This window comes from Amphibalanus amphitrite, unplaced genomic scaffold (assembly GCF_019059575.1).
Source record: "Amphibalanus amphitrite isolate SeventyFive unplaced genomic scaffold, NRLGWU_Aamphi_draft 001047F_arrow, whole genome shotgun sequence".
NCBI classification, from domain to species: Eukaryota; Metazoa; Arthropoda; class Thecostraca; order Balanomorpha; family Balanidae; genus Amphibalanus; species Amphibalanus amphitrite.
In genome coordinates, this window is record NW_024882541.1 from 120,564 (window position 1) to 252,029 (window position 131,466).

Sequence of the window (131,466 nt, forward strand, 5' to 3'; positions counted from 1 at the left end):
GTATAATATTTGAAAATTGTTAGATTTGTGCTGACGTCACAAATTTCAAGGGGCATTCAAATGCATGCCCCTTAGAATACGAAAACTGCAGACTTTGAAATTAAATATCTCGGAAGTAATTAGCACTTCTCGATGTTGTGAGTGTCCAAACCGGTACTTTCAAGCCAGGGACCCCAATTTGGCTATCTCAACTCAAAACTAATGTTAAAGTGAGATGGTCACCTTGCATTCCAAACTTACCTTGTCAGACGCATCTCCTACGACTCAATTTTTCCTCACTCAAAAGACAGCCCAATCAATATTCCGAAGCAGTTAAGTTTGCTTTCTCTGAAAACGTATGCAGCGAAGCCGGCTTTTGATGGAAAATAAAATCCGGAACATCTTCACGGAACATGTAACGATTCGAGCTTATTTATCATACTTCTTGAACTGAACCTTGTCATCCAAAAAATATAGTAAGAGGAAGCGTTTTGCCTCATGTTAGCCCTGATATGTAAGTTCTTTTACACACACATCAAATATTTAGAGTGTGTGACGAATAAAGCGCAGATGTGCGCTCTCGTTCTCGCGCGTCCAGAGTGAACACTTGATGCTGCACCGCAGTACACCCCTGTAGTGCGGGTCAGTCTACCGCCCAGGAAAGCCTCGCCTGGGCCTTGTCCAGTCCATGGATTCCTTCTGAACTGTAAAGCATCTCTCTCGGTGGTTTCAGAGGCCGTCAGGGTTCAAAAGCATCACCCATAGACTCTACAAATAATGATTATGTATCGCTTTCATGGTTAAAAGGAAATGATAAACAAGTTTTTGGTGCTTTAAAAAAGTTCCAAGGAAACCTGCTAGTTGCTTTGTATTAATTTTACGCAAATAAAGATAACTGCGAAGAGAAGACCAATCATGCCCCTCTGACCGTCCCCCATATCTCTGTCCTCCCTCTCCGGCCCAGACCTCAGCAGTCAGCCAGCACCTCTCCCTGGCTGTTCCCTGGCAGCTCCGTTGGCATTTCACCCCTGGCTCTTACTCCGGCTCGCGGCCGGCGCATTCTTCCAGCCACACCACCAAAACGGTCACAGCCCGCGGCGCACTAACACCCGCTCTGATTGGTCGCTGCTCCTCCGACCGACCAATCAGCGGCGGCGACACAACGGCCGTCGGTGTCGGCTCAGGTGTCCAGAGGCGAGCAGCGGGGCCGGCCGCCGCCCGGGGCCACAGAACGCACAGGGCGTGAGTCGGTAGCGGAGTGTGTCGTAGCGTGACCTGACCTGACCTGACCGGGCGAGTGAACACCGGTGGTTGTGCCGAAAAGCCTGCTCGAAGCCAGTGGCGGCAGTGGTTTTGTGGTTCGGATGTTTGGTGCATCGGAATGGTTTTGTTACCCCTACCTGCATCTACCCTACCTTACCCATACACTTGCGGTGTTGAACTGTGATCTCTGGAGTCGCATAATTCTGGTAGCATCCTAGCAAGAGGATGAAAGTGTTAATCTCAATGGAAGCAATGCGCTCTAATTTTATCTAAGTGTTGCTCATGTTGATTCAGAAGTCGCGCTTTTATCATTCATGATATTTTCATTTGATTCAGCATCCCTGCTGTCGAGTGAAGCATTAATTCCAGACCTTTGTCCATAGAGAGTCTGCTTTTGTTCGTTATTCAATTGAACGAAGCATTTAGAGTTGTTTTACCGCGTCTTTTATGTCGCCGTCCTGTGACCCTGCATGCCCCTGTTGTCAGTCACCCTGCACCTGCATATGTAGTCTACCCTGACCCCTACCTCGTACCGAAAACCAGCACGAAATACATACCAAATCATCGCGTGTTTGTTTGTCCGTTTACATCGGCATATACTACCGGCCCTAGTGAATGACCCTGTACGACCCCGGCATTGGCCACCCCTGTATGACCCTTGTGACCTTTGTATGACCCCGTGACCCGCGCACGGGGTTCACGGTCCCAGAGCGGGACTGGCCTGCCACGTGTGGCCCGCCACGTGTCCCGTGGCGCCACGTGTTTGTCTACCCTGTCGATGAACAATACACGTCTTGCCGAGAGCTGGACGCCACTGGTGTTTGTTGCCCTGCATGATGATGGTTTTCGTCGCCTGACCTGATGGGGAGGGGGGGCGTTGAGGGAGAAGGGAAGATGAAGGAAGAAACGAAGAACACTGAACAATGAACAAACAATTGTTGGTCTAATCTTGACACACTCGGGAACTAGGGAAACGATCATTATGAAGGCATTGGTAAGCTACAGTCATCCAAATTGTTTAGGAAGACATGGGTAACGTGCTTGTATTGGTTTGTGTTGAAAACAATTATTAATGCGGTTATAGGGTGCCTGCCTGTGAGGCGTAGAGCTGAAGAAGTAAATTACTATTGATGAATTTAAAACGTTATGGTCGTACACACCAAGTGAATGAACACTACTAAGATTAAGCTTAACTTCTCATGTGGCGTTAGTTTTCTTTTGCACTAGCCGTAAAACTAAGTAAGAATAGGCAATAGATTTATTATGTTCGCCTCTTGCGATCTTACAGAGTTGAAGTGACTGATGTTGTAGTATTGACTAAAAAAGGGATTATAAAGAGTGTTGAAATTTATTCAAAGTTAAGGCAAGTTTATCATCGTATCAACGTTACCTAGACTTCAACACAAAGAAGTTGAGGGCATGTTTTTTTTTTGCAACGGTAACAACGAAAATATTGCGTTCTTCATTTAAAGGCTTCTTTTTAATTGTCTCAAAATAAGGAAAATGGCGTTCTAAACATAGGCGCGGTAACCCAGGAGGGGGGGGGGGGGCAGTGGACACAGCTTGCCCCCCTCCCTCGAAATTTAAGGTCGTGAGGGCGGTGCTCCCACACCTTTGAGACGGAATACCGCACTTCTTTTCAAATGTTTTATTTTTTGCTGAAAAAGCCAAGGGATGAAAAATAAGTAGCCTAAAACCGGTGAGAAAACTATATTTGGGGGACCCTAGGTTGATCTCTATTATGTTGTACTCCCCAGTCTGAAAGTAGTTCCCACGCCCCTGGTTCTAAATTAAACGAGGGAAGAGTTGAGATGAAGTATAAAACGTAGATACAGGAATTTAGTTAGGATGATGAACTGCGCGCCGTTTCATTTCTGCTGTACTTTGTGGCCTCTCAGTCGTGCCCTCAGTCGTACGAGATTGGGTAAGAACGCACGACTGAGTAGGAAGGTTGATGGCCAGTATTTTCATGACAAGAACTTTTTAAGAAAACTCCAGTAACTAGCTTGCAATTAAGATTGATATATAAATGGATAGTGACTTAATAATGAAAATGTTAGTAGTGCGCAAATAAAAATAGGAATAAAAGCACTTAGCTTAGCTTCGGTGTCGGAGCTCCAACAAAAAAAGGCAAACAAATAAACAAAAACCAAACAAAATAAGATCACAAACAATCCAAATGAAGTCCAGAAACTGATGGCATTAGGGCGAAGGGCTTTGGACAAAACATCGAAGCGTGACATCTGTGAACAAAGCACGGTATGTAGTAGGTATGTAGGTACTTCGTACTAGGTATGCAGTCAATTATGCAAAGAGAATTATGGATACCTACCATGCTCATTACACATTCTTGGCATGAGCAGGAAACGATCTGCATATTTATATTAAAAGTAAACGTCACTGTGCAAGAAATTCTACCGCAGCCTCCTGTCTGGTGCCTCTGTGGCGTTCTTGGCTTGCGACACCCCATATTTGCCACCGGCAGGGGCCATCCAGGGCAGGCTGCCGGGCCGGGGGCCAAAGGCAACACACGGACCGACAGCGGGCCAGGGTATTTTTGGACAGGGAGGCGCCCAGCGGAAGACGGACCCGCCAGGAAGGGCGAGGGAGACGCTGCTTGTGCATGACGATGCATAGATGTTATCATACCTAAAAAATCAGTAAGATGGAATAAAATGAAGTAAATGTTTTGTAAGGCATTTCACACGAGCACAGCATCTAAAAAATTGCAACTATTTGTAAAAAAAAATTAAGCGATCAAAATGCCTTAGGTGTGTTTGGCTCGACAATACGGATCGACTGATATGCAACATGATCTTTTACGGTCAGGTCATGACATTGACCTGAGGTCAAGAGTTGACATTTCAAGGTCAACTTATAGTTCACTCACGCGTCTCGACGAGAGGGACGCGATGCTAGCAAAAGTTATGTTGTGACTCTCTTGAGTAAGAAATAATTGAAGAAAAACATGTTTCGTAAAAACGGCTATTTTTTAGTTTTTGTCCTTTGGAGGCTAAACCGTTGACATGAGGTCAAATCTCAGGCACATTCCAGAAACAAGGTTAAAAGGGCCATCGAATGCGTTTTTCCGTGGCGCATCAGTTCTATTGGTTTCCGAGTTATGTGCCAATGTTGCGAAAAATGTTGAATAGGTAGCATTTTACCTTTGATGAAGTCCGGTGACCTGACCTTTGACCTGACCTAAAAAATGACCCAGTGTGTTCTTCCATATTTTGGACGTTCTTTCGAATGCCGCTTACCGCATGTCGCTATCTGGCTTAGGAGCGGAGTTAGAAGGGGGTGTTCAACTACCCTCCAGCAGGGTGTGGAAATCCAGGACCCACAGCAGGGCGTGGATTAACAATTTTTTTACGTAATATCCTGCCGAAAGCGAAGTGGTTTGTTCTACCACTCCTCGCCATTTCGCCCCTAAATGAGCCCTAGCGCTTCGAGGGAAGCACGAGCGTCTTTGCTGTGACCACTGACAGCTAGCGACGGTCAAAACATTGTTACAATCTCAGGTTAATCGGTGACCTCAAAGGTCAAATAAGTCATACGAATGTCGGGGCTTCGCTAATTGGTCGGTAGCTTCACAAAACATGGTCAGAAAACAACAATACCGCTGCCAATGCATTAGGAGTTTCAAAGCAAAGTTTGCACTTCCTGTAGTTATTCATTGATTATCGCTTATTGATGATTGATAACAGTATCAGAAACGAGAACAGATTATATGTCGTTCAATGAAAAATTTTGCTTACGGCAATGTCTAAAAATATATTTCTTTGCACGATGTTAATGATGTAGAATAATCATCAAATGACACCCAGCTGATGAATTCTCTTCAAATTGGAAGAACAAAAGCAGATAAGAAAAAAGCTTGGGGACAGAATGGATATTTAAACGCATCTTTATTGCTTATTCATTAGGAGCAGCGGTCAATTTCGTCGGAGAAGCATTCTCTAACGAAAGCTATCATTTCTGACTTCTATGTTCTCCAATCGGCATCTAGATTTATCGTTTTTAACGTTACCCCGCACATTTTTGTGTCCGCTGCAGGAGAGACCACCTCTCACACCGGAGTTCTAGTCGCCCACGGCCGTCTCGGCATCGTTTCTGTCTGCTCCGTAGCACCGACAACCACCTGCAACCATGGTGATTGAGAAGAAGTACAAGCCCGATGAGGAGCCCGACCCAGAACCGTACCTGTGAGTATCGAGTGCAAAGTATCCGGAGATACTGTCCATCTCTATCTGCTGTCATACGTTATCTGCTGTTAATGTTATGCTATTATTTTTATAGTCATTGCCAATTATTATTAGCCTCGGTCATTGCGCAAGGCCAGAATGCTAAGCTTACGTGTCTCAGAAAAGCAGCAAATATTGTCGAAAAAAGATGGAGTCGCCTTGAGCATGAATAATTAATTTTTTGTCTACCTCGTCAACAGCCTTCGCACTTCCTATTATTCACTAGGACTTTATGACTTTTGTCACCGATACAAAATCACCAATAGCTTGGTAACAAACGTACTACTAAGTACTACGTAGGGACTGCGTAGGTACTACGAGTAGTCCATAAGAACGACAGCACTTCTCGACCCGTTTCTATCTCTCCTCACCACATCTCTCCCCGTCCTTAGGTACGTGTCTCTGGAGCAGAAGAGAATCGACGCCACCAAGCCGTACGACTCGAAGACCGCGTGCTGGGTACCCGACGAAAAGGAGGGCTATGTCCAGGGTAAAATCATCGACGCCTCCAACGACAAGACCACCAAGGTCCAGCTGCCCAACTTTGAGGTCAGTGATGCGACTGCTGGTTAGGGGATGTAGTTTATGGGTCGCTTTTCATGGAAATCAGTGTGTAATGACTGTTTGACGCATTACAGTTATCTTGTTTCATATTTCCTAGTGCAGAATTGGTTTCGGCTACACAATAAATGAGCCATTTTATTAGCGTGCGAAAACGTCAAACATCTTTCAGCATACCTTTCATTTATTATGTTGTATCATTGTAGTGATTTTTTTTTATTCATCATTTTTCCAAGAAAGTTGCTATGGTAGCTTCAAATGCCTCACCTCAGGCATTGCCGGTATGGCAAATATTGCGTCGGACCATTGACCTTTACTAGAACACGTTACATCCACAAGCCGTCAAAGCACATGACTGACCATTTCCCCGTTCTCCCCGTCAACAGGAGAAGGACTTCAAGAAGGACCAGATCTCCCAGGTGAACCCGCCCAAGTATGAGAAGGTCGAGGACATGTCCAACTTGACCTACCTCAACGACGCTTCGGTGCTGCACAACCTGAAACAGCGCTACTACAACAAGCTTATCTACGTGAGTTGGCGGTGGAACTCTTGTGAACGAGGTGTTTCGATGTAGAGTCACCTGGGTCATTCAAACGGTCGATGAGTTTGATCGTGTGATAGGTTGTTTTTAAAACATGTTTTGTTAAAATAGTTTTGTTTCTTTTGTCGACCGAAAAATAACCATAATCTTTAAAGAAAGATATGCATGTACCTGATTTAGACGATGGTTAGTTTTACTGGAAGAATTTGTTCAATCACTAAAATCGAGTAGTTCATCAGAAGACAGCAAACCAAGTGAAGAATGAAAGTAAAGATGTAAAGATGCAAAGCAAATTTAACTTATCAACCTGAGCACGTCGCCGTTGGATCTGACCTCTGCCCCAATAACCCCACCACACACCACACAGCAACTCTGACCTCTGACCCGGCGACCCCATTTCAGACCTACTCGGGCCTGTTTTGCGTTGCCATCAACCCGTACAAGCGTTTCCCCATCTACACTCTGCGTGCCATCAAGATTTACCTGGGCAAGCGGCGTAATGAGGTGCCTCCGCATATCTTCGCCCTGTCGGACGGCGCCTACTCCGACATGATGGCCAGTGAGTAGGAGATTCTTCTATAGTACTGGGCAGACATGTGCATGGATCTGAGTGATGGATCTATGATCTCAGTGGATCTCCAAGCAAAATGCAGGTTAGGATCTATAATCCCACCGGACCCGCGTGAAAATTTTAACCTGGATCTATGATCTCCTAGGATCTGACGAAAAACCAAGAACATGAATCTATGATCTGAGTGGATCCCACCATGCACAACATTTGAAACCAGGTTTCGAAGCGTTTCTATGTCCATAAGTGCCAGAAGACTATGGATTATGACGTCCAATCACATAAAATCTCAATAACAGAACGTTCGTTAGTTGCAACGAATGATTTTCTGGGATTTCTGAGTTGACAAAAAGTAGATGTGGATCTATGATCTCACCGAATCTCAAGCAAAAAAAAAATTAGCATCAGATCTATGATCCCTACGGATCTCTCGATAAATTGAAGAGCTGGATCTATGGATCCGAGATCAGGATCCGTGGGATCAGATTCCAGATCCATTTTCTCGGATCCATGCACATGTCTGGTACTGGGTGTTTGACGGATTTTAGTCGGTCAGGATGTTTCGAACAAGTCGCTTTATTTTTGGTGATATTACTGGAATAGCACGTCTCACTTTCGATGTGCTTTGAAATGCCGATGAGATTATCTAACATCGTGAAATTGTTTGGTATCTTATTCAGCCCCCTTAGAAGCCAGGATGAGTCGAGTTGAGTAGTGGAGAAAAAGCAAACTTGTTAGCACTTTAAATAAACCTCATAGGGGAGATACTAAGTGGATCCGGTTTGGATTGGCTTCCGAAGGGACGGCTGGGGCTAAACTCGAGCTAAATCGGTCACCGGCATTCCTCTTCGGAATTCGCTGTGTCTTTTGATATCGAAGACGTTTGGCGTTAAACTCAAACAAGCAGAAATTATAGCGTATCGTTTTAAAAGAAAATTCACGAAGCACAGTAAATCGCTTAGATGCGGTTTAGTAATCGTGGTGTTCAGTGTTATAAGTTTAGTGCTCACCTACTGAATAGGTAGCTATACAGCAGACGCCTAACTAACGTTCGTACTTTCTCTTTTTCTTCCCAGACGGCCAGAACCAGTCCATTCTCATCACGTAAGTTACCGAACCCTGAGAACCCAGCGAACCAGAAACGGGGCTAAGATGCTTCTCTGATACGCCTAGTCATAATGAAATCCTTGTGTTGAACTTTACTTTCAACTACCAAACGGGTATCGTATCCTCAATATCGACATTCGACATCTCAAAGTCACAACTTGTGCGTATTGATACGCTGTAGCACGCTATACCTAGCATTGTCACCCCAGATATGCCAGCCCCTAAGGAGCCTCTTTCGTTCCCAGCGGTGAGTCTGGCGCTGGAAAGACCGAGAACACAAAGAAGGTCATCACGTACTTTGCCCAGGTCGGAGCCACTGGAAAGAAGAAGGCCCAGGATGACGGCAAGGTGGGTGGCACGCCAGATCACGGTAACATGGAGGAATTTTGAACTTGTGCTTGCAGCGTTATAATCGAGCGTTATTACTGTACGGAAACCGTGTTTTGCTTTCCAGTCAATAAGTGCGATTTTTAAACGGTAGATCGACGTTTTTATTTGATTTTGATAAATGTGCCTCAAGTCGGACTCTCTTTGTCGATTGTGGCTCATTCTCCAAAAGTCCACACGGTGCACTCTGAATATTAATTGACATTGGCCGTTTTTATCCATCTCTTGCAGGGCACTCTGGAGGACCAGATTGTGCAGACCAATCCCGTGCTGGAGGCCTTCGGTAACGCCAAGACCACCCGTAACGACAACTCGTCCCGATTCGTGAGTGCGCCACTACTGTCTACTTGGGCGGCAGCAGTTCTGCGGTTTTTGCTCAAACTTCGCGATTAACATTTGACCGCGAAGTTAAAAATGCTTTCTCACAAGCTGCACAATTTTGTCTGTGCTTTGCTGCTCCTTCACTTCAGTTATGTTACATTTCCATGTCAATTGATTTGTTTCATTCCTTCTACGACACTTTAGATAAATGACGTATAGTTCAACTTTCTTCATGTTCCACTCAGCTTTTGTCACCTCGTTCGTCGCGTTATCAAACCAACCGCTCTAACCACTCCCATCTCTCACCAGGGTAAGTTCATCCGTATCCACTTCGGCCCGCTGGGCAAGCTGGCCGGTGCCGACATCGAGACGTACCTGCTGGAGAAGGCGCGTGTCATCTCTCAGGGAGCCCTGGAGCGCTCCTACCACATCTTCTACCAGCTCATGTCCGACGCCATCCCGGGACTCATCGGTGAGTGTAAAGTGTTGGTTAGTAGAGGGGTTTGGATTGGGTATGTACATTGTTGGTAGTGGTTGTATGATGGGAGGGGTTGTAGACTCATCGGTAAGGGCGCGTGGTCAGTGGTCGGGCTTGATTTGGGCTGGTGGTCAAGCTGTGATGGATGCGCTTATGAGAGAAGGTTTGGTCCGCTTTTGGGAAGACACTGAAATTGTCGTTGAGTTAGCCAGGAAGGGTTCGATTATAATTCCGTTGCGGCCACTTGTGAGGCGAAAACATAATTTTTCAATAGATAAGGATGTCCACGACATAGAATAAAAGGATTTGTGAGGACTGAGGAGGTTTAATATTTTTGCCTGCGTCATGTTGTATAACACGCGTCTGAAACTTGTCCTTTTCCTCATTCAGACCGCATGAACCTGGTCAAGGATATCTACGCCTACCACTACGTCTCGCAGGGCAAGACCACCGTCAACGGCATCGATGATGACGAGGAGATGAAGATGACGGACGTGAGTGATCTTAGGTCGACATCTTCCGAAATCCTCCGGAATCGTCCGCGAAAGAAGTCAATGCCCGTGCTCGCATTAAACCTAGCCGCTTTTTATATGCCAGTTCTGCGTGACTTTTAAGACTCAAAAGCTCGTGATTGATAAAGCAGCCAACTCCTACATACCGACGTCTTTTAAGACTATATAGTTTCCACATTTATCTAATACCCTTACCCTCACGTTTTCAGGAGGCTTTCGACATCCTCAAGTTCTCCCAGACGGAGAAGGACGACATCTACTCCATCGTCGGCGCCGTCATGGTCAGCGGAGAGATGAAGTTCAAGCAGAAGGGTCGCGAGGAGCAGGCTGAGGCTGATGGCACCGCTGTGAGTACATCCAACATGGCCGCGCCCATAGACTGTTCCAATATGACGACCGCAAACTAGTCTGGTCAGAATGCTAAAATAAAGATAGTGCGGGACAAATTGCTTTATTGATCGCAATTAAGCTAGTTCTTATTCTTTAGAATGACAAATGGGTTTATATAGGTGTCGAGATCAAAGATACCAAACGATCATCGTCGTAAAATGATACCTAACTCTACCTTCAGCTCGATCAATGCAAACTGTGCTTAACGTGTCGTACTTTTGCATTTCCTTCTTCTTTTGTTTCCTATTGGACGTCAGTTCGATTTCTCTCCACATCTTTTCGAAATGCTTCGACCATGCCCCCCCCCCCCCTGGGACAAATGTCTCACCATACAAAACGCTGCGCCTTACAGGAGGGTGACATTATCGGCAAACTGCTGGGTATCGACGGCCCCGAGCTGTACAAGAACCTGCTGAAGCCCAGGATCAAGGTCGGCAACGAGTTCGTCACCCAGGGTCGTAACAAGGATCAGGTCAGTGGCCTTCGACATCACAGACAGCGTTGTCCCACGTCGGTGACTTTCTTCGGACTGGATCAACTGCAGCAACTGTTAGATGTTTAGTTGAGGAAAGGAGGTGCTTGGTTCCTTCGAGGAGCCTGCAAGATTTATTCTGCTTGCCATAGACATCATTCATGCTACGTAAGTCCGTAGTATTATCAAACAACCTATTGGAATTCAGTAATTTTATACCTAAGTTTCAGAAAAAAACACGTGAAAGATTCGTTTTCCACTGGCGTAGCCAAGATTCCTCTGTTATGATCGAACCGCATCTCATCTTCTCTGCCAACTAACCTAACGCCCGACCTGACCTGACCTTTCCTGCCTGCCTCCAGGTGTACTACTCCGTGGGTGCCCTGGCCAAGGGCATGTACGATCGTCTCTTCAAGTGGCTCGTGAAGAAGGTCAACGTGACTCTGGACACCAAGCAGAAGCGTGCCTCCTTCATCGGTGTGCTCGACATCTTCGGCTTTGAGATCTTCGACGTAAGTCGCGAGGGTGTCATCTTGAAAGGCAGGGGACTTAGATTTTAGGGCTGAAGTCAATCGGGAATTCGTGGATGACGATGAGGACGTAACGTCAATATCGTAAGGATCGAAGGAGTCCGTGAGATGGCTTGTTCAGTTGAATGTCATTACAATTTTTCCGTATGGTGGCGCTCTGACATAGTGAATATTTGCAAACTACTTTGCAAATGCTTTATTTTTATGCAACATGGCTACATACGTTGAATGAGTTATGCAATCGCGTACTTTTTTCCATATTTCGCCAGATAGTGTCTTGTATTGCACCGTATATTTTGTCATGTGTCGTGAATATGTTACGGTCGTTTTTGTTGAATGTCAATGTCAACAGCAAGATGTCGCCCCGTGTGTACTCTTCCTATTCTGCTTACCCCTATTCGCAGAGCCTCGCCCTGCCGTGTGGATTCCAGAGACCGATCCGTCGCTTTTAAAACTGCCCATGCCATTCCTGTTCTACTAGCACCTGTTCAGAGGACTTTAAATTGCCGTGGTTCCCAGAAGCCCAATCTTTCGCTTTACTCTACGGCCTTCCACCTCGAGCTTCACCATAATTCCTCGCCCTCGCTTTCATCTGTGTTGAACCCAACCCCCCAAACCGGCCTCCGCTTCCCCCTTGCCACCATCATCAGCCAGCTTTCTCGGTTATAGTTCAACGGGTTCGAGCAGCTGTGCATCAACTTCACCAACGAGAAGCTGCAGCAGTTCTTCAACCACCACATGTTCGTACTTGAACAAGAAGAGTACAAACGGGAAGAGATCGACTGGGTGTTCATGGATTTCGGCATGGACTTGCAAGCCTGTATTGATCTGATGGAGAAGGTGAATGAGCTAGGCTGAAAGGCTAGGAGGGTTAGAACTTAGATTAGGTGGAGGACGCCTTTTCTCACTCCGGTCTGCGTTTGGTCGCTGCCTGGTCTCTGTCCGGTCTCTGGTCCAAGAATGCTGGTCTCCGATGGTCCTAGTGGTCCGGATAGCCAGCAGATGACCGAGCCTCCGAATGAGGATGCATGCCTGCTGACTGCGTAGACGCAGAAGCTGCACAAACTCTGCATGGGCATCTTGGCAAAAAAATGTCCGTCCTTTTTCAGCAGCATATAAAGTTTTTGCATCGGCTAGAACTAATGACATATCGGTAGTCTGAGTCGTCTACTAAAATAGACGGTAGTTGTTGTGGAGCTGTCGAATATTCGAGCACATTCAACGCCCGAGAAACGGTGTATTACGGCTGTCAGGAAGCCACGCTGAATTCCTGAAGATTAAGATTTCGGCTCTCTACTTTTGTCGTCTCTGCCGCCCACACCCTAACCCTGACCGCTAACACGCAACCCACTAACCGATTGCAGGTATACACTACGCAACCTCTACAGAAGCAGCTCTACTGTAGTCACTGTGCCGTCCTAGTGTAGACTCGTCGACGTGCTGCATGGTGTGCTCGCTAGTGACTGAATGCTCGTCCGTCTTTTAGTTCAACGGATTCGAGCAGCTGTGCATCAACTTTACCAACGAAAAACTGCAGCAGTTCTTTAACCACCATATGTTCGTACTTGAACAAGAAGAGTACAAGAAAGAGGAAATTAATTGGGTCTTTATGGACTTCGGCATGGACTTGCAAGCCTGTATCGAGCTTATGGAAAAGGTAAAATATCCCTCCAAGTCCCAAAATTATAGTTTGAACTTTATGTTGTGTCGCAGGAGCTTTTCTATCCCTCTTCCGCTTTGCTAAGGGTGCAGGGTCACCATTCAGTGTTATTTATATCGACCCCTCGCCGCCATCAGAAAGAAGTAACTTTTTGCTGAATAAATCGTTTCGATCATTCAAATGTAAAAAAAAGAATCCCAACTAGCTTATCACCGAACGACTCAGAATTCGCTGGCAACAATAGGAAATTAAGAAGCGGCATAACGTTTCCCATTGTTCTGTATAATTCAGTCTTCACATTTGATGGCGCTGATTAACTACATACGAGCTGTCATTACCATAATATAAAAAGGTCCCATACAAAAAGCATGCGTATCACCCACTGCCTGAAGTAGGTCGCAACAATGTTCCTCCGACCAATCGACTTTGATTCGATGTTGTCGCCATCCTATGCCTACCAGCATCTCTGAATGTCTCTTTGGGATACACGACGCGAGATTGTGCACCGTTTGAACTGTTCCCGCTATTGTCGCCCGTCGTTATAGAATGGACTCTCCCATTTAGATACAGCATGTGTACTGTGCTCTTTCGAATGTACCCCTCCCCTGAATGTCACCCCACTATTTAGAGACTGCAACTGTACCCTTCTGATGTACCCCCGCCTGGATTGACCCGTACTGTATCGACCCCAAACCTGATATTGATCAAAATAAGCGTCAATATGCCGAGATCGTCGTTTTCAAAGAAGCCTAGCCTGGATTTATGTGCTCAAGGAGCGCAGCTTTTAATTAAATGCAGTCAGCTACAGCGGGCTATCAGCATGTCTTGTCAAAGCCGGCGCTTAAAGCAGGCGGCAAAAGTTTAGTATGAACCTAAACATGGCTCCTTGAGATTTATTCAGACCAGGCGTGGCTTCTAACTGTGACCTTTAGCTCAGATGTCACCCCAGTAAATGTTATCCCCCTGTAGCCCCAAACGTGCCTCCACGCCCCACCCCAATCTGCACCCCTACTCCCACCATCTTCTACGAAGACAGTGACCCAGCACGACTCCAGCCCCGGGACCGGCATGTTTCGTTCTACCTCTCTTAGTTTCAGTGTGACCGAGCGACGCTACCCTCTACCTCTACCCACCCCGTGAACCCTACCCCCTGGCGGCTGCCTGCACTGCCGCTGGCCACCTGGCGGTGACCGGCGAAACTAACAGTGCGAGCCTCTCCCGCCAGTGTGGCCGAGTCGCCAAGAGATGGCTCTGCCTGTCAGGGCAGCCGCTCCGCGCTACCCTTCTACCCGTGACGTCAGCATGCGCGTGAACCCTAGCGGAGTCCCGATTGGTTGAAGAGTGGAGCGAGGTGCTGTCGGGATCGGAAGTGATCCTGCGGCCAGACAGGTATTTTCACTGGTTATACCGCCACAGCTAATATCTACAGGTGTTTACAGCACTAATGCTGCTTCAAACGATCACGCCTAAGCTTGCGAAAGGTTAATTGTGAAAGGTAATCAAGGTCGTGCTTGTTTGGCTAAAAGCTGCCTCTAGCCACCGGCCATCGCAGTAACGCCAAGTAACGGTAATGAACAAAAGTCGAGGCCATGAGTTCTGACGAGAAAAAAGGTGCAAAAGATGTGGCAACGCTTTTGCCCGCTTTGGTGCTAATTTTGGCAAGCTCATTTTAACCACATCACAAGTGTAAGTAAGTACACTTATTTTATACACTTATTGTACAGGGCATTGCCTAACAAATATAAGAAACATGAGCTAAACTCGAGCTCGCCTTGTCCATTGCACGCTGCATTCATTGCATGACTTTCAGGATGAGTGTATGGACGTGGAATGATGAGAGGGGCGGGTAAGGTCTATTCAACAAACATGCAATATTTGTGCGTCACATCTGCAATGTCTTGTCCTTTCTTGTATCATCTAAAATATGTTTGTTCCTAACTAACGATCTTCTATTGGAGTATTTCTGTGACGCGTAAGTTTGATGGACCAGACGCTTAAATATTTGTCGGTGAATGATTGTCCCTCTATATATTGTCCCTTTGAATTCGTAACTTACATGCAGCACTTGCAAGTAACGTAGACAACAACTTGCCACACAACTTGTTTCACACTTTGCATAATTTTTCGTTTTCTCTGAGTCCCTACACTCTCGATCTTCGTCATCTAACTCTCGCGTGTCTCGCAGCCCATGGGTGTGCTCTCCATCCTCGAGGAGGAGAGTATGTTCCCCAAGGCCACTGACAAGACCTTCGAGGACAAGCTGAAGACCAACCACCTGGGCAAGTCGGCGCTCTTCGTGAAGCCGAAGCCGCCCAAGCCCGGCCAGTCCGAGGCTCACTTCGCCATTGTGCACTACGCCGGAACGGTAAGGGATGAAGGGGAGAGGAGAGTGGAGTGGAAGGAATGATAAGAAACAGACGAGGGATGAAGGGTTTGCCTAACTACATTAGTGTCACAAGAAAGGGAGGTTTGTTGAATTTCGTCAACGAAATGAGTGGTGATAAAGCGATGCATCAAAGTAATTGAAAACATTGGATTTGTGGTGAGTATTTATCATTATATGGTGAGCAATGTCAGCTAAGTAAAATAATAAACGAATGAAAATACGATCATCTACAAGCGTTAACCCGCGCCCGGCTGGGGGTCCTGGATTTCCACGCCCTGCTGGGGGGGGGGGGGTGTTTGAACACCCCCCCCCCCTTGTAACTCGGCTCCTGGGCTACGTAGCGATACGCGGAAGGCGGCGTTCGAAAGAGCGTAAAAAATAATGACGAAATCACTTCGGTCAATTTTTTTGGTCAGGTCAAAGGTCAGGTCACCAGAGGTCATTGAAGGCAAAATTTCGCCGATTTCCAGGTCGAATGTCGAAAATTTCCAAGAAGCCAACGCATAACTCGAGAACCAATAGAGCTACAGCGCCGCGGAAAAGCGCATTCGATAGCCCTATTAAAGCCCTTTCTGAGTAATTCTCTCAGATTTGACCTAACGTCAACGGTTTTGCCTGCAGGGGGCAAAAATTGCAAAAATGGCCGTCGGAAACAGTTTTTCTGCAATAACTTTTGACCCAAGCCTTGTACGAGCTTACTTTTACCGGCATTGTGTTCCTCTCGTCAAGACGCATCGAATGAACTATAAGTTGACCTTGAAAGGTCAACTTGAAAATTTGACCTCTGGTCAAGGTCATGACCTGACCGGAAAGGGTCATGTTGCATATCAGTCGATCCGTATCGTCGAGCTGAACACATCTAAGGCGTTTTCATCGCTCTAGCATGCCTCTATCAAAAGTTATTTGCGAAAAACTGTTAGATACCATTCGTGACCTAAGATGACCTCAGGGCATAAACAAGGGTCACGGACACCATTTTCATGTTCAGTGTGTCTAAACCACTTGTAATTCGGTGTTTGGGAGTGTTTATAATGTCTTTTGTCCAAAAGAGGCGCATTTCAATTTTCTCCCATTGACTTATAATGGGGAGGTCGCAAAATTGACCTGACCTTAGGTCATCGATATCAAAATTCTGAGATATACATTTTGTACATGCTATTGCTCTTAGCAATCGCTGAAAGTTTCGAAGCGATCGGTCACTTGGTGTAGCTATGACAGACATTGAAACTTTTTATGAGGTGAGGTCACTTCAAGTGACCTGGTGACCTGACCTTGAATGACCTTGGTCTGAAATTGATGTACGATAAGGTGTACCAAAAACGGCGCGAGATATTCGCGAAAAACCACAAGGGGGGTGTTCAAACACCCCCCCCCCCCAGCTGGGCGCGGGTTAATGACGATGAAACACTGACACTGACGTTTTTTACGTCACCCTTCCAGGTGGCCTACAACCTGACCGGCTGGCTGGAGAAGAACAAGGATCCGCTGAACGACACTGTTGTCGACCAGTTCAAGAAGGGCAAGAACGCCCTGCTGGTGGAGATCTTCGCCGACCACCCGGGCCAGTCGGCTCCCAAGGAAGAGGGCGGCGGCGGCAAGGGTGAGAGGGCGTGGGAGAGAGTGGGAGGGCAGGGGGCAGGGGAGACATTGGGGAGACGAGAGATAGTGGCGGAGGAGGGAGACTATGTTTCCATGGCACAAGTTAAGCCGATTTTGCAAAATATATTTCCTTCATCATAGCACTTGGGCATCATCTAAAAATGTAAATAACTGTATGTAAATTCAGTGTGGACGTGGGGAGAGAGATTTAGAAGACGTGATGGGGAGAGAGGAGAGATGGCATTGGGGCCAGTAGGGAGATGGTGAACGCGGGGGAGAGAGGAGAGATGGCAGAGAGACGGTGGGGACGTGTTCGGAGAGTGAATGACAGCACTGAGACAGCGAAGTTGATGGGAAGACATGCCGACGTGGAGATTGGGAGACTTACGGAGACGGTTGGGCGACAATGGGGGACGGCGAAAGAGGCTGCGGGGACATTAGGAAGACGCTGTGGATAGCTAGGGATCCTTTGCGGGTAGAACATTGGGGCCAGAGTTAAGGCTGAAACATACTTTTTCCGCATTCAGGAAATCGCATGCGAGAGCCTATTCAAATACATTATAATTCTTCCCGCATCAATCGCATCTGGGAGGTGCGTGCGATTGATGCGAGCGTGCTTCCGTGTATGTATTTGAATAGGCTCTCGCATGCGATTTCCTGACTGCGGAAAGAGTCTGTTTCAGCCCTTAGACAGTTGGATTTTTTTTATTCAGGCTTCCCTCCAACGGGCACTTGTGGCCCAATTATAGGAGGGCTCCTCCTCCTCCTGGCCCTTGTTCTCCCACCCCCCAGGCTACGGCTGAAGTGGGAGCCTACCCCACACCTGGTGACACAGCCGGGGACGACGCCCGCGGAACGGGCGGAACCGGGAATCGAACCCGAAACCCGGCACCGCCCGCACCGCGGGTCGACGCCTTAACCGACTGCGCCACCAGGGCCGCAGATGTGAGATAGCGGGAGATGGCAGGGAGACGACAGGGAGACGTTCAGAGGGCCTGGGAACGTAACTGGGAGACGTGAGGACGATGAGGCTTTGATGGACACGTACTAAGTTGGGACTTGGGACAAAGACCGACGTGTGTGGTTGGGGTCATCCCCTGCTTCGTCGGACCGACTGCGCTACAGAGCTACTTTGGCAAGAGCTATTTCTGGTTTGACATGCTGTGATACGAGCGAGTGAGATCAGATAAATCAGCTACATGCAAGCAAGTTTTGAAATCCGGCTATCAGACTATATTTCGATTCAAAATGTCCGTCAAGACAGCCCATAATCAGCCCAGATTCAGCCCGGATTCAGCCCAGATTCGGGACACCTCCGATCAAGCTGAAACTCGCACACAATGTAGGCCATGACATGCCCAATCCACAGTCCAAGTCATTCGGTGGCACTCCCAGCCGTTTGACCTACAGAGGTCAGCAAAGGTCACGTGGCCCAAATTTGCACAGCAGATTGTGGCCCACCCAGTAGAGCTAGAGCGCTAAAAATGGCACCAATCGACGCGCCAGCATCTAATCTTACTTTCCCAACACGCATTTGACCTCTCAAGGTCATGCGATGACCTAAGGTCATTTGTGGGCTATGTCGAAAATACACTTGCACAGCAGTTTTCGAGTAGATGGATTGACCGAATTCCAAAGCAAAGCACATCATCGGGTAGCCCATAGGCCGTAGTAACTTTCCTTAAAAACCGCTTTTCGATATGTGACCCCGTTTGACCTTGGCAGGTCAAAATGTGCAAATAAACGACACTCAATACGTCGCAGACCGGATTCAGCCCAGATTCGGGACACCTCCGATCAAGCTGAAACTCGCACACAATGTAGGCCATGACATGCCCAATTCACAGTCCAAGTCATTCGGTGGCACTCCCAGCCGTTTGACCTACAGAGGTCAGCAAAGGTCACGTGGCCCAAATTTGCACAGCAGATTGTGGCCCACCCAGTAGAGCTAGAGCGCAAAAAATGGCACCAATCGACTCGCCAGCATCTAATCTTACTTTCCCAACACGCATTTGACCTCTCAAGGTCATGCGATGACCTAAGGTCATTTGTGGGCTATGTCGAAAATACACTTGCACAGCAGTTTTCGAGTACATGGATTGACCGAATTCCAAATCAAAGCACATCATCGGGTAGCCCATAGGCCGTAGTAACTTTCCTTAAAAAGCGCTTTTCGATATGTGACCCCGTTTGACCTTGGCAGGTCAAAATGTGCAAATAAACGACACTCAATACGTCGCAGCCCGGATTCAGCCCAGATTCGGGACACCTCCGATCAAGCTGAAACTCGCACACAATGTAGGCCATGACATGCCCAATTCACAGTCCAAGTCATTTGGTGGCACTCCCAGCCGTTTGACCTACAGAGGTCAGCAAAGGTCACGTGGCCACAATTTGCACAGCAGATTGTGGCCCACCCAGTAGAGCTAGAGCGCTAAAAATGGCACCAATCGACTCGCCAGCATCTAATCTTACTTTCCCAACACGCATTCGACCTCTCAAGGTCATGCGATGACCTAAGGTCATTTGTGGGCTATGTCGAAAATACACTTGCACAGCAGTTTTCGAGTAAATGGATTGACCGAATTCCAAATCAAAGCACATCATCGGGTAGCCCATAGGCCGTAGTAACTTTCCTTAAAAACCGCTTTTCGATATGTGACCCCGTTTGACCTTGGCAGGTCAAAATGTGCAAATAAACGACACTCAATACGTCGCAGCCCGGATTCAGCCCAGATTCGGGACACCTCCGATCAAGCTGAAACTCGCACACAATGTAGGCCATGACATGCTTAATTCACAGTCCAAGTCATTCGGTGGCACTCCCAGCCGTTTGACCTACAGAGGTCAGCAAAGGTCACGTGGCCCAAATTTGCACAGCAGATTGTGGCCCACCCAGCAGAGCTAGAGCGCTAAAAATGGCACCAATCGACTCGCCAGCATCTAATCTTACTTTCCCATCACGCATTTGACCTCTCAAGGTCATGCGATGACCTAAGGTCATTTGTGGGCTATGTCGAAAATACACTTGCACAGCAGTTTTCGAGTAGATGGATTGACCGAATTCCAAATCAAAGCACATCATCGGGTAGCCCATAGGCCGTAGTAACTTTCCTTAAAAACCGCTTTTCGATATGTGACCCTGTTTGCCCTTGGCAGATCAAAATGTGCAAATAAACGACACTCAATACGTCGCAGACCGGATTCAGCCCAGATTCGGGACACCTCCGATCAAGCTGAAACTCGCACACAATGTAGGCCATGACATGCCCAATTCACAGTCCAAGTCATTCGGTGGCACTCCCAGCCGTTTGACCTACAGAGGTCAGCAAAGGTCACGTGGCCCAAATTTGCACAGCAGATTGTGGCCCACCCAGTAGAGCTAGAGCGCTAAAAATGGCACCAATCGACTCGCCAGCATCTAATCTTACTTTCCCAACACGCATTTGACCTCTCAAGGTCATGCGATGACCTAAGGTCATTTGTGGGCTATGTCGAAAATACACTTGCACAGCAGTTTTCGAGTAAATGGATTGACCAAATTCCAAATCAAAGCACATCATCGGGTAGCCCATAGGCCGTAGTAACTTTCCTTAAAAACCGCTTTTCGATATGTGACCCCGTTTGACCTTGGCAGGTCAAAATGTGCAAATAAACGACACTCAATACGTCGCAGCCCGGATTCAGCCCAGATTCGGGACACCTCCGATCAAGCTGAAACTCGCACACAATGTAGGCCATGACATGCTTAATTCACAGTCCAAGTCATTCGGTGGCACTCCCAGCCGTTTGACCTACAGAGGTCAGCAAAGGTCACGTGGCCCAAATTTGCACAGCAGATTGTGGCCCACCCAGTAGAGCTAGAGCGCTAAAAATGGCACCAATCGACTCGCCAGCATCTAATCTTACTTTCCCAACACGCATTTGACCTCTCAAGGTCATGCGATGACCTAAGGTCATTTGTGGGCTATGTCGAAAATACACTTGCACAGCAGTTTTCGAGTAGATGGATTGACCGAATTCCAAATCAAAGCACATCATCGGGTAGCCCATAGGCCGTAGTAACTTTCCTTAAAAACCGCTTTTCGATATGTGACCCCGTTTGCCCTTGGCAGATCAAAATGTGCAAATAAACGACACTCAATACGTCGCAGACCGGATTCAGCCCAGATTCGGGACACCTCCGATCAAGCTGAAACTCGCACACAATGTAGGCCATGACATGCCCAATTCACAGTCCAAGTCATTCGGTGGCACTCCCAGCCGTTTGACCTACAGAGGTCAGCAAAGTTCACGTGGCCCAAATAAGCCTTGATTTTTGTTGCCTTTATATCTTATTGGGGTTTCTATTTGGGTTAAATCGTGTTTTTTTTTTAGCATTTTATTTTCCCTGTACTTACTTTTATGAATTCAGTGTTTTTCCACGCTTGGAATTTGTTTGAGTTCGGATCACCCTGTGCTGTAGATCCATTGACGTCATTATCGTGAGGGTCGCTTTGCTTTTCGTAAATTTTTTTTGACAACACTTTATTAATTCAGCCTAGGCATGTAGGCATGTCATGGCCTACATTGTGTGCGAGTTTCAGCTTGATCGGAGGTGTCCCGAATCTGGGCTGAATCCGGGCTGCGACGTATTGAGTGTCGTTTATTTGCACATTTTGACCTGCCAAGGTCAAACGGGGTCACATATCGAAAAGCGGTTTTTAAGGAAAGTTACTACGGCCTATGGGCTACCCGATGATGTGCTTTGATTTGGAATTCGGTCAATCCATCTACTCGAAAACTGCTGTGCAAGTGTATTTTCGACATAGCCCACAAATGACCTTAGGTCATCGCATGACCTTGAGAGGTCAAATGACTGTTGGGAAAGTAAGATTAGATGCTGGCGAGTCGATTGGTGCCATTTTTAGCGCTCTAGCTCTACTGGGTGGGCCACAATCTGCTGTGCAAATTTGGGCCACGTGACCTTTGCTGACCTCTGTAGGTCAAACGGCTGGGAGTGCCACCGAATGACTTAAACTGTGAATTGGGCATGTCATGGCCTACATTGTGTGCGAGTTTCAGCTTGATCGGAGGTGTCCCGAATCTGGGCTGAATCCGGGCTGCGACGTATTGAGTGTCAATTATTTGCACATTTTGACCTGCCAAGGTCAAACGGGATCACATATTGAAAAGCGGTTTTACGAAAAGTTACTACGGCCTATGGGCTACCCGATGATGTGCTTTGATTTGGAATTCGGTCAATCCATCTACTCGAAAACTGCTGTGCAAGTGTATTTTCGACATAGCCCACAAATGACCTTAGGTCATCGCATGACCTTGAGATGTCAAATGAGTGTTGGAAAAGTAAGATTAGATGCTGGCGAGTCGATTGGTGCCATTTTTAGCGCTCTAGCTCTACTGGGTGGGCCACAATCTGCTGTGCAAATTTGGGCCACGTGACCTTTGCTGACCTCTGTAGGTCAAACGGCTGGGAGTGCCACCGAATGACTTGAACTGTGAATTTAGCATGTCATGGCCTACATTGTGTGCGAGTTTCAGCTTGATCGGAGGTGTCCCGAATCTGGGCTGAATCCGGGCTGCGACGTATTGAGTGTCGTTTATTTGCACATTTTGACCTGCCGAGGTCAAACGGGGTCACATATCGAAAAGCGGTTTTTAAGGAAAGTTACTACGGCCTATCTACCCGATGATGTGCTTTGATTTGGAATTCGGTCAATCCATCTACTCGAAAACTGCTGTGCAAGTGTATTTTCGACATAGCCTACAAATGACCTTAGGCCATCGCATGACCTTGAAAGGTCAAATGAGTGTTGGGAAAGTAAGATTAGATGCTGGCGAGTCGATTGGTGCCATTTTTAGCGCTCTAGCTCTACTGGGTGGGCCACAATCTGCTGTGCAAATTTGGGCCACGTGACCTTTGCTGACCTCTGTAGGTCAAACGGCTGGGAGTGCCACCGAATGACTTGGACTGTGAATTGGGCATGTCATGGCCTACATTGTGTGCAAGTTTCAGCTTGATCGGAGGTGTCCCGAATCTGGGCTGAATCCGGGCTGCGACGTATTGAGTGTCGTTTATTTGCACATTTTGACCTGCCAAGGTCAAACGGGGTCACATATCGAAAAGCAGTTTTTAAGGAAAGTTACTAAGGCCTATGGGCTACCCGATGATGTGCTTTGATTTGGAATTCGGTCAATCCATCTACTCGAAAACTGCTGTGCAAGTGTATTTTCGACATAGCCCACAAATGACCTTAGGTCATCGCATGACCTTGAGAGGTCAAATGAGTTTTGGGAAAGTAAGATTAGATGCTGGCGAGTCGATTGGTGCCATTTTTAGCGCTCTAGCTCTACTGGGTGGGCCACAATCTGCTGTGCAAATTTGGGCCACGTGACCTTTGCTGACCTCTGTAGGTCAAACGGCTGGGAGTGCCACCGAATGACTTGGACTGTAAATTGGGCATGTCATGGCCTACATTGTGTGGGAGTTTCAGCTTGATCGGAGGTGTCCCGAATCTGGGCTGAATCCGGGCTGCGACGTATTGAGTGTCGTTTATTTGCACATTTTGACCTGCCAAGGTCAAACGGGGTCACATATCGAAAAGCGGTTTTTAAGGAAAGTTACTACGGCCTATGGGCTACCCGATGATGTGCTTTGATTTGGAATTCGGTCAATCCATCTACTCGAAAACTGCTGTGCAAGTGTATTTTCGACATAGCCCACAAATGACCTTAGGCCATCGCATGACCTTGAGAGGTCAAATGAGTGTTGGGAAAGTAAGATTAGATGCTGGCGAGTCGATTGGTGCCATTTTTAGCGCTCTAGCTCCACTGGGTGGGCCACAATCTGCTGTGCAAATTGTGGCCACGTGACCTTTGCTGACCTCTGTAGGTCAAACGGCTGGGAGTGCCACCGAATGACTTAGACTGTGAATTGGGCATGTCATGGCCTACATTGTGTGCGAGTTTCAGCTTGATCGGAGGTGTCCCGAATCTGGGCTGAATCCGGGCTGCGACGTATTGAGTGTCAATTATTTGCACATTTTGACCTGCCAAGGTCAAACGGGATCACATATTGAAAAGCGGTTTTACGGAAAGTTACTACGGCCTATGGGCTACCCGATGATGTGCTTTGATTTGGAATTCGGTCAATCCATCTACTCGAAAACTGCTGTGCAAGTGTATTTTCGACATAGCCCACAAATGACCTTAGGTCATCGGATGACCTTGAGAGGTCAAATGAGTGTTGGGAAAGTAAGATTAGATGCTGGCGAGTCGATTGGTGCCATTTTTAGCGCTCTAGCTCTACTGGGTGGGCCACAATCTGCTGTGCAAATTTGGGCCACGTGACCTTTGCTGACCTCTGTAGGTCAAACGGCTGGGAGTGCCACCGAATGACTTGGACTGTGAATTGGGCATGTCATGGCCTACATTGTGTGCGAGTTTCAGCTTGATCGGAGGTGTCCCGAATCTGGGCTGAATCCGGGCTGCGACGTATTGAGTGTCGTTTATTTGCACATTTTGACCTGCCAAGGTCAAACGGGGTCACATATCGAAAAGCGGTTTTTAAGGAAAGTTACTACGGCCTATGGGCTACCCGATGATGTGCTTTGATTTGGAATTCGGTCAATCCATCTACTCGAAAACTGCTGTGCAAGTGTATTTTCGACATAGCCCACAAATGACCTTAGGCCATCGCATGACCTTGAGAGGTCAAATGAGTGTTGGGAAAGTAAGATTAGATGCTGGCGAGTCGATTGGTGCCATTTTTAGCGCTCTAGCTCTACTGGGTGGGCCACAATCTGCTGTGCAAATTGTGGCCACGTGACCTTTGCTGACCTCTGTAGGTCAAACGGCTGGGAGTGCCACCGAATGACTTAGACTGTGAATTGGGCATGTCATGGCCTACATTGTGTGCGAGTTTCAGCTTGATCGGAGGTGTCCCGAATCTGGGCTGAATCCGGGCTGCGACGTATTGAGTGTCGTTTATTTGCACATTTTGACCTGCCAAGGTCAAACGGGATCACATATTGAAAAGCGGTTTTACGGAAAGTTACTACGGCCTATGGGCTACCCGATGATGTGCTTTGATTTGGAATTCGGTCAATCCATCTACTCGAAAACTGCTGTGCAAGTGTATTTTCGACATAGCCCACAAATGACCTTAGGTCATCGGATGACCTTGAGAGGTCAAATGAGTGTTGGGAAAGTAAGATTAGATGCTGGCGAGTCGATTGGTGCCATTTTTAGCGCTCTAGCTCTACTGGGTGGGCCACAATCTGCTGTGCAAATTTGGGCCACGTGACCTTTGCTGACCTCTGTAGGTCAAACGGCTGGGAGTGCCACCGAATGACTTGGACTGTGAATTGGGCATGTCATGGCCTACATTGTGTGCGAGTTTCAGCTTGATCGGAGGTGTCCCGAATCTGGGCTGAATCCGGGCTGCGACGTATTGAGTGTCGTTTATTTGCACATTTTGACCTGCCAAGGTCAAACGGGGTCACATATCGAAAAGCGGTTTTTAAGGAAAGTTACTACGGCCTATGGGCTACCCGATGATGTGCTTTGATTTGGAATTCGGTCAATCCATCTACTCGAAAACTGCTGTGCAAGTGTATTTTCGACATAGCCCACAAATGACCTTAGGTCATCGCATGACCTTGAGAGGTCAAATGAGTGTTGGGAAAGTAAGATTAGATGCTGGCGAGTCGATTGGTGCCATTTTTAGCGCTCTAGCTCTACTGGGTGGGCCACAATCTGCTGTGCAAATTTGGGCCACGTGACCTTTGCTGACCTCTGTAGGTCAAACGGCTGGGAGTGCCACCGAATGACTTGGACTGTGAATTGGGCATGTCATGGCCTACATTGTGTGCGAGTTTCAGCTTGATCGGAGGTGTCCCGAATCTGGGCTGAATCCGGGCTGCGACGTATTGAGTGTCGTTTATTTGCACATTTTGACCTGCCAAGGTCAAACGGGGTCACATATCGAAAAGCGGTTTTTAAGGAAAGTTACTACGGCCTATGGGCTACCCGATGATGTGCTTTGATTTGGAATTCGGTCAATCCATCTACTCGAAAACTGCTGTGCAAGTGTATTTTCGACATAGCCCACAAATGACCTTAGGTCATCGGATGACCTTGAGAGGTCAAATGAGTGTTGGGAAAGTAAGATTAGATGCTGGCGAGTCGATTGGTGCCATTTTTAGCGCTCTAGCTCTACTGGGTGGGCCACAATCTGCTGTGCAAATTTGGGCCACGTGACCTTTGCTGACCTCTGTAGGTCAAACGGCTGGGAGTGCCACCGAATGACTTGGACTGTGAATTGGGCATGTCATGGCCTACATTGTGTGCGAGTTTCAGCTTGATCGGAGGTGTCCCGAATCTGGGCTGAATCCGGGCTGCGACGTATTGAGTGTCGTTTATTTGCACATTTTGACCTGCCAAGGTCAAACGGGGTCACATATCGAAAAGCGCTTTTTAAGGAAAGTTACTACGGCCTATGGGCTACCCGATGATGTGCTTTGATTTGGAATTCGGTCAATCCATCTACTCGAAAACTGCTGTGCAAGTGTATTTTCGACATAGCCCACAAATGACCTTAGGTCATCGCATGACCTTGAGAGGTCAAATGAGTGTTGGGAAAGTAAGATTAGATGCTGGCGAGTCGATTGGTGCCATTTTTAGCGCTCTAGCTCTACTGGGTGGGCCACAATCTGCTGTGCAAATTTGGGCCACGTGACATTTGCTGACCTCTGTAGGTCAAACGGCTGGGAGTGCCACCGAATGACTTGGACTGTGAATTGGGCATGTCATGGCCTACTTTGTGTGCGAGTTTCAGCTCGATCGGAGGTGTCCCGAATCTGGGCTGAATCCGGGCTGAATCTGGGCTGAATATGGGCTGTCTTGACGGACATCGATTCAAAGCATCGTATATTGCCCTTAGTTGCATCTCTTGGCATCAAAGGTGCGGGTAAAGGACCGTTTTACAGCTGTATCGCGCTTTTCCCATGACGTTTCCATCCGTGCAACCGTCCGTCTATATCAGAGACACAAATATCATGAACCGACGAGTCATGTTTCTACTTGGACTATGAAATTGGTTTCCATTAATGCCAACGAGTTATGCATAGGCAAAGCCATGACAATGAAAGAACTACCTACCTACCATTTACTGCAACCCTTGCTCAAGAGTTTTTTGGTCCTTTGTTCAAGTAGCATCTAGTGACGGCATTTTCAAGTTTCAAGTTTAAGTGATTTAGAGTAACGATGGAGTATTTCTAGCATCACGGCTGACCAGTTTTTGAAGTGTCGAGTAACGATTTACAAGCATTTAGTTATTAATATTTTTGGCCGGCACCCTCTGACCTCTAAGTGTTCCCGACTGCAGGAGGCAAGCGCGCCAAGGGTTCGGCCTTCCAGACCGTGTCCGGTCTGTACAAGGTAACTTTGTCGCCGGTGCGCCGCCACCGCCGCCGCCGCCGCCGCCGCCACCGTCGTTACCACTGGGTGTTTGGTGTTTATAAGTGACGACGGTGGCGGCGGTGCTACCCTGCTGTGAGACCGTGCAGTCGCCGGCGTCTAACAGCTCGGTGACACTTTTTACGGTTATCAGAAGAACGTCGTATTTATGCAGACTTATGGCTTCTGTCCAGCGTAATGGCATGCACGGTCATCACAGCAGGGTATGATAGGATTGTCGAGCGGTGACCTGATCTGACCTGACCTGACCTGTCGGATGCTGAGCCGAGTCAGCTTTCCCCAGTTTATGCCTCTAACGTTATCAAGCATTCGAACATCTATCAAATCCTGTCCGCATTTTCCACCGGCATCACTCCATCTCATTCAAAACTTTGACCTGCCCCGTCCTATCCTTATCCTGAAGCCTGCATCAGGTCAGCGTTCAGGTCAGGTCATCCCTCGCTGTTGTGTGTTTACCGTCAGCGGTCGGCCCTGAACAGGTGGCCGGTGTCTCCGACCCGGCCGCCTGTTCACCCACCTGCTGATGCTGCTCACGCTGACTGCTGACTGTGCTCACGCTCTCTCTGATAGGTGGCCGCGGAAAGAAGGGCGGTGGCTTCGCTACTGTCTCTGCCAGTTACAGGGTACGGCCTGGCATCCTTATACTCATCATCCTATCCCGAAATATCTAGCTAACACCTATACCTAGTAAATCGATTTTCATCAGACCAGCTTCCTTTAATTCATGATAATATTTTTACAAAGATTTTGCGTATTTGTCATCTTGCTGAAACTTTAAATATTAGATTGAGTAACGTCATATTCGTCGCTTAAATTTTATGTGCAGTTATATCTCATTTTTCTCTAAATAGGTATTGCTATAAATTTAACGTTTTATAGGTGCATCTAAATGGTTCAGTCGGAAACTGGTTTTCCGAAACCATAAACCTACAGATATATTTCTTATTACTTTCAAAATAAATATTATTTTTCGGGAAAAGTAGGTTTTGACGTAAACATTAAGATGCTAAATAGTTCTCATCAAAATCCGATGCATCCTTTTCCGTTCCCTGATTGGCCGGCCTCACTGACGTCACTCCCGTCTCCACCAATAGGAGCAGCTGAACGGTCTGATGAAGACTCTACACGCGACTTCCCCTCACTTCATTCGTTGTATTATCCCCAATGAAATGAAGGCGGCCGGTACGTCTCCCCCCCCCCCCTCCCTCCCCCTGGAATGCAGGAAATGTCGGAGAGCATCGGAGCATCGTGGAGTACCCTCTCCAGACCGACCCTCACCCTACCCCTACCATACCCCAGGTTTCCAGAATGATAGCACGTGCACCGGAAGCCAGCGTCGCGATCTTGATACGTGCACGTGAACGTGATCTTTGATACATGTCAGACGAGATCAGGATCTCGATAGTTGCACGATCACCCTCCTGAAAGATATGCCCTGAAACGCAAGCACGGAAACCGAGATATCCTGTGACCCTCCCTTGTGTGTTTGTAAGGTTTCCTGGAGGAGACAGCACCCTCTGTGAATCTGCATCACGAATGTGCATCATGAGGACGACTGTGATGTGAAAGAATGTGTTCCTGGCCCGACAACCCGACACCCGAATCGAACCGACCTACCCACCGGACCCAACCCGACCCAAAAGCACGACTTGGTGTAAGGATCGATTACAGGATCGCACGTGGATCGCAGCGGATCGCAGATCGAGATCCATCGGCTCCAGTACACTGGATAGCCCCCTATCCGTTCATGACCTTCCCCTGATATGACCCAGACCATGATGTGACCGTGCCCGGCCCTATCCCCCTGTACAGTTGAAATGAATGTCGCACTATTGCTCGGTTTATTTTGTTTTAGATCGCAGTACCAGCTGATGGGAAGCGTTGTTGATGTGATAACAAAAGCCTGCCTGGTGTTTTTCACTTAACCGATTAGATGTTCTGCTCTACCTTGAAGGCAGATTGGCTGTTCTATCAAATCAATGTAATACACAATGCACCGAGGCAGGCTATAGCGACTTTTCTAAAAATGCCTAAAAAATTGCCCGAAATAGCTATGCACTGGCGCGTCATCAAGACTCACTTTAAAAAGTTTGAGCTAAATGAGAATGTATGATCCCCCTTGGATCAATACCGACTCTTCCCACTGGCCTACTGCACCATGAACCGAGGCATGTCTGGAGATTCCGAACCGATGGCATGTGTACGACCCCCGGACTTTGTGCCCCGATACGTCGCCCGACCTCACCGCGCACGTTCATATTTTAGGAGCAACTGAATGGTCTCATGAAGACTCTGCACGCCACATGTCCCCATTTCATCCGCTGTATCATTCCTAACGAGATGAAGGCCCCCGGTAAGCGCTCTTTGACGCACCCGTGAGCTCACAACCCTTCTGCCAGAGCAAGGCTAAAGCTGTGTCCCCAAGAGAACCCTTTCTGAACCCGAGCGCAAAAGTGTGACCCAGAGAAGCCCCTCTACCAGTTAAAAGCTTTGACCCAAGTAGTCCCTCCCTCCAGCAGCACAAAGCTGTGATAAAAACCCTCCCTCCACCAAAATCGTGACTTGACCCTCCCCAGTCTTCTTGCTCGGGATCAGAGCAAGAAGCCCTACGACCCGATCTCACCTCGGGCTGAATGTGTTGTAGGAACAGCTGAACGGGCTGATGAGAACGCTGGAGGCTACGTGCCCTCACTTTATTCGTTGCATTATTCCCAATGAAATGAAGGCAGCTGGTAAGCGCGATTGGATTTTACCACAAAGTCGCTTAGGTGCTGCTGAGTGCTGGCGTTAATGACAAGGCGTCATTTTTTGGATCGCTTTTGTCACTTTTTTTGCAGCTATTGTGAAATGCGATGCTACAAAGCTTCAGCGCTTAAATTCCGCAAAATTGAGCTTCATGAAATGTTTTCACAATCATGTGGCTTGCTTTCGAATTTCGCTTATAGACACCTCTCGCAAGTGGGTGTTCGTGCTTTGCTTTCGATTTTGTCAAATACGACAGCATTCTCAAAATGACTCGGTGAACTCAGAGTAAGCCAAGTTGGCTGAGATTAAAAGAAAGAAAGAACCAAACTCGCTTTTGAAGTTATCCGCAGCAGTTTCCATTAAAAACTCATTTTCAGTTCAGCAACCATTTCATGTCAGCTTATTGCTCTTTGCATACGCTGTAAATGAGCCCTCCTGAATTTTTAGCCTGCTGTGCTGTGGTATCCCCATGCACACACATATACCCTCCTACACAGCGACAACAACACATCGAAAATCAGACAAATCAGCCATCAACTGCCTAACCATAAAACCCATCAAATTTTCCTACATCAACACTTGCTTGACCGCTACCTCGATGTAAGCCCGCATAGTTTATCAGACCCGAGCCCCATTGGTGTGACCCGCCTCCGAATTTGATGTGACCCGAGCCGGATTGACCTGCGAACCTTCCGATTGATGTGACCCGACTTGATTGAACCTGTGACCCTCACCTCATTGGTATGACCCCTCTTTATTGATGTGGCCCCGCCCTGGATTGACCTGTGACCCACCCCAGATTGACTTGTGCTCTCCCTATTGTGACCCGACCTCGGATTGAAGTGCCACCCCTGCCCTGCGGCCCCGCGCCCCGCCCGTCTGTCGTGACCCCTGCCTGCCCTCGGGCTGCCCCCGGCGAGGTCAGAGCTCAGCTGACCTCTGACCTCGCACCTCAGGAACAGCTGAATAACCTGATGCGAACGCTCATGGCGACCACGCCGCACTTTATTCGCTGCATTATTCCGAATGAGACCAAGTCCCCTGGTAAGAACCGCATGTGAAACGCGTAGAAGCTCCGAATGCATGCGGAATCGGATATGAATAGATTATTTTGAAAATACGTGCATGCATGAGTAACTGCATATGTTTTTCTGGTAGTCATCTAGCAATGAGCTGTTGATAAGTCATTGGTGTTGGTCATCAGGCTGATGTCTTATTAGTGTTTTGGCCATAATATTTCTGGAGTTCTCTGTTAGGTACTTGTACGTGCTTACTACAACACATTTTAACTCCATAATCATTAGTTACATTGTCAACGTCTTAGTCTGGCTTATTCGAATCATCACACGAGCAAACATTTTTTAGCAACATAACTGTACTAGCTTGTTACTTCTTCTCAATCACTTTCCTTCCGTGAGACTTTCGCTGAGGTCCAAAAATCAGGACATAATACATATGCAGGACAAAATGTAAATTCCTGTTGCAGATGTCTTGCCTCGCTTCAGCTTCCGAACTGCTTCTGAATGTTCACAGCTGCAGCCTAGCCGATGCCCAAATAACCGCTTCCCGCCTCTAGAAACGTTTCATTGCATTGCCTATTGCTACATGATACGAGCAAAAGAAGTTTCATGTTTTAATTGCTTGCTAGCAGAAGGCGTAAAAAATCAAAACTTCTGTAAATCGCAATATGTGGTGCCCGTGCCCAATTAACGTAATATAATGACTTAATTATCCATATAAAGTAATCTAGGCATATATTTTCTTCAAACGTAATTTGTCTTCGCATTAAATTAGGTACATTTAGTTTATACGATAGCGTTATCGCGGATGAAAGCTGAGGTCACCTCTCATCCATGACCTCTGAATCCTACTCTGACCTCCGCGATTACCCGTGACCTCTGTCCTGTGCCCTGACACCCCTGACCTCACCAAGACCTCTAATCCTTCCGCTGACCTCAGCGTGCTGACCTCCACACTGACCTCTCCGCTGACCTGTGACACTTGACCTCTGACCTGTGACCTGCTCGCGCGCGCCAGGTGTCATCGACGCCCACCTGGTGATGCACCAGCTGACCTGCAACGGCGTACTCGAGGGCATCCGTATCTGCCGCAAGGGCTTCCCCAACCGAATGATGTACCACGACTTCCGCCACCGGTAAGAGCCATAGGACGTGTTTTTCTTTCAGTCTTTCTTGTATCCGAAGGGGATAGTGGGACGTCTTATTCTTTCGGTCTTTCTTCCTTTTTTGATGAGAGGGATTCGGGGACAAGTACAAAGCCAAGTGGTTGTACGTTCACAAGCAGGAATTTCAAGAACGTAGTTTTATAGTTTGATGATAATGAGCGTGATAGATCGCCTAATCTATGGTGTAGGAGCGCTTTCTAGCAACAAGGTGAAACTGGGTTTTCATTTTTTTTAGCTTTCAGTGATGGTAAACAACGAATGGCTTACAGCATTTTCGACAAGCAACCATTCGCATCTATTGATAGAAGTTTATTGGGCTAAACGAACGGCTTAATCACAAAGGAAACAATGCTTGTTTACGATTGCAGCCTCAGCGTGCGCTTTGTTGTCGCTTTGATTCAGCCCAGCTGCTCTCGTTTATCAGTTTAGCAGGTGTTGCTTGTCTACTTGTTACGAAAGCGATGTCATGACTCACTGCTAACCCTAGATGATACGCAAGACACCGTTGTAAAATGAGACAATAAATTAATTTAATTGAGCTCCAAATTTCAGCTAGTGTATAATTTCAGCAAATAAGCAGCGAGTATCAGCGAATCCGAGAAATATTTGTCAAATGTGGCTTCGGTTGATTTAGTTCAGCTCTACCGAGTATCTGATGAAATGCAGACATTATTTTTAATGTTCCTCTATTGTCTGTCTATACATATGTTCTGTGACATGAACCTATTCACAAGTAATGTTATATCACTTCTGTCATTACGTAGTGCGCTATGTGCTGTGCGTAATGTATCGTGTGCTGTGTGTCTCGCGCAACTGCTATATAATGAATGTTCTTGGTAAAACGTCCATTTATTTTCCACCAATCCCTAGCCAACCTCCTTTCGTCGTAGCGTTTTCAGGAACCATTTCACTGCGTTGTCAGGAATGATGATGCGGATCTGACTTTAACAAATATTTTAGCAGCAGTGTAGTGTCATAGACGCTGTTAGAAACTAATTGATAGTACGTTCAATATGCATGCATACTTAGCTACTGTCGGTAGTCATAACATTTTTTTATGAATAGCTAATATGATCGTGGTGTAATGTGGCGTCGTTAAACAGCTGTCAACGTCTATTGTGTTCGTCTTTAGGTGTGCGTTTATTTTGAAAAGGCACATGATCAGCATAAGCTACCAGCATCAGCTCAATTACAAGCCATTAAAACAAGTTTTTCTAACACTTTTGTTTTCATGTATTACGCTGAATTTATGCACACACTTGCAGCGTTTCGAAACTTTATTCGGTGGTTTTCGAGTTGGCTTTACGAGAACTAATCATGTGCCCTTCAAAATAAACCAATGTAGAGCACTAGCATTCAAGCGTCATGTTCACGTTTCATAACTAGCTTGTGCGTTAGCATAACTCACAGGATAGCCAAATGCCAGACATAACCTCACGCTAACCAACTGTCTGGATTGTCACTCGCTAGATACGAGATTTTGGCGCCGAAAGAAATGCGTGCGTGCAAAGAGGGCAAGGACGCCTGCGCCAAGTGCATGGAGAAGATTCAGCTGGATGCGGACAAGTACCGTCTGGGTCTGACCAAGGTGACCTTCTATGCCCTCTCCTTTTTCTCAGTCACCCTCTGCAACTATGGATACTTTTATTGTTCCTCCACATGTCCTTGCGACAAATGCGCTGCTTTGTCTGCATTCCTATCATTTCTAAGCCTCATTTCGTTCCCTTTCGGTTCCATTTATTTCAGCTCAATTCTTTCCTTCCACTTGTTCTTATCTCCCAAATATCTTTTGGCATTTTTCCCGCTTCCCTCTTCTCTTGCCTCTCCTACTGAAAAAGACGGGAGAAATACGGCGTCATTTGCCTATTTCAACTTTGCATGTGGTTTGCTGTGCTGTGCTTGCTTTCAACACGAGTGCAACATACTTCTACCTCATTTCTCAAAGGGTCAGCTCTACAAGACATCTACTTCCCGAATCGCGTCCCGAAAAATGGTTGCTACGCCCCTATCCTATCTGACCACCTTTTCTGCATATAAGCCCGGATGCCGTATACGGAACCCATCACCGTTTCTCTCCCCTTCTGTTTTACAGGTTATCGCCTGACCTGGACTCTCTTGACCCGTGTGACCTGCGTGCCGTGATCTTGACCCATGAGATATCCCGCTTGGATACTCCCCTTCATCAACGATTTTCAGGGCCCTGAAACACCGACGCAGAGATACGAATGATACCGTCTCCCATTTTCACATTTGATCTCTACTCCCTTCTCTCTCCCACCTCATACCAAAAGCGTGTTCGAGTGTTCATGTGTGTCACTTCTCTCTTTGGGAAGCCCCTTCCACCCTCCCTTTGGTGACTTCAGAAGACTCCCCTCTCTGATTGGTCGCCACTCTTCCCCAAAGCTACGTCATTCTGGCGCCCAAGGAAATGAACGCCAAAAAGGATGACCGCGACGCATGCGATGTCTGCCTGAAGAAGATCAGTCTGGACGCGGACAAATTCCGTTTGGGTCTGACTAAGGTACTGCCTGTAGTGATGGTCAAAGTACCTGACTCCGGTAGAGTACTTGTGGATGGGGAGAAGATAAACAAAAGTTGGGGGTTCCGTGTGAAATCCCATCTTTTGCATGACACCATTGTGTGCGTTTTCCTGCTTCCGACATTTGTATTGAAGCTATTCTGCTTTCAGTTTAAACATTATCCATTATCTATTGCGCAATAAATGAAACGTTTACTCATTATGGCCTGTTGGAGCCATTCTAAACATGTGCACTTTGCCAGTATATTTTGTGATATTGATCAAGGAGTGGATCTCAATAATAGCGTTTTTATGATAGCCCGTAATTTTACCACCAAAACGTTTATCTTCTTACAGGTTTCGATAAATTCACATCTCACAGTAAAGTACAACTCTCGGCTCATCCTGATGTGACCTAACCTAACCTTACCCGACCTGATCTGACCTGACCCGTGGCGCGCCAGGTGTTCTTCCGCGCCGGCGTGCTGGGAGACATGGAGGAGCTGCGTGATGACGTACTCAACAAGATCTTCTCCCAGATGCAGGGCGTCATCCGCGGCTACCAGGCCCGAAAGGAGTTCGCCAAGCTCCAGGAACAGCGGTACGTTGCGATAGTTGGCGTTTTTAGCTCGTATTCTTGTCATTTTATCACCTGTGTATGGTAGGTAGAAGTCGAAATCAGTATTCATTATTCATAGTGGTGGTTAAGAATGGACGCAGAAGTGACGAATGTACGAGTTAGTGAACAGAAAAAGTGTGCGGTATTCGATGCAAGGATTCCGGCAATGAGAGCTTTATATGTGATCATCTTAGAAACGAGCGTATCTTTTACCATCCACGGCCACGATTTATCTTCATCTTATCTTCCTTATAGAAATCAAGAATAACCTTTAATGTGTCTTTGCTGCACTGATTGAGGGCTTAGACCATCGGCGGCGGAACGAGGAGGGCACCGGGGCACCGTGCCCCCCTTTGATTTGGGCATTTTAACATTAGCCCTATGGGCGCTGCATGGAAAGAATGGGACCAAAAGAGGTGTTCCGCCGCTACTGGCTTAGACAACGATTCCTGATTCCTTACAGCTCATTGCATTACATATCATCTACCTGGTATGTTTAACCCACGAGCCGCTGGGGGGGGGCATAAAGTTGCCCCCCCTTTACGTTTTGTGAAATATCTCCGAAACCTGATGAGCTACGAACGTGAAACTTGGCATAGCTTCAAATGAATACCTAGGCAATGTTTGAGGAAAGTTTGGTGGTTGTAGCACCTAGGATGACGTCACAGTGACGTCATAAAGTTTTGTCGTTTTCCGATATGGACCGTTTCTGATGACGCTGAGCATGAAACTCGACTGTAAATGAACTAGACAGCACCTGCTGTCATCCTAAAACATCTTACTACACTTCCATCTAGTTTCTGACCAATAAGCGGCCCTTTATATTCGGCCCCATATATGTGATGTATCGTGAGGAACGTGAGAGTCGCAAATCTATAATTTCACTTATGACGTCACTGTGACGTCATTTCAAATGGGATCGACACCAAATTTGGACACAACCTTGGCTAGGTATTCAGGAAGATGTATGCAAAGTTTCGCTTCTCTATCTCTTCGCGTTGCGACGATATCGTCGCAGAAGTAAAGGGGGGGCAACTTTATGCCCCCCCCCAGCGGCCGGCGGGTGGCGCGGAGGCCCAGCGGCCGCCGGGTTAATACTGTGTTATGTGTTCCCTATTGTCCTCACCTCTTTGTCACGTTTTTTTCAGCGCCATGTTGCTGGTTGTGCAGCGCGCCATCCGCAAGTACATGCAGATGCAGGGATGGTCGTGGTTCCGTCTCTGGGTCAAGGTCCGCCCCATGCTCTACGAGACCCGCATCGAGGACGAGATCAAGGTCAGTTCGGGGATGGGAGACATCTCCGGTCATGGGGTGGGTCGCGTCACTGGCCACGGTATGTGTCAACTCAAAGAACGGGTCACTATGTGCACATTTTCAAGGTACTTTCCGGTTCACAGTGAAGTAAAACCTTACATTGGAGATTACTAACCATGCTCACAAGCACGATGGCAGAATAGATAAATCCAATAAGTTTAGAATGAAACGGAACGCTAATTGCTCACACAGCTTCAATTATCCGATGCATAAATAGTTACATAAATACTGCCAGCTAAAATTCAACCGATCCAGTCCATTGATTGAAATTATTAACAATGCATTGATGAAAAGTAAATCACAAGAACACTCCCCAGATACCGGTGTATCAAATCTCGAGAACTTTCTCAGAAATTTGCCGAATTTCCACAAGCCGCACCATTCTGCTGGGTCCATAAGTGCGACGACTGGGCGGTAGGCTGTACCGCACAGCATATAAGCCCGGCGGTACAGCATCCTCGCAGGCGGCAGCTTACGTCGGCTCAGCTGCGGAACGGCTCATGGAACTTCGCCTCTCTCTCCCTCCCTCCCTCCCTCTCTCTCTCTCTCTCTCTCTCTCTCTCTCTCTCTCTCTCTCTCTCTCTCTCTCTCTCTCTCTCTCTCTCTCTCTCTCTCTCTCTCTCTCTCTCTCTCCCCTCCCTCCCTCCCTCCCTCCCCCTTCCCCTCCCCGCTCACAACGACTCTGCAGTCTGCAGTCTGCACCAACACCTTTCTAACACTTCACCCGTTACTTACGGCTGTTTATTCGCGAGATAATTGCACTGCAGCGTTCAGTAATGGCTTGGAGACAATCCAAGTTGGTCACATCACGAGCTAACGGTACTCAAGTGTCACCCATGCGGAAGAAACGGCTCCGTTCAAGCCATCGTTGTTGGTTTGGGAAGCTATTTGTAAACAGGCCTGTGCGAATAATGGGTTAGTTATGGAGATGAGTGTTGTTTGACCTGTTAGAGAAGCACTTTGAGAAAAATAAAATCGTTAAGTGACGCAGACTTCTGAACAACCGGTTCATTGGATAAACAGATTCGATTGACCTTAACAACTTATATAGCAACAAAAAATGAGCGAAACTCCAAGCATAGTAAAATCAATAAAACTTTACAGTCGTGATTATGAAGCGGTGCTGGAATGCATAGACCATGACCTGTCTGTTTGTCGAAACTGTTTCGGTAACAATCAAAGTGTCTAGTTGGATTGAAATTCCAAGTCACTTCGGAGAAAAAGTCACAAGAATGATTGCATTTGTATAAAAGATATCGCCCTAAATCAAGCAACAGCTCTTTATGCTGGGTCATCCTGGAACGATGAAGGCATGCAGGCTCCAAATAATCACACAATGTTAAATGCTCTAGCGGCCTGAACAGTTGCTACGGATCCCCAACATCAACCAGTTCCATGACTAGACTACCCCACTATTTTCCGTTCTTTCTCAATCCGTTCCATTTTGGTCGATTGGTAACCAGATCTGGCGAGGCGTCTTTGTGAGACATTGCCTCATGAGTCAGCCGGCGAGGCAGCTGGCTCCGCTCAGTCAGAGGTGCCGCCGTGAGCGGGGCACGTGTGTTTTCACATGCCGCGCACGGTACGGACGTGTTATGACTGACGCCCCCAGCTCCCGGTCCGGCCTGACGCACGGTGGAGACCGGGGGCCGGAGCTCGTGCTGCTTGGGAGGAAAAGTTACGGGTCAAACAGTTTTTCATCAAGCATTTTTGCACAAGCTTGTGGTTCAGCAACACTCTTCAATTAAATAATAATAAATAAAGGAAGTAAAAAGTGAGCGAGTAAAAAAAAAACAGGTTAAATTGCGAATATGTTGATCGATGACAGCGACGGGTAAACAAAAGGGTAAAAATTAAATATGCAGCTACAGCTTACGAGAACTTCCATTTGTCTCTGACTCCGTGTGTTATCTGAAAAGTTATCGGAATTTCTACATATAGCATTTCCTGGTGACCCTTCTAATTGTTTCGACCGCACTACCGCGCCGTCCACACTTCCCGTCCAGATTTTCCTCGAACTCCGCCTACACATCTCACTAATCTCACCGATACACCCCACCCCTCAGCGCTCCCATCGCCACATGCTCCAATCATCCACCAACTGACACGAAGTTCTCCGTGCCCCTGACTGTAATCCTGCTGACTCAGTGAGCATCGACTCCTGCTCTGGCTATTTTGGGATGGCGCCGACCCATAGGTGTGGCACACAGCATGAGTGAACTCTCCGAAAAACCACGGTTGAGCTAACGAATGACGAGTGCGTCAGGCGCTGGTAGGGGTGTGGAAAGGAAAGGGGTGCTGAGAGACCGATGACTGATTGAAGGAGTCATAGGATAATCTTGCGGCGAAGCTATAGGTGATGAAGATGGATTTCTTTTCACGCACTGAAACAGGCGACAAAGATAAAGTGTTTTAAGTGAAAAAAACAGTAACGGCGGAACACCTTCAATGAAGGGGGGGGGGCACTGCCGACTTTTGGTCCCATTCTTTCCATGTAACGCCCAATAGGGCTAATGTTAAAATGCCAAAATCAAAGGGGGCACGGTGCCCCGGTGCCCTCCCCGTTCCGCCGCCTATAGTGAAAAAAATGTCCCAGATCGTTTGCAATCTCAATTTGCGTTATTGAAAATGATAGTTCCGAAAGTGAGAGAAAGGATCTGTGAAACACAAGAACATAAGCATTACAATTTACAACTCGCGCACATCAGGATCTTCAAGACGAAAAATCGCGTTCATCATACTTCCCTCATGCCACTTGACCCCCAAGACCAGAACCCTCTGCGGGTTGCGCCGTGACTCAGACCCCCTGGCGGTGACTCGTCGAACTAGCACCGCCTCAGGGCACGGCCGGTCGTGCGTCGCGCGCCGTCAGTCGGCTTCGGCGGTCGTCGGCGCACCGTCCAATCAAGGCGCAAGCTCAGCCTCACCCTCCCCACCCAAACACACAAACACGCGCCCGTGACAATGGTGTTCGACGTTCGCGAATTCGAGGAGGGTGTGCGCGAGGCGGTCGCCAAGTACGACGAGTGGTTTGGGCAGCTCGATGGACGCAAAAAGGTAACCGCGACCCGGTGGGGTTTGAATACACGAGGGCAAAATCGGTCCAATGTAGGGAGCTGTCAAGGCCTGAGTGTTGACGAAATTTGTTGCCTTTCTTACTTACAGAGGGATGAGTGCTTGTCTAGCTCTTTGTTCTTTAATGTAATCACGCCATTGTGTCAAAACGACTGTCGCTGTTGCCAGATTTAACCATATTTTGTGACATTTTGTGTAACAAATATTAAACTTTCTTGGAGCTGCAATACGAATCAATGTTCTCGAAAATTTCACGTGCTTCTTGAAATATAACGCTCAAAGTATAAGGCGTTCGGTGAAGTGACTCACCATAAATAATACGTTCACGTATAGCAGCATGAAAGTTTTATAATCAAGATAAAAAGGTCAATAGAGAAGTGTTCAAAATGCGTTTTAGTTTGTAGCATTTCAAACTGGCTGTACACACGAGTCCCGAATACGAGAAGCAATACCCCAAGCGTGGTTGAGAACGTAAAAGGGCTGTGAAATAATATCAGACACGAGCAGCTATAGCAATAACGTAAACGATGCATCGGTATCGTATGCCTTCGCTTCGTATGCTGGGATAAAGTCAGCAAAAGTTTATGCGAAAAAGTCTTCACCAACACTAAGAATCGAGCTCTCCACACCGCCGCCATCCATTAAAGTTACAAGTTACAACACACTTTCTCATGAAAATAAGGGTAGGTATATTTCATGCTTGACCGCAAAGCTGTACGATCGCGCAAAGGTACATAAAAGCTTTGCTATAAAATCGTGTGGCAGTTTCCTTCCATCACGATTCAACGCCTAAGACTTACACACACAACTAGTAGACCCATCCCCCAACAAGCTCGCTCTTCTCGTGCCCGCGTGCACAAGCCCGTGCAACTCACACTCCCTCCCTCCGACAGAAACTCGAAGAAGAGGCTAACGATGCCACTGCTCGTCTGGAGGTCGAGTCCAAGGCCCGGAAGGAGAACGAAGAACTGAACATCAAGCTGCTCCAGGAGAAGAATGAGCTCCTCTCGCGCCTCGAGGCCGAGCGCGGCTCCATGGGAGATGAGATCGCCAAGCAGCAGAAACTGCAGGCCCAGAAGGCTGACCTGGAGACTCAGCTCACGGTAAGTGAAAGAGGAGGGGTTGGACGGGAGGTCAGAGTGGGTAGTAGTCGAGAGTCTAGTCTACATAGAAGGTCGAAGTCGAAAGGATGGGAGAGGTGAAGAATTGGTGATTGAAAAGTGGGCTGGGAGATGAGAGGATGATTGGATTTCTAAATAAGATGAATGAAAGATGGAGAATGGGGAAGAAGTAGTCGTATTGAGCGGGTTGATTGGACCGGAATAAGAAAATGGGTTCAAACTTCGTGATTGAGGTACGCACGTAAGATCAGGGGAAGAAGTATAGAAAGCAGAGAAGAATAAGGATACGTTAACTTGGCTCCGGGGAAGGTGAAACAACGGCATAAGGGAAAAATGGGGCGGCAATCGAATAGCGAGAACACAAGAACCATCGGAAAGCTTGTCAGAATGGCAGAATGGGAGGGTGGAGGCATCTTCGGGACCCGGTTCAACGGATGTAGGCCGCAAGTCTTCTGATACGCGATAACGTCGATATCAGCGAAGCCACGCAGCTGTCTTTGATACAGCTGAAAACGGTCAATGTTTGCCCAACCCGGCCATCAGACAGTCCGGTATTTTCTCTTCCATTTCTTTTGACGTCATTCGGTGGGCGAATCAACACGTCGGCGTAATGCACATCGCGGTGCAGATCAACAGAGCGGTGCTTCTCCGTGGCCAAGATCGACACCTCAGGGCACGTTCGGCCCCGTTCGCTGGCTGAGAGCGAGCCCCCTGCGCGGTCGTACGCCTCGACTGGTGGTTTATCTGCCGTCTCCTGCTGCTATTGGAAACAGGAACGGAACGGATAAACAAGCGGCCGCAGTCTGGAGCGTGCAGAACGGTCCGCGGCGCCTCTCGGCAAACAGTTGAAAGCGTCGCGGCTGGGCGGCAGGGGGTGCGATAGGTGGGTGAACTCAAACATTCGGCTAATTAATCGAACGGGAAATAGAGCTCTGAAAGCGAAGGAATCGCGATATCAAAATTTTCTGAATTTCCATTTTATCACATCGGTGTCTGTCTACAAATATCGTGCACAAAATGTGGACGGCGTTCGGTTCTAAATTCCTCTTAACTGATTCCCAAACATCACTAGGTGTAGTCGGGCAGAGCTGTTCATGTTCGCCACATGTAGACTTCAAAGCCAACAGGTTTCCGCACGGATTCCTCCGCACAGCTCGTGTAAAAATAGTCTCCCCCGGTCTGCGTCTGAGTCACGCAGTTCGGTATTTTCGGTGCGTCGGCGGCGCCGGTTCGATGCTCCAGTTTCGCCAGCGGGACCGCCGTAGAGCTCCGCGCACCCCTGGTGCCCAACACGAGCCGTAAGGCTTGCGTCCCCCGGGGTTTCTGATCCCCCTGGGGTCCAGAAAGGGATCGGCTGAGCGGTAGCGGCGACACCGAGCCGCCACAAATCGTCCAACGGGCGTAACGATGTTTGGAAAGGCGCTCCGAGACGGGAAGTCGGCGGAAAGACAACACGCGGAGGCGGCGTCTCTGTTGGCTGCAGGTGTCTGGTGGGCGACGTCTGGGGAGTTTGGGGGATCTGGGAGGCCGGGGTGCTGACTAAGCCGCACAAACGACTGCGGTGGAGCGGCTGGTCTGACGGGAAGGCTGCCGAACGAAAATAAGCGGCTGTGTGGGTAGGATTTGATGCGCACCATGCGATGCTGCATGGTGTTCATGCGGTCATTGGCCATCCTCGATTAAATTTAACATCACATTGATAATGTTCACTGCTTAAAAAAAATGTGCAGCAAATTATGAACACGTCCATAATGAAACTCTAATCATATTAGAGCGTTTAAAGGCAACAAGGCCGTTAAAATTCGCCAGGTATTCATCCTACATTTTAGATTCATTAAGTCAAATGTCACCATGCTCCCACGATCCAGATCTCCCATAATCCCTTGCTCCAGCCTCCAATTCGTGTCTTTACTCACTGGCCTTTTCCCACGCACAGGATGCCCAGGATCGTCTCGCTGTCGAGGAGCAGGAGCGCCAGAAGCTCACTCAGGAGAAGCGCAAGGCTGAGCAGGAGCTGGCCAGCTTCAAGAAGGACTTCGAGGACCTGGAGGCCTCCCAGAAGAAGGTGGAAGCCGAGAAGACCAACAAGGACCACACCATCCGCAACCTGAACGAGCAGATCGCCCAGCAGGACGAGACCATCAACAAGCTCAACCGCGAGAAGAAGCGCCTGCAGGTAAGAAAAGAGTGGGATTAGATGGAAGAGAAGAGGAGAGATTAGCAAGAGACTTTTCCAAAACGTAGTGAGCGAAAGTCAATGGATTGATCCTCATAAGCCTTTGTTAGGATTTATATTAATTTTATCGGAACATTTTGGTAGGTAGTGCAAGGGTGTACAACTTCAGAAGGATGCCCAATGACAGCAATTGGAGCACATCCTAAACTTATTGAGTATTACTCGGAACTCGGAACCCAGCTACTCAGACTAACACATCTCCCACCCTCTTACATCCACAGGAGAACCAGCAGAAGACGGCCGAGGACTTTGGCACCCAGGAGGACAAGGTCGGCCACCTGCTCAAGGTCAAGGCCAAGCTGGAGCAGACGCTGGACGAGCTGGAGGACTCGCTGGAGCGCGAGAAGAAGACGCGTGCTGAGACCGACAAGTCCAAGAGGAAGGTCGAGGGCGACCTCAAGCTGACCCAGGAGGCTGTGGCTGATCTGGAGAAGAACAAACGCGAGCTCGAGCAGACCATTCAGCGCAAGGACCGCGAGATCGCTCAGCTGTCTTGTGAGTATTCCGGGACGGGAAATGGACGACACAGAGAAGCGGGCGTAATCGTTTGGAAAGTTGTTGTGAAGATCGTTGGGAAAATCGTTGGCAGCTTTGCCATTTATACGAGCGAAATGCCTCCCCAGTATCTTTGTAGCTTCGTAAGCATCTAACCAACTGGGAAGCCATCGTTCGTACCACGCCAATCCAAGCAGTTTTATTGCTAAACGACACTGACTTACACCCGGTTTGCCTGATGCTACTTACATTGCAGACGTGGTCCATCACGCCTGATGTCACCAATCACTCCATCTGACTGTACAACACCTAAACCCACTCCCCTCTCTCCCCGACCTCTGACCTGACCTTCCCCCGCCCCTTAGCCAAGCTGGAGGAGGAGCAGTCTCTGGTGACCCGGCTGCAGCGCGTCATCAAGGAGCTCCAGGGCAGGATTGAGGAGCTGGAGGAGGAGCTGGAGGCCGAGCGTCAGGCGCGCGCCAAGGCCGAGAAACAGCGCTCCGACCTGGTCAGTGCGGGGAGTGGGGAGTAGTGGGGGAGAAAGGGGACGAGAGTAAAGTTCGTCGAGGGACGAGAGGGAATGCAAGCGTGGACAGACGCAGCGAAAACGTCTTTTGAATGTGGTAGAATGGAAGTTGTCCGGTTTTGATAGGCTGGAGCTGGTTAGTGGCTAGAGCTGCTGACATATTTTTATAACGCAGAAATATAAGTTTTGGCTCTAGTCTCAACGGAAAGTCGTTTTTATAAACGCAAAACGACCCTATTAGCGCAATGTGCAATATGTAGATTAGGCGGTCTCCCCTGACCTGACCCATGCTGACATCACGCCTTGACCTCTGGTGACCTCTCGCCGTGACCTCTGGTGACCTCCCGCCGCGACCTCTGGTGACCTCCCGCCCTGACCTCTCGGTGACCTCCTTCTCTAGTCCCGCGAGCTGGAGGAGCTCAGTGAGCGTCTGGAGGAGGCCGGAGGAGCCACCGCCGCGCAGATCGAGCTCAACAAGAAGCGCGAGACCGAGATCGCCAAACTGCGCCGGGACATCGAGGAGCAGGTACGGACATCTAGCGAGAGAAAATGAACTTAAAGTGATTTTAAGAAGTTATGCATTGCAATTTTGTCGTTTTCAATGCGTGCAAAAACGACAAATACGTGCGAAAAGAATTAAAAATATGGTAAGTCATGTAGGCATGTTTTCTTGCTTGCTTTTATTTACACTACGGACAGCTGTTGTATTATTGGAGTCGAGAACTTTAGCTTGTCGTCAAGTCCTTGTCAAGTTCAATAAAATATTAAAATATTTTTATTGCTCGCTAGCATCCAAGTAACATAATTTTAATTCGTTTTATTGTCAACTTCCTGATGTGACGTTATTTTAATTCATTTTTATTGTCTCGTCTCCGCAGAACATCCAGCAGGAGGCCACGCTCTCGGGCCTGCGCCGGAAGCACAACGACGCCATCACGGAGATGGCTGAGCAGATCGACCAGCTTACCAAGGCCAAGGCCAAGTGAGTCACGCCGTGGTGACGTCACTGGTTTTAGGACGTCATGAGAGTGTGTTAGTAGATCAGCATAGTTTCCTTCTGATGGAATCGTCGTCAAATTCTGATAGGAATATCTAATTGGTTTGTAGTTTTATTGGTTTGTAGTGTAATTTGTAGACGTACAGTCCACAGCAGAAGTAATGTGGGGTTTCAGTCATGGGTATGTTCTGCTTCTGAAGCTTAGGAACGATTAGCCAGACTACAATGAAACTTTGAATGTAGCTTATATGTATCGTCACCCTTGCAGCTGCAACTTTAGCTATTGACATCTTCTTTTCGATCACTCCGCATTAAACAATCGCCAGTCAAAGCCAACCGTTGAGATTGGTAAAACCCTACATTACTTTAGCGGTGGGCTGTACATATCCATGTATTCATGGAAGTATCGATTTCATATGTAGTTGTCGATAGTAACGTATGCATAGTGTTGTAGGTAGTGTTGCTGTCGCCAGTATGATCTGTAGTGTTGATCCGGGTTGAAGTAGCACGCTATGTATCGTATTTATCGCCCCGCTGAGCGTTTCGCCATTCCACCACCCGTACAGGATTGAAAAGGAGCGTCAGGGCTACTCCTCGGAGGCCCATGATGTTCGCATGGCCATTGAGCATATCAACAACGAGAAGGTACCCGACTGACGTGACCCGTCCTGATCCCGCGGGTCGCACCTATCCCTGTGGAGAGTCCAATAACAGCAGCTCGTCAGTCCATGTCCGCCGTACCCCGTCCCTGTGACGGTATCGTGTTGTACCCCTTGTCGTACCTGCGTTGTACCCCTGGCGTACCTGTGATGTCGTACCTGCGCTGCACCCTGCGTTTGTCTCGTGATGCACCCTGCATTAGGGAGATGCCCCGATACGATTAGAGCCAAGGCGCTTAGAACCCGCTTCGAACCCAGCTCGGTTCGGTTCGTACCTGGTCCGATTCGGTTCGAGCCTGGTTCGGTTCGGGTCCGGTTCGGTTCTGGTTCGATTCCCGGCCGCTTGTCCTGCACGAGACGTGTGCCCCTTCCCCAGGACCGAGCGGGAGGGCGATGTCCTTAGTCAGGAGTCACAGGAGCTGCGCCTCGCCCTGGATCAGACCAATGCCGAGAAGGTAGAATAGAGATGGGCTAACGACTCACCCCGCTAACGCTTTGACCACCTCTATTTTGGCAGCGTTTCCAGTACTTGGTTCGCCATTTTTGGTCACCATTTTTGGTGATGTATAGAATTTTGGTTTTAGATTGAGGTGTGTATTTTAATTTTCCGTGCGATTTTTTAGCGTCGAGCGACACGTTATCGAGCTGAACGTCGAAGCCGAAAGCTGTCGAAGCGCTTTGGACAGAGTGAAGCACTTGACGGTAACGGGGCTCGAACCCGCGTCTCTGGATTACTGGTGCATGCCGCCTCATCTGTTCCTCTTTGTGTCGCTGCCTTTCGGATCTCCTATGTGGCTAACACGATGTTTCATGTATGCCACCTGTTGATGTTGTTGCATTTTATTATGTTTTAGTTGGGGTGAGTAAGAGAGTTGAAAGTAACGAGAGTAAGGCAGCTGCGGCATAAAACTCGGGTTTTGGGTCTTCATGACTTTACTATCGGCTCAATTCTGAATCGATGTATGATCTATTTGCCCTCTAAAGGTGTATTCGAAGTTAACGAATGCTTACACGCATTTCTTATAATGAACTGTGGTCTGTTCTTATTTATCGTTCTTTCATAATGAATAATTCATAAAAGGCTACGTGAGCATGCATTTGTTTTAAACCGTAATATCTCTCGCTAATTTATCATTTGAACTTTATTATCCTTTTCACAAACCGTTTCTTTGACACAACATCATCTCAGAAACTAGCATCTTCATTCTATAAAGTTGCACACGTCCTAGTTCTGTTTTGGCTGTTGTATCAGCACCGAAAAAATTATTCAGAATCACGAACGATAAATATAATGCGACGGTAATTGGTACCCCAAACATTTCAAAGGGCTTGGCTTTAAATCAGTATTATGTATGCGAGATTGCTGAATCGGTCCCCCACCTGAGCGTTACACGACCTTGTCGGATTTCTATGATCCATCCGAACCGAATCATGTCCCCACTACATTCCACCATGCGGATCCTGTCCACTACCCTGTTCCCTTACATATAACCCTACCCTGATCCCACAATGACCCTGACATGACCTTGTCTGATTTCTTTGATCCATCCACATATAACCATGTCCTCACTGCTTTCCATTGCGCTGATCCTGTCCACTACCCTGCCCCTTCCATATAACCCTACCCTGAACCCACCATAACCCTACCCTAACCCTACCTGACCTGACCTGACCGACTGGTAGGCCGCCGAGGAGAAGCAGACCAGGGGTCTCCAGGAGCAGCTGAGCCAGCTGAACGCCAAGCTGGAGGAGGCCAACCGCACCCTGGGCGACTTCGACACCGCCAAGAAGAAGCTGTCGGTGGAGAATGCGGATCTTATGCACCAGGTAAGGGTCTCTCTCCCTCCTCTCTCTCTCTCTCTCTCTCTCTCTCTCTCTCTCTCTCTCTCTCTCTCTCTCTCTCTCTCTCTCTCTCTCTCTCTCTCTCTCTCTCTCTCTCTCTCTCTCTCTCTCTCTCTCTCTCTCTCTCTTCTATTTTTCTTCTGTGGACTTCGGTCTGTAAGAAAGCGGAGATGACAGAGCTCTCTAAGATGCGTCATATGATCATCATGACTTGCTTTGATTATCGTAAAGACTTTATTTATAACTCGTGCTCTTCCTACCTAGAAGTTTGCTTCCTCAATTGCGTTCTCTGCCTGTCTGATGTCACCATGTTCGATCGCTTACACTCGTTTTATAATAGCCCCACTGGATGCTACCTAGCCACAAATACCCTCCACTAAACTGAGTAAACACCTCTCTATCTCCTCACAGGTCGAGGAGGCCGAGTCTCAGGTGTCCCAGCTGCAGAAGCTGAAGACCACGCTGCAGGCTCAGCTGGACGACGTCAACCGCGTCTGTGACGAGGAGAGCCGAGAGCGTACCACCATCCTCGGCAAATACCGCAACCTGGAGCACGACATCGACTCTATGCGCGAACAGGTGGGTGATCGATAGGTACTCGAGCACCGAGGCGGGTCTATGTAGAGTCCATGAGTAAGGGAGAGGTGAGTCTGTGAGTTGACTACGATGTCACATCGATGCACGCGAAGTTGAACGTGATATCATTTTCGGAATGTTAGATTTGATGTCGACTTCGTGACCGAGAAGATGAGTTAACTTGTGTAAAATGTCGACTAAATGTCGATTAAAAAGAAAAGAATCTGTTCTGAAACAATGCACTGTTATTTTCTAAACGAAACATTAAACGTCTTTGAAACGTCTTTCCTTGCTCCTGACTGGTCCTCGATGATTACCCGGACGACTGTCATTGGCCGAATCTCATCGTCTCACACTTCTGATTGGTTGCCAGGTGGACGAGGAGGCGGAGCAGAAGTCGGATCTGGCGCGCCAGGTGGCCAAGGCTCAGGCAGAGGCTCAGCTGTGGCGCACCAAATACGAACAGGAGGGCGTCGCCAGGTCAGAATGTTTACATTTTTATACAAATTTTGTCCGAATGGATGAATGAATGGATGTGGTCCTGATCGCAGTTTCCTTCAAAAGTAATACGTTCACTTTGATGTTTGCATTCTTATTTCGGTTACTATCGTCTAGAAAGAAAAATCATTCCATCAAGCAGCTAATTATGCACAAATATTCCATCTACGAAAACTCAATGCCTAACTATTTCATATCAAAGCTCGTAATGCTTATCGTAATGCTTATCGCCATTTTGAAGTTAACGTCTTACGTTACCACACATCGTTATTATGTTTTACACGGCCCGCCATGTTTGTACTCTCCAGGGCCGAGGAGCTGGAAGAACAGCGCAGGAAGCTGGCGGCCCGCCTGCAGGAGGCCACTGAGCAGCTGGAGGTGCTCAACCAGAAGAACATGAGCCTCGAGAAGATCAAGACCCGGCTGACGGGAGAGATCGACGAGATGCACGTGGAGGTGGAGCGCGCTCAACAGCTGGCAGCCCAGATGGAGAAGAAGGCCAAGAGCTTCGACAAGATCATCGCCGAGTGGAAGATGAAGGTGAGAGATTAGTGTTTGGAAGGGGGGAGGGGAGTTGGTTTGGTCAAATGAAGGTGGAAATTGTGGATCGGGGAAAACGTAGTTTAAAACGCGCTTAACACGAACGGCCTTACTAAAACCTGTTGCTCTGACGAATGTGACGACTGTCAACCATGGATTAGATTATTATTGCTAGAACGGCTCAACGGCAGGGCTTTGTTTGGTAGAACATTCTTACGGTTCGTTCCCTTCACTTAGATGTTCGTCGTGTAACTAGGGAGCCCCACATTCCGTTTTCATGTGCCAGGTAATCTCGATCAAGATTAAATTACTACTCACCTCGATGTCCTGGCAGACTCCCACATTCCAGTTTCCTTCATGATTTGTCCACACTATTTCCACACCATGTCATTTTCCTCGGTGACCTGAGGTGACTTCGTTGACCGGCACCCCCACATTCTTGTTCCTTCACCACACATTCTGTGCCTAACCTCCCCGTCTCCCCCTTCCCCCGCAGGTGGATGACGTTGCCGGAGAGCTGGACGCCTCTCAGCGCGACTGCCGTAACTACAGCACTGAGCTGTACCGCGTGCGCTCCACCTACGACGAGAGTGTCGAACAGCTGGAGGCCGTGCGACGCGAGAACAAGAGCCTCGCCGATGAGGTCAAGGTAGGTGGCGAGACCACGCGCTAGAGGTCACAAGCTAGGTTGCTCTATAGGAGGAGAGCTGCTCTTCAGGTCTGCTAGTTTTGTGAGTGTGAGAACGAGGCTCAGTTGAGTTCGGTAAGAGTTCGGTAGTTCGGTAAGAGATGCACAGTGTTTCAAATAAATCCTGAAATATGTTGCAATGTAACGTCCTAATTTTGAACTGGAAATCACTATTAAAATTTTGTCTCGAAGCGTACGGACTTTGTTGAGAATGCCAAGGCCAAAGCTCTCTTGCTTATCACATTGCACGACCTCGCTTCTTGATCACCTCACGAACTTCACCACTCATCCTCCCACGTCTTCAGGACCTGATGGATCAGATCTCGGAGGGCGGCCGCAACCTGGCCGAGGTGGAAAAACTCCGCAAACGCGTGGAGCAGGAGAAGGAGGAGCTGCAGGCGGCCCTGGAGGAGGCCGAGAGTGCGCTGGAACAGGAGGAGAACAAGGTGCTCAGAGGCCAGCTGGAGCTCAGCCAGGCGCGGCAGGAGATCGAGCGGCGTATCCAGGAGAAGGAGGAGGAGTTCGAGAACACTCGGTGAGTGGTGAGGGAGTTTAGGACTTCGAGAACACTCGGTGAGTGAGAGAGAGTTTAGGAGTTTGAGAACACTCGGTGAGTGGGAGAGAGTTTAGGAGTTCGAGAACACTCGGTGAGTGAGAGAGAGAGAGAGTTTAGGAGTTTGAGAACACTCGATGAGTGGGAGAGAGTTTAGGAGTTCGAGAACACTCGGTAAGTGAGGGAGAGCTGGAAATGTATGCCGAAAGGTAAGATTGGTGAGAGAAGTAGCATCACTTTTCGGACCAACGTTTTGATGGGTTAGTTATCTGGGATTAGTGAGAACAAGACGACATCTTGGTCACATTTACGATTGATAACAGGCAGTAAGGAGAGAATGACCGAGAATAACCGATTGAGGTCGTCAGAATAACATGTGACGTAGACGTCGGTTTACCGAGATCTATGCCTGTGACTTGTGAGCAGCGAAAACAAAACACTTTCACCGGGAAAACCGCCAACATTACCGATTAAACACTATTGTGACAAATTATAACCACCATTCTCCGTCTTCCCCGCAGCAAGAACCACGCGCGCCAGATGGAGTCGATGCAGGCCTCTCTGGAGGCCGAGGCCAAGGGCCGCGCCGAGGCCATGCGCATGAAGAAGAAGCTCGAGACGGACATCAACGAGCTCGAGGTGGCCGTCGAGCGTGCCAACGTCGAGACCTTCGAGAGCCAGAAGACCATCAAGCGGGTGCAGATGGAGCTGCGCGAGATCTCCACTCAGATCGAGGAGGAGGAGCGCGCGCGTGCCGAGGTGCGCGAGGCACTGGCCATCTCGGAGCGTCGCGCCAACGCGCTGCACGGAGAGGTGGAGGAGAGCCGGACACTACTGGAACAGGCCGACCGCGGCCGCCGCCAGGTCAGTGGGTAGAGGGGTGGGTGAAGTTGGGTAGGGGTTAAACGGAGGTGGGAAAGGTCATGTTGGGGTCAGGGGACGTAATAGATAATGCAGACCTGCTGTCGTGGTATGCCATGCAGAAAGGTTTCCACTACACCTGCAAGGCTAAGCACAAGTTTGGTAAATTGAGTGTCAAATACCCCGTCCTTTTTTATATTACTTGCCTACTGTTTAGTTGTCGTTTATCGGTTCGAAGTGAAAGAGCTTATGAATATCAACGCGATTTATTTTAGACCGGTGCGAATGGGCTGAGAGAGAGATCGAAACGTAAACAAGTATGGCGAGCGCCAGCCCACGTCCCGTGCGCCAGTCACGCCGCTTGGCGCGCACGGTCAGCTGGCGCCGGCAGGGGCGCTCACAGGCACCTGGCACCGTGGGGTCGCAGAGGCGGTCCAAGTAGGGGGCCTCGGGGGGCCTATATACAAACACAACATCTCCCCCTCGAGACAACAGTCGTGAAAACCGCCAAAAACACAACACTGCACGACGTTGTCTCACTCCTCATACGAGGTCGCACCCCAACAAACGAACAGACGATCGGGGCTGGCACACACGACTGCTGCGACCCATGGCGGCGGGCGCTTGTTCCGGCGTCCGCAGCGGGTGCGCCCGTTGTCGCCCGGGAGGTCACCGGTAGGCGGCGCTCCGGTGTCGGGTGGCGGCCACGGATCACAGCCAGCGGCGTCTCCGGCCATCTCCTGAACCGGGCTCACGAGCGGCGCCAGACACGCGTCATCCTCAGCACAGTCGGTCTGTCCCATGTCCGCCTGCGGCGGCGACACGGCGTCACTGACGACCTCTTCTCCGTCCCTGCTTTGCGTCGGCGGGCCTCCCACCAGCGGCGGCGAGGCTCCGTAGGCGTCATCAGTCTCACCGGGTACGGTGGGCTGTGTCACGGAACAGGCGGTTTGGCCCGTGTCCGTCGGCGGTGGTGACACGGCGGGGCCGGCAGCTGCACCTCGGCCCGTGCTCAGCGTTTGTAGGCCTCCCGCCGGCGGCGGCGAGGCCCCGTGGGTGTCGGCTGGCCTGCTAGACTGCTCTGCGGTGGACTCAATCTGGCCGGTGTCCGCCGGCGGCGACGACACGGCGGGGCCGGCCGCTGCACCTTGGCCCGTACTCGGCGTTGGGATGCCTCCCACCGGCGGCGGCGAGGCTCCGTAGGCTTCAGCGGCTCCGGCCGGGCCTGCGGGCTGCGCCGCAGTACCCTCGGGTTGGTCAGTGTCCGCCGGCGGCGGCAACACGGCGTCACCAGCGGTTTTGTTTCCGTCGCCGGTCCGCGTTTGTAGGCCTCCCGCCGGCGGCGGCGAGGCTCTGTACGCTCCAGTAGCTCCGTCCGGCTCCGTAGATAGCGCCGCGGTACGCCCGACTCGGCCCGTGTCCGCCGGCGGCTGTGACACGGCGTTGTCGGCGGTTCCGTGTCCATAGCTGGTCCGCGTTGGAAGGCTTCCCGTCGGCGACGGCGAAGCTCCGTGGGCGCCAGCCGGCTCTGTAGACTGCGCCGCGGTACACCCAGCTCGGTCCGTGTCCGCCTGCGGCGGTGACACGGCGTTATCAGGGGCTGCCTCTCGGTCCGTGGTCTGCGCCGGCCAGCCTCCCGCCGGCGGCGGGCAGGCTCCGCGCGCGCCAGCCGGCTCGGTGGGCTGCGCCGCGGTACGGCCGGCTCCTCGGCCCGTGTCTGCCGGCGGCACCGACACGGCGGCGCCGGTGGCAACCGATTGGCCTCCCGCCGGCGGCGGCGAGGCTCCGTGCACTCGGTTCGTGCTCCACGTTGGGATGCCTCCGGCCGGCGCCGGTGAGGCTCCGTAGGATGCGGTAGCTCCGACCGGCTCAGTCGGCTGCGCTGCAGTACTGCCGGTGCGGCCCGTGTCCGCCTGCGGCGATGACACGGCGTTGTCAGGGGCTGCCTCGCCGTCCATGGTCTGCGCTGGCCAGTAGGGCGGGTCGATGGAAAAAGTTTTCAAGTGAAGAGCGATTTTCCTACGGGCTGATCCATAAAACGGTTAAAACATATTTTTTGCGAATTTTTGAAAATTAACTGGGCGCGCCGTCCACGGTTTTTCGAGACCACTTTTGCTAATTTTTCTCGTTGTTTGCAAAATTTAGTGGGAAAAATTCGAGAAAGGTACTATATTTACCTCTTTTCTAGTTCTACATGCTTACCCCCACCTCTTCACAAAGTTTGGAAACCCCAGTGGCAGAATCGTGCTCAGAATAGCGATTAGCATCGGCGATCTGAGCGCAACGAAACCAGCGCCATCTATTGAGCAAGTTTGGCATAACATTGATTTTGACGGCTTTCCGACCGTTAAAAGCTGACGCAGCCGCTGCCACGTCGGGTATATGGTGTTCTTTGGTGTTCCTAGGTGCCTGGTGTTCCTTATTTGACACTAAGTGAGTTGTAACCATTCGATCCGAAATACTTCAGGAATCATAAATTGCTCCGGAAGCTATACCTATAGTGATTTCGCCAAGAAAACAACGAGATGCTTAACTTTGATATATGTTTATCAGTTAAATTAAGTTTTGCAGACAGATAACATCAGTCCAAACCGTATGCTCATTTTTGAATGCAATGTAGCCAGCCACCTTACCATCCTAGGACAGAAAATCACACTTCGATAATTGATTCAAACGCCGGCATGAGAGCGTTGCATTGCGTCCTGATGGCACACGTGATGTAACCGAGACGTGCTCTTTTAATAACAACAGCGTATGCTGCCTAAGTTACGAGCCGGACAGCTCGCTCCACTGCCTGAGTAGTGAGTATGGGTATGCACCGGATCGAAATTAATTTGTTAAAGTGGATCGAAGGTCACCCTCTTCCAGCGACATTGTTATTGGTGACTCTGTAACGCGTTCTTTGGACCGATCTATGAGCTGCATGTTTAAACATGACTTGTTTATTGCAAAATGCTGGTAGAATCGCATATCTTTATGTCTCCTGCCTCATTCGTTTCCTACACTTTTTTGCCGTAAGTGGCTCGAGTCTTTGTATCACCATTCCTTAGTTCAGCAAGCATCGCAGTGTATGCACTGTTTGCTGGCTGTCTGTATCGGCCAGTGCCCAGTACAGGCCAAAGAAAGTTTCCTATAGTGAGCCCGGTACTTATTCCTGTCGATCACTGGGCAAATGACACAGACCGATGAGCTGAGAGGTCTCGCAATAGCTGGATGCTTTGGAGTAATCCGTCTCTGCAATGTTTACTCCGTAATTTCGGACCACATTGGGACATAGTGAACAACATTGAACTCGGTGATAGTTCGAAGCTGGTCAATTTATGCTGTATGATGGGCGATCGCGACGGAATACGTAACTCGCAAGCTGCCAATGTAAGCCATTTTACCAAATTCATTGGCTCAAGCTTCCTTACTGACAGCTACCTCGGGATTTGTCAAGAGGTGACGCCTGCTTCCGGGCTGTTCAGAAGTGTTCTCTGATCTGGACTGCATGGCGTTGCCCGAAACGGCACGAACGGTTCCTGCTCGATGCACAGGCACTCTTAGTAAATGGTCCACTGATCGGCGCGGCTTTAGTCCAGTGGCTTTTCCACAAATCTTGTAAACCTGTTTAATAATTTGGCCCTTGTCTGATTTTGGTGTAAAATAGAATTAAGCATTGACTACCGGGCTCATTTACTGAAGCAATATGCTCGTCCAGCAGGCTCGTCATAGCCGATGATCCAGCACGGCTAGCCTATTTATCATGATAAACGACGCATCCTTATGCACGTAAAATGCAGAAGGGCATTTCCTTTGTAATTACTTGCCTCTCCGAGAGCAGAATGTGAAGTGTCACCGAGGACCACCACGCGGCATTAGTTCCGTTTCGACATGGAGGCTCCTTTCCACTAACTGCAACAATGTCGCATGATTTGGTGGATTACAAATTGCGTCGGCGACCGCTTAGCTATACCGCGGTTATTATGAGATCAGTTTCCCTCGAAGGCCGAAGCTCGATGCTCCACTGCTTGTAGCGGTGGCCCAGCCCCAATAGGTCATCAAAATAGGATCTGATGGTCCGATGAGAACGCGCACCTCGGGCAGTGATATGATACGCGGATCGCCGATCAGCAGGATACCTCGCAACTCATCCTCAGTCTGTTGTCAGATGAAGCCGGGCTAAGTTGACGAGGCTAACTTAGTACTTATTCTGCAATTGAGCTGCTACTGTTCAGTTCTAACACTAGACTTGCATTTCAAAAGAAAGGTTAAATTTACAGGCAAGGAAATAATCGAAGCCAAAACTGAGAATAATGCTGCTGAAGTCTCAGCGCAGAATCAAATGACTAATAGGTCCAGCGGACACTATCGCACTTGGCGAATAATGGCTGTGCTAAAGTCAGGTGAACTCCTAATATGTACATTTCATGGCTACTTTTATTGCAATTGACAGCTTTCACGCTATATACGCTCCTGTGCCTCACGTTTTTCATCAGCGCCCTAAGATCGCATCAGCAGAATGCATATTGTCTCGACCGACGCAAGGTTACAGTCCTCTCAAGAGATGGCGCTGCGATCGAGTTGCGGAAAACCGATACAGAGAGCATGGCACCATGGCCACAGTTAGAGAGATACAGCCAACAGACTTACAGAATAGGTTGAGGAATAGCTGAAGTTTCGATGTATATATTTGAAAATAATTAATTATATGACATTTGTGCTCAAAACTGGCGTGCAGTGAAAATGTAGCGAAAAACCCGGTTGATTAATTGGCTGCGGCGACCCGCAGCCTCGACCAAAAAAATTGAAAAAATTCACACAGTCTTCTTGTGACATGCTCCGTAGGAATTTCGGTCTTCATTTTGTGTCCTCGAAAAAAAGTTCTCGGATGACCCGCCCTACAGTGGCCAGCCTCCCGCCGGCAGCGGGCAGGCTCCGTGGACGTCAGCAGCGTCACTCAGCTCGGCGGGCTGTAGCGCAGTGTGCCCGGCCTCGCCCGTGTCCGCCGGCGGCGGCAACACGGCGGTGCCGGCGGCTACCGTTACTGGCGCCACCACCGGCGAGTCGCGTACTCTCGTCACTGCAGATGTCGCCACTGGGTGATCGGCCGTGGTGTTGGCCCTCTGGTGGCACACCACCTGAAAATGCCCCGGTTCGCCACACGCACGACAGATGGCGCCAGCGCACACTGGTCGGAAACGCTCCAGCGAGAGGCCAGCGGCCTTTCCGCAAAAGTTTTTTGCTTGTTATTCCAACACTAGAGAAGCAAACTTCATAAAACTTTGCATACCTTCTCTGTCATATGTAAGCTATCATTTGGATGTCAAGCACTAAATATATGACGTGAATCTGTTAAGTTATGACGTCATAATTGAGTATAATACAGGATCTAGCACCACTTTAAGTCAACAAGGGAAATTGGGAGCTGCTATTCGGGCACCGGGAATGGTTTCATGCACTCCTTGCAAGGTCCAGTGCTTCACTTTAGCATTGTTGACTTTGCGTGACGTCATTTATGACGTCACTAAGGCCATATCAGTTTTTCGTCAATAACTCCTGATCAGATGGAGCTAGAGAGTCGGGAAAGCCACCATTGGACTCAGGAAGACCTGCCGAATCGAATGATATACGATATGACCTCCTTCAACCATTTTCGTGACCTGAGGGGCTCCGACTTGACCTTGACCCGAGGTTAACACCTTAAGTTGACTTCATCCGAACACCAAGTATAGCATTCAACGCGCCTGAGCTAGACAAACACGATGATGCCAAAATCGCGGCAGTGCGACCATTTTTGGCAAAGTAATTAACCTAAAACCGAGCCCGTGCCTTGTGGCACTTACCTGACCTAAGAGGCCACTGGCTGACCTAAGACCTTAAAATCGGGTAGTACCTAATTGTTGCGTCTTATAACGGCACACAAGCTCGTTTTTTTCCGCGAGGCTCTAGCTCAATTAGAGGCGAAACGGCGAGGGAGTTGTACCAACCCTCCCCGGTCAATATAGAAAACCAATCGGTCCGGCCAGGGTTAAATACCGGAATTGTGATCTAATGTAAAAAGACGGCCCAAGGTAACCCGACGTCAGTGACAGGTGTCCTATATTTGCAGCGTCTTATATTCACGAAGGTTTCAATTTCCACTCATTCTTCAGCCGAGTGATGGCTGTCAATAGCAAGGCTCTCTAAATGCAAGCCGTAATCGCCACGCAATATGTGGAAGGCTTTTGATGTCAATGCATACATAAATGCATACATAAAACGCGCTTTTCACAATATTCATAAGCTCAAGCGCATCTGTTTTTAATGACCAGTCAACTACGCATGGATGCGTGCAGACCACACAGGTCAGCGTAAGCCGGGCGCGGCGGCCGAGCCGAAACTGGGGCGGGGCGGGCGGTACTTGGGTAGGAAGAGCGGCTCCTGCAAATTTTGCGCAAATATGCGCAGTTAGCTTTTGTAAATCCTGCTTCAGCTCACAAAAAATCAGAGTGGGACTAGATGGGACTACCTGTTGTTTCCTTACCTAAACTGTGCAGTTATATTCCAGAATCACTGTAGGAGAGCCTTCATAAAAAAGCTACAGTAAATCTTAGTTAGGGAAAAAGCATACCAAAAATTTTGCACTGACCAGTCGGCAACTTCATAACGAACATTTTGATGCATAATATGTGGGATTTCAATTTGGTGTCTATCAGCAATAAGACTCTGAATATCCGGCTCAAGAAACCTCTTGCTCCGCGTCAGTTTCCGAGTTCTGGGATACCCCATCTTCGGGGGCTGATTACAGTTATTTTTGGTCACCCGGATTAGTTTTTGGCCTAAGTATAATAATTTGATCAATTTCAAATCGATCTACATAAAAAATAATCCGAAACTCCAGAATCGCCCGAGGCCTCTCGTGAGGGCGTTTCCGACCAGTGTGCAGCGGCGCGACACGTGTCTCCGCCGGCGTGCTGGCGACGGCCACAGGTAGGGCAACGCTCGAGAAACTGATGATCTGTGGCGGTAGCGGAATGGGCGACACTCGGCCGCCTGCGCCTCTTGTAGGCCGGCAGGCGCACCGCGGAATGTCCCTCGTTACCGCGGAGGTCTGGGCACGTGACACGGGCACCATCGCTCGCCCGACAAACGTTCACGGCGTATTTGAGCGTCAGCTCAAAGTCCTCCAGCCTACGGCTCACCGCTCCTAAATCACTGTCGTGAACACTGCACTCGGCACGGTCGTTGCACGTCGATGCCGACTTCGGTTGCGCGGGCGGGGTCGCCGACACCGGCAGGCAGACAGTCCGGCGGGCGGCGGCAGCTGGTCCAACGGATCCATCAGCGCCTCGCTCAGCCCCCGACTCTGACACTCCGGTCGTCGCGTCCGTCCCCGCGGAGGGCTCCCTGGTTAGCAGCCTCTCCAAGCGCTCCAGGCGCTTGTCGGCGTCGGCGGCTCGCTTCACTTGCCTCTCCAGCAGTGCCGTCAGTTCTTGAATGATAGTCATCGCGGTATGCTCAATCACGTAGTAATTCACAAAACCGACCGCGCCATGTTTAGTTGTCGTTTATCGGTTCGAAGTGAAAGAGCTTATGAATATCAACGCGATTTATTTTAGACCGGTGCGAATGGGCCGAGAGAGAGATCGAAACGTAAACAAGTATGGCGAGCGCCAGCCCACGTCCCGTGCGCCAGTCACGCCGCTTGGCGCGCACGGTCAGCTGGCGCCGGCAGGGGCGCTCACAGGCACCTGGCACCGTGGGGTCGCAGAGGCGGTCCAAGTAGGGGGCCTCGGGGGGGCCTATATACAAAACACAACACCTACCCCAAACTATTGGTTATGCAAAGCATGATGATGCTAGAATGTTCATGGACGACGTCATCATGCAAGATGTGTATTTCTGTCAATACTTAATACAATTCTGTCAATTCTGTCAATTCTTGTCAATACAATTGTCATTCATCGTGATGCTTCGTCCCATTTCCCAACCACGCAGCTGAAGCCACATTTCCCTACCCATCCCACCTCTGACACCATTTATCACCTTTCTCAGGCGGAGACGGAGCTGGGAGACGTTCAGCAGCAGCTGGCTGAGGTGTCCAATAACTACAACAGCGTGTCCACCATCCGGCGTAAGCTGGAGGAGGAGGTTCAGTCTCTGCACGTGGACCTGGACGAAATGCTGAACGAGGCCAGGACCTCCGAGGAGAAGGCCAAGAAGGCCATGATCGACGCCGCCAGGTGAGGACCGATGTAATCGGTGAGACTAAAAGGAAGAACTGTACTGTGCAAGGTGGTAGCCTCATGAGAAAGACAAGGACCAAAAGAGTGATTTAAAGATGGAGATTTTCATAGCTTCTAGAATACGGTGTCATGCTTGGGTGAACACTGTACAGATCTTTTCGTGAGCATTCTAAAGCTCAATATGAGTGACAAAGACATAGAGAACGGCGATATTTATGAAAGGAGCATTGTCTGAGTTTAAAATGGCTAATAACTAGCAATCTATCATCGTAACACGATTGCCGTATGCTTCATTGAGGCCAATAAGCGTTCGGTGCAAGCACATTTTGTTATTGAAAATACCAGCTTTCGTACTTTCCTGTCTAATTTCACACGCACATTTCGTCTCTCTCAGGCTGGCCGACGAGCTGCGGGCCGAACAGGAGAACGCCCAGCAACAGGAGCAGGCCCGCAAGTCCATGGAGCTGCAGGTCAAGGACCTCCAGATCAGGCTCGACGAGGCGGAGGCCAACGCCGTCAAGGTAAATCGAAAGAGAGCCTATGAGGTGAAGTTACCGTTAGTGCGATTATTTGACACCTAGTTTCGGCTTTGTTTCATGATATCAGAAGATTAGATCAGTGTTTCGGTCTTCGGCATCAATAAAATGTTGTTCCATATATTTTTGTGTCGACGTTTGGTAAAAGATGTTGAATTTGTATGAAGGCTGACGAGAGCAGATTAATGCAACAGGGTTCTAGCTAGTCATTTTATTAAACACAATCCATATCCTTGCGAGTTGACCCTCCCCCGTGATCGGTGCTGAGTGCTGACCCTCCCGTCCCACCCCAGAACGGCCGCAAGATCATCGCCAAGCTGGAGGAGCGTCTGCGCTCTCTGGAGTCTGAGCTGGACCACGAGCAGCGTCGCCACAGTGAGGCCACCAAGAACCTCCGCAAGGCCGACCGGCGCATTAAGGAGCTCCTCTTCCAGGTCAGAAGGAGGGGAGGGTGATGGTAACCGCAGGTTGTTTGAAATAGACGATTACTTTTCGTTAGAATTGTGTTTTTCTATTGGCAGTGGGGCCGGGAGGTGTGGAGGAGACTAGTTGAGGGGTTTGATTGTGCAGTGCCTTGCCTGACATGGTAGTCAGGTTTGAACACCGGATGATCTGGGGGTTGGGAGTTGTTATGGCTGGGGTCTGTCAGCAGGCTCGATCGTTCGAGCTGCTTTCAGTTGAATGAGCTGGGGTTATGGCACTAAAGCAGTTAGAGGCTGAATCTTCAGCATTGAGAACGCAGTGAAAGTGCATCGTGATTATCTACTAAGGTTAGCAGCATCGTTCTTTCATCATAATTCCGTGACGAGCATGATTTATCGTGTCAAGAAAACGTTAAATTTTACAGCCTCCACATCATCTCAGCTTCATTAAAAACTACCATCAACCTTGCGATGACGTCACGTAACCAATACAATAACGTCACACGTTGTCGTTGCAGGCGGACGAGGACAAGAAGAATCACACGCGCATGCAGGACGTGGTCGACTCCCTCCAGCAGAAGATCAAGACCTACAAGCGGCAGATCGAGGAGGCCGAGGAGATTGCCGCGCTCAACCTCGCCAAGTACCGTAAATGCCAGCAGGTGAGCCACGCGTGACGTCACTGGGGTGTGAAAATGACGTCACTGGTTTGGAGTCTGAAGGAAAATCAGTGGCATTTTAGTCGTGGATGGAAGAGCTAATGTAAAAACGTATGAATGAAATAAGGTGTTGATACCAGAGTACCTTTTAACATGATAAATTTATGGACCACGATAATTTAGATGGCCATTGAAGTTCCACCGTGTTTCTACATAAATCGTTCCGCAGATGAGCTATGAAGATGCGATCAAACGTTATAGGTACCTATATATTTTTGCGCTCTGTTTCGGTGTCTGCTGCGTGTATCATGTCTCTAACCCGTCTCCCCTCTCCCGCAGGAACTGGAGTCCTCCGAAGAGCGCTGCGACATGGCGGAATCCACGCTGGCCAAGTTCCGTGCCCGCGGCCGCGGCGCGTCGGTCGCACGCGCCGGCAGCCCTGCCAGACAGTGAACTCTCTCGTCGTCGCTCTGTGTCGCCCCTCCCCCCGCCCCCGCTGCGGTCAAGGTCGTCGACGCTGATTGGCTGCCTCGGGCGCCGACCGGTCGTCGGCCTTGAGACCGCGCGTGGTGCTCCCCAGTCGTTCATAACGGTGTCTTCGTGATAATGAAGGTGCCCAAAAACGAGCAGTGCGTGTTTGTGATGATGTGGAGGAAAGAGCAGAGAAGGGATGATGAGAGGGATGAAAGTGGATGGAAAAACGTAGACATAATCACAGAGAGCTTTTGAGAAATCACTGCAGTGGAAAACTCACGAAACATGGGTCAAGAGAGGGACAAAAATCACGATAGCAGCCATACACAATACACATAATTGCTACATTACTCGATTATCCTTACCTTACCTTAGTTGGTCATCGGGTTATAAGGCCACTCGGCTTATGGGTCCCGCTCGTATCGAGTGAAAGGCATAATCAGAGAGGCTATGGTCCTTAGTACAGGGTGGGGATGTCGAACTTTTATCGTGAAGCTAAAAGTTACACTAATAAGTTAGTACTTTGGGCGTTGCTTACCTCGATGTCGCTCGATGTCAAGAATAAGTAGTCTACCTAGTCGTTCGACACTAATTTTTGTTGTCTTATTGGTATGTTCCGTTCAACTGTTCCCCTTCTCAAACTAATATGTGCGCGGGACACCCGCTCAATAGACGCCGAGTTGTGCCGTGGGATTTAATAAATGCCTATTGAGTTAAGAGCCAAAACAAACCGATTCGCATTCACGCCTCAACGTTTCTCCTTTGCGTATCTAGTTAAGTATGACAGATGCCGTAGTATCTTAGGTTCATCCTTATTACACTCAAAAGAAAATATATTTATTACCCGTTCACGACACGCAATCAGCAGTTTCGACATGCGACAATGCATACACATCCCACGCACTTAGCTTATATCTGACTCAAATGTTTCCCGTAAATAAGGCTTTCGACTGCCTGATTGTCATTTATCAGATTGGCATTTTATATTTACGATTTAAACGTTACTTCTATTCAGATCGAACTAATTCAGTTATTGGTCAAGCGTTTTGGTGGCAGTATAGCAACCAGACGTTATCACACATCTTTCATAGGTCATGCTTAGAAGTGACACCGACGCGTTATCAGCGCTCTGATAGGCGCAGGCACGCTGACGTCACAGCTGACTCCGCCCTTGGACCGACCGCCCCGGGGTCGTGTAGCGGCAGTGCCCCGCCCTCCCCGGCTCCATCCCTGGCGCCGCCTCTGCCGCCGTGACCTGCCCCCGGGCGGTGGCCGGTCGGCCGGAGCGAGGTTGGTCCGCCGCGCGCGCGAGCTTTCGCTACCAGCGCTCGTTGCGTGCGGGCGGTTCCCGGCGTGGTGACTGATTCTGGCAGGAGTTTTGGTATACTTGCTGTATAAGGTAAGCACACCGTCATTTTTATGCTTATGTCGTTTGTTCCTACTCTATTAGCGGGCAGTTCGCTGGCGTTACAGAATGAGCAGTACATTTTGTTAAAACTCCTAGAGGCTGAAGCCGCAGGAACTTGAACTAGAAAGCACCGTCAGGGTAGCATGTTTTGCGCTTTTTTCTTTTGTTCATGCATTTGTGACTGAACTGAAAAAGTCTTAAGTGATTTCAATCGGTTTTTGTCATTTAAATCTATTTTTATTCGTCACTACCTTCGCATTTCGATTTTCGTCATTCTGGTAACATTTCATTTGAGGTCATTACGTTTCGTGCGCGTTGGGATAAGGGGGCTAATTCATTTTTGTGTATCTTTATTTTTACCGCTTTACCGACAGATATGGCATCTGTAAGCCGCGTTTAAGACTGTTGGCTGTCGCATTTTCCGGTCAACACCGAACTGCAGCCTGTGGAATTTTCACCACCCTCAAACCGGTACGGTTATTACGTGGTCGTATTTATTCTAATTATATAATATTCAATATATAGGTACAATAGACAAAAGGACAACAATAATAGATCAGCCAATAAGAGAATAATAATAAACAAGAACTAATAAGAATAATAAGACAAAATAATAAGACAATAATAAGAGAAATAGACAGCAATTTTATATGTAGTTTTATATCAAATTCATTTATGAATCGTAGATGCATATAGGAACGTTCAGATTCTATTATTTCTTTTCTCGCTACATAAAGATCAGTTGCTTTGCTATCCTTTTCAAATCTTGAGTTGATCAGACTATCTCCGACTGTCAATTCAGTTAATTCTTTTTACGTGTCTCCTCTCATCGTGCTTTGTCGTAGAGAATCGTACAAACATCGTGTTATTTCTCCCACAGACCACAGCTCGTGTGCGGCAGTACGTGCGCCGCCGTTGGTACCGAGATTAGAAACGTCCATCTGCCGGTCAAAACTGAACTGCGGCCGACGGGAACTCCAGCTCTCTCAAAGGTATGACATACACCTGCAAGTATGAGTGAATGGGTTCAAGAAATACAATTTATACATGGGCGTCATATATTTTGACACACACTTGATACATAATATGAGCGCGCCGTATCAGTAGTGCGCCCATCAGCAACAATAGACATGCAATGCACTTTTGATTAGGATTTGGCTATCTGTTTATGAATTGGCCCTTGGCTTTGAAGGGTGTTCCTGTTCTGATTTCGTTTTTCTTATTTCATGTGCGCATAGGAGCCATCAAGGTGGTGGCACCGTTCCAGCACACTGGCCAATGGGCGAAATCGAGCTCTTTCAGAGGTATGAACGAAATGCGTGTGCAATTACGAGTGAAATGAATTCAAATGAAATGCAGTTTCCACATCATATGACCATAACATTAGCTGGTTGTTTCTGAATGTTAGTCTGGACAACTGTCTATGCTGATCCCTTATTTGTTTTTATTTCATGTACGCCTGGCAGTTCGCGAGTTGGGGGTCACCGCTCCAGTACACCGACCAATGGACGTCACTTCAACAGATGACGTGACCCACCTGACCCGGTGAGTAGGTAGGGTAGTGTGGGGTAATTTGAACATATTTTTACGTCTTCTCCGTTGTACCAAATTCCAGCTCAACCCTGGATGAATAAAAACTGTTTCAGTAGCGCATGTGTCACTTGCTTTTACCATGCAAGCCTCATTTTTGGACGAGCCGAGCATACCTTGAATAGCATAGCATCACTTTTCTGCCAAGTCACGGTGTGTTTAAACTGCCCCACCGTGGGGTAATTTGAACATACTGCATTTACCTGCCATAAAAACGATAGTCTCGCCAGCACCGATGTTCTTTGACCCATAAACGAATAGGCAGAGCAATTCTAAACATACCTTCATTTGAGAAATCAACACAACAACAAAAATAACAGTTGCAGAGTATCAATATCTGCACGCTGCACACCGGTCAGTTGACAGAATTTGCCTCTCTTCAATTAACAGAACGTCTATCATCTCCGTTCGATAAAAACTCTACCAAACCTTACTTCATCTGTTATAGTGGTGCCAATCAGAACCTGGACACTCGGAGTTACGATTCTTTATAATGTCCAATTCGGAATTGATTGCACAAAGGTATAGTAGTCTGGACAACATTGGACGATGGCCTGCCACACTTAAGCATTTTTATCAAGTAATTGTGCGTAGCATTGATTGGCGAATGGAAAGCTTGTTAAGCTCTCAATATAATGAACACTTTTCGGCTGGCAAAATTACATATGATAAGTAATATAAAGGACGGTTTTGAGTGTTGATAGCTGCATAATTTTTGGACATATTTGGACAAATAAATGACTAACATTTTTGGACGGAAAATCAACGAAAATGCTGGACATTAGACGGATATTAGACGTAAATTTTCTTAAACTGGCATCACTTATCTGCTACTGCTTTGTGTCGAAAATATTGGCAAAAAAAAAACTGGGAGCGTTGTTTTTTCGGAGCTATCCCTGTCTTCATTGAAATTCTGACACTATGTTCAAATTACCCCACGCTAAAAGTTATTTTGCCATTTTTAAAAACAGGGTTCAAAAGCAAATTTCTTGGATTGGAGGCACTGATTAGGTCATTGTACAACAAAAGCCGTTGCGTATTAGGCGCTAGCAATGCAAGATTTTGCGCTGCAATGAAGTTGCAATGACGTGTTGTTAGGCGTTTATCCTTGCGAAATTGATTTTTTTACTGTGCGTCAACATCTTCATTCCCTGAAACTGTAAACCCCGTTCATATGATAGCCCTTTTGGTTACAATAATTTCTCTCATAGGTCTTATTGTCATGCCACTTATGGATTTTCCGTAATTTTGTGTTATTCACACTATGTTCAAATTGCCCCACATGTTCAAATTACCCCACCCTACCCTATCGCTGGGATGGCGTTGGATTTATCATTGAATTACCGACTGCATATTGCATAATCTGTTCTGTCCGATTACTTGTTTCAAAATCGAGGAGGTTTCGTGTCGATATGCGATTTAAAATGAATTGAAACGAATTTCGTTGATTTTTATCGTGTAACGACTGATTTAGTTGCAAGGTGTGTCGGCAAATGGATGAATCAATAGTTCATCCTGTCGTCGACAGGTGGCGCTGGTGTCCAGCTGACAACTGACCGACCTCCAAGACCTGGCGCTAGGATCCGCTCGCAGGTGGGTCATATTTGGGAAGGACCGGGGACCATGAGTCTGGCAAACGTACGAAAGGCCGCAGGTAGTCCCTGAATCACGTGCTACTGTCACTGTAAATGCATAGTTGGGAGAAAATACGTCTGGAAACTCCGGGGAAAACGTTCTCCAATGCGTTCGACTTGATTCGACTCAATATAAGGGCACGTGCATTAATGAAACTTTAATTCAAATCGGTCTTTCTTACTTTTGCCAGACTGTAGAAGTGTATTATTAGTGACTGTTGTTCTATAGGTATGTAGTTCTATCTAAAGTCCATACACTTAACTATAGTTAAGTGTATGGACTATAGTTCGTTTTTTAATTCAAAAGTGGTTTGGCTCTAGGGATTTTCCCGATTATGCGCTAGCTTTAGCGATTTAACGTGAACCCAGTAATATTAAACGTGACTCACACAATTTGTCCAAAATTACTTATTCCTGACTATAATCGGTTCATCATAGACAGATGTCCAGAGCCACATTTCTGTAGCGACGTCATAGAAAATTTTTTGTCAGCCTGCTTTACGAACCTATTTTCTGGCGCAAATTCAGAATAAGCAAGTCTGAACAAAGAATTGGATTTATTGGTGGTTCAGGGATGTCCCATTTTACGCGACTGGGGGAGGGGCTCTACAGAGTCCCCTCCTATCTCCGAAACTACTGGGCCGATCGTCAAAATTTAAACGGCGTCTGATAGCCCTGAAAAATTGTCGAACGAAACCTAATTTTATTGACCTCGAGGTCAACGATGACGTCACAGGTCAAAGTAAAAATTATCACCACTCTGGCTTCTTCACGATTTAGGCTCTGGCCGCCGGCAATAAAGTCCGATCAGGCTCATTTTTGATTTACGCACTCCTTGATATGTGCCTTAGATACCCTAAAGGTACCGCACTTGTACTTCGAATTTTTCAGGTCAAGAGCAGGTCATCTTTGGTCACGGAAATTTTATGTAATTTTTTATGGTCCATTTTAATCCTAAATTTCAAAAACAATGTCTGTGTCATTTGAGGTCATTTTCAGCTGAATTTACCTGAGGTCAGGTCACTTTCATGTAAAAAAAGGTCAAATGTTGAAAGCGAAATTTAAAAAAGTGTATCAGATGCAGTTTGAGTTCAGGATCACGATGGTGCTGTTTTGCTGTGCTGTACAGCACCCATAAAACATGCGTCATTTGTGTAGCACGTATATGAAAAATTGTGCACAGTCTTGACAGAGTTTATGACGAGAGACACCCAGTACGAGGTCCAGGCTACTGAAAGCCCGATTTCAGGTGTTTAAAACCTGACCTTGACCCGACCTGTGACCTTAAAATTCAATTTTGAGATGGTCATCTGAAGTGTCTTGTCGCGTTCTTTGGTTTGCCACCTCGCGAGTTTCGCTGCGCCTATTGGTTCTCGAGTTATCGGCTGGGGGCGTTTAACTCCCCCCACCTTCCAACAGCAGCTGCCGTTATGACCTGATGCCGTTAAGATGACCTCAGATCAGCGAACTTAAAAGCCTAAATATTATATGAAACTTTGAGCTTTGAAGGAAATTGATTCAAAATTAAGGGCATTACGGTCTAAAGCCAAATAAAGGTTAATCCAGTCTTATGCTCCTCTCTCGAGACGCGTCAAGTGAACTATTCATTGACCTTGAAAGGTCATTTTGAAAATTTGACCTCAGGTCAAGGTCATGATCTGACCGGAAAGAGTCATGTTGCATATCAGTCAATCCGTAGCGTCGATCTGAATACATCTGACGTGCTTTCATCGCTCTATCACGTCTCTATCAAAAGTTAAAGCCAAATAAAAAAATCTTCTGGTGACCGTTCATGACCTGAGATGACCTCAGGGGCACACAGAGGAGTCACAGGTGCATTTTTTTCCGATTCAGTGTGTCATGTTTACCCATGAACCGATGTTTGAGAGGGTTTTGAACACCATTCGTCCACAAGAGGCGCATTTCAAATTTCTCCCATTGACTTATAATGGAGAGGTCGAAAAATTGACCTGACCTTAGGTCACCGATATCAAAATTCCGGGAAGAACATTTTGTACATACTTTTACTCTTATCAATCGCTGAAAGTTTCAAGGCGATCATTCAGCCAGTGTAGCTCTGACGAGGTTTGAAACTTTTTTTCTGAGGTGGGGACACTTTGACCTAGTGACCTGGCCTTGAAAGCCCTGGGTCTGAAATTTTTACATGTGCGGAAAGGATGCATAAACATGTGCCCAAAAAACGGCGGCGCTTCGCCGTTTTTTTATAGATATTTGCGAAAAACCGCATGGGGGTGTTCAAACACCCCTCCCCCGGCCCGGCTCGGGTTAATCATATATGTCAAATTACATCGAATCTTTTTTAAGGTCGTTGTAATATAGGTACATTTAAGTAATAACTTTACCTACTCTAACACCTGTATTTTGTGACCGCACAGTCTGGGGACTGTATAGTTTCGGCTGCATCCCTTCAAATTTTGGTAACACGGTTTATATTCATGCCAAGAATCAAATTAGATTCGTGGCATGGATATAAGGTGTGCTACCAAAATTTGGAGAGATGCAGCTGAAATAAATATATAGTTGTGGTGTGCGCGGCCCCGGACTTACTGGCCCGGGGCCTCATGAACATCACAACTTGCACTCGACAATCCAAGGAACAATTCTGATCACCACCGGCCGCAGGGGCGGTCGCACCGCAGCGCGACCGCCCCCGGTTGCCGGGCGGAGACCAGAATTGAACCCTAGACTGCCGGGTGAAAGCCTGATGTTCACCAACCTCGCTACCGAGGCGGCGGGAGACGGCGGTCGGACCTCGGACCCGGTGCCCCTCCCTCCCTACCCCACTCCACCGTGTGCCTGGCTCCGCCCCTGCCGCCCGACCTGCCCCCGGGCGGTGGCCGGTCGGCCGGTCCGCTGTTGGCAACGAGGCCCGCTGCGCCCGGATATGTCTGACAAGTGACACTTGTTATCAACATAAGCGATACCGATGTTTGATGCGTATTTAGCAAATGTGTTTTAGCAAATGTATAATGGGTGGGCTTACTTCGCCATAGTGGGGGCGGGGGGTTTGGCCACACCATATTATCTCGGAAAGTAAGCAAGCCTAAAAGACGCGCTAAAAAGCAATAGATAGCACGCTATAAGATCTTTTAGAATTATTATTTTCGATCAGGTAAAATAATACCAAAGGACCAAAGGTAAAATTATTGCGGTTTTGACAACTGATATGACGATAGCTATTTTAAAGGTCTTTCTGAGCATTTTTCTCAGATTTGACCTAAGGTCAACGGTGTAGCCTCCAGAGGGCAGAATTTCTCTAAATTGTACATTTTTGCCGACAACGGAACATGTTTTTCTGTAAAACTTGTGACTCCAAGCTTGTATTAATTAACGCTTAGGTATGTTACCGACATCGCGTTTGTCTCGTCGAGACGCGTCGAATGAACCTAAGTTGACCTGCTTAAAGATTTGACCTCAGGTCAAGGTCACAGAAAAGGTCATGTTGCATATCATTAGATTCGTATTGTTGAGCTGCACACAGTGTTTTTAGCGCTCTATCATGTTTCTATCTAAAGTTATTGTGCATACTGGTCACGAGTGCAATTAACCTATTCAGTGTGTCATATTCACAAGCGTTCCGATGTCTGAGGGTGTTTTCGACCCATTGCACAGTGGGGATTTTTTCCGATCTAGCGCCTATTAATTCAAAAAATATTTTTTGGATTTTTGTTTATTTTTTGTGTCAGTAGGGCTAAGAAATGTCTGAATTTTTCATATATGGCATTGTTTTATCTGTATGTCCACAGCAAAACTAGGAAAAATGCGCCCAAAGTTCACACTCATGCGTGATTACTCAATGGGCTCAGCAAGGCCCGAAAGTATAGCTCAATTTCATTGTCCTGTCCTGTTGGTTTTAATCTTGCGAGGCCTTAAAGTTGCATATCGTCTGAAAGGCACCTTTATTAGGAATGGAATGGCAAACAGAAAGTATGCCACAACCTTACTAAGGTCACAAAAATGCCCTTTACAAAAAAAACCCTTACAGACACCATATTGAAGGAATGGTATTCTAAATAAATGTAGGAAATCAACAATGTTCTCCACACTTTTCCACTCCGAAATATATCCTATCGAATTCGCCACTTTCTTCTGCACAAGACAACGCCTAGTTTGGCTGCCGAAACTTGCCTGAACACGGAATATTCACATTAGAGTATCTTAACACCCCACTCGAGGAGCGCTAGGGCAAACAGCACGATATAGGTATGTTCCGGACATAGGCGGATAATTTTACTTCGTGATTTATATGATGCATATTTTCTGAGACACATTCATTAGGAATAGGATGACAAGCGTAAATTATACATACCGTAACCTTATTAACCATCGCACTTTTGGGGAGGGGGAGGGGGAAGGGGTCGGATAAAACCCCATGGTTTTCCGCAAATTACTCGCGCAAAAAGCAGCCGATCGCGCCGAAACTTTCGGTACCCTCGAGATGATCAATTTTACATCTAACCTAAAAATTTCATGACTGACCCAACTGACCTTTGACCTGTGGCATATTTCTCGAGACCATGTTTGGCCGGAATCGCGATTCGGCGTATGCCAGCTCACATTATCCGCGGTTTCCAGTCTTTTTGTGGTTTTAAACGTTCAAATATGTGAAATGATGTTGGTGCCATGCATAATGGTGGGTGTCAAGGTCACGTGAAGGTCAAGTCAAGGTCATTGACCTTTTGATGACCTTGGTTCACTTTTTCGAGTTTTACTTGTTTCTAGGGTAGTTTTTGGTGCTGATTTCGATTTTAGCAGCCATTTGAATATTTACGAAGTAGTTCTAGTGCCTTCGTTCCATGTTACGAAGCTATCAGTAGTGGGCGAAGGTGGCAAAACACCGTTTACGGGCGAGGGTTAACTTGCCCTGGTGACCTGACCTATACGGAGTTTCACGACGTGGTTTTCTTTACATACAAAAGCTGGCAGGTGTGCCCCCCCCCCCCCCATAGGGCGAAGAGTGAAATGCCCTTGCATTTGGATCTTTTACTATCGTGTATTTTTGGCCGACATGACTTCTCTCACATGTCAATTCAGAGAATACACATCCCTGACGTTCTTCCTTCTTTTTCCGCAGGTCTTTGTCGGCTGGCGCCGGTGTCCTCTGCAGTCGGGCGACCACAGACACCATCAGCGCAATGAAGACCATCGCAGCAGCACGTGTAATCGGTGTCGCGGATGGTGTCCGAGGGGGTAAGCGGGGGAAGGCAGGTCTACCTGACTTCTCTCCTGGTTACCCCCTCCCATGCTTGGGTGGTATGTTTGAGCCCAGACATACCACCCAAGCACTTTATTGGGTGGGGGAGGGGAACAGGGTGGTCCCCGGTGGACCACTCGTGTCGGGGACGTGTGGGCTGGGGGGGGGGGCGGCCACCAGGTGGTGGCTGCCAGAGATGGTAGTCGCCGCCTGGCTGACCGCCCCCCCCCCCCGCACCCAACCCGCACGTCCGCGGCACTGGTCGGGGACGTGTCTGTTGGGGGGGGGGGGTGTTAGCCACTCACGTCCCCGGCCCAGGTTCGCCGGGGGGGGCACCGCCTGTTACCCTCTCCCTCGTCCAATAACGGGGGGGGGGGGGGGGTGTATGTGTTACCGGCGTGATGTATGTGCGATGCGATAGAAATAAACAGCCAACGAGAGTCCAGCATGTATTTTTCTTCTGATGTTCACTTACCCCCCCCCCCCCCACATACACGGCAGGTGAGGGGATTTACCCCCCCCCCTTTCACACACATGGCAGGGAGGGAAGGCACGCCCGCCTCCTTCCCCGATTACTCCCCCCCCCCATTGCTGGGGAGGGGGCAATCGGGGAAGAAAGCAGGCCCACCTACCTACCCCCCCCCCCCCCCCGATTGCCCCCTACACATAGGGTAGGGGGCAATCGGGGGGAGGGTGTAGGTGTGCCTGCCCTCCCCCTTTACACGGCGGGGGAAGGGAGAATCAGGGGAGGGCAGGTTCACCTTCCTCCCCCTGATCACCCCCCCCCCTACACGTGGTAGGGGAGGGGATAATCAGGAGAGGGCAGGCTCACCTACCTCCCCCTGATCACCCCCCCCCCTACACGTGGTAGGGGAGGGGATAATCAGGAGAGAGGCCAGGCTCACCTACCTCCCCCTAATCACCCCCTCCCCTATACGTGGTAGGGAGGGGGTAATCAGGAGAGAAGGCATGCACGCATGCCTCCTTCCCCGATTACCCCTCCCCCCCCCCTTTGGACGAGGTTCTTCTGCTCTCCGACTCTTGGTGCTCCTTGTTTGAAGTCCTTCGCATGCAAACGACCTGTGGAAGAAGAAGAAAGGACGTCAGGAATATATATTTGGTTATTGGAAATAAGCAGTCCAATACATGTAATGTATATATTTATACTCAGCCAGAGACCCGGAATCACAAAGAACGACACGTGCGGCACAACCATAGACTGTTTTTAACCCGCGCCCCACTGGGGGGTTGGGGCTATTCATACCCCCTCCAGATCGCGGCATTTTTACTCTATATTCTGATGAAGAGCTGTGCTCGAAATAATTAATATACTAGTGTATTGATTTAACCTTTTTAAGTACCGTAAGGTGGGGCTATTTGAGACAGTGGGGCTATTTGAGACAGTATTTAAAATTGCTATTAAATAAAAACCACCTAAAATTTATGCTTAATTTTTTGCTCATGCGATTTAATGCTCGATTCAAACATATCACACAAAGCAAAACATATCACACAAAAATCAAACTATCTTCATTTTATAGCGATCTTAAATACCGTCTCAAATAGCCCCACTGTCTCAAATAGCCCCACTTTACGGTACGAGGATAAGGTCATTTATGGGTCATTAATCAAAAATTCTTTAATATGATCCTCGCTCAAGCACTAAGAAACTTGAATACTATAATATAGATTTGTTTTAAATGGTCATTCTTATTTTGTGTATGCTATAGAACATATTGTACAATTTGAAACTGATGCATAAAGAGCACGCTCTAAAACACCCAAAAATGTGTAAAACCGTGGCAGCATTGCGTCACTTTCGGTTGAACGGTTGCACTTTATACCATACAATTACGACTATCCTACGCTGGACCTCTCATGTAGACGCGAGTCTGCGAGTGAATAGTCTGCGGACTGCGAGTTTCTGAAAGTTGTTCGTTGCAACTACAAGCGCGAGATGCGATGATGGAGAACTTTGAATATTTTGCATGGTAATGCAATTTATTGATTGTCTGCAATTTCTCATCTTCGTTGACTAGCTAACATGCGTAAGCACAACACACTGCCCGAATAGATGATGCCTTGCAAATAGAGGCTGTATTTACTATTGCTATTAGTCTTTTCTTTTAGTACCTACTCTTGTATTACGCTTATCATTTGCTTAATGCGACTTGAAATGGATAATCCTGTACTTTTTGCACGTACATGATACACATCTTTTGGACAATTGTTAGTTGTTGCCAACATACTCTGGTCGTTGTCGGTGTTCCATCAGACTTGATTGGAAACATGTCAAATGTTTCCAATGATAAAGAAAATTGGTGTACTCTGGCTGTAGCTGAGTAGGAAATTGGCCCGGTTTTCGTATATAATGAAACATTTATTAGAACTCGGATCGATAGACGTCTATTAGAGAACGCTTGCAACATTTAGAGGTGAAAATTTCGCCGGAAACATGTCATTCGCCGGAAAATTCACATTCTCGCGGATTGGTGGTTCTGTGTGTCGAAACACGTACAAAGGGCTGTTTGAATTTTGAAAACTCTCAGGGGCTGAAAACTCGCAAACCCGCAGACTCGCATGAGGAACCAGTGTGCGGAAGTCATGCATTAATGTCACAACAGCTACACTGCCCCTTCGGCGCACCGACCCACCTGGTAAGCCGAAACCTGTGATGGGTCCCGGTGGTGTGTTGGAGCAGGGCCGACGTCTATCGCTCTGGTGAGGTGAACCTGAAACAGCCAGTACGAAGGAATTAATGAATGAAGAAAAGCATGGATAGAAACAGTAATAACAACAATTGAGAACACGAATTAATGAGACTTCCAGAGTATGAACGGATGTAATCTGAAAGCCAAAATTAAGGTCAAAATAAATAAAAGTTAACGTTATATTTCCATAAATTTTACACCACAGAACTACTTTTATCTTTCATTAGTTTTGCAGATAAACTTACCTTTGACCAGGTACGAGGCCGATGGACGGATGTCTGGTGTCAGCTGTATACCGGCGCCACACTCCCTCCTGCACTGCCGCACCTGTCGGAGAGAGATGCCGCGGCGTCAACAACACTGTTAATGTGTTTAGATTGTAAACACGCAATCGAGTATGAATGCATCTCAAAGCGACATAGCAGCCGATTCGTAAAGTTTACTTTTGAAATTGGGAAAATTTTAGCGAAAACCATTTACCTGCTCATCAAAATGAAGCTGGTCCATGCAAAAGAAGCTTTTAACCCGCGCCCGGCTGGGGGTCCTGGATTTCCACGCCCTGCTGGGGGGGGGGGGGGGTGTTTGAACCCCCCCCCCTTGTAACTCGGCTCCTGGGCCACGTAGCGATACGCGGAAGGCGGCGTTCGAAAGAGCGTCAAAAATAATGACGAAATCACTTCGGTCAATTTTTTGGTCAGGTCAAAGGTCAGGTCACCAGAGGCCATTGAAGGCAAAATTTCGCCGATTTCCAGGTCGAATGTCGAAAATTTCCAAGAAGCCAACGCATAACTCGGGAACCAATAGAGCTACAGCGCCTCGGAAAAGCGCATTCGATAGCCCTATTAACGCCCTTTCTGAGTAATTCTCTCAGATTTGACCTAACGTCAACGGTTTTGCCTGCAGGGGGCAAAAACTGCAAAAATAGCCGATTTTTTCGGAAACAGTTTTTCTCCAATAACTTTTGACCCAAGCCTTGTACGAGCTTACTTTTACCGGCATCGTGTTCCTCTCGTCAAGACGCATCGAATGAACTATAACTTGACCTTGAAAGGTCAACTTGAAAATTTGACCTCAGGTCAAGGTCATGACCTGACCGGAAAGGGTCATGTTGCATATCAGTCGATCCGTATCGTCTAGCTGAACACATCTAAGGCGTTTTCATCGCTTTAGCATGCCTCTACCAAAGGTTATTTGCGAAAAACTGTTAGATACCATTCGTGACCTAAGATGACCTCAGGGCATAAACAAGGGTCACGGACACCATTTTCATGTTCAGTGTGTCTAAACCACTTGTAGTTCGGTGTTTGGGAGTGTTTATAATGTCTTTCGTCCAAAAGAGGCGCATTTCAATTTTCTCCCATTGACTTATAATGGGGAGGTCGCAAAATTGACCTGACCTTAGGTCATCGATATCAAAATTCTAAGATATACATTTTGTACATGCTATTGCTCTTAGCAATCGCTGAATGTTTCAAAGCGTTCGGTCACTCGGTGTAGCTATGACAGACATTGAAACTTTTTATGAGGTGAGGTCACTTCAAGTGACCTGGTGACCTGACCTTGAATGACCTTGGTCTGAAATTTTCACAACATGTGAAGAATTGATGTATGATAAGGTGTACCTAAAACGGCGGCGCTCCGCGCCGCCGTTTTTTGAGATATTCGCGAAAAACCACAAGGGGGGTGTTCAAACACCCCACCCCCCCCCCCCCCAGCAGGGCGCGGGTTAAGAACCAACTCGACAAAAAGGTGTTTTGTCTTAAAGGGACCCTCCCACCTTCAAAAAAGTTTATGAATTGGCATGAAAGTGATGTCGCTCGGTTCAGAAACAGCGAAAACGAATATCTACCAAATTTCACCGAAAAATATTCACCGGCTTTCAAGATATTAGACTTTTACTTTTGTTTACTTTTTTTGGGATCTCCGTTGTTTCTAGCGACTTTATTTTAGAAGTGCGGCGTTTGCGGCAGATGTTGCGCGTATAGCATATACCACAGCGTGCTACAAAACGTTTTAGTCAAACATTTAAAAATCGTTAGATATCTGCGCTGACGTCACACATTCAGAGGGGTATTCCTAAGCATTAGCCCCTCTGAATCAAAATGCTGCAATTTTGAAATTCAATATTTCCGATTTAAGGCATTTATCGATGTTGTGAGTCCCGAAACCGGTAATTGTGAGCCAGGGACCCCATTTTGGCTATCTCAACTCAAATCTAATGTTAAGGTGGGAGGGTCCCTTTAAAGCAGGCTATTTACTTGATCAGTCAATGTTAAGAGAGGGATAGAGAAAAAGATGTTCCCTACCGATTTTTTCACGCTACAATTCAGAATTTGCGGCGAACTCTACATGCATGATGCATGCATTACAGCCTGTCCGCTTTTTGCATTTGAGTTTGAAATCATTTTCACATGATTTCAAATTTATCTCACATTGTTCAGAAAAGTGTGGCAGACAATCTGATGACTGAACAAGAGGCATAGAAGCAGTAAAAGCGGACACTGCGCCACATCGTTACAATCGTGCCCATAGATGTCGCTAGTGTACAGCGCCTTAAGGTATACTGCGCCGCATCGTTATGATCCGGCCCATAGATGTCGCTAGTGTACAGCGCCTAAGGGTATACTGCGCCGCATCGTTATGATCCGGCCCATAGATGTCGCTAGTGTACAGCGCCTGAATTCATGCTGCGCCGCATGGTTTGATACCTGCTCATAGGTGTCGCTAGTGTACGGCGCCTGAAGGTATACTGCGCCGCAATGTAAGAATCCTGCTTACAGATGTCGCTAGTGTATGACGCCTGAAGTTATGCTGCGCCGCACGACGCACAGCCCCCCGCGGCCGGTAAAACACAGAACATGGGTCGGCACTCCGAAACCTTTTCCACATCCAGCGATTGATAATTATGACGACGCAATTGATGGATGGATCAGAGAAAAATGAAATGTGCTACCAGATAGAGTACCTAATAGACAAATGATAAATACCGAAATAATGCATGTTATTTATTACACTTTTTAATAAACTTTGGTGCAGCCCTACGTAATGCGGTATTTGCCAAATAAACGGGAGCTAAGTCTTAGATGAGCAAATCGTCAGCCTATTTTTTCAAACAATATTTATGAAAACGTGTGTTCTTTTTTTTTGTTACTAACATCATGGCATTAATCTACAACTGATTTGTTTCAAATATTTTCCTCTATCTTCAAAATTGTAGGCGTGACAGCTCTTCCCGTAAAACCTATTTTGGACCAAAAAGGGCAGAACATGACGCCACTCTGGCGTCATTTGTGGGTAACCTATCATAGCCTTATGTTTTTTTCTCAATAATCTGTAAAATTGATGTCCAGAGGGGCCTGGAAAGCTTGGTGACGATATCTGCAACACTTCAGGAGATATAGATGGAAAAGGAGAGGGGCCGCTTTGCCCGTCCCCTACGATTGTGGGTTAACTGATGTCCCTTGTCCCCGTAAATTGAAAAAGCAACATAATCAATTTTGTTTTAGACTACTGTAACTCTGGTACAGAAGTGACTGGAAAAGAGCCAAATAAGGGTTTCTTTTTCACCTTCCTAACCAGTGACTGCTTCATATGGGCCCAAATGAAGACTGCGATAAAAATGCCGCTCTATGACACGCTCTTACCGTTCGGAGTCTGTACGGCGTCAGGTCCGAGGTGGCCGGATTTCGGACCACGGACCGGCATCTTGGGTCAACAATGCAGCCGACGGCCGGGACTCAGCACCGGGAGACCGCCCCGACACCGACCAGACACTGCCGCCAAACACTGAAACGGAACGAGGGGAGGCACGTCACTCCAGCTACCATCACAAACTAGCCACTCATTGCCACGGCAGTTCTTTTCACGTTTCGTATCTGGCTCGTTTTTCATCAGTACACATTCCTCACTGTCTTTAGTAATCGTGTAGCAAACTCAGTGACGCGACTTACATGGCACTTGTGATCCGGATCAGTAAAAGTGGATTAGCTAGACCAAGTTATTTAGTTAAACCAAGCTAAACCAATATACTTAGACGCTATATGAAAATGAAAATAGGATCACGAGTATACCCTGATATACATACCGGGTCAAGTTTGTGACGTGATCCCTTGAAGTGACGTCCATCGGTCGGTCGGTATGCTGGAGTAGTGTCCCCAACTCGCGAACTCCCAGGCGTCCTTACATGTAATAAAAACAACAGTGGAATCAGTTCATGAAATTCTGCAAAGACTATCATTAATAAACGGACAAGACCTAATGCTAATCGTAATAATATGAATCGTTATCACTAGTTAATTACCGATTTAGGGAGCATCAACTGCTATTGTCATATGACGCCCCTAAAGATGTTGTAATTCATTTCATTTCATTCACTCATAATTGCAGACGTATGCCGTACCTGTGAGAGAACTGGAGTTTCCGTTGGCCGCAGTTCAGTTTTGACCGGCAGATGGACTTTTATCTCGGTGCCAACGGCGGCGCTCGTACTGCCGCACATGAGCTGTGGTCTGTGGGTGAAATGACACGATGTTATGAATACACTACAGTAAAATAAACGCTCTTCCGCATAACAAATGAGATGAAAAACACTATAATGACAGATGCAAAGAATATTAAAAAACATTGCAATTTATCGTAAATATGATTAAAATTTGTCGCTTCCTCGCATCTATCATACTAAGTTGCTAATTTGTACACTTAAGTTTCATAACACAATGGCGATTACACCGCCGCGCCGTCCTAAAGAAACTTACCGTCCAGAGTGTCCAGCGATAGGTCGGTCGGACATTGGATTGGTAGCGAGGACCGGCCCCTCTCCGGCAGCCCTGCAGCCGACAGACAGGCAGCGGCACAACTCTGCAGACGATCGGCTAGAAATAGCAACGCAGGCATTGAAAAAGGTGTTAAAAAACGACATAAGAAATCAGCGGCACATACCGTGGAACGATGGCTTCGAACTTGAACCATGTTTTGGGTCAGGGACAAGGGTGCCGTATAAACTTATTGAAGTAATATAATATTACTAGGTAAAATGGGACAACAAGTAGCACCAAAGCAACAAGTAGCACCCCTAATCGATAAAAATGGCATGCTCACCTCAAAATCCTTCCAGAATCAGCCACCGCGCCGGGAGCCGCCCGCACGCACCGGTCGCTGGTAGCGAAAGCTCGCGCGCGCGGCGGACCAGCCTCGCTCCGGCCGACCGGCCACCGCCCGGGGGCAGGTCGGGGCGGCAGGGGCGGCGTCAGGTGAGCCGGGCCGGGAGGGGAGCGGCAGACATGTGTAGCTGGTAGAGGCGGCGCCAGGCATGGAATTCGGGGAGCAGCGACGTTGGTGTATTGATTTTATCTAAATTCCTAGGCGGGTATCTACTGGCAAAGTATGTAGTTCCGAATGGCGACGAAAAAATTTAAGCTCGTTATAATTCTTAACGGTTTTATTGCCATGGATGACTGAACAGCGCTCATCTCCTCTTCCACATCGGGACAAGCTGAGCGGAGCTGAGGCCTCTCTCTCGCTCTCTTTCTCTCTCTCTCTCTCTCTCTCTCTCTCTCTCTCTCTCTCTCTCTCTCTCTCTCTCTCTCTCTCTCTCTCTCTCTCTCTCTTCTCACTCTCTCACCTTTACCTTTCCCTCTTTCAGCACTCCTTCTAGTTCTTTGTATCTTTCCTTTCATCCCCCGGTGCCGACGCGAGGCCAAACACGATGTTGTTTCGTTTCAAGCAAAATCTGTTTCAGCTCAAGTGTTTGTTGTTTGTTGTCGAGTTGTTAGATGCTTATTCTGCGCGATATCAACTCACTCCATCTAACGGTTCCTCAAACATCGACAGAGGCAATGAGCTGAAAATAACTATTAAAAAAAGAACGAAAATATATAAATGTGTACGAAACGGAAGTGATTTTTTTTTCCTTAGCAATGTGGGGGCTTCCTACATGTGCTTGGCATTCATATGTACAATTCCTAATCAAGCTATCTTTACGGCGCTAACATCACCAAGGCCATACTTGAGTCGCTTTAGCGATTGTTATTGTGCTGTGTGATCATACGGAAATACTCTGATTTTGCAATGCCTAAGAACTTGGGAAGTGGTGTTAGATATAGGTATGCATATAGTTAGGGTAATTGTGGGGAAAACGCACCCCAGGGTTAAACGCCTCCCCTAAAAAATCGTAGATCTTATCGACGGATAGGTGTTTTATCCTGTCTTTCAGAACAGTCAGCTGCTTGTTTACGTAGGACTCTATTTCCGGTTCTGCGTCTTGAGGAGCAGCGTGGGTAGGTGCTGATGTTGGTTTTGGGTGTTGTTTTTGTTGTTTTTACAGAAGATTCCTAAGATTTTGATGCCCTCTTTATATCACAAAACTTGCTATTGTGCACATCACTCAAAACTGCGCTTTATTGTCATTCTGGTGAATGTATTATGCTGCGGCGTTAGTGGCGCGTTTTTTGTCAATATTTTGTTGACCGGAAATGGAGTGGATGGGGCAAAACGCCTACTCGATGCATGGGGCAGGACGCCCCCAGTTTTCTGAAAGGGGGCGTTTTGCACGGTGGTGAGAGTGCAGGGTAGCGCCCTGTAGGTCGGGGCCGAAAAGGCCTGTCCCTGTCCTTTTTTTGCTGATATATCCTAAACGACTGCAGATATCGTCACCAAACTTTCAGGACTCCTCCGGGCATCCATTTTACACATTGCAACAAAATTTTATTCCAAAGGCTTATATAGGCTTATAGGCTATATATATATAGGCTTATATATATATAATATATATATAGGCTTATATATAATATATATATATATATATATATATATATATATATATATATATATATATATATATATATATATATATATATATATATATATATATATATATATATATATATATATATATATATATATATAGGCTTATATATATATATATATATATATATATATATATATATATATATATATATATATATATATATATAGGCTATATATATAGGCTTATAGGTTGACCACAAATGACGCCAGAATGACGTCAAGTTCTGCCATGTTCATCATTTTCTGTTGATGGATGGGGGTGGGGGCGCTTTGCACATGGGTGTGGGCGTATTACCCAGGGTATGGGGCAAAACGCCCTTTTGTAAGGGTATGCGAAAACCTTTTTGGGGGGCTAAATACCACACGCAGGTGTCTTTTCTTGGTCTAAAAGCGTAGTAAAAAGAATGAGCTACATGATGGTGCCCAAAGGTTTAAGTAATCTGTGTTGGGTTGAGTGTCAGAAGGTTTCGCGCTTAAGGGGGGCGTTTTTGACCTATTCACCCTAATGCGCATATAAATTAATGGCAAGTTATCAGTATGCAATACTTAGGTAGGTATTCGGCGTTTCTAAAAAGAGAAAAAACGCTCACCAACAAAAACCTCGAATTATTTATTGCACGCAATGTTTTTTTTTTCGATAAATTATATGGCCAGAAAATGCTAAAATGTTTTACAATAACTCAGATTATGGCAAGAAATAAGCCACTAGCTTCGGGTCGGGCAGACCGGAGCATTTCAAATTCACAGCGTTACCGGAGCAGATCCAGTCCTGGTAGCTGTGCACCTTAATCACGCCATTCACCAGTGAGTTGACCTCCTTGTGATCAATCTTATGCACACGCAGGTGCATGATAGTGCTACTGGAGGTGAATATCGCCTTACGATACAGCCTGGCGAACTGCGCCGCGCAGAATAGCTCGTGATGGTCCCACAGATAATCGTAAAACTCAAACTTCATAAAGGAGCAGCCGGTGAGAAGCATAAAGCCCAGCTGACCGATGGTCGGCTCCTGAGCCGGCTGGATGATCCAGAGCGTGCGGGCGCACGGGTCGTCCGATATTTTGTCCAGAGAGCCCGTGGTGATGATGTCGTGACTGTACTGGTTGGTCGGCAGGGTGTCTAGGTTGATGGTGAAGGCGTTGTCCTCGGGATTCTCCGTGTCAAACAGCAGGCGATTGCCGAACGCCGTCTTCGGCTCAATGAGGAACTGCGCGGGGAGAACCTTGACGTCTTCGTAGCCGAACACCATTGGGATGCAGTCGGTGCTGGTTGGAGTGCATCCTGCCTCGTTCCGATACGCCGACTCCACGCGATATTTGTCAGTGAGGGAGGGCGCATCCCACCTGCCGACTACGTAATTGAGCGCGTATGTGTCGTATTCCTTGGGAGCTATAGCGCTCTGCACTACCGGGTTGTCGCTCCAAGATTGTTCCTTCACCATAAACGACATTTCCTCGGTTCTGTCCATTGTGAAGGCGTACTGATCATAGTGCATCAGCGATCCCAAGTCATAAGGACAATCTTGTTGGGTGTTGAGATATAAAACGTCTCTTATGTCGACGTTTTCGCGCATCCACAGAAGGAATCTGTCTCTATCAGGCCTAGAATGACTATGTGCAAGTCCCAAAACATGGCCCAGCAAGTGCATGATCACAGGCTTAGTTTGAGCCACGTCGGCCACGGACAGAATATGCTTCTTTCTTTCAGGTCTGTATCCAAGAGAAGCAAAGGACAGTTTTCGCTGAACAATATGTAACACCTTGTCATCACTACTTGTCTTATCTTCGACGAACTTGATACACGGAACGCGAGCAGTCCAACCATTCATAGCTTCAATAAATGGTGATCTATCATTAACCGTCTCAGTTCTCGAAAAACGGTATGGAATCACGCCGCCTTTCCATAAGTCGACAATAGCAGGGCTTGTGTTATCAAAGTAAAAGCCATAAACGGTATATCTTTTCATCTGTTCGTTTGTTAAATCTATATCAACCTCAAGTAGCTTAGGATACTTGCCTGGTTCACTCTTGGCAATATCATTATAAACCCACAACTGGTTAATCATAATTTTCTCCGTGGGGCTGTAAGATGGTTCCGCAATTTTTTTCAGGTGCAGACGGTCTGATAGGGTGTGCCATTTTACCATTCCATTCACCTGCGCGACTGCAAACACCGCAAGTAAAACTGCTTTTACATGGTACATTTTGAAAAGGGTTACACACTCGAGCGATTCATGAGATTTTTAGAATTGCTTCATTGGAAACTGAATGATATAAGGTCAATATGTTTCATTACTTGCAAAAAATACTTTTCGAGCTTCAGAAGAATCTGCAATAAACCAAACAAAAAAGAAACATAGGACAAAGAAAAAATTGTACAACTTTGATTAAATAAAGCTAAAAAACACCTTTCGACAAATGATTCCAGCATTTGATTCCGGAACGTGACTAACACTCAAGTAATCTTCGACTTACTGACAGCCGGATATAGACGTAATGTAGGCAATAGACGTAACAATACTGACACGTATGAACAATCTTTCCACTCCGTCATTTGTCTTCTTCTCAACAATACCTATGGATATTGATTGAAATTGCCTCTTACGTGTCTTTCTTGACCATTCTTATGGTTCTAATGCTTCATAATCACCATTATTTATTATCATAATGGAAAAATCCATTGAAATGCAGACTCAGACTACCAGCGTGATATTGATGCGTAAAATCGTTGGCATGAGATGAAGGTGATGTGCACTCGCTTAATCTGCATCGTGGTAATGGTTTAATCGTAGCTCGTCGAGGAGGAGAGGGGGAGGGTTGACAAGCACTTTCCAATTCAGCTCCTGGGCCAAACATAAAAAACGGCAAGGTACGCTCGAAACGGGTCGACCAACTTGAAAACTTGAATAGGAGTGGCATATATTCATGAACTCCAAATTGAACCTTTGGTCTTAGGTCATGCGATATCATGAGCGATTCACAGCGTTTCGTCCATAAATGAATACCTATTGATAGAATCGTGTTAAAAGCAATGAAAACACCTGAGGTCTTCATTCATCTCAACGATACCGATTGACGCCTTGGATTGACGTTTTGCTAGATCGAATGAGTGGATCGACTAAGAATGCGTAACGACCGTCTTCTGTAACTGTCTTCACATGTGGCATACTTTTCAAGCTCACCTTCGAAAGATGATTTCTATTAATTCGACAAGTTTTCATTAAAAAACACGATACTGAGATCAGTGGCAAAAGTTAATGCGTCAAAGGCCATTTCAGGAAAATAGTTTGCATAAAACCGTCTATTTTGACGGCTTATGTCTGGCCAAACGAGCATGTTGACGAGCGGCTTTAAACGACTCGTGACTGTTTCATTTTTCAGCGGCGACGGCATAATCCTCACCCCCGAAGGAGGTGGATAGAGGCTATCCCCTTCCTCCCCATTGACGATCTATTTCATGAGCTGCTCGGAACGCTTTGTAGAAAAAGAGTTGACAGTGGCGGATCCAGGGGAGGGCAAATGGGGCAATTGCCCCTCCCAAACGGCATAATTTTAACATTACGCCTATGGACGGTGCATGGAAAGAAAAGAACCGATAAATTTGTATGGTTTGCCCCTCCCAAAACTCTGAGCTGGATCCGCCAGTGAGAGTTGACATTTTACATACGGATTGCTGCTGACCTTGATTTAGGCCGTTCAGATCTGTTGATCTTCTGGCACCACTGCTGCTTATTCAGGTCAGCCCAGGTCACTATCCCATCCTATACCCATCCTATATCCCATCCTATATTTATATACACTGTGCCTATACCTACGTCGTTCTGCACGAGGCTCTGCACGGTCAAAATTGGCGCTGCCCTGCAAAGTTACCGGTCAAAAAGTTATTTGACAGGGAAACGAAACTTACAGGAATGATTTAGCTCCCGAGTACCTACTACCTGACCATTTTTCGGTCCTATATGTTTGTCGGACATATCGTAGGAAACTCAGAAACTCCAATGTATGATTCGACTTCTGACGTCATCATTGTGACGTATTTTGAAATGGGATCGACACCAACTTTGGACACAACTTAGGTACCCACCGAGCCGGTCCTGTATAGCTCAGTCGGTAGAGCGTTCGACTCCGCGTGGTGAGAGCACGCGTTCCCGTGGTTATACAGTTCGGGTTCGAAGCGGGACGGGCGCTTGACGTTTATGGGCCTCCTGACACTGCACTGGTACGCAAAGTTTCGCTTCTCTATCTCTACGCGTTGCGAGTTGCGACGATGTCGTCAGAGAAGCAAAGCTCCCCGCCCCCCCCGTCCCCCCCCCCCCCCAGCAGCTGGCGGGTGGTGCGGAGGCCCAGCAGCAAAACGTCGGCAGTAATTTAGCCTACCTAGACAGATCCCATTCAAAACACATGCATGCGGCCGAAGGGCATGAACAGGTGGTTGCCATGGAAACAGGCATATAATGGCACTGAAATTGAGTAATTTTGCTAAGTGGATGGCCAGTGAATATTTTCTTGCTATTTTTTTAATATTAGCAAAAAAAATATTGGTTTTCGAATATACCATTGATAAAATTATTATGATTGTTCGCGCAATTATTAGACTGATTTGTTGTTTAAAATTTTGCAGCTAAATAGGAACAACAATCTGAGGAACGTTGAAACGAATGTTTGTTTACTTCCCGGCCCCGCGCGGGAATGTCCGAATCGGCTCTCTCTATCGTCTGGAGGTTTCGAAAGATGCTCTCCAGAGATGGCGCTAGTAAGTTTGGCTGACATGACGTCATGCTTAAAAGTGATGGGTTTTGTGAGAGCAAATGTAATAATAGTTGAAAATTTTGTACTTTTGCTTATTTGAGAAAAAATAAATGTACAATTGTTCAAAACAGCATTTTCCTCATTCATCCTTCATTTTTTTAAGAGGAATATAGACAGTTTAAATCTTTTTTCTTGACCGCAATGCGCACACGCACTAAATTAAAAGCTGGAGTTTTGTGCGTTCGTAAATTGTGATTTGAGAAAATAAATTGACAATAATCTTTTGGCATTTTGCTTTACAATCATTTTTCAATGCAGATATATGCATTAATTATTCGAAAATAGGCATATCTTTGAAATATTATGATTTTCCACAAACAAATTTTTCCAAAAATCTCAACTACTTACAACTGACGAACGCATCCAATAATCTGGATGTCTTAGGATGAGTTCGTCATTTTTTCCCAAGGAAAAACGATACAGTTTAAGCTACTTTACCGATTTATTACGGTACTTTTGCCGATGAATTAATAAATAAATGACAACAATTAATCTCATTATCAACCATACTCGGAAGAATTTTCTTCGCATAAGCGCGAACACATCCGCGCTTTCATGAAAAGTAGCGCCTGTAGATGTCAGGACTGCTGCTTTATGTTTCACAAGGTGGCGCAGCGCGCAGCCCGCAGGGTACCGACGACCGAGGCTGAGGTCTCCAGACTCTCCGAGTCTCCACCACGATTTAGCTTGGAAATGGCCAATGGGGAAGGCCTCACCCAAAAAACGGACGCCCTTTACACAGCTGCATAACGAGAATGAATTATTGGCATAGATGACCACACGTCCCCTCCCCCTCTCCGCCCCAGCTCAATTGGAAATATCGCCTATTTTCCTTAGTCATTTATATTCTGACTAATTTCTCACTCTTCCCAGTAAACCTTAACATGCATGATGCAGATGTCCACTGCGTAAGTCGTGTGCTTGCGTAAGTGTGCCAACTATATAGTGCTGCCTACACTCTACCTAGTGCCTACTGCTTCCACCATTGTCGTTATAATTGGTGATTCTCAGGTCAAAAGTTACACAGTGGTCTCAGAGAAATATCGTTTCAACAAATTAACGATTCAAACCGTTGCATTCTACTTATATTCCGGTCAGTTCTGCTACTAAACGATTCCGGCAAAACACTATTTAGGTTATGTATTAGCGAACCACCACACAAAATTCGCCCAATCAATGGTCAGTTATTACTGCTGGGCTGAACCGTCATACGCTATATAGCCTATTGCAGTCAATATTTTCAGAACGATACCGACTGACGAAACACAACGTATTCGCGGATTCGCACATACTTTGGCACCCAGGTGGCCTGTCAGCAGCCGCACAAATTGAGATGGTACACCGTAAAGCATGCCTTTCCACACAGGCACAAGCACAGGGACACAAATTCTCAAAATCCAAACTTATTCCAATACTGGTCAAATACGAGACGGGACGAGGCATAAAGTTTTGAGGTTTTCTCATGTTCATTCTTCTTTCAACACACGCGGCAGACTGCAGCAGAACATCTCACAGAGCTGCGCTGGATGCAGTCATGAGCTGGGACACGGTTTGTGACCAATGACCGATCGGGGGTGCCAGCCTCCTCCCGGCACGCGATGCACTGACCGCCGCGCAGTCGATGTCGGGGCACCGCCAGCATTCGCCGACAGGGTTCCATCCGATTCGGTGTATTGGTGGCAACCCGAACAGTGACCCACGCGAAGCTGGTGGACGTCGATGGCCAATGAGCGATGCCCTTCCGCGACCGGCGGTGGCAGTCGGTCCCACATCAAGAACAGATACCAGTCATGCGGTCAGTCGGCGACGGCGCGGTCGCGAGCCGATCTGATGGTCGCGCGGTGGGCGTTGCCGACGTCCACCGGACCGTCGACTGGGGGAGCGCGGCCGCCTCTTGGCCGCCGCCTCTGGTCGGCGCGCTCGTTGCGCTGTGGGACGGCATCCACTGCAAGTCGTTCACTGTGAAGCGGTCGTTTGACCGGACCTGGCAGGCGGGGAAAGGGGGCCTCAGATGAAGTAAAACCATCCCTCAGGCCAGCTTGAGCTGGCTCTCCACCTCACCATGTTAGATAAGCGGACACCCTCGTGATCATCGCAGCGATGATTGTCAATTGGTGTGTCATTATGGGAGAGGATGCCAGCCTCCTTTGCAAGATAGTCTGCCTTTAATATAGTGCAGCCCGACCCATTGCCTGTGGCAGCAGACTGGGCTTGATAATGCAGTGCAGGACACACCAAACGTAAGCGGCCATCTGTACCCCCTGTGCAGTAGGGCTGACTCAAGAGCCCAGAGTTGCCCTCCGCCTCCCCCCACCATTCTGTGCACGTGATAACTGGATGGGACATGCCATGGTCAGCATCTGTTCAAAAGCTGCCCTAAGCATGTAAAGCTCCACTGGCATGCTCGAGCATGGTCACAGTCAGTTCTCACTTCTCAGTTGAACCTCCAATGGAAACCCATCACAAAGTGTAGAGATCAGGGCGCCTCTCACACTGCAGCACACTCAACGACTGAGGCACCATCTCATCACTTGCAGGTGGTTCTTGCCAGGAGCAATGCCAGCCACGCACATCAGGTGATAACAGCAGTGTACAACTGCAATCTACAAGCATCCATGTTCTTCCTGGTTTTCTCCTGTTGAGATCCACTGCCATGCATGAACTTGATGGGCTTTTGTTGCACTCCTCCCATGTGCAGACAGGTTTCTGCTGAAACAAAGCAAAGCAAATGTGATTAATAATGGCCCTGTTTCACCATCCAGACACTGTGTGCACTGGTAGCTACGGCATACCATAGCATCACTCAAATGATGTTGCATGTGATCTCTTAGTTTATGATGAATCGTGTTTGGAACAGAGTGAGAGGTTCTGAAAAACCGTACCAAGAACAGAGGTTTGAGTTTAAATACTGCTAGCATGCTGCTGGTGCTGGTACCGCAGCGTGCTAGCGTTCTGGGATGCTGTCATAGCTTAGCATCACAGTGAAGTTTGTTGACACTGCCATGGAAACCCAATGCTCTGACACACGCAGCGCACTGCAGTGCTCTGCCATGAAACACCACCCATGAACGCTGGTTGCATGACCAGGATCGGAGCAGTGTGGCAGATAGTGATTTCAATTTTAATTGCACTTCCTAGAGATTAACAAGTTGTTGGTGAAATTGCTATTCATTATTCCTATTACCATTGTCTAAATTTCACATTTCAAGACAGCATCAGCATTGACATGTTATATAAAAAAAGGTTTAGACTTCAGGCGGTCCCGGGTTCAGCTATTAAGTAGAACAAGGGCAAAATATTGTCAAAAAATATTTTTAAAAAATACCTGCCTTCACCAACACCTCATCTAATCACATATCTCAATACAATCAAACAACAAGGCCCTAAAAGCAAAAACCGTTTGAATAACAATGAAATATTTTGCAACCGCTGCACCATTACTGTCACGTACGCTATCCCTAGATTGGTTGCTGGTAAGCAGTGGTTGTCGTCATCAACTCGTCATGCAGCAGCTGATTGGGATGGGCGGGGCCTATTTTTATCCAGACGATAGAGAGAGCCTCCGAATCGACGCGGCTGGTTAGGGTGAAATATTTCTGGGTTTGATTCCCGCTATTTTGGTACAATATTGGTACAATACTTGCACAAGACAGGCTAGCCACTGACAATGCCTACTTCTCCAATGATAATTCAGTCATAGTCCTACTCATATTCTTGTAGTGCTCTTTGTATGTAAGGCATGTAGGTGATTGGTAAATTCCTTTTTAATGACCTCCTTACAAATTATTTATGTTTTTGATGTATTTAGCTTGATACAAATTTTCGGCCACGGGCCTTGATCACATATCAGTTTAAACACAGACACGAAAAAACACACAGACACCAATGCAGTTACAGTTTCGCCAGTTTTTTCAGTTTCTGTACAACTTCGCGTGATAAAAAAGCACAATATACCTACAGTTCTAAGGAATATGTTAGATGGGCCCAATAAAAACGATCATAGACAACCTAATAGGTCAAAAATTAACTTTAAATTCGTTTTCGTATTCGATTCATTCATCTACTTTTCAACGTTCACTCATGTACACTCATGTACATGTACATGCACATAAAACCCGATAACTACATAATGTACCACGATGATACATTTCGATTCAGTTGCGGCTTTAGCTTTCGGATTTGTAGCGACTCACTTATCTTTCGGTGTGGATGGTCGCCGGTTTTTTGAATGATTTCCACCGTTAGAGGAATTACACCCCTTTGAAGTTCTAATTCTCTGTGAGCCGATCTAAAGTGATCACCAATGGGTGTGTCTCGGGTCTTGTTCTTGGCGCTTAAGACATGCTCATTAAAACGTAGCCTAATAGGCCGTTTTGTCTCGCCCACATATGTTACTTCTTCTCCACCTTTCTGGCAGACGCTACATGTGATTCTATACACTACACCTGCGGTTAGGCACTTCCCTTTCAATCCCGACTCACAAGTATTGCAAACTCGCGACCCTGCTGGGCACTTGGGATGGGAGAGGGCAGAACGTGTGAGGCGGCTTTTCAATGTGTTCTTGCTTTGCCAGGCTACTCGCAAGTTTAAATCAGTTTTTCTCACGATGGCATTGACTTTGGCACAGACGGTCTCGTCGATATATGGTAGAGTCAGGTACCCGTCTAGCTGCTGTACTTGCTGCTTTTTGTGGTGCCGGTGCTCTCCATTTGTCGTCGGATGTGTCTCTGCTCGGGTAGCCTCTCGTTGCAGCCTCCGCACCAACTGTTTCCTGTAGCCGTTTTCTTCGAATAGTTGCTGTATCTTCTGGCAGGAGCGAGCACGTGCCGCTGCATCTGACGACAGTCTGATGGCGCGTCGAAACTCGGCTCGTATCACTGCCTGCTTGGTCTTCATGGGATGTGATGATGTTTGATGGATGATGATCCCGGAGTGATTTGGCTTTATATATAGCTCTGTTTGGTACTTGGAATTTGAGTTCACAGTGATGAGAGTGTCCAGAAACGGTACGTTTCCAGACTTACTGCTATCTTCCAGAGTGAACTTGATTCTCGGGTGGATGGAGTTGAGGTACTCGAGGAACTTGTTCAGCTCGTCCTGTCCGTGAGTCCAGACTCCAATGGAGTCATCAATATACCTCGAGTAGAACTCTGGTTTCAGCACTGCATTGTCCAGTGCACGCGTTCCCCCAGGTGCTATAGTATTTAGCATCGATGTCGTTAATCTCTATGGCAGCATCCCTCTAGACGAAGCCGTGTCAGCAGTTGCCGATATGATAGACGAACACCGAGCCGAAATCGACCTGTGTGGACTAGAACCAGATGACGTCACCCGCCTTCTCACCCACTGCCTCGAAAACAATGTATTCGAATTCGACAACGAGTTCTACAGACAGCGAGTCGGCATCGCCATGGGCAACAAGGTGGCACCCCCAGTAGCCATCATATTCATGCACAAATTCGAAACGCGTGCACTGGACAATGCAGTGCTGAAACCAGAGTTCTACTCGAGGTATATTGATGACTCCATTGGAGTCTGGACTCACGGACAGGACGAGCTGAACAAGTTCCTCGAGTACCTCAACTCCATCCACCCGAGAATCAAGTTCACTCTGGAAGATAGCAGTAAGTCTGGAAACGTACCGTTTCTGGACACTCTCATCACTGTGAACTCAAATTCCAAGTACCAAACAGAGCTATATATAAAGCCAAATCACTCCGGGATCATCATCCATCAAACATCATCACATCCCATGAAGACCAAGCAGGCAGTGATACGAGCCGAGTTTCGACGCGCCATCAGACTGTCGTCAGATGCAGCGGCACGTGCTCGCTCCTGCCAGAAGATACAGCAACTATTCGAAGAAAACGGCTACAGGAAACAGTTGGTGCGGAGGCTGCAACGAGAGGCTACCCGAGCAGAGACACATCCGACGACAAATGGAGAGCACCGGCACCACAAAAAGCAGCAAGTACAGCAGCTAGACGGGTACCTGACTCTACCATATATCGACGAGACCGTCTGTGCCAAAGTCAATGCCATCGTGAGAAAAACTGATTTAAACTTGCGAGTAGCCTGGCAAAGCAAGAACACATTGAAAAGCCGCCTCACACGTTCTGCCCTCTCCCATCCCAAGTGCCCAGCAGGGTCGCGAGTTTGCAATACTTGTGAGTCGGGATTGAAAGGGAAGTGCCTAACCGCAGGTGTAGTGTATAGAATCACATGTAGCGTCTGCCAGAAAGGTGGAGAAGAAGTAACATATGTGGGCGAGACAAAACGGCCTATTAGGCTACGTTTTAATGAGCATGTCTTAAGCGCCAAGAACAAGACCCGAGACACACCCATTGGTGATCACTTTAGATCGGCTCACAGAGAATTAGAACTTCAAAGGGGTGTAATTCCTCTAACGGTGGAAATCATTCAAAAAACCGGCGACCATCCACACCGAAAGATAAGTGAGTCGCTACAAATCCGAAAGCTAAAGCCGCAACTGAATCGAAATGTATCATCGTGGTACATTATGTAGTTATCGGGTTTTATGTGCATGTACATGTACATGAGTGTACATGAGTGAACGTTGAAAAGTAGATGAATGAATCGAATACGAAAACGAATTTAAAGTTAATTTTTGACCTATTAGGTTGTCTATGATCGTTTTTATTGGGCCCATCTAACATATTCCTTAGAACTGTAGGTATATTGTGCTTTTTTATCACGCGAAGTTGTACAGAAACTGAAAAAACTGGCGAAACTGTAACTGCATTGGTGTCTGTGTGTTTTTTCGTGTCTGTGTTTAAACTGATATGTGATCAAGGCCCGTGGCCGAAAATTTGTATCAAGCTAAATACATCAAAAACATAAATAATTTGTAAGGAGGTCATTAAAAAGGAATTTACCAATAGTCCTACTCATTTGTACTTACAATTGGTCTGCAATCTTTGCCTTTTTAGAAGACAAGTTGGAGATTATTGCGCCGAAATGAGTGGCTCTGCAAGCCAATCTGTCACTCCCAAACCATCTGCTGCTGGTTCGGGCATTGAGCTAGATGCCTCTCACTCATACCAGATCAGACCCAAATTCGAGAACAAGTTTCGGCCTCAGGCTGTGAAGGAACAGATCAGGATCATACTGAATGAAGAATTGGGCGGAAGAACGTACAATGACAAGGAAGCCCAGGTTTGGATCAAGAACATATCAGAAACTCTGAGAACAAGAATGAAGGAGATGAACTTTGAGAGGTACAAAATAGTTGTGCAAACTGTGATTGGGGAACAGCTTGGAGAAGGAGTGAAGATGGGTATGAGGTGCCTTTGGGACTCTGACACTGACACATATGCGTCAGACGTGTTCATCAATGACTCAATGTTCTGTGTGGCAGCCGTGTATGGAGTGTACTTCTACTGAACAAAGGATACCTCCCTGCTGGCAACTCCAATCCTGGTTTATGAACTGCAAGTCTACATTTCTTATGTGTTCATACTTCATCTGTTGATAGTGTTATGGCCAGCTGCATCACTTGAAAGTTGAATTGCCAGTCTCAGAAAATAGCAGCACAGGATCCCTCACCTTCTGTCTTAACTCTTAAAGACAGTCAGTTCACAAGGTTTGATTTGGTTATAAAGCCTGATTTGTGTTACAATTGAACCTCATCACTTCTGTTCAAGAAATGGAGTGGAGATTTGTAGTTGACTCACTTGGTTCCAGACCATTCTTGTGATGTTATCATTATTTTGTGTGTTGTCATTCATTCAAGTGTAACTCCTGTGTGATATTGCAATGTGAATACAGTTTGAATATTTTGCACCATAATATAATGTGTTTGACCTTTTTGACTGCACTGTATGAATGTTTGTTTGCTTGAATCAGTTGAGTCATCATCATCATCATTATCATCATCATCATTTTTATTGGCACAATCTCTTCATTCACATTGAGTTCATTCATTCACATGAGTAGCCTGGAGGTCCACAGTCCACACAACTAATGCCACTTCACTTGATACTTGACAGGATGTCATTTTAGCCCCTGCCACACATTTCAACAGGGCTGCTGATACCAACTGTCAATTCAGCCATCTTAGCTTTCCTAGCTCTCTCATAGTTATGCCTTGGTTATGCCCATTATGTACTCTCTCATTTTGTTAAGTTGATTGGTTGAATGTCACATATATCATGTGCTGAAGGAAAAACACACATTGCTTTCAGAGATGCATAGATGATTTCATCTGCTCCTTACATCTTTTATGGAACTTTGGCCATGTTAATCTAAGATTAGGAATGCAACACTTGATCAATGTTTTATCACCAATCAACCCCTCCCATGACATGTCTCAAAGCACAGCCAAGTGACTTGGAGGTGTCAGGTGTGTGTGTGTAGGATGACTGACTGAAATGCACGATGGCACTCGACCGCCGCGAGAGGGCGAGAGGAGGATAGAAATAATCCTCCAATAAGGGCAATGGACCTGGGGTCCAGGCCCCAGGGGACCTGGGATGGTTCAGCCTTAGGGTGTGTCGAAAAAGGAGTTTAAAGTGTGTTGCAATGATAGCAGCTTGCACGATCGGCCCGTTCTCCATGTTAGTGATCGACCAATCTTGGATCGTTTTCAAGAGCCTCGAGTAGCTATTCAGCGCCCGACCCAAGAACCATAGGCGATTTCGTCAGCTAAAAAGTGCGGCTAAAGCTGTCTCACATCTGTCATTACTCATTCTACAGTCTACACAACATCAACCTGAAGTTTGGCTTGCACGTAGCCTGCAAACGCGATATTCCCCTGCAATATCGATCACTAGTTACTACGGCAATCACTAGATGGCAGTAAATTCGAACGCCTGAATCATGCTGTGCCGCATGGCTTAGTAGTTACTCTTTCTCCCAACAGATGGCTTTCCCACAATGCCCCTAACTAATGCTGTGCCGCGTGAAATCCGATGGGGCCGATCAAGGCCATATATATTATATAGTGGCCCGATGGTGAAACTCGGAGAATAACTATGAACGAGTTTGACAACCGTAAAATCATACTACTGTATCATTTAAATCAATCTTTGGGGCACAAAGATTGAAAGATTGACGGTGAAGTTAGTTACTTGGGGTTCATGGGTCGTCGACTTCCAGTCATTCAACATCACTCGCATTGTCTGTTCGCCTTTTTATAATTGCAGCATTGTGAGGCGAAACACAGTTCCCAGACGTAACGATACAATAATAGTTCGTCATCGAATAATAAGCAATAAAGACCCAGGGTTGCCATCACATTGTATTATCGGTCACGTTCATGTTTTTCTCTTCCAAAATCGTCACTCGCCCATTTCGCATCCCCTCGCTTTCGGGAGACGCACAAAACACTGTAATAAAACACCGTCAAAGTGCAGCAGAAAATTCACATCATCCTAAAAATAGACAGACATGCATTAATTATGCTTTTATATGTCCCAACTGCTTTTACTTGAACTTAGCTGCTGGCGACAAGAAACGAGCGTTACATTCGCACAAATCACGACTGCCTGCGATGCAGAGAACACCCGGTCTTATCGAAACTCTCAGTCTTGCACATGAGATGCAATGACGTCATTCAATAGAGATCAAGTGACGTCATCAGTCTGGAAATCGGCGTGCTTCTATCAATGAACCCCTAAGCGCCTAACATCTCACGAGCGACAGCTTTAGCCGTTCTGGCCACCTCCATATCGCCTGTCGGCGCACTCAGCAGTCAGCAACACTGACAGAGACCTGCTGACCTGTGGTGATGATGTGATCACATTCACAGTATGTGACGAGGGCTGATGGTATTGGATGGTATGACGAAACTAGTGACACCTAGCGAGGAAACGGACAAACAGCCACGCTTCGTTGTAAAGTTTCGTCTACAAAAGTACCCCCCGAACAGTGCAAACACTCTAACGTCCAACTTGCACGCATTCTGTTCAATTCGCTTCACAACTCACTTTCCACACACTCGTTCTTTTCATAACTCGCGTCCTCACGTCGGCTTCGCTCCTTTATCTAGAAGCGGGACTCCGGACCATCAGGATGGTCGCAGAAGTTTACCAGGGATTTTCGCACTTTTACAGCAATTGCAAAGAGCGTAAGTATCTTGTGGGGTGATGGTCACACAAGTTGATGACTGAGGAGGTGTACAATGGCGAAACGGCGCGACGGTGGAGAGAATCCGAAGTCCGAACTCTAGTAGAATTCCTCGTCTTCGCCGCCCTTGTTTGATGCCTGGTTCTTCACCTGAAAGTACAAACGGAACAGTCAGATTGGGAAATATTTCAAACAAAGGAGGCGGCAATTCATGCTCACATAATTCACCACAATGTTAGCCGGATAAATCCAGATTACAGGCTAGGAGAGGCGAGGATGTCGTTCGATGTCTCCTCGGACGAAGAAGTTTCTATGCAGAATATTCTACTCGTATTTTGCGCTCGGTGAAGCACACAGTCGGACGACGAGACCGGCCATTTTGTGCGCCACTTACACAATGTGCGTCAGTTTCGAAAAAGGTCCAAGTTTACGTTAAAATAGAGACCACGCACAAATGTCAACAATTTCGGCAAATAGCTGCTGCGCCGCTTTCGAAATACGCGCCATCACTGCCACTCTGCCACCGTAGTACGCTCAAAAGATTCTACGCGGATGACGAAGATTCTACGTGACGTCACGTAGAATCTTTGCCGTCCGTGCGACATCGAATGGCATTTTGGGCCCGGACGACATAGAATCTTCGTCGTCCGAAAGACATCGAACGCGGGGTAGGTGTTTTAGGCGAACACCAATAATTTCCCTCCCACCGTTGAGGTTTCGAAAACAGCGATTAAATTAAATAATTGAAGGACGTATAATTGATATAAAAATTAAAGCTTGATTTTGCACTGTCCTTCGTCCTAATTTGTGCTAGCATCGCATCGGTCCATCACTTGTGAAGCAGAGCAGCGTCAGAGCTCGCCGCGAAAAGTCTTGACCCCGACGTGATTTGAACACGCAACCTTCTGATCTGGAGTCAGACGCGCTACCGTTGCGCCACGGAGTCGATGAAGCAAGAGCGCTCCACGCCACGTATTTGAACGGTACTGTTACTTTACAAGCCGAAATTGCAGCAGAGAACCCAAGCCAGTATCACGGACAGTGACACTTGCACCATAGTCGTCTTCCACTAGCTTTCCTCCCTGTCCACATCTGACCTGGTCCTGGCTGTTGTACATGTCGGCAATCTGCTGCGCCGAGGTGGCCTGTTCCGCCGTCTTGTCCTCCCGCACGCGCAGGAAGCGAGGGAACCGCAGAGAGATGCCCTTCTCGGGGTCGACGATACCCACCGCCGCCTTGTGCACCGGCGATATCGATAGATCGGCACACTTGATCTCCCATACCTGCGGAAAGATCAGGTCAGGTCAGGTCAAATCAGAGGCGAGACCCGCTTCAGGTTAGATCAGGGTTGGGTTAAGTTAGCCATGACATGCATTATGTCATGTCAGGACAAGGGGTAAGTCCCAGCCCCAAGGTCAGCAAAGGGTCAAGTAAATCAAAAACAAAAAAATACGTGAAATAAAGGCAAGCGAGAATTCATGTAGCATAGAACGACCGAATCGCTAGAACGCAACCGTTATCTCGTTTGAGTCGCCACATAAAGAAGAGACATGACCGTCTCATAATTGTAGCATGACTTCTCCTATATTAACCAAAGGAGGGTATTCCTAAGGTATTTAACCACCGCCCACAAAATAAATAAATAAAAGTAAATAAAAATGACAGGACAGCTGCTTCAAGCCAGCAGTCCGGCAGAGTAAGACGACGTTTTTCTGCTTTTATCACAATGACAATACAAACGCGCTGCATTATTTTTGCAGCATTTATATGTTCACGTCTGGAATCCAAGAACTCGTATCAGTCTTATGCACAGCTCTTCCCTAAAGTTTAGACCAATCAGAACCCTCCGTCAGCCGTCTCGACCAATCAGAGCCTTCCCCCATCCGTCTCGACCAATCAGAACCCTCCCTCAGCCGTCTTCACCAATCAGAACCCTCCCTCAGCCGTCTACACCAATCAGAGCCTTCCCCCATCCGTCTCGACCAATCAGAGCCCTCCCTCAGCCGCCTCGAGCAATCAGAAGCTGAGCTCAGCGCACCTGGACGGCGTCGAACCAGTGATCGGGCTCGATGGAGTGCCGATAATAGGACTTTGGCGCGTCGATGATGTGCTCTTTAAAGAAGGCAGAGTGCTTCTGCAGGTCCTCTTCGGAGAAACCCGTGCCGATCTGTGCGGGAGAGAGAGAGAGAGAGAGAGAGAGAGAGAGAGAGAGAGAGAGAGAGAGAGAGAGAGAGAGAGAGAGAGAGAGAGAGAGAGAGAGAGAGAGAGATTTGTAAGCATTCTTCGCAGTAGCAGACGATCACCAGTCACCACCATATGTATTCTATCACTAAATTCACGTTTATTGAGTTCCAGTTCCGACAAAAGCTGTCTTACGCTTCGAAAGTCGATGGCCAGGCAACCGAAATAATTAGTTCATCAGCTCCGCTCTTAACAGCAACGTTTCCAAAGCTCCATTTAGTTCCCGAGCATCCACTTCACCAAACTCTCCCATCCCATAACCCTCACTCTTCCTCCCTTCCCCTCCCTTCGCTCGTAGTTCATAGCGGAGGGAGGGGAAGATTTTACCCTTCCCTATCACCATCTACCTCAAGTCTTCCCTATCGCCCTCTAGTCTCTAGTAAAGTAATTTCCCCTCCCCGCGGCATCCCACCTTGCAGATGCTCTGGAACTCCTCATTCTCCGGGTCGTAACAGCCGAGGAGGAACCCGCCGTAGACGCCCGTCCTCTTGCCCTTTCCGAGGAAACCTCCGAGTACCACCACGTCTGAGGGAGGGAGGGAGACCACGTTGAGATGAAGTAACCACAGTGAGATGAAGTAATCGAGTTTTACGGCATCTGGGCCCCATTACATTGGCGTATTTCCATATGTGCGGCATTTGGTAATATTCATCACACAGGTGTAGGTGAAATGCATACCCGACTTAATAAGAATGCTAAGTAACAGGTTTATAGTAGACCGAAACGCGTAAAAAACAATTTGCATAACCTGAGCATAACGTGTGCGTTGAAATGCGTCGCAAAAATATAAATGCAAGGGTGCACTCATACTGCATTCAGCAAATAATTACTTTCGGAATTTGCACACCGTGGTTACATTTTCCACCTACGCTCAACAAGGACCGCCCAAAATATCTTACCGATAGTATCTCCCACTCCATCCAGATAATCCTTCTTCAGCTTGAGCCAGTTGCGGGAGCGTTTGGCGATCTCATATGTGGCGTCCCGGTCTAGAGTTTTCACCATGAGACCTTCGCAGTTTCCTGATGAAGAGACGGGGTTATATGCAATTTAATGGAGCACGAGCTGTACACGGTTAGAAGTCGGAAACTACGTGAATAAGAACGTTAACCTCACGAGTCACGACGGAGGCCTTGGAAATGTCATTTAGAATCCTGAAACAAATTGGAATGCTTTGAAATCATGCTTTCAATTGGCACCAAAAGCCTTCCACATATGGCGTGGCGATTACGGCTTGGTACAACGCATCAATTATTCTGATACACAATTATGCATAGCAACTATGTTAGCTGTATCGTTCATAAATACTGTTGCTTATTCCGTAAATGCCTGTTAACGTAACCAATACGATGACTGTAGTTTTTTGGAAAAAGCTCCCACGGAGGCACACCACTGATTTGTTCGCGCCCGCGCAGATGTTTCACCTTTGACAGACTCGTCGAGGAATTCCTGAATATCCTCCACATTTGTCGAGTCCATACTCTTGGCGAAGGAAAACTCTCCCTCCACCTCCTGAGTGTGGAGAAAATGTCGTCAGAAGAGGAAGACGGGAGGGGGGGGGATATGATGACACCAGCAGCTGCGAGAGTGCGAAAGTACACACAGAAGGCTCTGGTGATAATGATGACTCGATTTGCAGAGGACGGCGAAAGAAAGGCGAGAGCGCTGAAGATGGCGAGTGACACCACACACACACACAACTCAGAAACAAAGCATACAAATAAACATGAATCAAGACAAGAGTGATTCGTATCTGCAATACAAGTGATATTCTTCGTATGCTTTTTATTGGAATATTTCGACAAATAATTGTGTTGAGACGGGAAAATGAATCAGATAAACTACCGACACTCGGAGTAATGAGGACATTATGAGTCGCCTGTCTGCTTAAAATCAATCGTTTGGATTCAATGAGCTAAGATGTTAAATGATCTATCATCGTTACATAAATGTACGCCAGGTCCAAGTTCCTCTCCAACAGAGTGATCAATGCATGGAACCGGCTCCCTCTGAAGTGGTACTCGCAACCAGCAAAAACAGATTAAAAACCGGCTAGGCAAATTTTATGACCAAACAGACGCCGTCATCTCTTTTCCATCTTGCATAGACACTTCTGGAAGTGGGTACTAAATAGACCTGTGTCTAATCCAACCCACTATCTTAAACGTAAACCTAAACCATATGGCCCACAGAAGTCTAAAAATCGATCATCTGAAACGAATCATGGCACAAACAAGACAAACAACCGAACGCGATAGTATCTCACCTTGAAGGAGGCCCGGAGTTTTTCTCGTCTCTTCTCGAAGGTCTGCGTGACCAGAGACTCCCCGTTGAGGAACAGGAGGTCGAAGCCGAACACGCAGACCTGCACCTTGATCTCTGAGGCACCCGCGTCCTGCCCGGGCAGAGCGGAAAAGTGTGGTCACACAGGTCAACGACAGTGGAAGAAAGACAAACGAGAGGGAAAACAGCCAGTAACAGCGAGGACGTGGGGCTTTTGGAAGACAAGTGCAGACGGTGACTGCCGGATTTATTCCTGGATTACCGTAGTATAACCATGTAAATAAAGAATAAAGACCACACTTCGAATCAAAACTTAGGTTATACATATTTAGAGTATTACAATCTACAAAAGGTTATAACGTTTCGGCTAACGCATAATCTATTTTTGACACAACTCGAAGAAAATAAAAGGATGTACATGACATCAGCCACTTTGAAGCTAGTTTCACGGTGCATTGCTACTTGCCATCATGACCTGCCCACTTCTCTGGGTCAACCACTGACCTTTCGCTTACGAGTACTGAGCACCTGGAACGGCAAAATCTGTTTCTTCTCCGTGTCCCAGGCGACCGCCTCAGAGTCCAAAATACACGAGCTGGCGGAAGGGACGAAACCAACACGAGATGATAACGATAAGTGTTTTAGATCACACGGATTTCACGCTCCATCGGCGCCCATGGATGGATGAAATAGAGACGTTAAGCAAATAAAACTCCAATAACTGGCGCTTATTTTCTCAAAAAGATCTATATATTCAAAAAATCTCAACACCGGTTTCTTAACCTCAACAATACACGGAGGAAAAAATGGGTTGACGAACAGAAAGGCATTCAGGCATGCATAGTTATTATACCGAGGACGGACAAGACGAGCCGCGACAAAAAAGAAAATCAACCAAATCAACGAACAAACGAGTAAATAAAAAAGAACAAGCGCGCGCACCTGACGTCGTCTCGGAGACAGGCACGGAACCTTGCGATGATGTCCGGGTATTTGGTGGTGTTGTCCTCCTGGTTACGACTGTAGACGTGGATGGAGCCGTCCTCCCGCAGGTGAATCTGAGCCCTCTCTCCGTCGTATTTGTACTCACAGGTGAACTGGGCGCCCTCGAAACGGGACAGCACCTCCGACACGCCTGTGATTGGAGATGGAGTTAACTAAGTAGCAATCATGGCAGGGTAGCTTAGCTGGTGTGAAATCGATTCAAACAGCGAGCATGTAAAAGGGCATGAGATCAAAGCGGAAAAAGACAACAGTTTTAACCCATTTACGCCCTTCGTTGCGTTTTCGCAACACAAGCAAGCGTCGACGTGATCAAATCTTGAGAAGTGTATAATAACGTCTCACCGATGAGACAAGTTTCAGCGCGTTTAGCATGGATCTGCGCATGATGCTACGCAGTTACAAGTCTGTGCGGCCGGTAACTTACCGTCCAGAGCTCCCAGAGGGAAGTCAAAGGTCCCGTTAGTGATGACGTCACGAAAACCAAAATAAGTAGATTAAGTGATTAATTATATCGTAATGAATAATGTGTGAACATATTCTGCAGAGTCCCTACAATAGCTAGAATATACATTTTATTAACAAATTATGCTGCAAATAGGGTTTGTGACTATTTTCAAATATGACTACAGTCGTGTTGCGGTAACGCAACGTTGGGCACATCGGAAAGACAGGGGTGTTGCGAAAACGCAACGAGGGGCAAATTGGCAGGGCAGCGGAAGTATAGGAACATCAAATAGACTTCACTTGAGATACGGTGTGGGTTCTTTCCTTCTCTCCCCAATCTTCCTCCCTCTCTTCCACGCTCCCCCAACTCTCTCTCTTCTTCCCTCTCTCTCTCTCTCTCTCTCTCTCTCTCTCTCTCTCTCTCTCTCTCTCTCTCTCTCTCTCTCTCTCTCTCTCTCTCTCTCTCTCTCTCTCTCTCTCTCTCTCTCTCTCTCTCTCTCTCTCTCTCTCTCTCTCTCTCTCTTTCTCGTTTGTAGTCGTGAGGGATGTGTAGGTATGTAAAGTGCAAGGTGCATTTGCACGTGAATGTTGCGACACGTTTCACATTAACTCACTTAAACAGCTATCAAACACGCATTTCTTTTTCTCGCAGATTATCGGGCTATTCGAGCAATGGGTTTTCGAGCATCTGAAAATCGCATGGTAGGAAAAGGACCTGCATCAAACGCTCGGCGATGCTAACGGAGCTGAGAGATAGCGAGGTACTTTGAAAATTGGATCTACTTTGTACTAAATAATGGGTACGTAGTCTGGTATCAGACGACAGATAGGCATTGTCATTCTCTGGATGCAATCCGCTGGCCCTTACGTTAGAAAAGATAACTCCCAGAGGCGGCAAATGTGGGATATGCCCCCTCGGGGGGGGGGGGGGCAACAGACCCCTTCGGCAGGAGTGATGAGGGCGTCTGGAAAATAATAGTTTATTTTTAGAATTCATGGTTTGCACGGATTGATAAGGTGGTTGATGTGACGCATTGCTTGTTTGTTTACTGAGGGTAGGCCTTTTGTCTAATCAGACCATTTTAGAGCTAGAAGCATTATTGGAATTAGGGAAAACATTGGTCTGAGCGGGCATGGTGAATCGTCGAGGCTGAGCCCATCCATCCAGGCTGCACCCATGAACCAGCCCCCCCCCCCCTTCCCAAGCACTTTCTGTATCCGGCTACAGACCTGTGCTCCTATGGGAGCTGCTCGAATGCGATATACCTAGTTGCCCGCCCAGCTCGAAACAAAGGTTGAGGCATGGAGAAGGATTCTACTACCCTAAAGATGGAAAGGACGGATTGACGAAACACTTGGAAAGTGTGAACTGCGTCGAATCACCAGTCTGCCCTGGCATTGTCTCGAGAAAGAGGTTACAAGTGTGAAGGTCGCTGAGAGTGGGGCAATGAAAATTTTGGATTAGGTGTAAAAGTGATAAAATGGGTCCTGGGAGACACTTTAAGCCGAGTTGTTATGACGCTCTACGCCTTACGCAGGTAATTTGTGAAAGCCGGATAGGTTCATTTTTTGATAAGAGTGTGCACGACTACCCTGCATTTGAATTTGTCTTTAAACTAGGAGGGTAGTTAACAATGGTATTGCGGATAGGCGCTTAGGCGAGGCACTGGTTGACTCCCAATCCTCGGTTAAATTGTTTTCAGTTTGGGGTTCTCATATGAGAGGGTAATGGGCTAATGGCTCTGTCTAACTTCCAAAAAGAAAGCACCGCCCAGGGTATGTACGTGCCGACCACTAGGTACTTTAAATGGACAATTGTTGTTGATAATGACCGTTTGTTGCCATCTCCCCGTTCGCGAACCCTTAAGTTATGCTCCCTCATTGAGGCTCTTAGGCGGGTAATAAAGCATGAGGGATGTGGGCTCCGCATTCTCAAGCAATATTTTTCAACGGTTGGTGAAATACCTATATGTTAAAACAAACTAGCATATACGGCGGTTTAGTGTACTTTATGTCCGTCTGATGTGCCCGTCGTTGCGTTTTCGCAACGCTGATGGCGCCCGGTGTGCCCTTCGTTGCGATTTCGCAACGCACGTTTTTTACGTTTTTCTCGAAAAATTTTTTGCTGCCGGCAAAAATTTTTTTCGATTCCATGCAAGGCCCTGGTAGAAGCGTAACATATCTTGATTTCATCGATTTTCATGATGGTCAATATTCCTGGGCATAAATGGGTTAAGTCAAGCGAATGGCAGTATTATTGTATATGAAATAAAAAATAAAATAATTTATTACTTGGACAGCTAGACGATTATTAAAGCGAAGTAAGCAGCACCTGATACTGAAAGGCCATTTATTACGGAGTTGCAGCATCATTCCTATTTCCTCATGGTGTGCTCATGTTGTAGATTAGCCATCAACATCGGTGTTCGTCATCACTGACCTTTGGTGGGATGTGCCAACATCGGTTTGAGCGGCACGCCGGCCCTGATTTTGCAGTGGTCGGGCAGTTTGTCCAGGCCGTGTTCCAATAGAACGGGCACGATCTCGTCGTAGGTGGGGCACTCACTGCGGGCCAGAAGAGGTCATCAGAAACCCATCCGGTCATTAAGGTCATCAAAGGAGGCCAGCCCAAGTCAAACACATTATCGGGGGGGGGGGGGGCAGTTGTCAATAAATTAACAAATATAACAGGTCGTCAGAAGCCCACAAGCAATGACAATGATGATTGAGAGTTGATGACGCTGCATGAACAAAGCAAATGGCGATCAGCATAAAGGTCAGTAAAGGTCACCAAACTAAGAGCGCCCAAAGGCCACCAATCATGTAAACATTTAAGTCTTGATCACCACCTATAACTACGTTACGGAACTTTCCACGCACTCTACCCTCTTACTCAACATCACAGCTCGACTCTCGTATCCTCCCCCGTCTGCCCGTCCTAAGATACCCTATCAACACCCTCCATATTCCTTGCCTCCCATTCCACACCCCTACCTCCCCATTCCTCCCAAATTATTTCATACTTACCAGTAGACGGTTTTGAGCACCAATGCCGCCTCATCCACAGCGGCCTTGGTTTTCTCCGCTGACATTTCTCGTGTTGCGTCCAGTATCTGGGCCGGTCGCTCCTGGTTTGGTGGGGTCATCACACACGCCTGCGCTAAAGCCTTGGGGAGGGAATTTGGGAAAAGTTGGATCTATCATATGACAGCCAACTTAGAATTATCATATGACAGTTACGATGAGCTGGTTATCACACACGCCAGGGCTAGGGCCGGGCAAATGGAGTCTGAGCAGAAATTTAGAGCTATTACAGAAGACACGACGCTAAAATAGTCATTTTTTACACACCTGGACTAGGCTTGGAGGAGCGAAAAATGAGAAGAGTTCGAGATATAACATGATAGGTACAAAGCGTATGGGTGACGAAGAGCATCATTATGAGCGGCACCTTATGAAAGAGTCAAGTTGAGAGCATTATATCGTAGATACAGACGCTAAAGGCAGTCAATTTGAGTTAGAGCTGTAACAAGAGATTAAAGATTAACGCACCGCACGGGGAAACAAGGGTCGAGGAGAGTTCCTAATCGCCATACGCGGGTGACGAGAAACGAAGGATAATTGTAGGACCTTTAGGTCATATTCATAACCTTTAGGTCATATTCATGACCTAAAGGTCATGAATATGATGAGTCAGTATTAGCACAAGTCTCGGCCGGCCGCGCCTCAGGGAGCGAGAGTCGCGTTCAACCAGCCATCACATGAGTTACGAGTCCAAAGCATCCGAAAGCAACTGTGATATGTGACTAAATTACTGTCTACCGTCGACTGATCTGGGCTCCAGGACGCCTGAAGTGCAGCAGTCATCGCTACCCCTTTTCCTAATCTCTACCGTTTACCAGTTGCCATGGTTACCTGCAGAGCCTGTTTGGTTCGGTTCGGTAATTGCACTGACTGTTTTTCTACGTCACCTTATTAACCACCCCGTCTACTGGTTGTCATGGTTACCTGCAGAGCCGACTGTTCGGCCAGCCCGATGCGCAGCATATCAACCACCCCATCTACTGGTTGCCATGGTTACCTGCAGAGCCGACTGTTCGGCCAGCCCGATGCGTAGCTTTCCGCCCAATGAGCGGACGACGAAGCGCGTCTCGGCGTGCCGACAGGCCACCATCAGACCCTGCATCTTTTCCACTTTTTTGGTCATCGACTGCGGGCAAGAACACGAAAGAAGTATCAGAGGGCGCTCCCAGTATTGTGGATATGGTAGTGATTGCGTGTGATTATATTCTGGCCGGAGTGTGCTTTGGCTAGAAGTAAAAATCTGAGTCGAATGACGCGACGCACAGTGAAGTTAACATTAACTTGAAACGCAGCTCTTCCCTCGGCAAAGGCATGGCGTTAAACAAGAACGTTACCTAACCATTCCCTCAGAGTATTATTGAGATTGTGGACGAGCTCTTCAAGATACATTGGCATCTATGCATACATTTTAACAGGAACGCCGCATTTTCATCCTCAACCCTACAAACTACCTCTAACACACAATCCTTTCACCCTTCCAAAATTCAATCACCTAGACTAATACCCAACTGAGCCCTCCCTCAATCATTACCCCACTAGGCACTTACCGCCTGCCCGCTCATCATAGCGATATCCTTGAGCGTCTTGAACACCCCGGCCACTGTCAGAGGCGCCGGCCGGAACATCATCCTCTGTCGGCTCTTACTCGATTCCGCCACCAAACCGAGGTCTCCCTTTTCGGCGGCTTCTGCGCGCACTTTGTCCACTGTGCGGCCGGTGGCCTGCGCCACGGCCTTTGTGATGGCTCCCTCGCCGATCCCGAGCTCGATGCCTGGCGAATGGGGCGGGACGAGAGTGAGAGGGGGATAGAGAGATAAGGAAATAACTGAAAGTCAGCAAGGTAAAGCGTTCCAAGACATATGGACCAACTGCAATACCGACGATATTCCAGCGATTCTACAATAGGTCGCGACGATTCGACCGATCCCAGTCAGGTCATATCGCGGTGTGTGGCAGGCGGGCGCTTCAAACACCTACCGTACCATTCTACCGATTCCGATAGGTATGCCATGATAGACAGTCGCTTCGTATAACCCCAGCTGTCCACCACACCAATCTATCGCTTTCGGTGGCCATACTACGATAGAGAGTCGGTTCCAGTTATGCCGCAGCTGTCTCCTACACCTTGCCTACACTATTCTGCCGATTTCGGTTACCGAAACATCCGGTGGCCCTGCCATGATAGGCGAGGTCGGTTACCAGCTGCGTAGTATACACGAATATTAAGTGCTCTATACCACTAGACTACACTATAATTCTACTCAGTTCGAATTGTCCTCACCGTGATAAGCAAGAGCTTCGTATAACCCCATCTGTCCGCTATACCATTCTACCAATTCCGGTGTCCGTACCGTGGTAAGCTGGCGCCAGCCGGTTCAAGCAGAGGTAGATTGACGGTAGAATGTCCGCCGGGCTCAGAGCAATCACCGATCGGAAGAAGTTGCAGAGGATGTCGACCATCTTCAGCCGGGCACTCGTGGCCTCCACTAGCTCGAAGGTGCGGGCCAGAGCCAGGTACGGTACCCTATGGTGGTGGGGAGAGGGGAGAGTCACGGGGAGAGAGAGAGAGAGAGAGAGAGAGAGAGAGAGAGAGAGAGAGAGAGAGAGAGAGAGAGGGAGGGAGGGAGGGAGAGAGAGAGAGAGAGAGAGAGAGAGAGAGAGAGAGAGAGAGAGAGAGAGAGAGAGAGAGAGCCGGGAGAGTCAGCTGGGTGAGAAGAGGGCAGCTGTTGGGCGGGAGCGAACTCCGAAGTCGTTCAGGGGATTTGGAGGGTAAGATGAAAGCTGGTGACGGGAGACAGCTGGGATGGAAGAAGATAATGGAAGACAGAATAGTATGCCGAATGCCGATAAAACTGTTAAAATCTGTAAATGTGGTTTCATTGAAAGCAGCACATAAGTCATGACAATACGCAAAATTATTTGAGATCTCAAAAATATACGAGGAAAATGCACCACATTACATTTCGAATACATTAATTACGAAGCAAGCATGAAGGTCCCATGCTCTTGCCAATATCTCACTTTTGACCGTCCTTCCACGTGGCATCGTTGACCGGGTGGTACTTCTTCTTAGACGGATCGTACTCGTTTCCGTCTGTCTTGGACTGGTCGGCCCCACCAGGGGAGGTGGTCCTCTGCAGTCCGAAGATGCCGGTCATTGGTCGCGGCTTCTTCGCCGGTTCTGGGGAAAGGGGACGGTTAGTAGAAAACCCGGCTACATGGCTGCTCTACTGTAGCAGTTGGCGAAGCAGAAACAGCACCAGAAAGTCCGACTGCTGTGAAGCGTATTGCAAAGTTATCCGGACACTATCGCGTTCTGCCCTGAAGGAAAACGAATCTTTTCAGAAAGTATATAACGTTACTTTCCCCACGATAATGGAATGATTCGTAGAAACTTACATCGCCATACGAATACACCGCAATTTTTCCATCTAAAGATACCTCTTCACATTTGATGGAAGTCTACTGAAAGTAGAAGAGAAAACAACCAGAGGTATAGCTCACCTGGGGCTTCCTCTTTAGGCGATTTCTTGACGTCACATTCCTCATCCGCCTCACCCTCCTTCAGCTCTTCCTTCTCATCTATCTTTTTTTCTTCCTTCATCTCCACATTCTCCTCATGCATCGGCTCTTGCTTCACAGTGTCCGACTTTCTCCCCTTTTTCGCTTTCCCTCCGGCTGTCCCATCACTCTTTCTTTTCACTCCCTTCCCCTCTGCCTTCGCCCGGGCCCCCGTCGACGACTTAGCCTCTCCATTTGACTTCTTCTTTCCGACTTCCTTATCTGGCGAGGATTCTTCCTTTCCTGACTCATTCGCCTCTGCGTCACCGTTGGTTGCCGCTTCCTTTGGCGACTCCCCGTCTTCTGACGCGTCCTTTTCAGCCGGCTCTTCTTTGACGTTGCTGTCCTTCCCGTTTTCTACTGACGAGCGTTCTGGACTAGAGGCAGACCCGTTTGTTGATGTTGGGCTTGTCTTCATCTTCTGCAGCAGGTCCTTCTGCTTGGCTGCCGTGGCGCCGCCGCCACCAACGGCCTTCCTCGCTGTAAACGATAACGGTGTCGTAAGAATTACACGCAAGGCATGCAACTGTAGTGTTAAACTGCATTATAAAATTGACTTTCTTTGAACTGGCAATCCGATTATCTTTAAGAGCATTGAAGTCCAAGGAATGAATTACATACTGACATAGGCAGAGCGTGCGCGATTGGGAAAAAAAATGTGCAAACCATTTTTTACAATCCGATCAAAAAATTCTAGAATACTGTCGTCAGAATAGGTAATTTATAAGCCAAAGATAATAAGTCTGGGATGACAAATACGGCCTTCCACTGCGCTTTAACCGCTGCACTATAACTCTCTCTTTATATTCTTTATATGTATTAACTTTGTCATTAGTTCTGCAACTTATTTTTGCCAGTATTCCGTAACTCATCAAAGATTACGCATAGCACGGGAGGTGGGTTCGATTCCCACATCTGATATCAACTATGAATCAGAAATGGTTTGCCCGTGCAGCGTTCCCTTCTTCACGTTCATCCCTTCTCTAATCATTGCCTTAACCCTCGCACTTTATGGTGGTCGGATGGACTCCTCGGTTTTTGCAAATAACACGCGTAAAAAGCGGCCGATCGCCACAAAACTTTCAGGTACCCTTCAGTTACTCAATTTTACATCTACGCATACACCTGAAAATGTCATGATCTGACCAAGATTTTTCGAGATATATCTGACCCAAATCCCTTTGATCTGTGCTCTGTTTCTCGAGACCATGTCAGGCCACAATGATTCGGCGTATGACAGCGCACATCACCCGTGCGGTTCCAGACTTAGGCGGGCTGTAAACGTTCCATCATGTGAAATGATGCTATACCATGCATTATGGTGGGTGTCCCGGCCACATGAAGGTCAGATAAAAGGTCACTGACCTAAAGTGACTTTGGTTCACTTTGTTGAGTCTCACATGCTTCTAGGGCATTTTTTTGAAATGTCAGTCAAGACAGCCCATATTCAGCCCGGATTCAGCCCGGATTCAGTCCAGATTCGGGACATCTCAAATCGAGCTGAAACTTGCACACAATGTAGGCCTTGACATGCCCAATCCACAGTCTGAGTCATTCGGTGGCACTCCCAACCGTTTGACCTACAGAGGTCAGCAAAGGTCACGTGGCCCAAATTTGCACAGCAGATTGTGGCCCACCCAGTAAAGCTAGAGCGCTAAAAAGGCACCAGACGACTCGTAGGCATCTAATCTTACTTTCCCACTAGCCATTTGACCTCCCAAGGTCATGTGTTCAGTGTTCACCTAATGTCATTCGCGGGCTATGTCGAAAATACACTTGCACAGCAGTTCTGGAGTATGGGTAACGACAGAATTTCAAATCAAACCATACCATCGGGTAGCCCATGAGACGTAGTAGCTTTTCCTCAAAACCGCTTCTCGATATGAGACCCCGTTTGACCTGGGCAGGTCAAATGGTACGAATCTCCGACACCCCCTAGGTCGCAGCCCGGATTCAGCCCAGATTCGGGACACCTAAGATCGAGCTGAAACTTGCACACAATGTAAGCCTTGTAGGCGAATGTAGGCAATGTAGGCCGCGGCTCGGCCACCGAAGGCGTTCTTGATGGAGGCGCCGGGGCTCTAGCAGCGTGGCTGGCGGGAAGGAGCACACGATCCGTGTCCCTGCAGGCCGACTGTGCTATAGCTTCCGAGGTGAGATGGTCGCCCTTCAAGCCGCACTCTCCTACCTTTTAGGGACTCCATTGCACGCGAAAGACCCATCGTCGCCTACCCCGACTCGCAGTCCGCCCTCGCCACCCTCCGGGGAGGCCCGGCCGCCCAGCACTCCCCGCTGGGAGTAGACAGCCGGAGGGCCCTCCGAGGGCGGGCGGCGGAGGCCGGCGGGCTCACCCGTAGTGGGTACCGTACTACCGTCCCACTGCCGCCTAGAAGGTACCGAGCGGGCCGACACCATCGCCATGGATGATATAACACTGGATTGGTGTCTCGTGGAAATTAACATTGGGATCCGCGACATTGGGATCAGGCCTGCCATCTAGCGAGAGAATTATCGTAAGTTAGGAGCAAGCCGAGTGAACGCCATCTCTCAGCATTATGACACACGTGGGTGTGGTGTGTTAGTTGGCCTGAAGTGCATATTCCCACGAGTTGGAGGTAATCTTACTGGACCTGAGACGACAAAAAACGTCTTAAATGCTTGAAAGCCAAAAACGTCAAGCAGCCTTTAGGTAATAACGAAAATAAAATGCGTAAGACGGTGTGTATTGAAACGCCCAGTCCCATCGGCTTGTACGACCTTTTATATGGTCATTTACTCACAATGGTACAGCAGTACAATGGTCCTTCTTCTCCGAATTTTTCGCCCGATTTTCTTCATCTTAGTTAATGTTACGGCACGTGTCACTTGCCAAATTAGGGGTGTCGAAATTGTTCCACATAAAGTAACCCCGCAATGGCTGGGCCAATTACAGTAAAACTTCGTCAATAGTTAGGCACCCAGTGGCCAATGCATTTCCATGTGTCACTATGGGGGTGCTACTGCACGTGCGCACGTGCGGGGTGCCGCTTCCATATCTAAAGAACGGCTGGGCGGATAACACTCAAGCTTGGTACACAAATGTCACATCGATGCTCGCACTGCATTGATCAGTGCTTACATTGGTGCAGAGCTGTTAGGAAAACGATGAAATGAGATGCGTGGTGTTTATGCCTTTCTTTTCCAGCAGCTGATTGATTCGCAACAGGAGATCCTTGTTTGCGAAGGCTTCGTCTCCCTCGTCCATCCCTTGTTTAAAATAACATTAACAATGTACGAAGAATATCACACATCAAAGTTGTTTTAGGCGGCCAGGGCTGCGGAGTTGTAGTCAGAGCCAGCGGTTCTGTTCCGACTCGGAGTCGGTTGATTTTTAAAAGCTGTAGTCGGAGTATGAGTCGAACGTCACCGAAAAGTCATCGACTCCACAGACTTACCAGGGCTGCAGAGTCAGAGTCGGAGTCTGTGTGAATTGACAGTTCTGCCCGGAGGAGTCGGAGTCGATATTTGGATACCGGAATCGGAGTTGGAGCCAAAGTCACTGAAATTTCATCGACTACGCACCACCGGTTGGGTCCTTTTCATAGAGCGTCTTGAATGACATATTGAGCGGCAATGACGTTAGCAATTCCGTTTAAGTTATTCATTAGACTTATAGATAGTTCTTACATTCGTTTTGTTCTTTGATCGGGACAATTTGTTTGATTTAGGCCAAGTAAAGACTCGTGTGAAAAATAGCGAAAACGACACGTGCTGGCGAAGTCTCCAATAACTCCCTGTTTCACGATTTAATGAGGAAATAACATGGAACTGCTTATCTTATTACTGCCCCTGCACATAAATCTATTAATTTCTTCGCTTTTACTGACATATAAAGACATAACCTTTTGAAAAATTGCACAACAAGCCTGCTACTACACCACAGTCCCGTGTATCACAATGCTAATCAGCGGCGTTCACTCGGCTTGCTCCTAACTTACGACAATTCTCCCGCTAGATGGCAGGCCTGAGCTCAATGTCGCCAAAAACTGCGAAGACACCAATCCATTATTATCTCATCCATGCCATCGCTAACAAAGCGAGTAACCAATGTCTTCATGCATCTGATTTGCTAATATCATTCTGCTCTAAGATTGACATGTTTGCACCAATTAATCCCCTTTCGCCTAAATACCGGTTGCCACCAAGCTACTTGGCTACTTGGCCTACGCATGTACACGCACATCACTACTTGTCGCAGCTCGCGAGTAGCCGCATCTCGCAAAAAACGAAAAAAGACATTCTTCTTCACAGATCTACATTGTAGTACATACCAGTTTTTCTCAACGGGGTCTTCCCTGCCGACGATGCAGCTGGAGATGCAGATTTGGAGGCTGGAGATGCAGATTTGGAGGCTGGAGATGCAGATTTGGAGGCTGGAGATGCAGACTCTGAACGTGCTTGTTTTCGTGGAGAGGTTCTTGTTGGAGCTGGACTGTCGCCATTTTGAGCAGGCGAGCTGGTGGACGGAAAACATCACGGCTGTTAGTATCCGTATCCGTGCTGCGCGTGCTTCATGACTGCATAGATCGCTTGCTTTTGTGAGGTTCTAGGTTTATCAACCTACACTTACGTGGGAAAATAAAAAAGCGACGATAGCAAACACAAAGCAAAGCAACAACGTAGTCAGACACCAAGGCAACCTCTTCAATTCCCAGACACTAGTTCCAGGAAATTATCAGTGAATGTATTTTGACATTTGAAAACTATTTTTACAACCCATAACAAGTGCCCCAAAACACCCCCTACAGTGGCAAGTCACCTGACAGCAAGTAAATACCAAAGTAATCAGTCTAAAAAAAAACTTTCTTCCTCGTCCCCCTGTCGCCACTGTCTGGTGTCGCCTCACCTGCCGCCTTCGTCCTCAGAGTCGCTCTCTATAACCGGCCGGCGTTTCCGTATCTGTTTCACTGGCGAGTCTCCGTCGGGTTCGTCGGAGAGGTTTCCGTTTGTTGGCTCCTTCCTACGCACATCACAGACTGTCAGACACCTGGCCAGTGCCATACGAGGCTGCAGTACCGATTTTTGTCGATAGATGGCAGTAGAGAAGCTTGGCTGAATAAAACTTGAAAAACTTCTCAGAAACATTCTAGCAGCCATTATGCCAGGATTTTATGATCCTGGATAACTATCTCATCTTGCAAGAAAATAATATTGATCTCATCACTTACTTCTCAGGTGTTTTAGGGGCACTCTTTTCCTCTGGTTCAGCCTTCTTCACCTTCGGGGCAAAGAAAGACCTGCAAAAATACACAATACTTTAGCTAATCCACGACCGTTAGTAATTACACCAACATCATTTGAGACAACATGAAAAATTATATTAACCATCAAATGGGACATCGTGTCTAGCCTTTGCGCATATCGTGTACATCTTGTAAAAAGATAACACTTGACACGCCAAAAACCCTGAACAGGCCTACAAGCTCATGTTTGTCATATAAAGTTTCAAGCCCACTCAGTTTCTCCTTCCAAAATGCCCAGGGTCAAAATAACGTACGTGATCGATCGTTGTGCCATGCTTCCTTACGAGTTGGCCTTCATACTGAAAAATAAACGGGTCTAAGGTCAACAAGGTAGCATGTGAAACATAAAGGCAACACTATAATCACAAACAAATTAGCTCACGTCCATGCACAAATTAGAGAACAGTGGATTAGGAAATAAAGCTGATTTTGCATTACTTTGAGAGTGAACTCACTGACAAGTTACAACACACAGTGAACACAGGGCGGTAGGTTTACTTTCAGTTGTCGACTTTCTGTTAGCTTCCTTGCGATGAAATTTCAAACGAGATTTCGTCGGTACGGGCCGCTTCTCCTGGTGCGGATATGGTGTGGTGCGGTGCGGATTTAGTGTACCGGTGCGCAGTGGGCTCGGTGACAGACCAAACGAGATAGATCGGAAAAATCTGAGCTTCGTCAGTAAATTTGGTGAGCTCTGAGTGTGCGGTAGTCCGCGGTCGATCAGACTATTTCAATGCGGTGGTCCCATCAGTCATGTGGGTCGTCCCCAACTTTGTACTGTTACAGCACAAAACGCACCACTCCCTTCTGCAAGGCTTTGGCGGCAAAAAGAGAGAGATGTGCATGGCTGAAGTGGCATGGGCCACGGCCGAATAGGGGGATTGGAGAAAGCGTGGCTGATGGCCAATGGGAGGGTTAGAAAATCACATGTTAATTATTTATCTGCCATGTTCGACTCATTTACATAATAGGTTACGTCAAAGGAATCACAGGGTGTCAAGCCCCAGCTCCACTACGCAATTTGATGTGTGTGGTTAGTATTTCTAATTCCATTGCCATACAACTGAGAGGGCAGATTTGTGGCTCATTTGATCAGTGAAAGGTTAGACAGGTATTTTGGGCTTAGTGCCAATTTCTATGCACTCAGCCGACTGGTGCGGATTTTCAGGCTGTATTTTAAGCATTGGAGCAGATATTGAACTTAGACCACTGGCGTCTGGTCAGTGCATCTTGTTGACCTGCTAGCCAAACTTTACAGTATAGTTAAATGGAAAACCTTCCTGTGATGTCTGCTCTTATGCCAAAAGAAGAAAGTCAATAATTTATTTCAAGGTAGGTACTAGGTACTTGATTCTGATTCTCTTTCTTGGAACTAGCCAAGTAAGCTCACGCTGAGCATATCATTGGAACATTGAATTTCCAAATATCCACATTCTCCTTCTTGTGTGGTTGGCTCCATCCAGTGGATGAAATGCTTAGCCTTTTATCAGTTAAACACTTTAACATGGCTGAGGTTGGGTCCACCCAGGGGGCGTCGAAGTCTAGTTCCTACCAACCTGGCACTCCCATGCCTACGTCACCACGAGGACGCCCGAGGGCATTTACATGTTGAAGATAGGGAAATTGCCATAGTTTAGAGCCGCCTGAAGGACAACCTTGAGATAGATGGTAATGTAAATGTGTGCTAATATGATCATCAACATGTTATTTATCCAAATCCAGGGCCAATTAATCGATAACCTGTCACGTTTTCCAGTGGTGATGCGCTAACGTTCGTGGTTCTTGCAGCCAATAAGGGTGTTTCATAGTGCGATTCAGGCGCATTATCGACTTTAATGCCATAAACCGCCACGGAACGTACGATTTGCAGCTCCCTGGCGTGATAGCTGCCAGTAGGGCTCCGGAGTCGGAGTCATGAAGTCGGTCGGAGTTGACAGTTCTGACCTGAGTCGTCGAGTCGGAGTCAGAGTAGATTTTAAAAGCCTGGAGTCTGAGTCAGTCACCGAAACTCGATCCCCTCCGCAGACCTTTCAGGGTTCCGTAGTCGGAGTTGTAGTCGGTCGGAGTCGACAGTTCTGACCAGAGTCAGTGTCAGAGTCGATTTTGAAAGCCAGAGTCGGAGTCAGAGTCACCAAAAAACCATTGCCTCCGCAGACCTGCTAGGGCTGTGGAGTCGGAGTCAGTCAGAGCCGACATTTGAAATCAAAGTCAGAGTTGATTTTAGAAAGTCTGAGTCAGAGTCGGAGTCATCAAGAAACCCATCGACGATCCGCAGTACCATGCAGTAAGGGCGCTGCCGATCGATGCCCCTGAATTGCCTATGAATTAAATGAATAGATGACAATTTATTAGGTAGGTACCTTCTATCATTCATCCCCTGCCACTTGGAGGACTTACTTTCAGTAGAAAAAGACGCATTATTTTGTTTGTTTATTTATTGACAAATATCTTTTGAGCAGTAAGGGATACAGACACAAAACACAATGATAGCACCTCGCTGGTGCAAATAATTGCTAGATAGATGTTAAGATGTGTTGCCATCGAAGAATCTACCGATTTTCCTGGCGGCTCTGGTTTTCAATTAACTAGTGGTCTTGTAAGATCTCTTGATTGCTCACCGTCTGGCGTCTTCCAAGGTTTTCTGAAAGCTAATCAAACGTTACCATGACTGCTTTTTGATTGCATGGCGCTTGCTGGTTCTGCTTAATTGGTGGTTCTCGCGTCTGATCCTGTTGCTTCATGTTCCATCACATTACATTAAATTTCTAATGGAACAGACACTTCTACCTTTTATTTCACACTCAGTCGACTTGCTTTTACCCCTGTGGCCTGCTCGCCCTTTTATTTCCACGCTGGAATCTATCAATTATTGAAGAAGCCTCGGATAAAAAAGCAAGAAAAGTATGTCAAGTTAAATAATTGAGACGGTCCTAGAAAACCAGAAAAAAAAATAAAAAAGCCTGTCCATCTCAGTTCCCTCACTTCATAACAAAAACCAGGCAGCAAAACATGCGAAAGAGTCCTTAGCAACGCCCTAGCAACGCATTTGTCTGAAGTGCGCAATATGTGTCACATCTGGAAAATTTAGTAGCTACTTGATTATTCAACTAGAGTTGGACTATATCAGCTAGGCTTTTATATAAAAAATAAGTGTTTGCTTATCGAATTTATAGCAACTGGTTGCTTAACTTCAAAGTAATAATTTATTACAGAAAAAGCTTGTTTGCGACATATTTGTAAAGAAACAACGGAAATAGCTTTGACTCGTGCGTTATTCTAGTACATTTTTGGTAGAAAACTTCGTCCAACCTTATGTTTTAGGGCCTTGGGTCCACCTGGGTCCACCAAAGAAACTAAAATGAAACCATCACAAAAAATTACATGTAACATCAATACCGCGAGTCGATACCCAGCCCAAAGCCGTTTATAAGACCCACAGTAATCACGTGTATAAATAATTAGACCCAGCCCCCCTACCTACCAATGGTTTAAATAGCCTGCTACCAATCAATGAAGACTGAAGAGGGGCGCGCGGCGCGCCAAAATCGTGAAGGTTGCTACCAAATGTAGATTCAGGTGTTGAAGGGAAATCATTCGAAAAGAATTCAAAAGAAAGTGCTAGTTTTTCTGCTTTTCACATTTACCAAATCTGCTATGTAATTTTCCCCAAAATATTATTTTTTCTTCAATAATTGTCAATTTTGTTAGCAAATTTGTAATTTTATGACTTAAATTGCATTAAGTCAAGCGAGACAAAATTTCAAATCTTTTGCTACAAAAGTTTTCCCCTACATCTGGATACGCTTTTCCTCTACAGCATTCTCTACATTACCAGCGCATTAATTACAAAATACAAAAACAATTTATCGGGCGCGTTATGTATTTTTTTTTTTAAATTTCAATTTGTTGTGTGATTTATATGTGCAATAAATGAATGATAGTACCAGTAGTGTTTTTATATACCTTGTATAGTACTGACCAGGGTACGTAACCGCGTATTTACAAATTGCAACCGAGCTCCGCCGTGGGGTAAGGTGGGCAGGGGTTTTCGCACTACGGCTGCGGTTGAACTACCGTCTGTGGTAGAAACTTCAGGACGATGGCGCGTTTCATACGAAATCTGGCGCAATGTTTGTTTGCTTCTGAACTTGTACTGTTATTGCTGTGAATTCTTGAAGTGGGAGTGTTTCAATAACAATTTGTGATTATTTGAGTTTCTTTATATAAACATAGAATAGTATTATGAAACATTGTGTGGAAACTGCAAATACTGATATGATCAATTACTTAGTTTGGGAATTGATACACATTTTGTAGAGATTTGTCTGGCAAATGGTGTAACAAACCTCAAGCCTATCATGATCTGAAGCTGTTGTAACAAATCAAAATTGCTTTGATGTTACATAGTACCTTGTTGGAAAGACTGGAGCATGGTTCAAGATGATGTGTAAAAATTCAAGATTTGTGCGAAAGCTTGTGACTGAAGATCGAAAACAGTTTTGTATGATGGCTCAATCAAACGTGGAAAATGGAAATGGACGACAAAAGTAGAGTTTCAACGTTCCGGCATGTGAGAATAACTTCAGAACTTCATAGTTCTTGTAGTATTGCATTCTCCTTATGTACATTTCCAGGTTTTGTTAGGGTATTTCAATTTCAATGTGTCAGTTGAGATATAGATGGATTGCGGACAAAATTTAGAATCATTGCATGGTAGATAGGTACTTGTTCAGTAAAAAGGTATGTGATGAATGCCATGAGAATGTTTTTTATGATTCAGTATACAGGGTGGACCAAAAAGGATGGAAACATTTTAAACTCGTATAAAACATGCAATATTGCATGCAGGTGACTGAAAATGATACCAAACGAGAGTACATTTTGTGGAAATTCATAATGACATCATGCTCAGCTGCTTTCTCTCGTTTTCAGTCTCTCACAGTAGATGTTCGAGGAGGCCACCTTTGCGAGACATGCACAGATCGGCCCGCCTGGCGGCTGACGCGATAGCCCGACGACACATGTCCTCTGGTATGACTCGTACAGCCTTGACGATCGCTTTCTTCAGGCCACAGAAGCTTGCTGGACCTTCTTTGTAGACCTGACCCTTGAGATGACGCTACAGGAAAAAATCCATAGGGGTCAAGTCAAGTGAGCAGACGGGCCAGTTCCGACTGGCACTGCGGGATATCAGCCGGTCACCAGAGTGGTTCTCGATCCACTTGACCATTGTTTTGCTATGTGAGGAGATGCACCGCCGTGCTGGAGCCACATGAGGTCCAAGATACTGCCATACGTCGCTTGATCTCACTTCAAGAACTTCTTAAGCGTCGCTTGGTAGGTCAGCCACGTCGCTCCCACCCTCGAACCGAAGTGGAATTGGCCTGTCTGCTCAACCGACCTGACCCTATGGATTTTTTTCCTGTAGGGTCATCTCAAGGGTCACCGGTCAGGTCTATAAAGAAGGTTCTGTAAGCTTTAGTGACCTGAAGAGAGCGATCACCAAGGCTGTGCGAGTCATACCAGAGGACATGTGTCGTCGGGCTATCGCGTCAGCCGGCAGGCGGGCCGATCTGTGCATGTCTCGCAAAGGTGGGCTCCTCGAACATCTACTGTGAGAGACTGAAAACGAGAGAAAGCAGCTGAACATGATGTCATTATGAATTTCCACAAAATGTACTCTCGTTTGGTATCATTTTCAGTCACCTGCATGCAATATTGCATGTTTTATACGAGTTTAAAATGTTTCCATCCTTTTTGGTCCACCCTGTATGGTCGTTGCTCAGCTGTACCTACAAAAATGCAAGCTTACTAGCAACTAGTTTCTGAATCAAATCGAAAGTATATTTTGCCATGAATGTAAATATGTACCTGCAAAGTATGTCAATAAATTTGTGTGATGTTGGCCAGAGAGTTTTATCATCTGGGCATTTATGTCGCTTCTTACATTAGGAGTTAAGCATAGTAATTACGGATGAACTTTGTGCCAATATGTTCAATGCGCAATGTATGTAGCATGTCTACGACCCTCACTGATCCTGCTATAGCTATAGGCATTTGGCACCAGCTTGACCAAGGGCATGAACTTCACAGTTGCACAACCTTTTGTCATGTACCACCAGTCACTTTTTTACTTAAGGTGCACATAGCACTGCAGTGCACACAACAATGTGCAGAGGGCCTACACAAAAAACAACATGATTAGTGTGCACTATGCACAGCATTGTACCCTGATTATTTGAATATTTTGATCACTCAACAGTCAGCAGTCAGGAGATAATTATTGAATATCACATTTATTATACATCACTTGTCAAACAAGAGCATGATGACACACATTTTGACAGGCAATCATGGTAGTATTCCAATAAGTTGGACAGTCACCTCCCTGGGCGTCATTTTTCCAGGAAGGTACCTCTGCAGGTGTTGTGATTGGCTAGGTTGAATTGGGTTAAGTTAGGCGAAGTAAGGTGGTTAGGACCAGGTCAGACCGTAAGGCCTGGTCAGGTTGATTTTAATCTTTCATTCTAATTTGACATAGATACCCATTACCTATGTTTTTGCTCAAGCCTGAATTTCATTAGGTAATGAGTTAATTTTGCTTTGTTTTTATCTGTCTTGTTTTGTGTTTTTGTCCCTTATATTTTGCCCCATAGGCAAGGGTGGAGCTTTTCCAGGGAAGGTGGTGGAGCATGATTGGAGGCGCTCAACCAGACGGCATAGGAGGGCACGGTTTCTGAACGCGCACTGATGCCTGATTCAAGCCACGCTGTCTTCATGCGGGGCGGCGCGCTACTTAAAAGTCCCTAAAAGAACGGGAAGTGATGCCGATAGAACCTTCAATCATTCTGGGCTAACGCTTATGACTTGGAAAAAGTCCGAAAACCTGTCGGCTCTTGTTCAGCAGGAGGTGTATGAAGGGCCACCCGCCATAAGCACTGCTCAACCGCAGGCACAGGTTTAGACGGTGTTGGTCCGTATCAAAGCCAGTGTGGTGGAGAATCCATTGGCTGAAATGCTCCAGAACATTCATCACTGTGTTTTTATGAAAGGTGGCTACAAGCTCAGTTAAAAGAAAAAGTACCAGATTGTTTTGCTTTTTAATTATGCAGCGGGAAGAAAGGTGTCCGGATAATTTCGTTACACCCCCTGTAATGTTCAAATGGTTGCTAAATTCGAAATCAGCTCCAAAAACTAGCCTAGTAACATGTAAAACTCGAAAAAGGAATCGAGGTCATCAAAGGTCATTGAGCTGACCTGACCTTCAGGTGACCTTGACACACACCCTAATGCATGGGACCAGCATCATATCACATGTTTCAACGCTTGAAACCACGTGAAAACTGCAACCGCGCGGCTACTGCGAGCCGACATACGCCGAATCGCGATTCGGGCCAAACATGGTCTCGAAAAATAGGTCACATGTCAAAGGTCAATTGGGTCAGGGTCATGAAATTTTCAGGGTAGGTGTAAAATTGATAAAATCGGGGGCATTGAAAGTTTCGTCGCGATCGGACGGTTTTTACGCGAGTTACTCACGAAAAACCGATGAAGCGCACCCAAAAGGCAGAAATATGCACATGCGATATCCTATACTGCGAAAAAAGGTGCATCATTTTTTAACGTCGCCGACAAATTGTAATTACCCTAAGCTCAGGCAGATGTATGGTAGAAAATCCCCCAAGTGAAATACACTACGGCGGAAATAAAATACCCTACGGCGGAGCTCGGTTGCAATTTGTAAATACGCTACGTAACCGGACAAATCTTCGTATGGCATTTCTTCGTCGCGCAATATTTCGTCCGCATTTCTTCGTCCGCAAATCTTCGTCGGCGCATTTATTCGTGTCGCATTACTTCGTCTCGCATTTCTTCGTAGGTGCAAAAATTCGTAGCGCATTTCTTCGTATCCGCATTTCTTCGTCGGCGCATTTCTTCGTCAAGCATTTTTTCGTCCACGCATTTCTTCGTCTACGCAAATCTTCGTCCGCATTTCTTCGTCCACGCAAATCTTCGTCTGCGCAAATCTTCGTCCGCAAATCTTCGTCCCCGCAAATCTTCGTCCGCAAATCTTCGTCCGCATTTTTTCGTCCACGCATTTCTTCGTCTACGCAAATCTTCGTCCGCATTTCTTCGTCCACGCAAATCTTCGTCCCCGCAAATCTTCGTCCGCAAATCTTCGTCCGCAAATCTTCGTCCGCAAATCTTCGTCCGCAAATTGTCGTCCGCATTTTTCGTCCACGCATTTCTTCGTCCAACCAAATCTTCGTCCGCAAATCTTCGTCCGCAAACCTTTGTCTGCGCTATCTTCGTCTCCGCAAACATTCGTCCACAAATGTGGTTCAATAAAACCATGAAGAAATATCAGTCAAGTGAATGACGAATTTAATGCAAGGAATGGATGATCGAAACTTTTGAAGACAGGTAGATGAGGTCAGTCAGGTGAAGCTATTGTATTTGGAGCCGACAATTGTAACATTCCATATCATTTGTGTCCCGGACATTCTTTTTTTTTTGGCGGTCGTTGAATGACAATATAATCTCTTGTACCCTCGCCGGCATAGGCGGCTGAACGGGGAGGGCACCGGGGCACCGTTCCCCTCTTTAATTTTGGCCTTTTAACAGTAGCCCTATGGGCGTTGCATGGAAAGCATATTGGACCAAAAAACGGCAGTGCCGTGCCCCCCCCCCCTTAATTGAAGATGTTCCGCCGCTAATGCCCGCCGGACCTATTTGTTTTCTACGGTACACGCCGGCCGAGGGGGCGGGTACGACCCCCCCCCCCATCACCGTTTCGCCACTGGTGGAGCTAGCGCGTCGCGGAAAAAAAACGAGCGTGTGCGCCTTTACGAGCCGCAGAGATTAATACCCGATTTTAAGGCCTTCTAGGTCAGGGGTCGGCATACGGCCCGCGGGCCGGATCCGGCCAGGTGGGTGACGGTTGGATCCGGCCCGCGACCATCTGACGTCCGGCCCGCGGCTGGTATCAGCGACTTACATCGTGTTCCGGCCCGCCCCCCCCCCCCCCCCACACACACACACCGCCTGGAAGGTTAAGCGAGTAGACCACGTGAAGCCGCCAAGTGCACGCAGCTGCAGCAGTCGTTGATGCTGCGCGCAAAAGCTGCTGACCAAATCTTACCGTTGCAAGTTTTGCCTAGAAGTAGTCAGTAGAATTAGACAAAAACACCCACAAATGGTGTTTATAAACTCATGAAGTGTGCGAAGGAAGAACTGTTGTGCCAAAGCACATGTGAGTCACTTTTATATCGGAGTCGATTTATGAAGGAACCGCGGGCCGGAACACGATGGTTTTATTGGTCATGGTTTTATTGAACCACATTTGTGGACGAATGTTTGCGGAGACGAAGATAGCGCAGACAAAGGTTTGCGGACGAAGATTTGCGGACGAAGGTTTGGTTGGACGAAGAAATGCGTGGACGAAAAATGCGGACGACAATTTGCGGACGAAGATTTGCGGACGAAGATTTGCGGACGAAGATTTGCGGACGAAGATTTGCGGGGACGAAGATTTGCGTGGACGAAGAAATGCGGACGAAGATTTGCGTAGACGAAGAAATGCGTGGACGAAAAAATGCGGACGAAGATTTGCGGACGAAGATTTGCGGGGACGAAGATTTGCGGACGAAGATTTGCGCAGACGAAGATTTGCGTGGACGAAGAAATGCGGACGAAGATTTGCGTAGACGAAGAAATGCGTGGACGAAAAAATGCTTGACGAAGAAATGCGCCGACGAAGAAATGCGGATACGAAGAAATGCGCTACGAATTTTTGCACCTACGAAGAAATGCGAGACGAAGTAATGCGACACGAATAAATGCGCCGACGAAGATTTGCGGACGAAGAAATGCGGACGAAGAATTGCGCGACGAAGAAATGCCATACGAAGATTTGTCCTGGAATCGACCAGGGTATATTGAGTGAAAGTACTGACTGCTGCTGGCTGCAGAAGAAACACTCAAACACTGGATGTCAATGTTGACATGGATCAAGACATGGATATTGTAGGTACCTACCTCCCATTTCAATTTAAAGTTATTATAGTTTGTCAGACGCAGTTTTGATAACGGCATGCAAGGTGCCTACATATCAATAGGTATACCTATGTTAAGATATAGGCTGGATAATTTTTCAAGGATAAATGCTTCATCCGACGCTAATAGTCAAGTCTGACTGATGCGTTGTTAAACAACCAATAAATGTTTCATTTTACCAATATGCTCCCTGTAATCTCCAAGTCCACATCCTGGTGAATGGCTACAGAACATAACTTTTTTGAAAACAATATCATTGGTTTGTTACTCTATCTTAGAGATTTTGTACATGTGATTGACATGCATCTTATCATTATGCTTACCTATATATAAGCTGAGCTTATATCTTTTTGAAGAAAGACACCATTGACACCAAAGTTGAGTTGTCACCATCAGTTTGTTTTGTTTCACAGAGCATCATCATCCCAGTCCACAATGCCGAGCGGTGGCTAGCTGCCTGCCTGCAGTCAGTAGCGGACCAGGACCAGGACCCCAGGCTCCGGGTGGAGGTGTCTGTATATCTAGACGGCAGCACTGACCAGTCAGCTGCCATTTTGGAACATTTCAGCTGCCAGCTGCGGCAGAAAGGATACACAGTGGTTGTGTCCTCCGGTTCTCCTGCCCATGGAGGTGGGTGCGTTTCAGGACGTTACTACGGGCTCTCCTTGGTCCCTACTAGTAGTTAAACCTCATTTTCTTGCCATCAGGTGACAGGTCTCTATGGGGCCAATATGTCATAATATGTTTCTTTGGTAAAGATACAAACCCTAATGCTCAAAGGCATTTGGAAAACAGGATAATTGCTTGAGCTGATGCGATACATATGCCATGCATATTGCATTACAGCGACAAACTAAATAGCTACCTAATAAATGTAAGACAAAGCTTTGTGCCTGATACAAACGTGGTACACCTCAACTTGTTTTGCATCCTTTCAGCGGTGGACAATTCGAATTGGGCCGAGTTGGGGGTAGCACCAGCTTTTCCAATTCCATGCCGGCTTGGCTTTGGAGCCGCAACAAACGGAGGAGGTCAAGGTCACCGCTAGAGCGGCGGCGGATTTGCTGCGCCCGTGCAACCCCAACTCGGCAAAAGTATCCAACCCTACATCCTGTGGCCCCTATCGTACATTATACGCCTAATGAGCACCTTGCTGCCCTCAATGCCCCTTTAACGTAACGTTATTCATTATTTCGCGCGATGTACTGTGCACTGGCGGATCCAGTCAAGAGTTTTGGGAGGTGTAAACCATAACAACATAGCGGTTCTTTCCATGCACTGTATATAGGCGTAATGTTAAAATTTTGCCGTTTGGGAGGGGCAATATTTGCCCTCCCGATCCGCCACTGATACGGTGGATCGGAATCCGGAAGATGTCCGTTGACGACCCGTGTTCCTAGATGCTTCCGGGAGTAACTGGAGTTTCCATTTTCGTTCTCAGTCGGATACGCCAAGAATCGAGCTGTAGCTCAGAGCTCGGGACGTTTTCTTTGTTTTCTGGATGCTGTGAGTATGGGTCTTCGCAAGGGATTTGTTAGCAAATATGTTGATGTATTAGGGTTGTCAGCATTAGCGGTGCTTTGAGAAGATCGCCGCAGAATCATCCCATTGATATTTCAGAAAGAGGCGCCATGGAAGATTTCATTGACATTTGACATGTGTCTGTTCTATATCATCATGTCCCTATTGTTTGTGGTCAATCGGCCGCTCATGTGACGCGGTACAATACTCGCGAATGAATGAACGAGATAGAGTAGCAGGCAAACGTTAACCGATGTCAAACTGTCAAATTCCTGTTCAACTACTGCGGAAAAACGTTCGCTGATCGCTCCCTCCGTAATCAATAATTAAACAGTGATGACGTTAGACGTACCCTGCCCCTTTCAACAGGATGATGTGATGAGACCCTGCCGTCTCCGATGCCAACACGAGGAGGCTGCCAAATTTCCGGATGCGGTGAGCATTTCGTAATTCATCCACTCGATTTTAGGAGTCCAACTTCAACATTTGATGTAATAAGCATTCTGTTGTGATTCTGTAATAAGCATCTCTGAACATTTCGACTCGCGCTAGTCTAAATCTGTGCAGTTGCTCGAACGGCGTATTGATAAATGATAAGAGAATATCGTAATCGTCTAGTTTTCATTCCTAGGTAGCGATATCGCTCCGCCCTAGCATATTGTCTTTCGAGAAACGTCCCACCACCGTTCTTCAGTCGTCATATCTTAATTATGTTGCTATAAATGTCATCGTTTTATCGTGGAATTCAACGTCTTCCGTCTCGTTTCACCGAGCATTTTGACCAACTGATATGACCCGTTGGTAGATCGTTGGCGGCCGGTTTGTTCGTGACCCGGCAGACTCCACAGAACGCTACACCCGCTGGGCCAATCAGCTGTCGCCACGTCAGCTGACGCAGCAGGTGGTGACGTCACACGGTCCGACAGTCATCATGCCCACCTGGTTCTGCAGTCGCGCCGTGTTTGATCGGTGAGTGGAGAGTAAATGACGTCGCTGGATTAATCATGGTATTTTATTAATGATTTGATCGATTAAGCGTACTTTAGTTGGACTCCGATGATATCAATTGTCAGTTTGTTCATTAAAAGCCTTCAATCCTTAGCTTTCAACCAGAAAGAGTGAGTGCTTAGATGAGATGCATAGCACTCTGTAGTGGACTTTGATGGCCTGACATTGAAATGGTCACACATAAACTCACTTAAATGGAATTGAAGATGTGATCACATTATCATTCTCGCTGTTCTGCCGAGCTAAGGCAAAAACTGCTATGTCGGGTCATAGGTCATTATTTTAGACCCCAGTCGACCCAAGATAACTTTACTCTGACCTCACATAGTAGTTGCTACCTTTGCACAGCAATGTTTCCCTTACAATGACCACTTGCAATCCTGGCGCCCACTCCCTAGAAAGAAAACAGCAACCCGCCGTTTTATCCTCAGCGTGGACGGGTTTGACGAATCTGGTCGCGGCACTCCGGAGGACCTGATATTCTTCTACCGGCACCTGGACCTGGGCGGTACGGTACGCCGCGTACCCGACGAGGTACTGGTGTACCGGTACCACCCGGACGCGGCCACGTTCACCATACACGAGTGAGTTGAATCTACCGGCTAGGAACATTAGTTAGATATTTTTCAGCGGGACCTATATAGATGGAATGCATCAAGTTGTATGTTTAAACTTCCAAGTTAAGCCAGTTTCATGCGTTTAAGCACATATTTCTATAGAGAAGTCTGTGGTTTAAGCAATCCCTAAATACTTGTGGTCAATATGGGTTTTATTTTTGACAAAGCAGACCTGTCTACATAAATGCTACACATTGTTTTGCCTTTGTACAAAAGTATCTGTTTATATACCTTGCAGTATAGTAGTTCGTTCCTGCTCCATGCAAGACTAGCGCTTGGTTCTTCACTCGTACATATTATGAATAAGCGCAAAATGACCCTGCTGTCGACGAACCCTAAAACTCCAACAAAAAATTTACACATACGACGTAATGGCGCACAATGCACATGTATGACCACGCGACGACGTGACAATTGTGCGGTTCCCCACAGAGACACTATCTGGGCGCTAAGGCTAGAAAGGCTCTGTCGACACTGGTTGGTCGACTGGACAGCCGGTTTTACCATATGGAACGCCGGAAAACAGGGAAGGAAACTGTACCGAAGCCTGCCCGACGAGCTAAGAGACAGGGTGAGTTATTTGGTGCAATGGTGTGATCATTGTTTATCAGCTTTACCGGGGCTCGATTGAAACGACCTTACTGTCGATGACTTTAGCAACATATTTTCGTCGTTTTCACATCCCCATGAGTCTGTGCGAAAACTACAAATTGTGACATCCATAGGTCGAACGCTAACCATGTAGCGTGGTTATTCGTCGCGGTACCCCTAAACGGCTGCTTTTTTGTTTGTTTCAGGTTCTGGCCTTTTGTGATGTGGATGAGCGCAAACTGCGCCAGGGAGTTTATATTTACGAGAACAGCGAGCTCAGGCCCAAACCACGAGTGCCCATTGTGCATTTCAGCAAGGCGCAAAAGCCGTTTGTAATCTGTGTGAAAATGGACCTTACGGGCGGGCAGTTTGAGAAGAACCTGGCGAGTTTGGGTTTGGAGGAGGCAAAAGACTATGTGATGTTCAGTTGAGTGTCTTTGGCGTTTTTTCAGGTAGGGTATGTCTGTACAGACATACCACTAATGTGATATTATGGTGCATTGATCATTGGTATATCGCACTCCACATTCGTCAACATTACTGACGTCATGCTTTGGAAACAGCTGATACATGCGTTTCCAAAGATTATCATTGCAGAATCCACTTGTTCAGCACTTGAATGTAGAACTATGTCGTTACTTGCGCTGTTTTTTTTTGTGTGTGTCAGGAGTCCAGCTGATATTTTGCGCTTGGTGGTTATGCAAAATGAGGATAAACATAAGTGGTTTTCGTATTTCCCCAAGCTACTGTTAAGTATTTGACGACATCGTTTTAACCCGGCGGCCGCTGGGCCTCCGCGCCACCCGCCGGCCGCTGGGGGGGGGGGCATATAGTTGCCCCCCCTTTACTTCTGCGACGATATCGTCGCAACGCGAAGAGATAGAGAAGCGAAACTTTGCACACATCTTCCTGAATACCTAGCCGAGGTTGTGTCCAAATTTGGTGTCGATCCCATTTGAAATGACGTCACAGTGACGTCATAAGTGAAATTATAGATTTGCGACTCTCATATTCCTCACGATACATCAGATATATGGGACCGAATATAAAGGGTCGATTATTGGTCAGAAATTAGATGGAAGTGTAGTTAGATGTTTTAGGATGACAGCAGGTGCTGTCTAGTTCATTTACAGTTGAGTTTCATGCTCAGCGTCATCAGAAACGATCCATATCGGAAAACGACAAAACTTTATGACGTCACTGTGACGTCATCTTAGGTACTACAACCACCAAACTTTCCTCAAACATTGCCTAGGTATTCATTTGAAGCTATGCCAAGTTTCACGTTGGTAGCTCATCAGGTTTCGGAGATATTTCACAAAACGTAAAGGGGGGGCAACTTTATGCCCCCCCCCCCGCGGCTCGTGGGTTAAAGGAAATAGTTCACTTTCACGAAATTATTTTTTTTGCAACGGATTTATGATTTTTTATGTTCAAAATGATCAGCAAAGAAAATAAAACCTTTTTATAACAAAAGATTATTTTCTATATTTTGATATAGGAAGAACTTTTCAGTTTCTGTAAGGCACACGCGATCCAGTATGAAAAGAGCATGGGTCCCGAAAATTCTTCAGAAACTAGAAATTATCGCAGCCACCGGCATTTGGGCGATCTGCTCGATCTGATAATGTTCCCCTGAATGTCCTAATTGATCAGTACGAGAATTTCTCTAGAGTTCTCGTAGATAATTTCTCTAGTTTCTGAATAATTTTCGGGACCCATGCTCTTTTCATACTGGATGGAAATATATGCAAGGCACACATCCTCAACGCAAGACACCTTTTTCGGGACGAGAAATAGAATATCTTTGCCTAGGGTGATCGTTGGGCTGTAAAAGCTCCTGATTTATGCTCGTCTCAGCCCAAGCTACGGAACTGCTATTCCAGTTCAAAACCCATGTTAAAAAGTGAACTATTTCCTTTAAGTACCGGCATCACCATTTTTTCGATTGACTTATTCCAATACAATACTCTTTGCTATCCCCATGTGGCTGACCTCATTGTTTTGATCGTTTTTCTACCGGTTTACGCAATTACAAATATCCAGAGTTAGACCCGAGACCCAAAACCGAACACGTGGTCGTCTTTGACAACAGAGACGGCGATGGTCGTCTCTGCTACGGAGGTTAGTGAATAGTGTGCGATCCGTGTGTGTTTGTTAGGAAGCTTACTATCACAGTCCTATGGGCAACCAAGAATACACCCATGATTCCCTTCGTTCTCGCATACCCCCATTGTCCAGAGTCCAGAAAGATAGTTAGCGACCCAGGGGATATTGATAAGATCGCTGTTCGCTGCTGTTTAATGCGCATTTTGAAATGCTTTCTATTGCAGTGTTTTAGGGTAACGCAAAGCAATGTCGCGCCATGGGTAACAAGCGCTATAAGTAAAAATGAAAGCGTCTTTTGAAAGTGTTTTGTTTAGTTTTACCCTTAATTCTCGTCAGTTTTGTTAAAGAATATATTTTTTCAATATGACTTTCGTTTTCAAAGGATAAGTTAAAAATAACTTCAAGCAACTCGTTCTAGTTTTGTTTCTTCCCGCTAGTCTCGCAAAACAAACGTCCTTCTTCGGCGACAAAAATGGCGCGTTATTTTGCGTAGCGTGACTCGTGCTTGTGTGCAAGTGATAAAAACAGTGAAATAATTGAGGGTGCGATTCTACTTATTTGTGTCCGTTACCCATCATCTTTTGGTGCATTTCTTGTTATTTTTATTTGACCGTCTCAATCGCTGCTCGTTTTTGTCTCATCGGTTTCATTTATTGTTTTGGCTGCCGCAAAATACCCGTCAGCATTAGTGCGCTCTTTTTGCCGTTGTTTTCCTGCGTGCTCTTCACTGACGTCATGCAACGTGTATGTTGACAATGAGGTAGAATTTCCATGATGAAAATGATTTTACTGCTATAGGACGTTTGAAGCTGCAACAAGATCCTGCAAAACTGTCCAAAGTAAATGACAAATACATAAATTTTTCCATGGAACAAGCATGCTGATGTTACTTTAGAGGTTTTGACTTTTGTATGAATAAAATCAAATGTTTTCATGCTGCATCCTGTAAGTTCAATGACTTTAGTTTGAAGCATATTTGCCTTTCACACTACCGACCATAAGTACCGACGCCTTGGTACCTACCGAACAAGAAAGGACGCGACTACTAGTCAAGAGAATGACTAAAGTGAAGTTGGACGCTTGGGTCGCAAGGCTACGCATCCTATTCCAACAATAACAACAACAGCCTTTCACACTATAAACAGTGAAATTGCGGGCACCCTAGGCTGAAAATTGAATAGAAGCCTCACTGCTGTCAAACCATATATGAACCTAAAAAATTCATTTGATCATTGATGCTAAAAAATAAGGTACACTACAAGCAGAAACAACAAAACCTAGTCTAACTTGACCTTACCTTACCATACCAAGCATAACATAACCTTGCTTGCTCAGGCAAGGCTTGCTTGACTCAACTCAATGTGTGGCTGGGTGTAATTTATTTAAAAAAAAATGTGTAAAAGTATTAATTGTCTATCTGGGGTCTTACTTTTCAACCTTAGAATCATGTGTTTTTCATGTTCTTGTTGTGTGAATCCATAGCTTTCTAAAGGGTGCAAAAAGAGGAAATCACCTGGTCATAGAGACAAGCACTTGATCTATGTTTGCTGTTCTAAGCTTCCACTGGAAGGCAAATCTTGGCTA

The 131,466-nt window shown here is 47.1% G+C and overlaps 3 protein-coding genes, 3 long non-coding RNA genes and 1 other non-coding gene across 38 annotated transcripts; 4 read left to right on the forward strand and 3 right to left on the reverse strand.

The window, feature by feature from the left end:
- Positions 1-1,177: 1,177 nt before the first annotated feature.
- Positions 1,178-61,976, forward strand: LOC122369539 (myosin heavy chain, muscle-like). 21 transcript variants are annotated; one of them, XM_043344360.1, is made up of 41 exons: positions 1,178-1,221; positions 5,299-5,447; positions 5,879-6,035; positions 6,434-6,577; positions 6,992-7,148; positions 8,234-8,261; positions 8,510-8,612; positions 8,883-8,975; positions 9,282-9,444; positions 9,841-9,944; positions 10,172-10,309; positions 10,705-10,824; positions 11,187-11,336; positions 12,024-12,194; positions 15,200-15,379; positions 16,841-17,000; positions 27,387-27,439; positions 29,744-29,831; positions 32,261-32,378; positions 33,879-33,996; positions 35,391-35,527; positions 36,694-36,820; positions 40,828-41,037; positions 42,992-43,231; positions 43,513-43,786; positions 44,152-44,294; positions 44,713-44,838; positions 45,191-45,294; positions 45,876-45,954; positions 47,652-47,795; positions 48,222-48,389; positions 48,760-48,866; positions 49,193-49,424; positions 49,921-50,073; positions 50,418-50,647; positions 51,187-51,529; positions 59,543-59,730; positions 60,128-60,254; positions 60,563-60,703; positions 61,210-61,353; positions 61,690-61,976. In XM_043344360.1, the coding sequence occupies exons 2-41, from the start codon at positions 5,392-5,394 to the stop codon at positions 61,801-61,803; spliced, it is 5,832 nt and encodes a 1,943-aa protein (XP_043200295.1). In that variant the 5' UTR covers positions 1,178-1,221; positions 5,299-5,391; the 3' UTR covers positions 61,804-61,976. The 21 variants fall into 21 exon arrangements, with proteins under 21 accessions (XP_043200295.1, XP_043200278.1, XP_043200287.1 ...); XM_043344343.1 differs by lacking the exon at positions 29,744-29,831 and adding an exon at positions 30,123-30,210; XM_043344352.1 differs by lacking the exons at positions 29,744-29,831; positions 33,879-33,996 and adding exons at positions 30,123-30,210; positions 34,812-34,929.
- A 1,170-nt stretch (positions 61,977-63,146) lies between these two features.
- On the forward strand, positions 63,147-71,801 carry LOC122369549. Its single transcript, XR_006254424.1, has 7 exons — positions 63,147-63,223; positions 63,607-63,703; positions 64,113-64,224; positions 64,471-64,536; positions 64,699-64,777; positions 66,351-66,415; positions 71,552-71,801. It is a non-coding gene; the product is annotated as an uncharacterized LOC122369549 (long non-coding RNA).
- Positions 71,802-72,107: 306 nt separating this feature from the next.
- Positions 72,108-79,552, reverse strand: LOC122369548. Its single transcript, XR_006254423.1, has 8 exons — positions 79,480-79,552; positions 79,137-79,253; positions 78,782-78,890; positions 78,467-78,560; positions 78,027-78,168; positions 74,628-74,709; positions 74,326-74,403; positions 72,108-72,751 (listed from the first exon to the last, which is right to left on the reverse strand). It is a non-coding gene; the product is annotated as an uncharacterized LOC122369548 (long non-coding RNA).
- Positions 79,553-89,534: 9,982 nt separating this feature from the next.
- On the forward strand, positions 89,535-93,803 carry LOC122369547. The gene is made up of 2 exons (XR_006254422.1): positions 89,535-89,614; positions 92,945-93,803. It is a non-coding gene; the product is annotated as an uncharacterized LOC122369547 (long non-coding RNA).
- Positions 93,804-95,240: 1,437 nt separating this feature from the next.
- On the reverse strand, positions 95,241-121,572 carry LOC122369545 (DNA ligase 1-like). Of its 11 annotated transcripts, XM_043344374.1 has the most exons (22): positions 115,416-115,434; positions 114,235-114,279; positions 113,906-113,974; positions 113,584-113,697; positions 113,104-113,193; positions 113,009-113,061; positions 108,642-109,178; positions 108,159-108,318; positions 107,489-107,661; positions 106,685-106,908; positions 106,135-106,263; positions 105,081-105,220; positions 104,494-104,618; positions 101,547-101,739; positions 101,109-101,199; positions 100,588-100,716; positions 99,746-99,833; positions 99,221-99,343; positions 98,734-98,846; positions 98,119-98,247; positions 97,178-97,363; positions 95,241-96,230 (listed from the first exon to the last, which is right to left on the reverse strand). In XM_043344374.1, the coding sequence occupies exons 2-22, from the start codon at positions 114,252-114,254 to the stop codon at positions 96,180-96,182; spliced, it is 2,937 nt and encodes a 978-aa protein (XP_043200309.1). In that variant the 5' UTR covers positions 114,255-114,279; positions 115,416-115,434; the 3' UTR covers positions 95,241-96,179. The 11 variants fall into 11 exon arrangements, with proteins under 11 accessions (XP_043200309.1, XP_043200303.1, XP_043200304.1 ...); XM_043344368.1 differs by lacking the exon at positions 115,416-115,434 and adding an exon at positions 121,520-121,572 and having other exon boundaries at positions 113,009-113,193; XM_043344369.1 differs by lacking the exon at positions 115,416-115,434 and adding an exon at positions 117,462-117,536 and having other exon boundaries at positions 113,009-113,193.
- Trnaw-cca lies at positions 96,955-97,026 on the reverse strand. The gene has a single exon. It is a non-coding gene; the product is annotated as a tRNA-Trp (tRNA).
- A 2,280-nt stretch (positions 121,573-123,852) lies between the features above and the next one.
- LOC122369543 (UDP-GlcNAc:betaGal beta-1,3-N-acetylglucosaminyltransferase-like protein 1) lies at positions 123,853-128,411 on the forward strand. Of its 2 annotated transcripts, none has more exons than XM_043344364.1 (8): positions 123,853-124,010; positions 124,450-124,545; positions 125,478-125,542; positions 125,927-125,992; positions 126,363-126,526; positions 126,997-127,149; positions 127,615-127,753; positions 127,980-128,411. In XM_043344364.1, the coding sequence occupies exons 1-8, from the start codon at positions 123,986-123,988 to the stop codon at positions 128,202-128,204; spliced, it is 933 nt and encodes a 310-aa protein (XP_043200299.1). In that variant the 5' UTR covers positions 123,853-123,985; the 3' UTR covers positions 128,205-128,411. The 2 variants fall into 2 exon arrangements, with proteins under 2 accessions (XP_043200299.1, XP_043200298.1); XM_043344363.1 differs by having other exon boundaries at positions 123,853-124,006; positions 124,450-124,666.
- Positions 128,412-131,466: the final 3,055 nt, after the last annotated feature.

Bases quoted from the DNA above. Each gene is read 5' to 3' on its own strand.
- LOC122369539 (XM_043344360.1), top strand. From the start codon at position 5,392: ATGGTGATTGAGAAGAAGTACAAGCCCGATGAGGAGCCCGACCCAGAA. The intron at 29,832-32,260 runs GTAAGCGCTCTT...CGCGCGCGCCAG, and splicing joins TAACGAGATGAAGGCCCCCG to GTGTCATCGACGCCCACCTG. The intron at 33,997-35,390 runs GTGACCTTCTAT...GTGGCGCGCCAG, and splicing joins ACCGTCTGGGTCTGACCAAG to GTGTTCTTCCGCGCCGGCGT.
- LOC122369545 (XM_043344375.1), bottom strand. From the start codon at position 113,834: ATGGCTGCTAGAATGTTTCTGAGAAGTTTTTCAAGTTTTATTCAGCCA. The intron at 104,619-105,080 runs GTAAGTATGAAA...TCTGGCCCGCAG, and splicing joins GTGCTCAAAACCGTCTACTG to TGAGTGCCCCACCTACGACG. The intron at 98,847-99,220 runs GTAAGATATTTT...TCCCTCCCTCAG, and splicing joins TGGAGTGGGAGATACTATCG to ACGTGGTGGTACTCGGAGGT.
- LOC122369543 (XM_043344363.1), top strand. From the start codon at position 123,986: ATGGATCAAGACATGGATATT. The intron at 124,667-125,477 runs GTGGGTGCGTTT...TTTCGTTCTCAG, and splicing joins CGGTTCTCCTGCCCATGGAG to TCGGATACGCCAAGAATCGA. The intron at 127,150-127,614 runs GTGAGTTGAATC...GGTTCCCCACAG, and splicing joins GCCACGTTCACCATACACGA to AGACACTATCTGGGCGCTAA.